Source organism: Bombina bombina, chromosome 2 (assembly GCF_027579735.1).
Source record: "Bombina bombina isolate aBomBom1 chromosome 2, aBomBom1.pri, whole genome shotgun sequence".
Taxonomy (NCBI): domain Eukaryota; kingdom Metazoa; phylum Chordata; class Amphibia; order Anura; family Bombinatoridae; genus Bombina; species Bombina bombina.
In genome coordinates, this window is record NC_069500.1 from 641,478,278 (window position 1) to 641,622,456 (window position 144,179).

Here is a 144,179-nt window from a genome sequence, read left to right on the forward strand (position 1 = left end):
CATAGTATCTATCCAACCTACACATTTTCTCTGGAATTGCCACCGTGTCGCAATCATTCAGAGCCGCTAACACCTCCCCTAGTAACACACGGAGGTTCTCAAGCTTAAATTTAAAATTTGAAATTTCTGAATCCGGTCTCCCCGGATCAGAACCGTCACTGACAGAATGAAGCTCACCGTCCTCATGTTCTGCAAATTGTGACGCAGTATCAGACATGGCTCTCGTGTCATCAGCGCGCTCTGTCCTTAACCCAGAGCTATCGCGCTTGCCTCTTAATTCGGGCATATTATATAATACTTCTTTCATAACATTAGCCATATCATGTAAAGTGATTTGTAAGGGCCTAGATGTACTTGGCGTCTCAATCTTACGCATCTCCCGAGCGGGAGACGCAGGTACTGACACGTGAGGAGAGTTAGGCAGCATAACTTCCCCCTCGTTGTCTGGTGATAGTTTCTCTATCGGTACAGATTGACTTTTATTAAAAGCAATATCAATACAATTGGTACACATCGTCTATTGGGCTCCACATTGGCTTTTGAACATGATGAACAAACAGTTTCCTCTGAATCAGACATGTTTAAACAGACTTAGCAATGAAACTAGCAAGCTTGGAAATCACTTTCAATAAGTTTACAAGCAATATAAAAAACGCTGCAGCGCTTTAAAAAATACAGATATAGTTAAACAATTCTTAACAAGAAGTTTATTATTAGCAGAGAATTGCACCCATTAGCAAAAGGATGATTAACCCCTCAATACCCAAAACGGATAAAACGGATATCAATTAAGATTTAACGCTTTTAATCACAGTCAAACACACTGTCACAGATCTGCTGTGACTGATTACCTCCCTCAAAAACGAATTTTGCAGACCCCTGAGCTCTCTAGAGACGTCCCGGATCAAGGAGGAAGAAGCAGGAAGACTGTGCTAGAATTTTAACTGCGCAACAAGGCGCTAAAACAAGGTCCCTCCCACTCCTATTACAACAGTGGGAGCACTGATATAACGGTTTCTATGCCATGTGGAAAAAAATCATGCCCAAAGAGATTTATCACCAAAGTACCTCACAAAAACGAATAACATGCCAGTAAACGTTTTTTTAAAACAACATTTTCCAATGTCATGCAAAGTTATCACTAAGCCTGCTACCAGTCGCTACCACTGCGGATAAGGCTAAAGTATTATTTCAGTTTTAACAGTATTTTCTCAGTCAAATTCTAGTCCCTAGAAAATAACTCGACTGCGCATACATTTATCAGCCTGATACCAGTCGCTACTACTGCATTTAAGGCTGTACTTACATCATACGGGTAACAGCAGTGTTTTCTTAGTCAATTCCATTCCCAGAAAATAATGTACTGCACATACCTTATTTGCGGAGAACCCGCATGCTATTCCCATTTTCTGAAGTTACCCCACTCCTCAGAATGTCGAGAACAGCCAGTGGATCTTAGTTACGCCTGCTAAGATCATAGAAAAAACGCAGGCAGTTTCTTCTTCCAAATATTGCCTGAGATAGAAAAACAGCACACTCCAGTGCCATTTAAAATAACAAACTTTTGATTGAAGAATAGTTAAGTAAAAACTCCAGCTCCTCTCGCGACCTCCTTCTTTGTTGAGGGTTGCAAGAGAATGACTGGATATGACATGTGAGGGGAGGAGCTATATAGCAGCTCTGCTTGGGTGATCCTCTTGCAACTTCCTGTTGGGAAGGAGAATATATCCCATAAGTAATGGATGACCCATGGACTGAACACACTTAACAAGAGAAATATATATTTTATCGTAATGTTGTTTTTATTTTTATTTTTGTTTTGTTATAAATTTGTCCACACCCATGGATACCACAGTAGATATATACTAATAGGGTAGGGAAATTAAGAAGTGAATAAAGCGGACAACGAAATGACATGTAGTACTAATCTAATATCTAAGCATATGCCCGATATTGTTAAGGATATGTTTGATATCGTGTGTATAGTCAGATATCGTACATTCGTTCTTCTTATTGGCTCTGATAGCCAACACCCACTTCACTTATGAGTACACTGAACACTGCCATTGTAATCGGCTTTTTGAACTAACTCCAATTCTATTACGAACAGATATAATAGAGGTGTAGAACTTTACAATACGTCACACTCAAACCTCCTATAGATACCCGAGACGTCAATCCTAGTTTTACTAATGGGAGATCGCAAGTGTGTATCCACTGACGATATACACCTATTAGAAATTGACACGTCACTCAGTTGTTAATGATTGGCCAATTCGTAGTGTATACACACCGCCGATATCCCTTATAAACAGCTTTATAACAACACAAATAGATAGCCTGAAAGCTAAATATTACACATACATATATTCTTTAACCCCTTAACGACCAACGACTTATGGGGTACGTCCTGCAAAAAAATGCAGTTAATGACCAAGGACGTACCCCATACGTCGTTGGTCTTTGAAAGCAGTGGAAGCGATCCTGATAGCTTCCAGCTGCTTTCATGTTATTGCAGTGATGCCTCAATATTGAGGCATCCTGCAATAACTGTTTTTAGCCATCCGATGCAGAGAGAGCCACTCTGTGGCCCTCTCTGCATCGGCTATCAATGGCCGTTATCGTTGGTGGGTGGGAGCTCATCCAGGGAGGCGGGTGGGCAGTCATTGGTGGAGGAGGGGGGAGGGATATAGTGCGGGTGCGGGCACGAGAGACGTGCATGCGCGTGAGGTCTATGAAAACAGCATCAATATGCTGTAGATCTGGAGGGTGGGAGAGAGGACTGGGGGGGTCGGGATTTTAAAATCAAGGCATCTGGGAGAGGGTGGGGGGTTGGATGTTGAGGGGGGGCAGCTACACTACAGAAATAAATAAAATATTTAATAAAATAAAAAAATAAAAATACATTATTATTTTTCAAAGTGGGTACTGGCAGACAGCTGTCAGTACCCAATATGGTGCCCAATAAAGGCAGAGGGGGGGGGGGGTTAAAGAGCTGTTTGGGGGGGGATCAGGGAGTTTGGGGGCTAAGGGGGGTCCTACACAGCAGAAGAATTATTTATTTATTTATTTATTTATTTTTAAAAAAAAAACTAAACCCCCCCAAAAAACTTTTATTTTAGTACTGGCAGACTTTCTGCCAGTACTTAAGATGGCGGGACAATTGTGGGGTGGGGGAGGGAAGGGAGCTGTTTGGGAGGGATCAGGGGGTGGGATGTGTCAGGTGGGAGGCTGATCTCTACACTAAAGCTAAAATTAACCCTGCAAGCTCCCTACAAGCTACCTAATTAACTCCTTCACTGCTAGACATAATATACGTGTGATGCGCAGCGGCATTTAGCGACCTTCTAACTACCAAAAAGCAACGCCAAAGCCATATATGTCTGCTATTTCTGAACAAAGGGGGATCCGAGAGAAGCATTTACAACAATTTGTGCCATAATTGCACAAGCTGTTTGTAAATAATTTCAGTGAGAAACCTAAAATTGTGAAATATTTAAAGTTTTTTTTAATTTGATCGCATTTGGCGGTGAAATGGTGGCATGAAATATACCAAAATGGGCCTAGATCAATACTTGGGGTTGTTTACTACACTACACTAAAGCTAAAATTAACCCTACAAGCTCCCTACATGCTCCCTAATTAACCCCTTCACTGCTGCGCATAATACACGTGTGGTGCGCAGTGGCATTTAGCGGCCTTCTAATTACCAAAAAGCAACGTAAAAGCCATATATGTCTGCTATTTCTGAACAAAGGGGATCCCAGAGAAGCATTTAAAACCATTTGTGCAATAATTGCACAAGCTTTTTGTAAATAATTTCAGTGAGAAACCTAAAGTTTGTGAAAAAATTTGTGAAAAAGTGGAAAAAACATAATTTATGTAAGAACTTACCTGATAAATTCATTTCTTTCATATTAACAAGAGTCCATGAGCTAGTGACGTATGGGATATACATTCCTACCAGGAGGGGCAAAGTTTCCCAAACCTTAAAATGCCTATAAATACACCCCTCACCACACCCACAAATCAGTTTAACGAATAGCCAAGAAGTGGGGTGATAAGAAAAAAAGTGCGAAGCATATAAAATAAGGAATTGGAATAATTGTGCTTTATACAAAAAAATCATAACCACCACAAACAAGGGTGGGCCTCATGGACTCTTGTTAATATGAAAGAAATGAATTTATCAGGTAAGTTCTTACATAAATTATGTTTTCTTTCATGTAATTAACAAGAGTCCATGAGCTAGTGACGTATGGGATAATGACTACCCAAGATGTGGATCTTTCCACACAAGAGTCACTAGAGAGGGAGGGATAAAATAAAGACAGCCAATTCCTGCTGAAAATAATCCACACCCAAAATAAAGTTTAACAAAAAACATAAGCAGAAGATTCAAACTGAAACCGCTGCCTGAAGAACTTTTCTACCAAAAACTGCTTCAGAAGAAGAAAATACATCAAAATGGTAGAATTTAGTAAAAGTATGCAAAGAGGACCAAGTTGCTGCTTTGCAGATCTGGTCAACCGAAGCTTCATTCCTAAACGCCCAGGAAGTAGATACTGACCTAGTAGAATGAGCTGTAATTCTTTGAGGCGGAATTTTACCCGACTCAACATAGGCAAGATGAATTAAAGATTTCAACCAAGATGCCAAAGAAATGGCAGAAGCTTTCTGGCCTTTCCTAGAACCGGAAAAGATAACAAATAGACTAGAAGTCTTACGGAAAGATTTCGTAGCTTCAACATAATATTTCAAAGCTCTAACAACATCCAAAGAATGCAATGATTTCTCCTTAGAATTCTTAGGATTAGGACATAATGAAGGAACCACAATTTCTCTACTAATGTTGTTGGAATTCACAACTTTAGGTAAAAATTCAAAAGAAGTTCGCAACACCGCCTTATCCTGATGAAAAATCAGAAAAGGAGACTCACACGAAAGAGCAGATAATTCAGAAACTCTTCTAGCAGAAGAGATGGCCAAAAGGAACAAAACTTTCCAAGAAAGTAATTTAATGTCCAATGAATGCATAGGTTCAAACGGAGGAGCTTGAAGAGCTCCCAGAACCAAATTCAAACTCCAAGGAGGAGAAATTGACTTAATGACAGGTTTTATACGAACCAAAGCTTGTACAAAACAATGAATATCAGGAAGAATAGCAATCTTTCTGTGAAAAAGAACAGAAAGAGCGGAGATTTGTCCTTTCAAAGAACTTGCGGACAAACCCTTATCTAAACCATCCTGAAGAAACTGTAAAATTCTCGGTATTCTAAAAGAATGCCAAGAAAAATGATGAGAAAGACACCAAGAAATATAAGTCTTCCAGACTCTATAATATATCTCTCGAGATACAGATTTACGAGCCTGTAACATAGTATTAATCACGGAGTCAGAGAAACCTCTATGACCAAGAATCAAGCGTTCAATCTCCATACCTTTAAATTTAAGGATTTCAGATCCGGATGGAAAAAAGGACCTTGTGACAGAAGGTCTGGTCTTAATGGAAGAGTCCATGGTTGGCAAGATGCCATCCGGACAAGATCCGCATACCAAAACCTGTGAGGCCATGCCGGAGCTATTAGCAGAACAAACGAGCATTCCCTCAGAATCTTGGAGATTACTCTTGGAAGAAGAACTAGAGGCGGAAAGATATAGGCAGGATGATACTTCCAAGGAAGTGATAATGCATCCACTGCCTCCGCCTGAGGATCCCGGGATCTGGACAGATACCTGGGAAGTTTCTTGTTTAGATGAGAGGCCATCAGATCTATCTCTGGGAGCCCCCACATTTGAACAATCTGAAGAAATACCTCTGGGTGAAGAGACCATTCGCCCGGATGCAATGTTTGGCGACTGAGATAATCCGCTTCCCAATTGTCTACACCTGGGATATGAACCGCAGAGATTAGACAGGAGCTGGATTCCGCCCAAACCAAAATTCGAGATACTTCTTTCATAGCCAGAGGACTGTGAGTCCCTCCTTGATGATTGATGTATGCCACAGTTGTGACATTGTCTGTCTGAAAACAAATGAACGATTCTCTCTTCAGAAGAGGCCAAAACTGAAGAGCTCTGAAAACTGCACGGAGTTCCAAGATATTGATCGGTAATCTCACCTCCTGAGATTCCCAAACTCCTTGTGCCGTCAGAGATCCCCACACAGCTCCCCAACCTGTGAGACTTGCATCTGTTGAAATTACAGTCCAGGTTGGAAGAACAAAAGAAGCCCCCTGAATTAAACGAAGGTGATCTGTCCACCACGTTAGAGAGTGCCGAACAATCGGTTTTAAAGATATTAATTGATATATCTTCGTGTAATCCCTGCACCATTGGTTCAGCATACAGAGCTGAAGAGGTCGCATGTGAAAACGAGCAAAGGGGATCGCGTCCGATGCAGCAGTCATAAGACCTAGAATTTCCATGCATAAGGCTACCGAAGGGAATGATTGAGACTGAAGGTTTCGACAGGCTGTAATCAATTTTAGACGTCTCTTGTCTGTTAAAGACAAAGTCATGGACACTGAATCTATCTGGAAACCCAGAAAGGTTACCCTTGTTTGAGGAATCAAAGAACTTTTTGGTAAATTGATCCTCCAACCATGATCTTGAAGAAACAACACAAGTCGATTCGTATGAGACTCTGCTAAATGTAAAGACTGAGCAAGTACCAAGATATCGTCCAAATAAGGAAATACCACAATACCCTGTTCTCTGATTACAGACAGAAGGGCACCGAGAATCTTTGTGAAAATTCTTGGAGCTGTAGCAAGGCCAAACGGTAGAGCCACAAATTGGTAATGCTTGTCTAGAAAAGAGAATCTCAGGAACTGATAATGATCTGGATGAATCGGAATATGCAGATATGCATCCTGTAAATCTATTGTGGACATATAATTCCCTTGCTGAACAAAAGGCAATATAGTCCTTACAGTTACCATCTTGAACGTTGGTATCCTTACAGAACGATTCAATAATTTTAGATCCAGAACTGGTCTGAAGGAATTCTCCTTCTTTGGTACAATGAAGAGATTTGAATAAAACCCCATCCCCTGTTCCGGAACTGGAACTGGCATAATTACTCCAGCCAACTCTAGATCTGAAACACAATTCAGAAATGCTTGAGCTTTCACTGGATTTACTGGGACATGGGAAAGAAAAAATCTCTTTGCAGGAGGTCTCATCTTGAAACCAATTCTGTACCCTTCTGAAACAATGTTCTGAATCCAAAGATTGTGAACAGAATTGATCCAAATTTCTTTGAAAAAACGTAACCTGCCCCCTACCAGCTGAACTGGAATGAGGGCCGTACCTTCATGTGAACTTAGAAGCAGGCTTTGCCTTTCTAGCAGGCTTGGATTTATTCCAGACTGGAGATGGTTTCCAAACTGAAACTGCTCCTGAGGACGAAGGATCAGGCTTTTGTTCTTTGTTGAAACGAAAGGAACGAAAACGATTGTTAGCCCTGTTTTTACCTTTAGACTTTTTATCCTGTGGTAAAAAAGTTCCTTTCCCACCAGTAACAGTTGAAATAATAGAATCCAACTGAGAACCAAATAATTTGTTTCCCTGGAAAGAAATGGAAAGTAGAGTTGATTTAGAAGCCATATCAGTATTCCAGGTCTTAAGCCATAAAGCTCTTCTGGCTAAGATAGCCAGAGACATAAATCTAACATCAACTCTAATAATATCAAAAATGGCATCACAGATGAAATTATTAGCATGCTGGAGAAGAATAATAATATCATGAGAATCACGATTTGTTACTTGTTGCGCTAGAGTTTCCAACCAAAAAGTTGAAGCTGCAGCAACATCAGCCAATGATATAGCAGGTCTAAGAAGATTACCTGAACATAGATAAGCTTTTCTTAGAAAAGATTCAATTTTTCTATCTAAAGGATCCTTAAACGAGGTACCATCTGACGTAGGAATGGTAGTACGTTTAGCAAGGGTAGAAATAGCCCCATCAACTTTAGGGATTTTGTCCCAAAATTCTAACCTGTCAGGCGGAACAGGATATAATTGCTTAAAACGTTTAGAAGGAGTAAATGAATTACCCAATTTATCCCATTCCTTAGCAATTACTGCAGAAATAGCATTAGGAACAGGAAAGACTTCTGGAATAACTGCAGGAGCTTTAAAAACCTTATCCAAACGTATAGAATTAGTATCAAGAGGACTAGAATCCTCTATTTCTAAAGCAATTAGTACTTCTTTAAGTAAAGAGCGAATAAATTCCATCTTAAATAAATATGAAGATTTATCAGCATCAATCTCTGAGATAGAATCCTCTGAACCAGAAGAGTCCAAAGAATCAGAATGATGGTGTTCATTTAAAAATTCATCTGTAGAGAGAGAAGATTTAAAAGAAGGAGAAATAACAGACAAAGCCTTCTTTATGGATTCAGAAACAAAATCTCTTATGTTATCAGGAACATTCTGCACCTTAGATGTTGAGGGAACTGCAACAGGCAATGGTACATCACTAAAGGAAATATTATCTGCTTTAACAAGTTTGTCATGACAATTATTACAAACAACAGCTGGAGGAATAGCTACCAAAAGTTTACAGCAGATACACTTAGCTTTGGTAGATCCAGCAGGCAGTGGTTTTCCTGTAGTATCTTCTGGCTCAGATGCAACGTGAGACATCTTGCAATATGTAAGAGAAAAAACAACATATAAAGCAAAATAGATCAAATTCCTTATAAGACAGTTTCAGGAATGGGAAAAAAATGCCAAACATCAAGCTTCTAGCAACCAGAAGCAAATGAAAAATGAGACTGAAATAATGTGGAGACAAAAGCGACGCCCATATTTTTTGGCGCCAAATAAGACGCCCACATTATTTGGCGCCTAAATGCTTTTGGCGCCAAAAATGACGCCACATCCGGAACGCCGAAATTTTTGGCGCAAAATAACGTCAAAAATGACGCAACTTCCGGCGACACGTATGACGCCGGAAACGGAAAAGAATTTTTGCGCCAAAAAAGTCCGCGCCAAGAATGACGCAATAAAATGAAGCATTTTCAGCCCCCGCGAGCCTAACAGCCCACAGGGAAAAAAGTCAAATTTTTGAGGTAAGAAAAAATATGATAATTTAAAGCATAATCCCAAATATGAAACTGACTGTCTGAAAATAAGGAAAGTTGAACATTCTGAGTCAAGGCAAATAAATGTTTGAATACATATATTTAGAACTTTATAAATAAAGTGCCCAACCATAGCTTAGAGTGTCACAGAAAATAAGACTTACTTACCCCAGGACACTCATCTACATGTTTGTAGAAAGCCAAACCAGTACTGAAACGAGAATCAGTAGAGGAAATGGTAAATATAAGAGTATATCGTCGATCTGAAAAGGGAGGTAAGAGATGAATCTCTACGACCGATAACAGAGAACCTTATGAAATAGACCCCGTAGAAGGAGATCACTGCATTCAATAGGCAATACTCTCCTCACATCCCTCTGACATTCACTGCACGCTGAGAGGAAAACCGGGCTCCAACTTGCTGCGAAGCGCATATCAACGTAGAATCTAGCACAAACTTACTTCACCACCTCCCTTGGAGGCAAAGTTTGTAAAAACTGATTTGTGGGTGTGGTGAGGGGTGTATTTATAGGCATTTTAAGGTTTGGGAAACTTTGCCCCTCCTGGTAGGAATGTATATCCCATACGTCACTAGCTCATGGACTCTTGTTAATTACATGAAAGAAATTTCAGTGAGAAACCTAAAGTTTGTGAAAAAATTTGTGAAAATTTTTTTATTTGATCGCATTTGGCGGTGAAATGGTGGCATGAAATATACCAAAATGGGCCTAGATCAATACTTTGGGATGTCTTTTAAAAATATATATATACATGTTAAAGGATATTCAGGGATTCCTGACAGATATCAGTGTCCCAATGTAACTAGCGCTAATTTTGAAAAAAAGTGGTTTGGAAATAGCAAAGTGCTACATTTATTTAGTGCCCTATAACTTGCAAAAAAAGTAAAGAACATGTAAACATTGGGTATTTCTAAACTCAGGACAAAATTTAGAAACTATTTAGCATGGGTGTTTTTTGGTGGTTGTAGATGTGCAACAGATTTTGGGGGTCAAAGTTTGAAAAAATTGTTTTTTTTCCATTTGTTCCTCATATTTTATAATTTTTTTAATAGTAAATTATAAGATATGATGAAAATAATGGTATCTTTAGAAAGTCCATTTAATGGCGAGAAAAACGGTATATAATATGTGTGGGTACAGTAAATGAGTAAGAGGAAAATTACAGCTAAACACAAACACCGCAGAAATGTAAAAATAGCCTTGGTCCCAAACGGTCAACAAATGGAAAAGTGCTCTGGTCACTAAGGGGTTAAACAATGGTATACTAATAAGGAGGTCTATTCAGATTGCGGGTTTTTTTAGTGTGTACGAACATGCTGCTAACTGATGTGGTTGTCGCTATAGCATGTATTATGATCGGATTAAAAGTAAATTGAGGAAGGGAATGGATTTGATACAGATCGATTGGGCAATGTTGGCTGCAACTGCACGGTATCACTGTTGTTCAAAATTATATATCGATTGTTATAATATTTATTTGGTTTCATATTTTATGTATCAATTTTAAGCAAATGTACAATCATGTATTGTTGTTGTTGCATATGATGTCTGTTTGTATGATCAAATTAGTTCTATTATTATCATCTTAGAAATGTCATTAATGTTATTTGTAACCATCTGTGAATCATGTGATCAATTAAGAGAAATCAGGGCGTGTTTGCCAAACAGTCATTATCATTGGTCACTTAGGGTATATTAAGTAAGTTTAGTATAGTTTTATTCAGCCTGAGGAAACAGTACTTGATACTGAGAAACGCGTTGCTGTGTTTTTAATGTGTTTAAATAAACACTTTTAATATATACAAACTTGCTACACTGCTTTTCTTTGGATATTCTTGTTTGGAGTAACTCCCAAACTGCTGGAGGTGGAACAGTGCCTATCCTGATACCTAACCAACATAGCCTGTTTGGTGACTACCATTTTGGCTTCTGTGAGTCTTTGCCTGAGAGGAGAGTTTACCGGACAACTCTGAGGTTCCGGTCTGCCCAGTTAGCACCACATCTTGGTGCTTTTATACACGTGAGTGCATTTGAGCTACAATTTTATATTTGATACAATATACAGAATTATGCTATGTGGCGCCTTCTCTGCTTCTCCAGAAAAAATGACTGAACATACCTCACTGCTATAAAGAATGAAAACGTTCCTCACACTGAAGTTTCTTGTACCCCTCAGCCTCTGTGGGAACAGCACTTGATCTTAGTTATAAATGCTAAGATCATCATCCTCCAGGCAGAAGTCTTCATCCATCTGCTGCCTGTGAGTAAATAGTACACACCGGTACCATTTAAAACAAAAAACTCTTGCTTGAAGAAATTAAAAACTAATATTTTATCACCTCTTTCACTTTACCCTTCCTAGTAATTAGAGTAGGCAAAGAGAATGACTGGGGTGGAGCTAAGGGAGGAGTTATATAGACAGCTCTGCTGTGGTGCTCTTTGCCATCTGTTAGCAGGAGGATAATATCCCACAAGTAAAGGATGAATCCGTGGACTCGTCGTACCTTATAGAAGAAAACATATGATATTTGCAGATTAAATCAAGTACATGAACTGAGAAAGTAAAAACAGTAAATGCCCTCTCCTACAAGATCTGAACGATGGGTCGCGTTAGGAGAACAAACTGAGGAGGATGAGTCACCTGAAGTTCCAAGGAACTGACAGAGCATATATTAGAAAAGCCTGAGGATCTGTTTGACCTCAAAACGAACTTAGGAACATGGTGTTCCAACAAGATCCCATCAAAACCAATTCTGGGAACCCCCATTTGGTAGATAACCTTAAAAACACAACCTCTTCCCAATTGTCCATTCTTGAACTGTGGATGGCAAATAGACAGAAACTGTGATCACATAAAAAAAAATCTGAAACACCTCCTACATGATTAAGGAACAAGAGTTCCTTTCTGGAAGTTGATGTAAAACCCAGAGACTATGTTGTCTGACTAGAACCTGCTAAAGTGGGCTAAAGACAACTGAGGTCAAACCATCAGAGCATTGAAAATCACTATCTACTCCAACTGAAAGAGAGAGGAGACTTCTCCCAGGACCAAAGTCCCTTTGGCAGTGATACCGCTAAGCAAGCGCTCTAACATTTGAGCTAAACCTTAGCGAGGCTTAATGAGTCCCAGGTACCTCCCCAGCCCACCAGGCTGGAGTTCGTGGTCAAAATGCCCAGGAAGACCTTCAAAATGTGAGTCCTGAAGCCAAAGATCCCGCTAAAACACCACGAGAAAGAGAGACAACTGTCGAAAGATCTAGATACTATTAGACATCCAGATAATCCCCATTTCACTGAATGAGCATGCAGAACTGCCTAGCTCTCAAACGGACTCTGACACCAAGTCACTGAGGCCAAACAGTTGACAAAAGAGGGAGCCAAGAGGAAGGATTTAGGCTTTCCTGACTTCCGGTAAAGAACCTTCATTGAAAGAATCAATAATAATTCCTAAGTAGAATACCCATGTAGCTGGGACAAGGTAGACTTTTTCCAGTGCCACTTCAATTCATGGAAAGAAGACAGACAACAAAACCTCCAAAGAGATCTTCATCGAAAAAGGATGGCGACTGGACCAAAAGGGTGACCAGGAGGGATGCCACTGCAATCCCGGAACCAAATTTTGGCCCAGAAAAACCTGGAGAGAACTCTGGGAGCTGATACAAAGTCATTGTTGGTCCACAATCAGAAACAGTTTGTTGGAAAAGCAAAACTCCGAAATCAGAGATGATCCCTTGAATGGGAAACTGAGGGTACGTATCTTTTAGGTCTAAGGCTGTTAGAAACTGGCCCTCCAGTACCAAGGAAGAATGGAGCAATAGTCTCCATCTTGAGGACGGTACTCAGAGAAAACTTAACTAAATTAGAGAGAATTTGGAACAGAATGCAAAAGGAACTAAACCTTGTTCCTAAACTGGAACAGGAATAATCCCTCCCAGGGAGGAAAGTTCTGAACACCTTTCAAGAACTCCTATTTCTGGAAAGGAGCAAAATTAATTAGTAACCCTGGGATACAATATCTATAGCCCCTTAGGGATCTAGGCAATCTCGTATCCAGGCAAGAGAAAACCAAAAAGACTGCCCTCCTCCCAGGATCCATTCCTGGATCTGGGACAAAACTTCATGCTGCAGGGGAAATAGCTGCAGCTTTCTTTACTACTTCCCCCTGATCCAAGACTAACTGGATATCCCAGAGGACTTGGACTGCTCCTGCTTGGAAGCTGAATGAGAAGACTCCTGCTCTATAAGGAACGTATCCATGCAGGACAAAACCTGAGATAGACTGCCCCCCATAGGATCTGATCCTGGCTCGGGGGAAAACCCTACATGCTGAATGAGAGTTAGCTGTGGGTTTCCTTAATTACTTCCCCCTTATCCAAGACTGATTGGGTATCCAAGAGGACTTGAAATACTCCTGCTTGGAAGACAAAGAGGATGAAGTTACGAAGGAACAAAACTTAGCAACAGATATAAAAAATTTGGCCTAAACGCCCTTCTATGGAATTCGATCAGGCGTTGCATCAAAAGATGCCGCTCTTGTCCAGAAAGATCTCCATCTTTGTATCCCATGGATCCGTAAGGAGCAGCTATCTCCCCTAGAGATCCAAGCACTCTGTGCCATAAAAGTGCAGACCACTAGGACAATACAGGAGACAGGGAGACAAGTATCCCCAGATATTCCTGTGAAAATATCCGCAGCCCGTCTAGACACTTTGTCATAGAAATACACAATGCAGTGGGCTCAGATCTGTAGGCAAATATACTCCTTCAGGAGATAGGGAGGAATCGCAGGGCACTGAATGTGACGCCAGTGACACTTGGGACGCTAAAGGAGTAGCTGTTCTGAACAGCATCATCCAAAGGAGACATAGCGCTCAGAGGTTAAATATCAAATATTGACACAGATCAGACTATTGCTTAGAAGAAAAAAAAAACAGCGACACTCCTGTCCTGTTAATATATTATAACTGTCCGGAAAAGTATGAGTGACAGCTGCACATTGTAACTCAAGATATCCGAATTACATAGGAGTAGAATTCTGTATTAAAACATGCCCATCAAACAGACTTCTGTCACATAGGCTGGAAGAGCACAACAATTAAATACTTCCTCGTTGGAATGCAAGTCGTCCTTAACCACTAATAGTCTGGAACACTATAGGGAGGAGTTTAATTAAAATAAAATTAAAATATAGTGGCAATTTATAATGGAATCAGATATATGACAGGACTTCCGGAGAAAAAAAATCTTGCATAACAACAAGAGCTGCGTGATTATTAGAATATAAAACCCAGCAGTAATAAAAACACTTATAACTGTAATTTAAAATTAAATGGCAGTTGAACAAAATAGAAGGCACGCTGCATTAGCTGGTCTCTGCATTTCATGAGCCCCCACACTATTTCAGAGGAAAAACGCAATATCAACCCCTTGCTCCGATTTTAAGGAGACAATGGGGCCTGGCCAACGGCTCAGAAGGAGAGACGAAAATGACAATTCCCAGCCACAACTAAGGAAGAATGCGGAACTCGACTGAGATAGCTGCACACGAGAGAGGGCACAGATTAAGCGCGCAGTCTTGCTATCTCGCGCCTCATCCTGTTATAGCTGCCATTGATGTAACTGCTCCGGCAGTCAGAAAAAACAGAGTGCACATTAAAACCCTACACACATGAAAAATAAAAACCTTGAAGGAAGCCCAACACTGCGTCTCACTCTACTAATAACAATCCTTATCATTTAAAGAGCACGTTCCTTCCAGAAATAGCATCCTTGCATTTTCCCAGACTGTACAGCAGGATTGTGAGTAACACTGCACTCTTGCCATTAACTTCTATTGAGCCAATATATCATAAACAGGGAATACTCTATAAAGTATTATCCCCTAGTCTCCTGGACACCAGTGCCTGCAGCCTGCCTTAAATATCCTTCCCCAGGATATATATATGTCCCAAGACTATTTTCCCCCATAATGATAGAAGACTGAGCACTTATTTGTATCTAGGCGTCCGGCAGGAGGACAGCTCACCCGACTTGAGAGGATGTTTACAAAGGAAGAGTAAACTTCATATACTGAAACTGTTTAGACTGCAAAGGGAAATATACATAGACCTGACTCATGGCAAATATAAGTAAAACACACATTTAAAACTTTATATTAATACATAAAGTGCCAAACCATAGCCGAGAGTGTCTTAAACAATAATACATACTTACCGAAAGACACCCATCCACATATAGCAGATAGCCAAACCAGTACTGAAACTATCAGCAGAGGTAATGGAATATAAGAGTATATCGTCGATCTGAAAAGGGAGGTAGGACATGAATCCCTACGACCAATAACAGAGAAACCTTGAAAAGATTTCCCATGAAAGAGAAACCATAAAATCAATAGGAGATACTCTCTTCACATCCCTCTGACAAACACTGTACTCAGAGGAATTAGGCTTCAGAATGCTTAGAAGTGCTTATCATAGAAGAAATCATAAAAACTAAACACAAACTTACTTCACCACCTCCATAGTTGTGGGTGTGGTGGGAGGTGTATTTATAGGCATTTTGAGGTTTGGGAAACATTGCCTCCTCCTGGTAAGAATGTATATCCCTTACGTCACTAGCTCATGGACTCTTGCCAATTACATGAAAGAAATGTATGCTCTATCTGAATCGTGGACGAAAAATGTTGGGTTCCATGTACATTTAGAAATAAATATATATTTGCTGTGGAATGTGGTCCAGACAGTACCTAAATGTATAAACAATTCACTAATTGGTAATTATAAAAGCAAATAATTAAAAAAAGAGATACAAATTTACCTTTCTTTTTCTGCCTCTTTTTCCTTTGACAGGAACTTCATTTGTAGGTGCAGTTTGCTAAAAAGAAAAGTAGAAGGTGTAGATAGAGTGACAAGTGCTTTGTATTTAATGTGTGAAAAATTTCTGTTGAGCTACATTAATAATTAACAGCGCACATAACGGTTTAAAATTATATTACCCAGAACTAGATTTATAGTGTTAGGGAAAGAAGGAAAGGAAAGGAAAGGAAAGAAAGAAAACAAATTATGACTTACCAGATAGATTTCCTTTACTACGATACAGGGAGTGTCCACAGCTGCATTCATTACTTGTGGGAATACAGAACCTGGCCACCAGGAGGAGGCAAAGACAACCCAGCCAAAGGCTTAAATATCTCTCCCACTTCCTTCATCTCCCAGTCATTCTGCCGAGGGGACAAGGAACAGTAGTAGAAATATCTGGGTGAAAAAGGTGCCTGAAGAAAACTATTTTAAATTTAGGGCCGTCCATCGGAGAGCACAGGCGGGAGCTGTGGACTCTCCCTGTATGGAAGAAAGGAAATTATCTGGTAAGTCATAATTTATGTTTTCCTTCTAAATACAGGGAGAGTCCATAGCTGAATTCATTACATGTGGGAAATAATACCCAAGCTACAGAGGACACTGAATGCTAACGGGAGGGAACAAATAAGAGGCGGCCCAACCTGAGGGCACCACAGCCTGCAGAAAACCAAACTCCCGAAGGCTTCCTTGATAGAAGCAAAACATAAAAAATGAACAAGAGTGTTTGGACGACCAAGCAGCTGCTCAACAATCAGAACCATAGGATCTCATGTCAGAGACCCAAAAAGATTTCACTGCACTTCAACTGAGCCATAAACCTCTGAGGAGGCTAGAGTCCTGCAGACTCCTAGAACCAGCTAAAAAAAACTCCTCCACCAACAAGGAGGAAGTCAATCAGTTACCATACTCTTGCACTCCCCGATATGAATAACATGAGGAAAAAACGGTCTATTCTGATGAAGTCTGACAGAAACCTCAGGGTAAGATTCCCCAAAAAAGGAAGAACCTCTTCCCATATGGACAAGGAGAAAAAAAAATCAAAATGCGACACCGAAAATATGACGTAGAAAAAAAAAAAACAATCTACAGATAAAATAGGTCCTTGAATAAGAATTCAATGTAGAGAAGAACAGGCGGCACTCCAGGATAAAAATTAAAAAGTCATTCATTATTCAGCATTTCTCTAAAATAACAACACTCATGTTGCAAACAAAAGGTGGAGGAGGAGGAAACCTTACATGTTTCGTACCCTGCGGCACTTAATCATAGGTATGATCTCCCTCACATGTGTGGACAATTTAAACCCTGATCTACTAATCAGGTGTTGACAGTGTAGTTACTATGTCAACCATACAAATTAAACCCAAGTCCTCACAGTGTGGTATGAGTACACATATAACATAAAACAAAGAAAACAACATATATAAAAAAAAGATTGTTTTTTTTAAAAAGAAATGTCAGGGGTTGAAAAAGCAACAAACACCCTAGACTGATAGATTTGTACTCTTTTTAGCACTCAAAAAAGAGCATAATCTCTGATATTGTATTATAGAAAAATATTTGCCTGTTACACATAAAATATTATATATATATTCTCAAAACATACTCATATAAATCTTATTGAACATGCACATATATAAACATTTCACAAATTTCAAAAATTTCAAAAATTCATCTACACTAACGGCTATTATGGACTGATGAGAAACAGCTATGTCAGATTTGATCACTATGCTTCATTTAAATGTCCACCCTAATGAAGTGAGTTACTTTGTAGGGTAATACATTTGACATCGGTATGAGGCTTTGATATACTGGTAGACATGTATACATGAGCATATTTATATATATCTTTGATATTTGATATTTATGTATTTTTGACTTATATTTATATTAATATTTATTGGTCTATGTTTATGTCTATTAGTACATTATATGCGTGTTCATGTAGCTAGTGTTATGTTATCATATCTTATGTCAAATGATAATATCACCATTTTCTTTGGTAAAAAATTCCCCCTTTCAGAATTAGCATTGATAATGTGAACTGTAGCATCCTCACTTCATTAGGGTGGACATTTAAATGAAGCATAGTGATCAAATCTGACATAGCTGTTTCTCATCAGTCCATAATAGCCGTTAATGTAGATGTATTTTTGAAATTTGTGAAATGTTTATATATGTGCATGTTCAATAAGATTTATATGAGTATGTTTTGAGAATATATATATTTTATGTGTAACAGGCAAATATTTTTCTATAATACAATATCAGAGATTATGCTCTTTTTTTGAGTGCTAAAATGAGTACAAATCTATCAGTCTAGGGTGTTTGTTGCTGTTTCAACCTCTGACATTTCTTTTTAAAAAAAAAACTATCTTTTTTTATATATGTTGTTTTCTTTGGGGTTTTTTGTCTTTCATATATGTGTACTCATACCACACTGTGAGGACTTGGGTTTAATTTGTATGGTTTACATAGTAACTACACTGTCAACACCGGATTGGTAGATCAGGGTTTAAATTGTCCACACATGTGAGGGAGATCATACCTATGATTAAGTGCCGCAGGGTACGAAACATGTAAGGTTTCCTCCTCCTCCACCTTTTGTTTGCAACATGAGTGTTGTTATCTTAGAGAAATGCTGAATAAAGAATGACTTTTTATTTTTTATCCTGGAGTGCCGCCTGTTCTTCTCTACAGTGTGCTAGATTACCTGCTTTGACGTGTGACGTGGACTGAGCAACACCGCACCTCTCTCACTACTGGATTAATAAGAATTCAATGACCACCTCCTGTAAGGTACAAAGGAAACCCGATACAACCCCTGAAGGATACATCTAACCCCAAAAAGGAGCAAGGAATTGACTTGCCTGCCCTTCAGCAGGCAGCGCCCTAGCGGACACAACTGAACACCTGGAAGATCAATAAGCCTCTGGAACCAGAACACAAACAGAAGCAAAAACTGCTTGCGAAATCACATACCAGAGAAAGGAACTACAGCCGATATCCATCTGCAACCTTCCGCTTGCTAGGCAGCGAAGATTACCAACAGGCTATCTATGCTGGCTGCTTCTTAGAACAAGAACTAGCTAGACAAGCCCTTCTCCAGCTCATTCTAGAGGAGAATAAGAATACTCCAGGATCCAGAAGAGAATCAGGACACTTTATCGACAAAGTTCTCCACACCTAGAGTAGGTGATGAGAAAACCAGGTACGAGCTGCAGGAAGTATCGAGAAAAAAAACTCTCGGCTAGGACCAAACGACCCTTCGCAATTCGCCCTGGAAGAAAATATTCCAAGACGCAAGAGACCCTGACCCGGTAGATCCCTGCAACAAGGGAACTCTCATTGTAGCGAAGCCTCTAAACCATGACTACAAAGTCGCGGGCAAAAATTTAGCAACAGTCTCACTGACGCCCACTCCAGAAAGGATCGAGACATCCTCTAAAGAGAGAGACATGGCCGAAAAGAAGGAGGTTAAGATACAGCTCCTCAGAAATTAAGAAAACTGCCACTGCAGGATTTAAACTCCAAGCCTACAGCTTGCCGGGAAACTAATCCCTTAGGCTACTTAGTCCTGCGGACCTCAGCTGAGAAACTCGATCTGCTTTCTCAGATACACAGTCAAAAAACTCTGGCTAGTCAGATCAACGGATGACCGTAAGGAACATCCTTTCCGGAAGGGCCTGCTCAGAGAATGGATTGCTGCCAAGAGCAGTAGTGGGACTCCGCCCACCACCAAATTCGAGACCCTCCCATCTACGCAGGAGGAACTCACTAACTCAGAAATAATCCACTCAGCAAGAGGTCCCGACTGGCACGGACCCAGAAGACCAGACCTCAGAGTAAAATACTCGACTGAACCCCAAGGAAGATTGGAAGGAATCCTGATCCTCATACCCAAGAAAAAAGCTCTCTCTCTGCTGACAGGGAGACTAGAAAAAAATCCCCAACACCGGGAGATCTTGATCGATTCCCCGACCGGAAATCCAAAGGACACCTAAGACAGAGTCAAAAAACCAAAGCAATGTCGAAGACTCGGCCTGGGCTGAATCCCTCACCCCCCACCACAGTGCTCATGCAGGCCTGAAGGAGAATTGAAGGGCAAAACCCGATGAAGGAATCCTAACTTTGTAAGTTGTAAAGCAAAGAGTCTTCAAGACTGAAAAACCAAGCCATATCCCAAGGATCCAACCTGGTGCCAACACCAGAACTCGGTCTAGGTCTACCTCTGAGGATGGAACCGGTAGGAAGCAAGTCCCAAAAGGTCTACTAGCAGATGCTGGAAAACACAGAACTGCCATGACTCGGTAGCCATTGCAACACCTAAAAATAGGCTACTGCCACATTAAACCCTGTTCCCAAAACTTAGGATCAAAGCACGGTTCCGGAAGAAAACTGTCCCTAAGAATCGGACCAGCTTAAACAAGGATATTTTAAATTAACATCCAGCGACAGCAGCTGGATTCAAACCAACAACCTTCAAATTGCAAAGCTACAGAGATAACCACAAGGCTAAACTGTACTGCTTTAGACAGGAAAGATATCCTTCCTAAATCCAGGTAGACAGAACCGGGTATTCTCTCTGAACAAAGATCTAATAAGCTATGTTTAAAAATCATCGGACCCAAAAAGGATGGGAAACCCCTCCCCTTTAATGGACCAGTCACCAACAGTGTAATGACACTGCGAAGAGTAAAGGGGCAACTCCGGCCTCTAGGACCCCCGAACCCATATGAGTCCTGCATCAAGTGCCCATTCAGAAGAACCTAAGGTGACAGGTCCTGCCTGTCCTCCGGGAAAGATGGACCTGTTCTGTCTAGAGCATAATAACTGGAATGAGCTCCTTCTCCAGAGTAGAGGGGAAGAATAGACCTAACTATTACCCAAAACAGGTTCTGCCCGTCATCAAGGATACGACACATCTGTCACAAAAAACAAACACATTTTTTTAAGTTCCAGCAGTGCTAGGAACTGAGAATAAACAAAGAAAATAAGCTCAGAGGCTTAAATTTTCATCTCTATAAAGACGAGGAAATCCTCACCCCGAACAGAGATCTAGAAGCTTCCATCGGAAGACACCATCCATCACCACCATCAAAGTCGATATAACCAGGAACAACCCAAGTGACAAAACTGCAAAAGAGTTCCCACAAGAACCCCGAGCTCTTAAAACAAACACTATCCAAAACTGATTCAAAAAGGAAATGTATGCTTACCTGATAAATTTATTTCTTTTACGATATGACGAGTCCACGGATTTCATCATTACTTATGGGATATCGCCTCCTGGTCAGCAGGAGGAGGCATTCGACCGAAGTTAAGAAGAGAAAGGAAAAGCCAAGGTGCAGAGGTGACTGAAGTTTAAAAAAAATAAAGACCTGTCTCATAAAATGACAGGGTGGGCCGTGGACTAGTCATATCGTAAAAGAAATAAATTTATCAGGTAAGCATAAATTTCCTTTTCTTTTACAAGATATGACGAGTCCACGGATTTCATCCTTACTTATGGGATACAATACCAAAGCTATAGGACACAGATGAAAGGGAGGGACAAGACAGGAACCTAAACGGAAGGCACCACTGCTTGAAGAACCTTTCTCCCAAAAACAGCCTCAGATGAAGCAAAAGTATCAAATTTGGAAAATTTGGAAAAAGTGTGAAGAGACGACCAAGTTGCAGCCTTGCAAATCTGTTCAACAGAAGCATCATTTTTAAATGTCCATGAGGAAGCCACAGCCCTAGTAGAATGAGCCGTAATTCGTTCTGGAGACTGCTGTCTAGCAGCACGGATGATACTCTTCAGCCAAAAAGAAAGAAGTAGCCGTAGCTTTCTGACCCCTACGTTTCTCAGCAAAAACAACAAATAATGAAGATGTTTGACGAAAATCCTTAGTCGCCTGCAAGTAGAACTTCAAGGCACGGACTACGTCCAAATTATATAACAGACGCTCCTTCTTAGAAGAAGGGATAGGACACAAGGAACAACAATTTCCTGATAAATATCTTTGTTATAAACAACCTTAGGAAGAAAACTAGGATTGGTACGTAACACCACCTTATCAGCATGGAAATAAGATAAGGAGAATAACATTGTGATGCAGAAAACTCAGACACTCTGCGAGCAGAAGAGATAGCAACCAAAAATAAAACTTTCCAAGATAACAACTTAATATCGATGGAATGCATAGGCTCAAACGGAACCCCTTAAAGAGCATTAAGAAATAAATTCAAACTCCAAGGAGGAGCAATTGGTCTAAAAACAGGACTGATTCTAGTCAAAGTCTGAGAAAAAGATGGAACGTCCGGAACCTCTGCCAGATGCTTGTGTAACAAAATAGACAAAGCAGAAATCTTTCCCTTTAAGGAACTTGCTAACAACTGTTTCTCCAAACCTTCTTGGAGAACAGACAAAATCCTGAGAATCCTACCCTACTCCATGAGTAGCCCTTGGATTCACACCAATAAAGATATTTACGCCATATCTTATGGTAAATCTTTCTAGTAATAGGCTGGCGCGCCTGAATCAGGGTATCAATAACTGTATCAGAGAACCCTCGCTTAGATAAAATCAAGCATTCAATCTCCAAGCAGTCAGCTGCAGAGAATTAGATTCGGATGATGGAAGGGTCCCTGAATGAGAAAGTCCTGCCTCAATGGAAGCTTACGGCGGCAGAGATGACATGTCCATCAGATCGGCATACCAAGTCCTGCGAGGCCACGCAGGAGCGATTAGAATTACCGAAGCCCTCTCCTGTTTGATCCGTGCAATCACCCGGGGAAGGAGAGCAAACGGTGGAAACACATAAGCTAGGTTGAACAACCAAGGCACTGCCAAGGCATCTATCAGTTTAGTCTGAGGATCCCTGGATCTGGATCCGTACCTTGGGAGCTTGGCATTCTGATACTTCTGTCATCGCTAAGGAAACTCCTTGTTCCTCCCTGATGATTGATATAAGCCACAGACGTGATGTTGTCCGACTGAAATCGGATGAATTTGGCTGAAGCCAACTGAGGCCAAGGCTGAAGAGCATTGAATATTGCCCTCAATTCCAATTGATTGGAAGTAGAGACTCCGACCGAGTCCACACACTGAGTCTTCAGGGAATTCCAGACTGCACCTTATCCTAATAGGCTGGCGTCCGTTGTCACTATCACCCATGAGGGTCTGCGGAAGCACGTCGCTTGGGACAGATGATCCAGTGACAACCACCAAAGAAGAGAGTCTCTTGTCTCCTGATCCAGATCTATCTGAGGAGACAAATTTGCACAATCTCCATACCACTGTCTAAGCATGCTCAGTTGGAGAGGTCAGAGATGAAAAACGAGCAAACGGAATGATGTCCATTGCCGCCACCATCAATCCAATTACCTCCATGCACTGAGCCACTGATGGCCGAGGATTGGACAGAAGGGCTTGGCATGTATTTAGAATCTTTAACTTTCTGACCTCTGTCAAAAAGATTTTCATGGATACAGAGTCTATTAGAGTTCCCAGGAAAGGAACCCTTGTCTGAGGAATTAATTAACTCTTTTCTAGATTCACCTTCCACCCGTGAGTCCTTAGAAAGGACAGGACAATGTCGGTATGAGACTTTGTCAGTTGATAAGACAAAACCTGGATCAGAATATCTTCCAGATAAGGCGCCACTGCAATGCCCCGCGGTCTGAGAACCGCTAGCAGAGACCCTAGAACCTTTGTGAAGATCCTAGGTGCAGTGGCCATAATGAAGGGAAGAGCCACGAACTGAAAATGTTTGTCCAGGAAGGCAAACCTTAAGAACTGGTGATGATCTTTGTAGATAGGAATATGAAGATATGCATCCTTTAAGTCCATGGTAGTAATATATTGACTCTCCTGGATCAATGAAAGAATTGTCCGAATCCTCTCCATCTTGAAGGATGGAACTCTGAAAAATTTGTTTAGACTCTTGAGATCTAAAATGGGTCAGAATGTTCCCTCTTTTTTGGGAACCACAAAAAGATTTGAGTAAAACCCCTGCCCTTGATCCTGTTTTGGAACGGGACAAATTACTCCCATAGTGGAGAGGTCTTAAACACAACGTAAGAACGCCTCTCTTTTTATCTGGTCTACAGACAACCGTGAAAGAATGAAAAACCTTCCCCTTGGGAAGGAACTTTTGAACTCCAACTGATACCCATGAGACACTATTTCTAGTGTCCAGGGATCTTGAACATCTCTCATCCAAGCCTGGACAAGGAGAGAAAGTCTGCCGCGCTTTCATGCTGTCTTGGTAAAAGTAGCAGCGCGCATCTTGGGTTGTTAACCCTTGTTCCAAGCCTGGTTGAGTCTCCAGGTGGGCTTGGCTGGAACATAGTCCATGGTAAAACAGACCCCCAGCAGCAATTGTCAAAGGGCAAAAATAAATTTGAACATAGGAAACTATTTTCCTTGAATTCGGAAAATTAACTCTATGCTGTAGTGCGTTTGTTCAGTTATAATTTATTGAAAAAGGAAATTTATGCTTACCTGATAAATTGATTTCTTCTACGATACGACAAATCCACGGATTCATCCTTACTTGTGGGATATTATCCTCCTGCTAACCTGCTAACAGGAAGTGGCAAAGAGCACCATAGCAGAGCTGTATATATAGCTCCTCCCTTCTCTCCACCCCCAATCATTCGACCGAAGGTATAGGAAGAGAAAACATAATTTATGCTTACCTGATAAATTTATTTCTCTTGTAGTGTGTTCAGTCCACGGGTCATCCATTACTTATGGGATATATTCTCCTTCCCAACAGGAAGTTGCAAGAAAATCACCCAAGCAGAGCTGCTATATAGCTCATATCCAGTCATTCGACCGAAACAAGACAAGAAAGGAGAAACTATAGGGTGCAGTGGTGACTGGAGTTTTAATTAAAATTTAGAACTGCCTCAAAAAAAGACAGGGCGGGCCGTGGACTGAACACACTACAAGAGAAATAAATTTATCAGGTAAGCATAAATTATGTTTTCTCTTGTTAAGTGTGTTCAGTCCACGGGTCATCCATTACTTATGGGATACCAATACCAAAGCTAAAGTACACGGATGATGGGAGGGACAAGGCAGGAACATTTAAACAGAAGGAACCACTGCCTGTAGAACCTTTCTCCCAAAAACAGCCTCCGAAGAAGCAAAAGTGTCAAATTTGTAAAATTTTGAAAAGGTATGAAGTGAAGACCAAGTTGCAGCCTTGCAAATCTGTTCAACAGAGGCCTCATTCTTAAAGGCCCAGGTGGAAGCCACAGCTCTAGTGGAATGAGCTGTAATTCTTTCAGGAGGCTGCTGTCCAGCAGTCTCATAGGCTAAACGTATTATGCTACAAAGCCTAAAAGAGAGAGAGGTGGCCGAAGCCTTTTGACCTCTCCTCTGTCCAGAATAAACGACAAACAGAGAAGAAGTTTGCCGAAAATCTTTAGTTGCCTGTAAGTAGAACTTCAGGGCACGGACTACGTCCAGATTATGCAAAAGGCGTTCCTTCTTTGAAGAAGGATTAGGACATAATGATGGAACAACAATCTCTTGATTGATATTCCTGTTAGAAACTACCTTAGGTAAAAACCCAGGTTTAGTACGCAGAACTACCTTGTCTGAATGAAAAATCAGATAAGGAGAATCACAATGTAAGGCAGATAACTCATAGACTCTTCGAGCCGAGGAAATAGCCATCAAAAACAGAGCTTTACAAGATAACAGCTTAATATCAATGGAATGAAGGGGTTCAAACGGAACACCTTGAAGAACTTTAAGAAAACAGAATTTATGCTTACCTGATAAATTACTTTCTCCAACGGTGTGTCCGGTCCACGGCGTCATCCTTACTTGTGGGATATTCTATTCCCCAACAGGAAATGGCAAAGAGCCCAGCAAAGCTGGTCACATGATCCCTCCTAGGCTCTGCCTACCCCAGTCATTCGACCGACGTACAGGAGGAAATATGCATAGGAGAAACCATATGATTCCGTGGTGACTGTAGTTAGAAAAAATAATTCATCAGACCTGATTAAAAAAACTAGGGCGGGCCGTGGACCGGACACACCGTTGGAGAAAGTAATTTATCAGGTAAGCATAAATTCTGTTTTCTCCAACATAGGTGTGTCCGGTCCACGGCGTCATCCTTACTTGTGGGAACCAATACCAAAGCTTTAGGACACGGATGAAGGGAGGGAGCAAATCAGGTCACCTAAATGGAAGGCACCACGGGCCACGCCCTTCCTCAGGATAGTTCTTTTAAGGCTAAAAATAAGCCTAATTTTCGTCCCTTTCGCAGAAACGGACCAGCCTCTAATTCTACATCCTCTAAGCAAGAGGGTAATACTTCTCAACCCAAACCAGCCTGGAGACCGATGCAAGGCTGGAACAAGGGTAAGCAGGCCAAGAAGCCTGCCACTGCTACCAAAACAGCATGAAGGGATGGCCCCCGATCCGGGACCGGATCTGGTGGGGGGCAGACTTTCTCTCTTTGCTCAGGCTTGGGCAAGAGATGTTCAGGATCCTTGGGCACTAGAAATAGTCTCTCAAGGTTTTTTTCAGACTAGTTCCTTACGAGGGGTATGCCCTTCTGGATGGGACTGAAGTTTTAAGTAGTGTTGTCAGCCTTTAAGTGAGAGCATTGATGAAAGTTAGAGTCTGGAGATGCAGGGAGAGTCTTTCTGCGAAACCATCCAGACTCAGATTAACAGCTCCTATAAGCAATCAGTGTTGACGTGTTTCGCTGCTATTCTTGACGGAGAGTGCACCACACCACTGTAATCCAATAGCAGGAAACAAAAACATAATTTATGTAAGAACTTACCTGATAAATTCATTTCTTTCATATTGGCAAGAGTCCATGAGCTAGTGACATATGGGATATACAATCCTACCAGGAGGGGCAAAGTTACCCAAACCTCAAAATGCCTATAAATACACCCCTCACCACACCCACAATTCAGTTTAACGAATAGCCAAGCAGTGGGGTGATAAAGAAAGGAGTAGAAAGCATCAACAAAGGAAATTTGGAAATAAATGTGTTTATACAAAACATCATAACCACCATAAAAAGGGTGGGCCTCATGGACTCTTGCCAATATGAAAGAAATTAATTTTTCAGATAAGTTCTTACATAAATTATGTTTTCTTTCATGTAATTGGCAAGAGTCCATGAGCTAGTGACATATGGGATATCAATACCCAAGATGTGGATCTTCCACTCAAGAATCACTAGAGAGGGAGGGATAAAAATAAAAACAGCCATTTTCCGCTGAAATATTAATCCACAATCCAAAAAAATAAGCTTATTTTCATTTTTGAAAGAAAAAAACTTAAATCAAAAGCAGAAGAATCAAACTGTAACAGCTGCCTGAAGAACTTTTCTACCAAAAACTGATTCCGAAGAAGCAAATACATCAAAACGGTAGAGTGTTTAGTAAATGTATGCAAAGAGGACCAAGATGCCGCTTTGCAAATCTGATCAACTGAAGCTTCATTCTTAAAAGCCCACGAAGTGGAGACCGATCTAGTAGAATGAGCTGTAATTCTCTGAGGCAGGGCCTGACCCGACTCCAAATAGGCTTGATGAATCAAAAGTTTCAACCAAGAAGCCAAGGAAATAGCCGAAGCCTTCTGACCTTTCCTAGGACCAGAAAATAAAACTAATAGACTGGAAGTCTTCCTGAAATCTTTAGTAGCTTCCACATAATATTTCAAAGCTCTTACCACATCCAAAGAATGTAAGGATCTCTCCAAAGAATTCTTAGGATTAGGACATAAAAAAGGGACAACAATTTCTCTACTAATGTTGTTAGAATTCACAACTTTAGGTAAAAATTTAAAAGAGTCCGCAAAACTGCCTTATCCTGATGAAAAATCAGAAAAGGAGACTCACAAGAAAGAGCAGATAACTCAGAAACTCAGAAACTCTTCTAGCAGAAGAGATGGCCAAAAGGAACAACACTTTCCAAGAAAGTAGTTTAATGTCCAAAGAATGCATAGGTTCAAATGGAGGAGCCTGTAAAGCCTTCAGAACCAAATTAAGACTCCAAGGAGGAGAAATTGATTTAAAAACAGGATTAATACGAATAAAAGCCTGTACAAAACAGTGTATATCAGTAAGTATAGCAATCTTTCTGTGAAATAAAACAGAAAGAGCAGAGATTTGTCATTTCAAGGAACTTGCAGACAAATCCTTATCCAAACCATCATGAAGAAACTGTAAAATTCTAGTAATTCTAAAAAAAATGCCAGGAGAATTTATGAGAAGAACACCATGAAATGTAAGTCTTCCAAACTCTATAATAAATCTTTCTAGAGACAGATTTACGAGCTTGTAACATAGTATTAATCACTGAGTCAGAGAAACCTCTATGACTTAGAACTAAGCGTTCAATTTACATACCTTCAAATTTAATGATTTGAGATCCTGATGGAAAAACAGAATTTATGCTTACCTGATAAATTCATTTCTTTCATATTGGCAAGAGTCCATGAGCTAGTGACGTATGGGATATACAATCCTACCAGGAGGGGCAAAGTTTCCCAAACCTCAAAATGCCTATAAATACACCCCTCACCACACCCACAATTCAGTTTAACGAATAGCCAAGCAGTAGGGTGATAAAGAAAGGAGTAGAAAGCATCAACAAAGAAAATTTGGAAATAATTGTGCTTTATACAAAAAAATCATAACCACCATAAAAAGGGTGGGCCTCATGGACTCTTGCCAATATGAAAGAAATGAATTTATCAGGTAAGTTCTTACATAAATTATGTTTTCTTTCATGTAATTGGCAAGAGTCCATGAGCTAGTGACATGGGATATCAATACCCAAGATGTGGAGACTTCCACTCAAGAGTCACTAGAGAGGGAGGGAATAAAAATAAAAACAGCCATATTCCGCTGAAAATATTAGTCCACAACCCAAAAAAAAAGTTTATTTCATATTTGAAAGAAAAAAACTTAAATCAAAAGCAGAAGAATCAAACTGAAACAGCTGCCTGAAGAACTTTTCTACCAAAAACTGCTTCCGAAGAAGCAAATACATCAAAATGGTAGAATTTAGTAAATGTATGCAGAGAGGACCAAGTTGCTGCTTTTCAAATCTGATCAACTGAAGCTTCATTTAAGCCCACAAAGTGGAGATTAATCTAGTAGAATGAGCTGTAATTCTCTGAGGCGGGGTTTGACCTGACTCCAAATAAGCTTGATGAATCAAAAGTTTCAACCAAGAAGCCAATGAAATAGCAGAAGCTTTCTGACCTTTCCTAGGACCAGAAAATAAAACAAATAGACTAGAAGTCTTCCTGAAATTTTTAGTAGCTTCCACATAATATTTCAAAGCTCTTACCACATCCAAAGAATGTAAGGATCTCTCCAAAGGATTCTTAAGATGGACATAAAGAAGGGACAACAATTTCTCTACTAATGTTGTTAGAATTCACAACCTTAGGTAAAAATTGAAAAGCAGTCCGCAAAACTGCCTTATCCTGATGAAAAATCAGAAAAGGAGACTCACAAGAAAGAGCAGATAGCTCAGAAACTCTTCTAGCAGAAGAGATAGCCAAAAGGAACAACACTTTCCAGGAAAGTAGTTTAATGTCCAAAGAATGCATAGGCTCAAATGGAGGAGCCTGAAACGGCTTCAGAACCAAATTAAGACTCCAAGGAGGAGAAATTGATTTAATGACAGGCTTAATACGAACTAAAGCCTGTACAAAACAGTGTATATCAGGAAGTATAGCAATTTTTCTGTGAAATAAAACAGAAAGAGCGGAGATTTGTCCTTTCAAGGAACTTGCAGACAAACCCTTATCAAAACCATCCTGAAGGAACTGTAAAATTCTAGGAATTCTAAAAGAATGCCAGGAGAATTTATGAGAATAACACCATGAAATGTAAGTCTTCCAAACTCTATAATAAATATTTCTAGAGACAGATTAACGAGCTTGTAACATAGTATTAATCACTGAGTCAGAGAAACCTTTATGACTTAGAACTAAACGTTCAATTTCCATACCTTCAAATTTAATGATTTGAGATCCTGATGGAAAAACTGACCTTAAGATAGTAGGACCGGCCGTAATGGAAGTGGCCAAGGCGGGCAAACTGGAAATTTGCACCAGATCCGCATACCAAAACCTGTGTGGCCATGCTGGAGCCACCAGCAACACAGAAGACTGTTCCATGATGATTTTGGAGATCACTCTTGGAAGGAGAACTAGAGGCGGGAAGATGTAAGCAAGATGCTAACACCAAGGAAGTGTCAGTGCATCCACTGCTTCCGCCTGAACATCCCTGGACCTGGACAGGTATCTGGGAAGTTTCTTGTTTAGATGAGAGGCCATGAGATCTATCTCTGGAAGACCCCACATCTGAACAATCTGAGAAAACGCATCTGGATGGAGAGACCACTCCCCTGGATGTAAAGTCTGATGGCTGAGATAATCCGCCTCCCAAATGTCTATACCTGGGATATGCACCGCAGAGATTAGACAGGATCTGGGTTCCGCCCAAGCAAGCATTCAAGATACTTCTTTCATGGCTTGGGGACTGAGAGTCCCACCCTGATGATTGACATAAGCCACGGTTGTGATATTGTCTGTCTGAAAACAAATGAACAGTTCTCTCTTTAGCAGAGGCCAAGACTAAAGAGCCCTGAGAATTGCACGGAGTTCTAAAATATTTATTGGTAATCTCGCCTCTGGAGATTTCCAAACCCCTTGTGCTGTCAGAGCTCCCCAACCTGAAAGACTCGCATCTGTTGAGATCACAGTCCAGGTTGGCCGAAAAAAAGAGGCCCCTTGAACCAAACGATGGTGATCTATCCACCATGTCAGAGAATGTCGTACATTGGGATTCAAGGATAATAATTGTGATATGTTTGAATAATCCCTGCACCATTGATTCAGCATGCAAAGCTGTAGAGGTCTCATGTGAAAACGAGCAAAGGGGATTGCATCCAATGCTGCAGTCATGACACCTAAAACTTCCATGCACATGGCCACTGAAGGGAATGACTGAGACTGAAGGTGCCGGCATGCTGCAACCAATTTTAAACGTCTCTTGTCTGTTAGAGACAGAGTCATGCTCCATCGGGCAGTTTTTTCCCTGCAGCCCGGCTTTTACAACAACCCGGGGGTTGACCCGGTTCTTACTCTACACTTACCGGAGTTTGCCGGACTTCTTCAGCGACAACGGAGAGGGAGTGAACACTGTGCCCTACATTTTGGCGCAAACTCCGCCATCTTTGCGGCCTGGCCTGGAGGAGAACGGCTTGGGCCTAGGAGAGACGTGCTGCTAAAGACGGACATCAGCCTGAGCGGAGGGTGAGATATAAAAGCACTACATTATTGTACTGATAGCCCCCACTACCGCAGACTCTAATACATTTTTATTAAATTGGGCACTATCAGTAGTCATTCAGCCTCCCACCCTACAGGCAACGCACCGGTCCCTGCACTCTCTAACTTGATAACCCAGACATCACATTGGGACATTAACCCCATCAAACCAACCCTTTTCTGCATACTTGGACTGTGCTAACTACTGGCACATTTTAGTTAACAGCTCACTTTGATTAAACTGAGGAGGCAAGCGACCTGCAGCATCTCTGTTTAAACTCCTGCCCTGAGTTATTCAAAAGACACAAAAACTGCGGTTCCTCCCTGTATTGCTACAAGCTAACTCTAGGTGCATGAGTCAACACCCTGCTCATACAGGGCCTCATTTTACAATACTGAATACCTGCAACTATAATACCCATTTAGCAATTCAGCTACCCTACCCCTTCCGAACAGCGCAGGGAATAGGAGCTGGGGATTGATACTCCTGCTAGAGCAATACAACCCAGGCTTAAACAGTGCCCAGATTAGAAGGGCTATTGTAGGCTGCAGGGCCGGAACATAACACTATAGACTTCCCCTGCACCCTCCTGGCGCCTACAGAACAAGCAGTGACAAGGAGTCTAGACAAGAACCTACACCCTAATTAAAACTGAGCCCTTTATACTCTGTAAAACTCCTATATTCCAATTAATACCCAACAAGGGAACTCCCTGCCTAGTGCAGGCCACTATCTCCTAATTCCAGCCAGAAGCCTTAGTACTCTAAATATCCACCTGGAGGTACATTGTAGCCTATACTTCCCACATCAACAACCATACTGCCTCTCTAACCACAGAGAGCAGAGACTCGGTCCCTCTCCTCCCTTTCCCGCCGGCCCATTTGCCTGCGGGTCATATCCCAGACACCTTTCTCCAGCTGCGCCCAAAGGGGGCACTTCCCCAGGAGAGGGGCCTAATAAACAGAGAACCTCCATTTATTGCATCAGGAAGGAAAGGCAAAGAGAATCCTTAAGAGAACACAGAGGTCTGACCCTTCTTTGAACCCAGACCACATTTTTTCCCTTCACCCCCTTCTTCTCTTGAGACCTCCCGTGCTATTGCAACATGTAATTTAAATAAACAGGGTGTGCACCCCCGCCAGTCGATGAAACTTCAATAGCAAACTAAGAGCAAGCAGGTTCCCACCAACACAAGCTAGAGCTATCTGTGGCCGAAACTGTTGATCTTCTCTCAAAATGTCTCAGCCCCACAAAAGAAAACAAAAACCCCATAATACCCCAAAGAGAACGGTGGTAGACCATTTTCAACACACAGGCAAACCAACCCAAGGAAGGTATGAAGAGGAAGGCTCAGACACTGGGAGCCTCTCGGACAACCAACCAGACAAGCCTCCCACTTGCCGGATGCCTCGGATACCGGCAATGGAGGGTGCCTCCAACAACCTAATGGACTCTATTGAATCACTACTAAAGTCTCATCATGACTCTCTGTCAAAGAAATTCGAGAGGTCTCATGCCGACTTAAAGAGAGATATTGGTCTCATCAGTGAGCGCACAGATACACTGGAGCGCAGACAAGAAGACCTCTCCATAGACCACTCAAATCTTCTCGCCTATTCGCAAAGCCTGGCATGTCAGATCTCAGACCTAGAACTTAAGCTAGCCGATCTGGAGGATCGCTCACGTCGCAACAACATAAGGATCAAAGGAATCCCAGAGTCGGTGAGCCCACAAGATCTAGAAGAATACCTGCAGGATTTATTTAAAGAAATTCTAGGATCAGAGTAATCTAGTGAAACCCTCATTGATAGAGCGCACAGAGCACTCCGACCTAGATCCGCAGATGAAGGGAAACCCAGAGATGTCATAGCCAAATTACACTACTATACATTTAGAGAGAAGATCCTCAGAGCCCTAGCCAGGGAGAAGTCCCTGCCAGGCAAATTTGCGGAGCTCCAGATTTTCCCGGATCTCTCTCCACACACATTAGAGCTGCGCAGACTCTACCAGCCGTACACTAAACTCCTAAGAGAGAAGGACCTAAATTATAGATGGGGTTTCCCAGTGAGGCTATTCATCACAAAAGACAGCCAGCAGTTTATAGCCCCCTCACCGCAACAAGCACGAGAGCTAGTGCAGAAGTGGGGCCTACTCCCAGAAGATCCAGAAGATAGACCCACGGACACAAACAAAGGAAACGGCCTCAGAGCCTCAGCACCGGTTTGGAGACCTCTCCCACAACGATCTTCCTCAACTTCAAAACGATCCCTTGAAACGAGAGGGGTATCCATAACTGAAGATACATAGAAAACCTGCTTGCAGATCTCTGAATATAGAACACAGTACAGTTGACCAACCATTGATCAGCTAGAGACACTTGTGGGAGGACCCCACATACTTACCTGAAGGTGATGTAAAAACAACGAAGAAGATGGGTGAGCTGTCTTAAAAACTGTTAAGCCTAACTTCCAAGTTACTTTATGTCTTTACATCTAGTAGAGTAGATGTTAACTGCAATTGATGCATTTTCATTAGTATTTTATCTCTTTTTTCTTTTCCAAGATTTGAAGTAGGGGTTAACGTCTTATTAGTTACTGCATGTTATGACTGGGTTTATGTCGGCTTGGTTGTGATTTGGGAGACATGTGTAGCTGAGAGAGTTTGTATATTTAAGTCCCTCCACTCATCCTTTTAACAGGGGATATACCTAAAGAGAGATTAGAGAGAGACTTCTTCCGACCCTTACCCGACTATTTACCGAACTCTTAAGCCCTGCCGACACTGCCTTGACTATAGACTACATCCCACCCTAGACCTGATGCTTTAACTTAACTTACTAAGGCCGTGTCTGCCCGACCTATTACAGTACCATCCACTGCTACCCGACCACACCTAGCCGACTTGACGGGCCGTTCCCCTCGACCTAGGAATAACACTAGACACTGCTCCCTCCCTTACTGCCTACTAGTGAATACAGTGTCTATAACATATAACTACCCGACGCACCCCACCCTTTAAGGAAGAGAACCTTTGTCCGCTGACAGCCTTCAGTCTCTGACTTAAAGTTTAGCCTTGTTCAATGTTTACTGTACTGTTTATGTTGTGTTATTTGTTATACCATTACAATGTTTAAATAGCAATACTGTTAATGTTTCTTTTATGAATCTGTTATGCCATTGCACTGTTTAAACAGCAACACTGTTAATGTTTCTTTTATGACTGGCGGGGGGCATGACCTGGCCCTGCCTGACTCCGCCCCACAAATTTAGTTGTGCCTCCCTGGCTATTGGTCCAGCGGAGACCCTCATTGTGAAAGTGACTACCTAGCACTTTTTTTTTCAGCCTAACCCCTTAGGACCCTTGATCTCTTAAAGCTTCAGCAAGCACCATAGACTTCGAAGATAGCCCTACCTAACTGACAGCGTAAATCCCCTGCCACCCGATTACACGTCCTATCCAGTCCCTACTCCCGTTAAGACCCACAAAAGCCGCCTACATGGCGCCCATCCGTATAGCCACATTAAATGTCCAAGGTCTTAATTCCCCCACAAAGAGGAAACTCCTACATAACTATATGTATCTGCACAAGGTCCACATACCTTTCTTACAAGAGACACATTGGACTGGTGGCTCCCACGTCATTAAAAAGTCTCAAACTTACCCTACATGTGAAATTGCATCTAACAGGGATGGGAAGTCACGAGGAGTGGCAATTATGATAAGTAAAGACTTGACTTTCTCCCTAGAACACATTGAGAGAGACCCCGAAGGCAGATTCCTTGCATTAGTATGTAAGCTAAACGAAATCCCATATACCTTGGTTTCTATCTACACCCCCAATGTGAAACAAATACCGTTTGTCCGCGCCCTCCTATCAAAGGTAGAGAAACTCAAACGAGGACACCTACTTATTGGTGGAGACTTTAACATGGTATGGGACCCATTAAAGGATAAACAGTCTACCCTCACCACACACGCTGACAGAAACATTTCCTCCACCTCTAACGCGTTTCGCAAACTCATGTACCAATTCGATCTCTATGACGCATGGCGCTGTCTAGCGCCCACCCAAAAAGATTTCACACATTACTCCAAAGCTCACAATTCCTATTCAAGAATTGACTATATCCTGTGTGACTCATGGTCCCCTAGATAAATGTCAGAACCCTACCATCCAACCTTGTACTTGGTCAGACCATGACATGGTGTACATAGACTTTACAGCACTGCTGACCTTAACCACCAGACCCCCTTGGAGGCTTCCTATACAGCTCCTAGGGGAGGAGGAACTCCCAGCACTAGTTCAGACTATAACTGACTTTCTAACTCATAATGACAATGACACCACGGACCTGACTATGATCTGGGCAGCCCTCAAAGCTTATCTTAGGGGATACTTCATCAAAAAATCAGCCCACCTCCACAAACTCAACGGCCACCCACTTGCTAAATTATACGGAGATCTCTGGAAAATGGAGATCGCTAATAAAACATACCCCGACACCAACATAGCCCAACAGATCGGTTTAATCAGGGATGAAATAGCCAAAAAGGAAACACTTAGAGTACAAGATAATCTACATAGGCTCAAACAGCTATATTACTACAAGGGCAATAGGGCGGATAGATTACTGGCAAACAAATTACGAAAATGCAGGCAACAGAGTAGGATAGCCTCCATCAACACACAGAAGGGCCCAGTCTATTCGCCTAAGGAGATAGGTGCAGCTTTTGAAAAGTACTATTCTTCCCTGTACAATATTGCAGTCTCAGAAACGACAGATAGAGCCAACGAGGAAAGCATTTGTGAGTTCCTAGAAAGCCTAGACTTACCCACACTAACAGAGGACGCTAAATCCTCATTAACTAACCCATTCACAATAGAAGAAGTCAAAGCCGCCATAACCAATCTATCTCCTCATAAGGCTCCAGGGCCAGACGGGTTCATAGTCACCTTCTACCAGGCCTTGAGCCCTGTACTCTCGCCAATCCTGCTCCGATTTTTTACAAGCGTGGCACAGACAGGCAGATTTCTGCCAGAATTCCTTGAAGCCAGTATTATTACAATTCCCAAAGAAGGCAAAGATCCCACACTATGCCAGAGTTACCGGCCTATTTCCCTTATCAACGTGGATGCCAAAATCTATGCCAAAATCCTTGCCAATAGACTGAGCGTCCACCTACAGACCCTCGTCCACCCAGACCAGGTGGGATTTGTTCTTAATAGGCAAGTTGAATATCTTCAGAGGCAGCCGACCTGGGCCTCCCTGTACTCACCCTGTCGCTGGATGCCGAGAAGGCCTTTGACAGGGTGAGGTGGGAATACCTATTCCACACACTCACAGCCTTTGGTATACCTGACAGCTACGTCAAAGCTGCCAAGGCTCTCTACTCCTCCCCCACCGCTGTGGTGAGAGGTCTGGGATTTTGTTCCCCCACCATAAGGATAAGAAACGGGACTAGACAGGGGTGCCCTCTGTCCCCGCTCTTATTTGTCCTAGCTATCGAGCCCTTGGGGGTAGCTATCAGGAGCAGCCATGAGATACAGGGTCTCCAAATCCATGACACTGTACAGAAGCTAGCCCTATTTGCGGATGACCTCACGGTCTTCCTCACAGACCCCCTAGACTCCCTTCCCTCATTGTTCAAGCTACTACGACGATTTGGCGAACTCTCATACTATAAAAGCAACGTCGGTAAAACGGAGGTCTATTCTATAAACATCCCTACGGATGACAAAATTAAAATCCAACTTCTATACTCTTTTAAATGGTCCTCTAGAGGTGTGAGACATCTGGGAGTGTTTCTCTCCCACTCCAAGACCATAACTATTAAAGAAAACTATGATCATCTTGTAAAAGAGATTGCTTTGGATCTTAACTCCAGGAGATTCGACAAGATTTCTTGGCTGGGCAGGGTGGCAGCCATCAAAATAATGGTGCTACCCAAGCTCACTTACCTTTTCCGTTGCATTCCGATCCCCGTCCCCACGCCTCTGCTACAAAAGTTACAGACCCTATTTAAAACCTACACCTGGCGCTATAAAAGACCCCGGGTGGCGGCCCACATTCTCCAGATTCCCATTGAAGGGGGCGGTGTGGGCCTACCAAACGTAAGGAAATACAATGAAGCCGCAATGATCACCCATGCTTCCGCATGGGGAGGTGGTCTCCCTGTAACCAGATGGAAAGAGCTGGAACAAGCTTCGCTCCCGGCTTTTGTGGACCTAGAGGACCTCCTTTGGCTACCCCCACACTGGCAGTCTAAAAATCACCATCTCCAATGGCATTGTAAAAGGGTGCCAGGATAGATGGCTGAAACTCAGGCATAGCAGACTTATCGCCCCTCACCGGTACACTCCATTAGAGGGCTCCTCTATGGACTACCTGAGGCCCACACTACTTCATGGCCCGCCACGGGCATCGATACCCTACAAGATTTTTATGTAAACAAACATCTAAAATCTCACTCCGCCATGCTAGCTCTGTCCTCACTGGCCCCAAGGTTCTATTTTGACCTACTGCGACTCCGTTCTCTAATGAATTCCTGGGGCTTTTTGGAGGATCAACTCCGCGATCTTTCCCCGTGGGAGGTACGTTGGAAAGCAAACCTCCAACTTTATAAACCTCTTTCCGCACACTACAGATGTTTGATCGAAGATGATATCCCATCTAAATCAATACATATGGAATCCTGGGAAAGTGAACTACGGCAAGTACACCCCCTAGAAAAATGGGACATAGCAATCAGCCATACTAAAAAAGCCACTCACTGTGTTACTCTTTATGAGTTACACTTCAAAATTATAACGAGATGGCATCTGGTCCCTACCAAGCTCCAAAAACTGTACCCTGATCATTCCCCCATGTGTTGGAGGGAATGCGGAGAAAAAGGCACCCCACTCCACATTTGGTGGGCTTGCCCGAAACTTGAGGGCTTATGGAGTAGAGTGGTGACACTGTGCAGGGATCTGGGCCTGGTAGACGCACTTCCCCCTTCACTTGCTATACTTCACCTGGGAGTGGACTCGGTCCCTAGATACAAACGGAACTTACTTATAAACATCCTCATCTCCACCAAACTACAAATAGCCAGGAATTGGAAGAAACACCAACCCCCTAGATGGCAAGGAGTAATCGACTGTATTAATCACATTCAAAATATGGAGAATTATGTATACAGGGAACGCAGACAACTGACAGACTTTTGCTTAATATGGGAACCATGGGACTCTTACTGGACTTGTAAACCCAAATAAATCAATTGACCCCTGACTAATTAGAGTCAACATAACCGACTGTTCTTTCCCCCCCCCCCCCCAATCCCTAGATGTATACAGAAACCCAATGAAATTCCAGAAAACCCCCTAAAGCCCTTTCAGAGGGAAAACGGGCATGGGACAAGGGAGAGCCCTCAGATGGAAAAAACACACGGGCTCTCTTATATCTCACGTATCCCCTAACGAACTACGGGAACACATGCTTCCTGTGACCTTCTGAGGTCTATGGTGCTTGAATATTGAGACACCCTAGCGGGCTGACCCGCTGAACTAAATGCCACCTCAATCATATTGCCACTATGATTAAGTCTAAAGTTTTGATACGGTTAAAAAGCTCTTGTATAACGGCCTCTGTAAAAACGAGGTGATATAGACAATGTAGGTGAAGATAAAACACCCCCAGATCCAAAGACTATGTACTCATGTGATGTTGTAAGGTTATATTTTCAAATGTAATGCATAAGTTGTTTGTGACTTTGACTACCTCAATAAAAATTACTATTTTTAAAAAAAAAAAAAAGGTGACCCTTGTCTGAGGAATCAAGAAACTTTTTGGTAAATTGATCCTCCAACCATGTTTCCGAAGAAACAACACTAGTTGATTTGTGTGAGATTCTGCAGTATGTAAAGACTGAGCTAGTACCAAGATATCGTCCAAATAAGGAAACACTGCAATACCCTGTTCTCTGATTACAAAGAGTAGGACACCCAGAACCTTTGAAAAGATTCTTGGAGCGGTTGCTAGACCAAATGGAAGAGCAACAAATTGGTAATGCTTGTCTAGAAAAGAGAATCTCAGAAACTGATAATGTTCTGGATGAATCGGAATATGAAGGTATGCATCCTGCAAGTCTATTGTGCACACAATGTTCTCGCTGAACAAAAGGCAGAATAGTCCTTATAGTCACCATCTAGAAAGTTGGTACTCATACATAACGATTCAAAATTTTCAGATCCAGAACTGGTCTGAATAAATTTTCCTTCTTTGGGACAATGAATAGATTTGAATAAAACACCAAACCTTGTTCCAGAAGAGGAACTGGCATGATTACTCCTGAAGACTCCAGGTCTGAAACACACTTCAGGAAAACCTGAGCTTTTAATGGATTTACTGGGATACGTGAGAGAAAAAAACTTCTCACAGGAGGTCTTACTCTGAATCCTATTCGATACCCTTGAGAGACAATGCTCTGAGTCCATTGATTTTTAACAGATTTTATCCAAATATCCTTGAAAAACCTTAATCTGCCCCCTACCAGCTGAGCTGGAATGAGGGCCGCACCTTCATGCGGACCTAGGGGCTGACTTTGGTTTCCTAAAAGGCTTGGATTTATTCCAATTTGAGGAAAGCTTCCAATTGGAGGCAGATTCCTTGGGGGGAGGATAGAGTTTTTGTTCCTTATTCTGACGAAAGTAACGAAAACGGTTAGAAGCCTTAGATTTACCCTTAGGTTTTTTATCCTGAGGCAGAAAAAAACTCCCTTTCCCCCAGTAACAGTTGAAATAATAGAATCCAACTGAGAACCAAATAAATTATTACCTTGGAAAGAGATAGTAATATAGATTTAGGTGTCATATCAGCATTCCAAGATTTAAGCCACAAAGCTCTTCTAGCTAATATAGCTAAAGACATGGATCTAACATCACAAATAAAATGATTAGCATGTTGCAGTAAGCGAATGATGCTAGATATGTCAGAATCCAATTCTTGTTGCACTAAATTCCCCAACCAGAAAGTTGATGCAGCCGCAACATCAGCCAAAGAAATTGCAGGTCTGAGAAGATGACCTGAATATAAATAGGCCTTCCTTAGATAAGATTCAAGCTTCCTATCTAAAGGATCCTTAAAGAAAGTACTATCTTCAATAGGAATAGTGGTACGTTTAGCAAGAGTAGAAATAGCCCCATCAACTTTGGGGATCTTTTCCCAAAACTCTATAGATTTTGCTGGTAAAGGATACAATTTTTTAAACCTTGAAGAAGGAATAAAAGAAGTACCTGGCTTATTCCATTCCTTAGAAATCATATCAGAAATAGCCTCAGGAATAGGAAAAAAAAACCCTGGAGAAACCATAGGAGGTTTAAAAACAGCATTTAAACGTTTATTAGACTGAACGTCAAGAGGACTGGTTACCTCAATATCCAAAGTAATTAACACTTCTTTTAATAAAGAACGCATATACTCTATTTTAAATAAATAAGTAGATTTGTCAGTGTCAATGTCTGAGGAGGATCTTCTGAATCAGATAGATCCTCATCAGAAAAGGATAAATTATCATATTGTTGGTCATTTGAAATTTCATCAACTAAATGAGAAGTTTTAAAACACCTATTACATTTATTTGAAGGTGGAAATGCAGACAAAGCCTTCAGAATAGAATCAGAAACAAATTCTTTAAAATTTACAGGTATATTATGCACATTAGAAGTTGAAGGAACTGCAACTGGCAATGTAAAAGTTTATCAAAAAAACTATTACAAATGACATTCGGCAATCTAATTTCTACAATTTTACAACAAATGCACTTAGCTTTGGTAGAACCGATGTCAAGCAGCAATGTTCCAGCAGAAGCTTCTGAGGCAGGATCAAAGTAAGACATCTTGCAAAATGAACATATAAAGCAAATTATCTATTTCCTTTATGACAGTTTCAGGAATGGGAAAAAATGCAAATAGCATAGCCCTCTGATAGAGAAAAAATCAAGAGGCAAACATCAATGGGGTATTGAAATAATGAAAAAAAAGTATGACGCACAACGTAACTAAACTTTTTTGGAGCCAAAAAATAACCGGAATGACACACTCGCGTCACTAATGACGCAACCGTGTGAAAGGTCTCTGCGTCAAGTATGACAGCGGAAATGACGAACTTGCGTCATAGACTTTTTCGCGGCAAAAAAATTTTCACGCCAAAAATGACGCAATTAAGTAGCATTTGTCGCACCCAAGGGCCTAATACCACCCACAATTTGTAAGAAGTAGTCAATTAAAAAAAAAACAGAATTTATGCTTACCTGATAAATTACTTTCTCCAACGGTGTGTCCGGTCCACGGTGTCATCCTTACTTGTGGGAATATCTCTTCCCCAACAGGAAATGGCAAAGAGTCCCAGCAAAGCTGGCCATATAGTCCCTCCTAGGCTCCGCCCACCCCAGTCATTCGACCGACGGACAGGAGGAAAAATATAGGAGAAACCATATGGTACCGTGGTGACTGTAGTTAGAGAAAATATTTCATCAGACCTGATTAAAAAACCAGGGCGGGCCGTGGACCGGACACACCGTTGGAGAAAGTAATTTATCAGGTAAGCATAAATTCTGTTTTCTCCAACATTGGTGTGTCCGGTCCACGGCGTCATCCTTACTTGTGGGAACCAATACCAAAGCTTTAGGACACGGATGAAGGGAGGGAGCAAATCAGGTTACCTAAACGGAAGGCACCACGGCTTGCAAAACCTTTCTCCCAAAAATAGCCTCCGAAGAAGCAAAAGTATCAAATTTGTAAAATTTGGCAAAAGTGTGCAGTGAAGACCAAGTAGCTGCCTTACATATCTGGTCAACAGAAGCCTCGTTCTTGAAGGCCCATGTGGAAGCCACAGCCCTAGTGGAGTGAGCTGTGATTCTTTCAGGAGGCTGCCGTCCGGCAGTCTCATAAGCCAATCGGATGATGCTTTTAAGCCAAAAGGAAAGAGAGGTAGAAGTCGCTTTTTGACCTCTCCTTTTACCAGAATAGACAACAAACAAAGAAGATGTTTGTCTGAAATCTTTTGTAGCCTCTAAATAGAATTTTAGAGCACGGACTACGTCCAAATTGTGTAACAAACGTTCCTTCTTTGAAACTGGATTCGGACATAAAGAAGGTACAACTATCTCCTGGTTAATATTCTTGTTAGAAACAACCTTTGGAAGAAAACCAGGCTTAGTACGCAAAACCACCTTATCTGCATGGAACACCAGATAGGGCGGAGAACACTGCAGAGCAGATAACTCTGAAACTCTTCTAGCAGAAGAAATGGCAACCAAAAACAAAAAACTTTCCAAGATAGTAACTTAATATCTATGGAATGTAAAGGTTCAAACGGAACCCCTTGAAGAACTGAAAGAACTAGATTTAGACTCCAGGGAGGAGTCAAAGGTCTGTAAACAGGCTTGATCCTAACCAGAGCCTGAACAAATGCTTGAACATCTGGCACAGCTGCCCGTCTTTTGTGTAGTAAGACAGATAAAGCAAAGATCTGTCCCTTTAGAGAACTTGCAGATAATCCTTTCTCCAAACCTTCTTGTAGAAAGGAGAGAATCTTAGGAATTTTTATCTTATTCCATGGGAATCCTTTGGATTCACACCAACAGATATATCTTTTCCATATTTTATGGTAAATCTTTCTAGTTACCGGTTTTCTGGCCTGAACCAGAGTATCTATCACAGAATCTGAAAACCCACGCTTCGATAGAATCAAGCGTTCAATCTCCAAGCCGTCAGCTGGAGGGAGATCAGATTTGGATGTTCGAATGGACCCTGAACAAGAAGGTCCTGTCTCAAAGGTAGCTTCCATGGTGGAACCGATGACATATTCACCAGGTCTGCATACCAAGTCCTGCGTGGCCACGCAGGAGCTATCAAGATCACCGAGGCCCTCTCCTGTTTGATCCTGGCTACCAGCCTGGGAATGAGAGGAAACGGTGGAAATACATAAGCTAGGTTGAAGGTCCAAGGTGCTACTAGTGCATCTACTAGAGTCGCCTTGGGATCCCTGGATCTGGACCCGTAGCAAGGAACCTTGAAGTTCTGACGAGACGCCATCAGATCCATGTCTGGAATGCCCCATAATTGAGTTAGTTGGGCAAAGATCTCCGGGTGGAGTTCCCACTCCCCCGGATGGAATGTCTGACGACTCAGATAATCCGCTTCCCAGTTTTCCACACCTGGGATGTGGATCGCAGATAGGTGGCAGGAGTGATCCTCCGCCCATTGAATTATTTTGGTCACTTCTTTCATCGCCAGGGAACTCCTTGTTCCCCCCTGATGATTGATATACGCAACGGTCGTCATGTTGTCTGATTGGAATCTTATGAATCTGGCCTTTGCTAGCTGAGGCCAAGCCCTGAGAGAGCATTGAAGATCGCTCTTAGTTCCAGAATGTTTATCGGGAGAAGAGACTCTTCCCGAGACCATAGTCCCTGAGCTTTCAGGGATTCCCAGACCGCGCCCTAGCCTGGCGTCGGTCGTGACAATGACCCACTCTGGTCTGCGGAAGCTCATTCCCCGGGATAGATGGTCCAGGGTCAGCCACCAACGGAGTGAATCTCTGGTCTTCTGATCTACCTGAATCATTGGAGACAAGTCTGTATAGTCCCCATTCCACTGTTTGAGCATGCACAGTTGTAATGGTCTTAGATGAATTTGTGCAAAAGGAACTATGTCCATTGCTGCAACCATCAACCCTACTACTTCCATGCACTGCGCTATGGAAGGACGTGGAACAGAATGAAGAACTTGACAAATGCTTAGAAGTTTTGACTTTCTGACCTCTGTCAGAAAAATCCTCATTTCTAAGGAATCTATTATTGTTCCCAAGAAGGGAACTCTTGTTGACGGAGACAGAGAACTTTTTTCTATGTTCACCTTCCATCCGTGTGATCTGAGAAAGGACAGAACGATGTCTGTATGAGCCTTTGCTTTTGACAGGGACGACGCTTGTATTAGAATGTCGTCCAAGTAAGGTACTACTGCAATGCCCCTCGGTCTTAGAACCGCTAGAAGGGACCCTAGTACCTTTGTGAAAATCCTTGGAGCAGTGGCTAACCCGAATGGGAGGGCCACAAACTGGTAATGTTTGTCCAGAAAGGCGAACCTTAGGAACTGATGATGTTCTTTGTGGATAGGAATATATAGGTACGCATCCTTTATATCCACGGTAGTCATAAATTGACCTTCCTGGATAGTGGGTAGAATCGTTCGAATGGTTTCCATCTTGAACGATGGTACTCTGAGAAATTTGTTTAGGATCTTCAAATCCAAAATTGGTCTGAAAGTTCCCTCTTTTTTGGGAACTACGAACAGATTGGAATAAAATCCCATTCCTTGTTCCTTTATTGGAACTGGGTGTATCACTCCCATCTTTAACAGGTCTTCTACACAATGTAAGAACGCCTGTCTCTTTATTTGGTTTAAGGATAAGTGAGACATGTGGAACCTTCCCCTTGGGGGTAGTTCCCTGAATTCCAGAAGATAACTCTGAGAAACTATTTCTAGTGCCCAGGGATCCTGAACATCTCTTGCCCAAGCCTGAGCAAAGAGAGAGAGAGTCTGCCCCCTACTAGATCCGGTCCCGGATCGGGGGCTACTCCTTCATGCTGTTTTGTTAGCAGCAGCAGGCTTCTTGGTCTGCTTACCCTTGTTCCAGCCTTGCATTGGTTTCCAGGCTGGTTTGGGTTGTGAGGCATTACCCTCTTGCTTAGAGGATGCAGAATTAGAGGCCGGTCCGTTCCAGAAATTGCGAAAGGAACGAAAATTAGACTTATTCTTGGCCTTGAAAGGCCTATCTTGTGGAAGGGCATGGCCCTTTCCCCCAGTGATGCCTGAGATAATCTCTTTCAATTCTGGTCCAAATAGAGTTTTACCTTTGAAAGGGATGTTAAGCAATTTTGTCTTGGATGACACATCCGCTGACCAAGACTTTAGCCAAAGCGCTCTGCGCGCCACGATTGCAAACCCTGAATTTTTCGCCGCTAATCTAGCTAATTGCAAAGCGGCATCTAAAATAAAAGAGTTAGCCAACTTAAGTGTGTGAACTCTGTCCATAACCTCCTCATATGGAGTCTCTCTACTGAGCGACTTTTCTAGTTCCTCGAACCAGAACCACGCTGCTGTAGTGACAGGAACAATGCATGAAATGGGTTGTAGAAGGTAACCTTGCTGTACAAAAATCTTTTTAAGCAAACCCTCCAATTTTTTATCCATAGGATCTTTGAAAGCACAACTATCCTCGATAGGAATAGTAGTGCGCTTGTTTAGAGTAGAAACTGCCCCCTCGACCTTAGGGACTGTCTGCCATAAGTCCTTTCTGGGGTCGACCATAGGAAATAATTTCTTAAATATAGGGGGGGGAACAAAAGGTATGCCGGGCTTTTCCCACTCCTTATTCACTATGTCCGCCACCCGCTTGGGTATAGGAAAAGCGTCGGGGTGCACCGGAACCTCTAGGAACTTGTCCATCTTGCATAATTTCTCTGGAATGACCAAGTTGTCACAATCATCCAGAGTAGATAACACCTCTTTAAGCAGTGCGCGGAGATGTTCTAATTTAAATTTAAATGTCACAACATCAGGTTCAGCTTGTTGAGAAATTTTTCCTGAATCTGAAATTTCCCCATCTGACAAAACCTCCCTCATGGCCACTTCAGATTGGTGTGAGGGTATGACAGAACAATTATCATCAGCGCCCTCCTGCTCTTCAGTGTTTAAAACAGAGCAATCGCGCTTTCTCTGATATGTAGGCATTTTGGATAAAATATTTGCTATGGAGTTATCCATTACAGCCGTCAATTGTTGCATGGTAATAAGCATTGGCGCGCTAGATGTACTAGGGGCCTCCTGCGTGGGCAAAACTGGTGTAGACACAGTAGGAGATGATGTAGTATCATGTTTACTCCCCTCATCTGAGGAATCATCTTGGGCAATTTCATTATCTGTGGCAGTACTGTCCTTATTTTGTTTGGAGGCTATGGCACAATTATCACACAAATTTAAATGGGGACACACATTGGCTTTCATACATATAGAACATAGCTTATCCGAAGGCACAGACATGTTAAACAGGCTTAAACTTGTCAATAAAGCACAAAAAACGTTTTAAAACAAAACCGTTACTGTCTCTTTAAATTTTAAACAGAAAACACTTTATTACTGAATATGTGAAAAAGTATGAAGGAATTGTTCAAAAATTACCAAAACTTCACCAGTGTCTTAAAGCATTAAGAGTATTGCACACCAATTTTCAGAGCTTTAACCCTTAAAATAACGGAACCGGAGCCGTTTACAAATTTAACCCCTATACAGTCCCAGCTATAGCCTTTGCTGTGACCTAACCAAGCCCAGAGGGGAATACGATACCAAGTGACGCCTTCTAGAAACTTTTCCAGCTACTTTCAGATCCTCACACATGCATCTGCATGTCTTGCTCTCAAAAACAACTGCGCAGTAATGGCGCGAAAATGAGGCTCAGCCTACAACTGGGAAGGCCCTCCCTGACTGGAAAAGGTGTCTAACATAGTGCCTGCCGTTAAAAAACGTTCCCCAAGTTTATAAATGTGAATTATCAGCATAAACATGTATAAAATGCCCAAATAAAGCAATCGATTTAGCCCATAAAAGTGTCTACCAGTTTTATAGCCCATATTAAGCCCTTTATTCTGTTTGCTTGACTAAAAAAAGGCTTACCGGTCCCCATGAGGTGAAATGACAGCCTTCCAGCATTACATGGTCTTGTTAGAAATATGGCTAGTCATACCTTAAGCAGAAAAGTCTGCTAACTGTTTCCCCCAACTGAAGTTACTTCATCTCAACAGTCCTATGTGGAAAAAGCAATCGATTTTAGTTACTGTCTGCTAAAAACAGAATTTATGCTTACCTGATAAATTACTTTCTCCAACGGTGTGTCCGGTCCACGGCGTCATCCTTACTTGTGGGATATTCTCTTCCTCAACAGGAAATGGCAAAGAGCCCAGCAAAGCTGGTCATATGATCCCTCCTAGGCTCCGCCTACCCCAGTCATTCGACCGACGTACAGGAGGAAATATGCATAGGAGAAACCATATGATACCGTGGTGACTGTAGTTAGAGAAAATAATTCATCAGACCTGATTAAAAAAACCAGGGCGGGCCGAGGACCGGACACACCGTTGGAGAAAGTAATTTATCAGGTAAGCATAAATTATGTTTTCTCCAACATAGGTGTGTCCGGTCCACGGCGTCATCCTTACTTGTGGGAACCAATACCAAAGCTTTAGGACACGGATGAAGGGAGGGAGCAAATCAGGTCACCTAAATGGAAGGCACCACGGCTTGCAAAACCTTTCTCCCAAAAATAGCCTCCGAAGAAGCAAAAGTATCAAATTTGTAAAATTTGGCAAAAGTGTGCAGTGAAGACCAAGTCGCTGCCTTACATATCTGGTCAACAGAAGCCTCGTTCTTGAAGGCCCATGTGGAAGCCACAGCCCTAGTGGAATGAGCTGTGATTCTTTCAGGAGGCTGCCGTCCGGCAGTCTCATAAGCCAATCGGATAATGCTTTTAAGCCAAAAAGAAAGAGAGGTAGAAGTTGCTTTTTGACCTCTCCTTTTACCAGAATAAACAACAAACAAAGAAGATGTTTGTCTGAAATCTTTAGTGGCCTCTAAATAGAATTTTAGAGCACGGACTACGTCCAAATTGTGTAACAACCATTCCTTCTTTGAAACTAGATTCGGACACAAAGAAGGTACAACTATCTCCTGGTTAATATTCTTGTTGGAAACAACTTTCGGAAGAAAACCAGGTTTAGTACGCAAAACCACCTTATCTGCATGGAACACCAGATAGGGTGGAGAACACTGCAGAGCAGATAACTCAGAAACTCTTCTAGCAGAAGAAATTGCACACCGGGCCTGTCCCATTCTTTATTAACAATGTACGCCACCCGCTTGAGTATAGGAAAAGCTTCGGGGGGCCCCGGGGCCTCTAGGAACTTGTCCATTTTACATAGTGTTTCTGGAATGACCAGATAATCACAATCATCCAAATTGGATAACACCTCCTTAAGCAGAGCGCGGAGATGTTCCAACTTAAATTTAAAAGTAATCACATCAGGTTCAGCTTGTTGAGAAATTTTTCCTGAATCTGAAATTTCTCCCTCAGACAAAACCTCCCTGGCCCCCTCAGACTGGTGTAGGGGCCCTTCAGAAACAATATCATCAGCGGCCTCATGCTCTTCAGTATTTTCTAAAACAGAGCAGTCGCGCTTTCGCTGACAAGTGGGCATATTGGCTAAAATGTTTTTGATAGAATTATCCATTACAGCCGTTGATTGTTGCATAGTAAGGAGTATTGGCGCGCTAGATGTACTAGGGGCCTCCTGTATGGGCAAAACTGGTGTAGACGAAGGAGGGGATGATGCAGTACCATGCTTACTCCCCTCACTTGAGGAATCATCTTGGGCATCATTTTTACTAAATTTATTATGACATAAATCACATCTATTTAAATGAGAAGGAACCTTGGCTTCCCCACAGTCAGAACACAATCTATCTGGTAGTTCAGACATGTTAAACAGGCATAAACTTGATAACAAAGCACAAAAAAACGTTTTAAAATAAAACCGTTACGGTCACTTTAAATTTTAAACTGAACACACTTTATTACTGCAATTGCGAAAAAGTATGAAGGAATTGTTCAAATTTCACCACAGTGTCTTAAAGCCTTAAAAGTATTGCACACCAAATTTGGAAGCTTTAACCCTTAAAATAACGGAACCGGAGCCGTTTTTATATTTAACCCCTTTACAGTCCCTGGAATCTGCTTTGCTGAGACCCAACCAAGCCCAAAGGGGAATACGATACCAAATAATGCCTTCAGAAAGACTTTTCTATGTATCAGAGCTCCACACACATGCAGCTGCATGTCATGCTGTTCTCAAAAACAAGTGCGCCATACCGGCGCGAAAATGAGGCTCTGACTATGATTAGGGAAAGCCCCAATAGAATAAAGTGTCTAAAACAGTGCCTGCCGATATTATTTTACAAAAAATACCCAGATTAAATGATTCCTCAAGGCTAAATATGTGTAAATATGATCGATTTAGCCCAGAAAATGTCTACAGTCTTAATAAGCCCTTGTGAAGCCCTTATTTACTGTGTGAATAAAAATGGCTTACCGGATCCCATAGGGAAAATGACAGCTTCCAGCATTACATCGTCTTGTTAGAATATGTCATACCTCAAGCAGCAAAAGACTGCTCACTGTTCCCCCAACTGAAGTTAATTCCTCTCAACAGTCCTGTGTGGAACAGCCATGGATTTTAGTAACGGTTGCTAAAATCATTTTCCTCATACAAACAGAAATCTTCATCTCTTTTCTGTTTCAGAGTAAATAGTACATACCAGCACTATTTTAAAATAACAAACTCTTGATTGAATAATAAAAACTACAGTTAAACACTAAAAAACTCTAAGCCATCTCCGTGGAGATGTTGCCTGTACAACGGCAAAGAGAATGACTGGGGTAGGCGGAGCCTAGGAGGGATCATGTGACCAGCTTTGCTGGGCTCTTTGCCATTTCCTGTTGGGGAAGAGAATATCCCACAAGTAAGGATGACGCCGTGGACCGGACACACCTATGTTGGAGAAATTAGGTTTATTTCTAGCCTTAAAAGACCTATCCTGAGGAAGGGCGTGGCCCTTTCCTCCGGTGATGTCTGAAATAATCTCTTTCAAATCAGGACCAAACAGTGTTTTGCCCTTGAAAGGGATGTTAAGCAATTTTGTCTTGGAAGACACATCCGCTGACCAAGACTTTAGCCAGAGCGCTCTGCGCGCCACGATAGCAAACCCTGAATTTTTCGCCGCTAATCTCGCTAATTGCAAAGCGGCATCTAGAATAAAAGAGTTAGCCAATTTAAGTGCATGAACTCTGTCCATAACCTCTTCATACGAAGATTCTTTATTGAGCGACTTTTCTAGTTCTTCGAACCAGAAACACGCTGCCGTAGTGACAGGAACAATGCATGAAATTGGTTGTAGAAGGTAACCTTGCTGAAAAAACATCTTTTTAAGCAAACCCTCTAATTTTTTATCCATAGGATCTTTGAAAGCACAACTATCTTCTATGGGAATAGTAGTGCGTTTGTTTAGAGTAGAGACCGCCCCCTCGACCTTAGGGACTGTCTGCCATAAGTCCTTTCTGGGGTCGACTATAGGAAATAATTTCTTAAATATAGGGGGAGGAACAAAAAGGTATGCCGGGCCTTTCCCATTCCTTGTTTACTATGTCCGCCACCCGCTTGGGTATAGGAAAAACATCGGGGGGCACCGGAACCTCTAGGAACTTGTCCATCTTACATAATTTCTCTGGAATGACCAAATTGTCACAATCATCCAGAGTAGATAATACCTCCTTAAGCAGTGCGCGGAGATGTTCTAATTTAAATTTAAATGTTACAACATCAGGTTCAGCTTGTTGAGAAATTTTTCCTGAATCTGAAATTTCTCCCTCAGACAAAACCTCCCTCCTGGCCCCTTCAGATTGGTGTGAGGGTATGTCAGAAACGTTATCATCAGCGTCCTCTTGCTCTTCAGTGTTTAAAACAGAGCAATCGCGCTTTCTTTGATAAGTAGGCATTTTAGATAAAATATTTGCAATAGAATTATCCATAACAGCCATTAATTGTTGCATAGTAATAAGTATCGGCGCACTAGATGTACTAGGGGCCTCTTGTGTGGGCGAAACTGGTGTAGACACAGAAGGGGGTGATGCAGTATCATGCTTACTCCCCTCATCTGAAGAATCATCTTGGGCACTATTATTATCTGTGGCATCATTGTCCCTACTTTGTTTGGACACTATGTCACAATTATCACATATATTTAAATGGGGAGACACATTGGCTTTCATACATATAGAACATCGTTTATCTGATGGTTCAGACATGTTAAACAGGCTTAAACTTGTCAACAAAGCACAAAAAACGTTTTAAAATAAAACCGTTACTGTCACTTTAAATTTTAAACAGAACACACTTTATTACTGAATATGCGAAAAAGCATGAAGCAATTGTTCAAAAATTTCACCACAGTGTCTTAAAGCCTTAAAAGTATTGCACACCAAATTTGAAAGCTTTAACCCTTAAAATAACGGAACCGGAGCCGTTTTTACATTTAACCCCTATACAGTCCCAGGAATCTGCTTTGCTGAGACCCAACCAAGCCCAGAGGGGAATACGATACCAAATGACGCCTTCTATAAGCTTTTTCAGTGGTTCTTAGCTCCTCACACATGCATCTGCATGCCTTGCCTTCCAAAAACAACTGCGCATTAGTGGCGCGAAAATGAGGCTCTGCCTATGACTAGAGAAGGCCCCCATCTGAAAAAGGTGTCCATACAGTGCCTGCCGTTTTTTAACAACAATCCCCAAGATTATAATAACTATAAAGAGCTATAATCTGTCAAATATGCTTAGCAAAGTAATCGTTTTAGCCCAGAAAAATGTCTACCAGTTTTTTAAGTCCTTATAAAGCCTTTATTCTTTCACTTAATCTAAGAAAATGGCTTACCGGTCCCCATAGGGAAAATGACAGCCTTCCAGCATTACAAAGTCTTGTTAGAAATGTGGCCAGTCATACCTCAGGCAGAAAAGTCTGCCAACTGCTTCCCCCAACTGAAGTTACTTCATCTCAACAGTCCTGTGTGGAAACAGCAATCGATTTTAGTAACGTTTGCTAAAATCATCTTCCTCTTACAAACAGAAATCTTCTTCTCTTTTCTGTTTCAGAGTAAATAGTACATACCAGCACTATTTTAAAATAACAAACACTTGATTGAAGAATAAAAAACATAATTTATGTAAGAACTTACCTGATAAATTCATTTCTTTCATATTAGCAAGAGTCCATGAGCTAGTGACGTATGGGATATACATTCCTACCAGGAGGGGCAAAGTTTCCCAAACCTTAAAATGCCTATAAATACACCCCTCACCACACCCACAATTCAGTTTAACGAATAGCCAAGAAGTGGGGTGATAAGAAAAAAGTGCGAAAGCATATAAAATAAGGAATTGGAATAATTGTGCTTTATACAAAATCATAACCACCACAAAAAAAGGGCGGGCCTCATGGACTCTTGCTAATATGAAAGAAATGAATTTATCAGGTAAGTTCTTACATAAATTATGTTTTCTTTCATGTAATTAGCAAGAGTCCATGAGCTAGTGACGTATGGGATAATGACTACCCAAGAAGTGGATCTTTCCACACAAGAGTCACTAGAGAGGGAGGGATAAAATAAAGACAGCCAATTCCTGCTGAAAATAATCCACACCCAAAATAAAGTTTAATGAAAAACATAAGCAGAAGATTCAAACTGAAACCGCTGCCTGAAGTACTTTTCTACCAAAAACTGCTTCAGAAGAAGAAAATACATCAAAATGGTAGAATTTAGTAAAAGTATGCAAAGAGGACCAAGTCGCTGCTTTGCAGATCTGGTCAACCGAAGCTTCATTCCTAAACACCCAGGAAGTAGAAACTGACCTAGTAGAATGAGCTGTAATTCTCTGAGGCGGAGTTTTACCCGACTCAACATAGGCAAGATGAATTAAAGATTTCAACCAAGATGCCAAAGAAATGGCAGAAGCTTTCTGGCCTTTTCTAGAACCGGAAAAAATAACAAATAGACTAGAAGTCTTACGAAAAGATTTCGTAGCTTCAACATAATATTTCAAAGCTCTAACAACATCCAAGGAATGCAACGATTTCTCCTTAGAATTCTTAGGATTAGGACATAATGAAGGAACCACAATTTCTCTACTAATGTTGTTGGAATTCACAACTTTAGGTAAAAATTCAAAAGAAGTTCGCAACACCGCCTTATCCTGATGAAAAATCAGAAAAGGAGACTCACAAGAAAGAGCAGATAATTCAGAAACTCTTCTGGCAGAAGAGATGGCCAAAAGGAACAAAAAACTTTCCAAGAAAGTAATTTAATATCCAATGAATTCATAGGTTCAAATGGAGGAGCTTGAAGAGCCCCCAGAACCAAATTCAAACTCCAAGGAGGAGAAATTGACTTAATGACAGGCTTTATACGAACCAAAGCTTGTACAAAACAATGAATATCAGGAAGAATAGCAATCTTTCTGTGAAAAAGAACAGAAAGAGCAGAGATTTGACCTTTCAAGGAACTTGCGGACAAACCCTTATCTAAACCATCCTGAAGAATACTGTAATATTCTCGGTATTCTAAAAGAATGCCAAGAAAAATGATGAGAAAGACACCAAGAAATATAAGTCTTCCAGACTCTATAATATATCTCTCTGGATACAGATGTACGAGCCTGTAACATAGTATGAATCACAGAGTCAGAGAAACCTCTTTGACCAAGAATCAAGCGTTCAATCGCCATACCTTTAAATTTAAGGATTTCAGATCCTGATGGAAAAAAAGGACCTTGAGACAAAAGGTCTGGTCTTAACGGAAGAGTCCACGGTTGGCAAGAGGCCATCCGGACAAGATCCGCATACCAAAACCTGTAAGGCCATGCCGGAGCTACCAGCAGAACAAACGAGCATTCCTTCAGAATCTTGGAGGTTACTCTTGGAAGAAGAACTAGAGGCGGAAAGATATAGGGAGGATGATACTTCCAAGGAAGTGATAATGCATCCACTGCCTCCGCATGAGGATCCCGGGATCTGGACAGATACCTGGGAAGTTTCTTGTTTAGATGAGAAGCCATCAGATCTATTTCTGGAAGTTCCTACATTTGAACAATCTGAAGAAATACCTCTGGGTGAAGAGACCATTCGCCCGGATGCAACGTTTGACGACTGAGATAATCCGCTTTCCAATTGTCCATACCTGGGATATGAACCGCAGAGATTAGACAGGAGCTGGATTCCGCCCAAACCAAAATTCGAGATACTTCTTTCATAGCCAGAGGACTGTGAGTCCCTCCTTGATGATTGATGTATGCCACAGTTGTGACATTGTCTATCTGAAAACAAATGAACAACTCTCTCTTCAGAAGAGGCCAAGACTGAAGAGCTCTGAAAATTGCACGGAGTTCCAAAATATTGATCGGAAATCTCACCTCCTGAGATTCCCAAACCCCTTGTGCCGTCAGATACCCCCACACAGCTCCCCAACCTGTAAGACTTGCATCTGTTGAGATTATAGTCCAGGTCGGAAGAACAAAGAAGCCCCCTGAACTAAACGATGGTGATCTGTCCACCATGTCAGAGAGTGTTGTAAAATCGGTTTAAAGATATTAATTGAGATATCTTTGAGTAATCCCTGCACCATTGGTTCAGCATACAGAGCTGAAGAGGTCGCATGTGAAAACGAGCAAAGGAGATCGCATCTGATGCGGCAGTCCTAAGACCCAACATTTCCATGCATAAGGCTACCAAAGGGAATGATTGTGACTGAAGGTTTTGACAAGCTGATATCAATGTTAAACTTCTCTTGTCTGACAAGGACAGAGTCATAGACACTGAATTTATCTAGAAACCTAAAAAGGTTACCCTTGTCTGAGGAATCAATGAACTGATTGGTAAATTGATCCTCCAACCATGAACTTGAAGAAACAACACAAGTCGATTCGTATGAGATTCTTCGAAAATGAGAAGACTGAGCAAATACCAAGATATCGTCCAAATAAGGAAATACCAAAACCCTGTTCTCTGATTACAGAAAGAAGGGCACCGAGAACCTTTGAAAAAAATTCTTGGAACTGAGGCTAAGCCAAACGGTAGAGCCACAAAACTGGTAATGCTTGTCTAAAAAGAGAATCTCAGACACTAAAAGTGATCTGGATGAATCGGAATATGCAGATACACATCCTGTAAATCTATTGTAGACATATAATGCCCTTGCTAAACAAAAGGCAGGATAGTCCTACAGTAACCATCTTGAATGTTGGTATCCTAACATAATGATTCAATAATGATAGATCCGGAACTGGTCTGAAGGAATTGACCTTCTTTGGTACAATGAAGAGATAAAATAAGACCCCAGCCCCTGTTCCAGAACTGGAACTGGCATAAATACTCCAGCCAACTCTAGATCTGAAACACATTTCAGAAATGCTGAGCCTTTGCTGTGTTAACTGGGACACGGGAAAGAAAAGAATCTCTTAGCAGGAGGCCTTAACTTGAAGCCAATTCTGTACCTTTCTGAAACAATGTTTCTGAAACCAGAGATTAAGAACGGAATTGATCCAAATTTCCTTGAAGAAAACGTAATCTGCCCCATACCAGCTGAGCTGGAATAAGGGCCGCACCTTCATAGGTACTTAGGAGCTGGCTATAGGTTTCTATAAGGCTTGGATATATTCCAAACTGGAAATAGTTTCCAAACTGATACCGCTCCTGAGGATGAAGGATCAGGCTTTTGTTCCTTGTGAGGAAAGGAACGAAAATGATTATTTACCCTGGAAAGAAAGGGAAAGCAAAGTTGACTTAGAAGACATGTCAGCATTCCAAGTTTAATCCATAAAGCTATTCTAGCTAAAATAGCTAGAGACATATACCTGACATCAACTCTAATGATATCAAAAGATGGTATCACCAATAAAATTATTAGCATGTTATAGAATAAATATAATGCTATAAAATTATGATCTGTTACTTGTTGCGCTAAAGCTTCTAACCAAAAAGTTGAAGCTGCAGCAACATCCGCTAAAAATATAGCAGGTCTAAGAAAATTACCTGAACATAAGTAAGCTTTTCTTAGAAAGGAATCAATTTTCCTATCTAAAGGATCCTTAAATGAAGTACTATCTGCCGTAGGAATAGTAGTACATTAGCAGGAGTAGAGACAGCCCCATAACCTTAGGGATTTTTGTCCCAAAAAACTCTAATCTGTCAGATGGCACAGGATATAATTTGCTTAAACGTCTAGAAGGAGTAAATAAATTACCCAAATTATTCCATTCCCTGGAAATTACTTCAGAAATAGCATCAGGGAGATAAAACACTTCTGGAATAACTACAGGAGATTTAAAAACCTTATTTAAACGTTTACATTTAGTATCAAGAGGACCAGAATCCTCTATTTCTAATGCAAATAACACTTCTTTAAGTAAAGAACGAATAAATTCCATCTTGAACAAATACAAAGATTTATCAGCATCAACCTCTGAGACAGAAACCTCAGAACCAGAAGAACCATTATCAGTATCAGAATGATGATGTTCATTTAAAAATTCATCTGAAAAAAAGAGAAGTTTTAAAAGACTTTTATGTATACTAGAAGGAAAAATAACAGACATAGCCTTCTTAATGGATTTAAAAAATAAAATCTCTTATGTTATCAGGAACACTCTGAAAATTAGATGTTGACGGAACAGCAACAGGTAATGTAACAGTACTAAAGGAAATTTTATCTGCATTAATAAGTTTGACATGACATGCAATACAAATAACAGCTGGAGAAACAGATACCAAAAGTTTATAGCAGATACACTTAGCTTGGTAGCTCCAGCATTGTGCAGTGATTTTCCTGAAGTATCTTCTGACTCAGTTGCAACGTGGAACATCTTGCAATATGTAAAAGAAAAAAACAACATATAAAGCAAAATTGATCAAATTCCTTAAATGACAGTTTCAGGAATGGGAAAAAATGCCAAAGAACAAGCTTCTAGCAACCAGAAGCAATAAAAAATGAGACTTAAATAATGTGGAGACAAAAGTGACGCCCATATTTTTTCGCGCCAAATAAGACGCCCACATTATTTGGCGCCTAAATGCTTTTTGGCGCCAAAAATGACGCCACATCCGGAACGCCGACATTTTTGGCGCAAAATAACGTCAAAGAATGACGCAACTTCCGGCGACACGTATGACGCCGGAAACGGAAATAGAATTTTTGCACCAAAAAAGTCTGCGCCAAGAATGACGCAATAAAATGAAGCATTTTCAGCCCCCGCGAGCCTAACAGCCCACAGGGAAAAAGTCAAATTTTAAGGTAAAAAATGTTAAATTAAAATGCATTATCCCAAATATGAAACTGACTGTCTGAAAAATAAGGAAAGTTGAACATTCTGAGTCAAGGCAAATAAATGTTTGAATACATATATTTAGAACTTTATAAACAAAGTGCCCAACCATAGCTAGGAGTGTCACAGAAAATAAGACTTACTTACCCCAGGACACTCATCTACATATAGCAGATAGCCAAACCAGTACTGAAACGAGAATCAGCAGAGGTAATGGTATATATAAGAGTATATCGTCGATCTGAAAAGGGAGGTAAGAGATGAATCTCTACGACCGATAACAGAGAACCTATGAAATAGACCCCTTAGAAGGAGATCACTGCATTCAAATAGGCAATACTCTCCTCACATCCCTCTGACATTCACTGCACGCTGAGAGGAAAACCGGGCTCCAACTTGCTGCGGAGCGCATATCAACGTAGAATCTAGCACAAACTTACTTCACCACCTCCATCGGAGGCAAAGTTTGTAAAACTGAATTGTGGGTGTGGTGAGGGGTGTATTTATAGGCATTTTAAGGTTTGGGAAACTTTGCCCCTCCTGGTAGGAATGTATATCCCATACGTCACTAGCTCATGGACTCTTGCTAATTACATGAAAGAAACTACATTTAAACACCAAAAAACTCTTAGCCATCTCCGTGGAGATGTTGCCTGTGCAACGGCAAAGAGAATGACTGGGGTAGGCGGAGCCTAGGAGGGATCATATGACCAGCTTTGCTGGGCTCTTTGCCATTTCCTGTTGGGGAAGAGAATATCCCACAAGTAAGGATGACGCCGTGGACCGGACACACCTATGTTGGAGAAATCATCTTCCTCTCACAAACAGAAATCTTCATCCTTTTCTGTTTCAGAGTAAATAGTACATACCAGCACTATTTTAAAATAACAAACACTTGATAGAAGAATAAAAAACTACATTTAAACACCAAAAAACTCTTAACCATCTCCGTGGAGATGTTGCCTGTGCAACGGCAAAGAGAATGACTGGGGTGGGCGGAGCCTAGGAGGGACTATATGGCCAGCTTTGCTGGGACTCTTTGCCATTTCCTGTTGGGGAAGAGATATTCCCACAAGTAAGGATGACGCCGTGGACCGGACACACCAATGTTGGAGAAAAAAAAAAGACTAAACCCCAGGTAAGAAATAAATTTCATTTTTAAAAGATGTTTATATTCCCCAAATATGAAACTGACAGTCTGCAGAAGGAAATACATGAACCTGACTCATGGCAAATATAGGTACAATGCATATATTTAGAACTTTATATAAATGCATAAAGTGCCAAACCATAGCTGGGGTGCCTTAAGTAATAAAAAACATACGGCTAGATTTAGAGTTCGGCGGTAGCCGTCAAAACCAGCGTTAGAGGCTCCTAACGCTGGTTTTGGGCGCCCGCTGGTATTTGGAGTCAGTGATTAAAGGGTCTAACGCTCACTTTACAGCCGCGACTTTTCCATACCGCAGATCCCCCTACGCCATTTGCGTAGCCTATCTTTTCAATGGGATCTTTCTAACGCTGGTATTTAGAGTCGTTTCTGCAGTGAGCGTTAGAGCTCTAACGACAAGATTCCAGCCGCCTGAAAATAGCAGGAGTTAAGAGCTTTCTGGCTAACGCCGGTTTATAAAGCTCTTAACTACTGTACCCTAAAGTACACTAACACCCATAAACTACCTATGTACCCCTAAACCGAGGTCCCCCCACATCGCCGCCACTCGATTAAAAATTTTAACCCCTAATCTGCCGACCGCCACCTACGTTATACTTATGTACCCCTAATCTGCTGCCCCTAACACCGCCGACCCCTGTATTATATCTATTAACCCCTAACTTGCCCCCCACAACGTCGCCGCAAGCTACTTAAAATAATTAACCCCTAATCTTCCGACCGCAAATCGCCGCCACCTACGTTATCCCTATGTACCCCTAATCTGCTACCCCTAACATCGCCGACCCCTATGTTATATTTATTAACCCCTAATCTGCCCCCCACAACGTCGCCGACACCTACCTACACTTATTAACCCCTAATCTGCCGAGCGGACCTGAGCGCTACTATAATAAAGTTATTAACCCCTAATCCGCCTCACTAACCCTATCATAAATAGTATTAACCCCTAATCTGCCCTCCCTAACATCGCCGACACCTACCTTCAATTATTAACCCCTAATCTGCCGACCGGAGCTCACCGCTATTCTAATAAATGTATTAACCCCTAAAGCTAAGTCTAACCCTAACACTAACACCCCCCTAAGTTAAATATAATTTTTATCTAACGAAATAAATTAACTCTTATTAAATAAATAATTCCTATTTAAAGCTAAATACTTACCTGTAAAATAAATCCTAATATAGCTACAATATAATTTATAATTATATTATAGCTATTTTAGGATTAATATTTATTTTACAGGCAACTTTGTAATTATTTTAACCAGGTACAATAGCTATTAAATAGTTAAGAACTATTTAATAGTTACCTAGTTAAAATAATAACAAATTTACCTGTAAAATAAATCCTAACCTAAGATATAATTAAACCTAACACTACCCTATCAATAAAATAATTAAATAAACTACCTACAATTACCTACAATTAACCTAACACTACACTATCAATAAATTAATTAAACACAATTGCTACAAATAAATACAATTAAATAAACTAGCTAAAGTACAAAAAATAAAAAAGAACTAAGTTACAGAAAATAATAAAATATTTACAAAGATAAGAAAAATATTACAACAATTTTAAACTAATTACACCTACTCTAAGCCCCCTAATAAAATAACAAAGCCCCCCAAAATAAAAAATTCCCTACCCTATTCTAAAATACAAATATTACAAGCTCTTTTACCTTACCAGCCCTGAACAGGGCCCTTTGCGGGGCATGCCCCAAGAATTTCAGCTCTTTTGCCTGTAAAAAAAAACATACAATACCCCCCCCCAACATTACAACCCACCACCCACATACCCCTAATCTAACCCAAACCCCCCTTAAATAAACCTAACACTACCCCCCTGATGATCTTCCTACCTTGTCTTCACCATGCCAGGTTCACCGATCCGTCCTGGCTCCAAGATCTTCATCCAACCCAAGCGGGGGCTAGACATCCACTGAAGAAGTCCAGAAGAGGGTCCAAAGTCTTCCTCCTATCCGGCAAGAAGAGGACATCCGGACCGGCAAACATCTTCTCCAAGCGGCATATTCTATCTTCTTCCATCCGATGACGACCGGCTCCATCTTGAAGACCTCCAGCGCGGATCCATCCTCTTCTTCCGACGACTAGACGACGAATGACGGTTCCTTTAAGGGACGTCATCCAAGATGGCGTCCCTCGAATTCCGATTGGCTGATAGGATTCTATCAGCCAATCGGAATTAAGGTAGGAATTTTCTGATTGGCTGATGGAATCAGCCAATCAGAATATAGTTCAATCCGATTGGCTGATCCAATCAGCCAATCAGATTGAGCTCGCATTCTATTGGCTGTTCCGATCAGCCAATAGAATGCGAGCTCAATCTGATTGGCTGATTGGATCAGCCAATCGGATTGAACTTGATTCTGATTGGCTGATTCCATCAGCCAATCAGAAAATTCCTACCTTAATTCCGATTGGCTGATAGAATCCTATCAGCCAATCGGAATTCGAGGGACGCCATCTTGGATGACGTCCCTTAAAGGAACCGTCATTCGTCGTCTAGTCGTCGGAAGAAGAGGATGGATCCGCGCTGGAGGTCTTCAAGATGGAGCCGGTCGTCATCGGATGGAAGAAGATAGAAGATGCCGCTTGGAGAAGATGTTTGCCGGTCCGGATGTCCTCTTCTTGCCGGATAGGAGGAAGACTTTGGAGCCTCTTCTGGACTTCTTCAGTGGATGTCTAGCCCCCGCTTGGGTTGGATGAAGATCTTGGAGCCAGGACGGATCGGTGAACCTGGCATGGTGAAGACAAGGTAGGAAGATCATCAGGGGGGTAGTGTTAGGTTTATTTAAGGGGGGTTTGGGTTAGATTAGGGGTATGTGGGTGGTGGGTTGTAATGTTGGGGGGGGGTATTGTATGTTTTTTTTTACAGGCAAAAGAGCTGAAATTCTTGGGGCATGCCCCGCAAAGGGCCCTGTTCAGGGCTGGTAAGGTAAAAGAGCTTGTAATATTTGTATTTTAGAATAGGGTAGGGAATTTTTTATTTTGGGGGGCTTTGTTATTTTATTAGGGGGCTTAGAGTAGGTGTAATTAGTTTAAAATTGTTGTAATATTTTTCTTATCTTTGTAAATATTTTATTATTTTCTGTAACTTAGTTCTTTTTTATTTTTTGTACTTTAGCTAGTTTATTTAATTGTATTTATTTGTAGCAATTGTGTTTAATTAATTTATTGATAGTGTAGTGTTAGGTTAATTGTAGGTAATTGTAGGTAGTTTATTTAATTATTTTATTGATAGGGTAGTGTTAGGTTTAATTATATCTTAGGTTAGGATTTATTTTACAGGTAAATTTGTTATTATTTTAACTAGGTAACTATTAAATAGTTCTTAACTATTTAATAGCTATTGTACCTGGTTAAAATAATTACAAAGTTGCCTGTAAAATAAATATTAATCCTAAAATAGCTATAATATAATTATAAATTATATTGTAGCTATATTAGGATTTATTTTACAGGTAAGTATTTAGCTTTAAATAGGAATTATTTATTTAATAAGAGTTAATTTATTTCGTTAGATAAAAATTATATTTAACTTAGGGGGGTGTTAGTGTTAGGGTTAGACTTAGCTTTAGGGGTTAATACATTTATTAGAATAGCGGTGAGCTCCGGTCGGCAGATTAGGGGTTAATAATTGAAGGTAGGTGTCGGCGATGTTAGGGAGGGCAGATTAGGGGTTAATACTATTTATGATAGGGTTAGTGAGGCGGATTAGGGGTTAATAACTTTATTATAGTAGCGCTCAGGTCCGCTCGGCAGATTAGGGGTTAATAAGTGTAGGCAGGTGTCGGCGACGTTGTGGGGGGCAGATTAGGGGTTAATAAATATAACATAGGGGTCGGCGATGTTAGGGCAGCAGATTAGGGGTACATAGGGATAACGTAGGTGGCGGCGGTTTACGGAGCGGCAGATTAGGGGTTAAAAGTGTAATGCAGGGGTCAGCGATAGCGGGGGCGGCAGATTAGGAGTTAATAAGTGTAAGGTTAGGGGTGTTTAGACTCGGGGTACATGTTAGGGTGTTAGGTGCAGACGTAGGAAGTGTTTCCCCATAGGAAACAATGGGGCTGCGTTAGGAGCTGAACGCTGCTTTTTTGCAGGTGTTAGGTTTTTTTTCAGCTCAAACAGCCCCATTGTTTCCTATGGGAGAATCGTGCACGAGCACGTTTTTGATGCCGGCCGCGTCCGTAAGCAACTCTGGTATCGAGAGTTGCATTTGCGGTAAAAATGCTCTACGCTCCTTTTTTGGAGCCTAACGCAGCATTTGTTTGAACTCTCGATACCAGAGTTAAATTTATGGTGCGGCCAGAAAAAAACCCGCGGAGCGTTAACAGCCCTTTTACCGCCAAACTCCAAATCTAGCCGATACTTACCAAAAGACACCCATCCACATATAGCAGATAGCCAAACCAGTACTGAAACAGTTATCAGTAGATGTAATGGAATAAGAGTATATCGTCGATCTGAAAAGGGAGGTAGGAGATGAATCTCTACGACCGATAACAGAGAACTTATGAAAAAGACCCCCGTTAGAGAAATCATTGTATTAAAAAAGTGATACTCCCTACAGGTCCCTCTGACATTCGCTGTACTCTGAGAGGAATCGGGCTTCAACAATGCTGAGAAGCGCATATCAACGTAGAAATCTTAGCATAAACTTACTTCACCACCTCCATAGGAGGCAAAGTTTGTAAAACTGAATTGTGGGTGTGGTGAGGAGTGTATTTATAGGCATTTTGAGGTTTGGGAAACTTTGCCCCTCCTGGTAGGATTGTATATCCCATATGTCAGTAGCTCATGGACTCTTGCCAATTACATGAAAGAAATAACCTCTTCCATGCTGGAGATAAATCGTAGTAAAATGCCGACAGGCAGTACGGTACTTGAAAGAACCGATCCCTAGTCAATACTCTTGATACTCATCGAGAGTTCAAGCCAGTTACTCTGATGAAAGAGGCTAGTGACCAAATCATAATGCATGCCGGCTCGGTTTAGAAATGAGTAGACACAAATTACTTGAAGCATACACAGTACACACTAAGCACTTATAAGCCCTGCTTACCCCCAGGTTTAGACTAAGTCCTTATGGTGGGATACTCCTCTCCTCCACAATGCAAGAGAGAGGAAATTACATCAAATCTGTCCCTGACTCTTGTGTCACTGGCAGCTGGGCTTAGGTTAAGGAGAAAACTCATATTTCAACTGGAGGAGGCATAGGAACTTCCTACTGACACCAGAGTTCTTAAGTATCCGTCTCATAGAAATGGGAAGAAAATAATGTTTCATCAGCACCTCTTCTAACCTTGCCTGCTCCCTGAAAAGACAAAGAACTACTAGAGAGAAGTAGGAGGGATACTTAAAAGGGGCATTATAGTCTAGATTTAAATGTTTTGAAGATGATCCATTTATATAGCCTATACAGTTTTTTTATGAAAATGTATAGTTTTGCTTATCTTTAAATAACATTGGGCTGATTTTCAGACTCTGGGGAGGGTGTTCCAGCTAACCTTTTCAACAGTGCAAAAACAGAATTTATGTTTACCTGATAAATTACTTTCTCCAACGGTGTGTCCGGTCCACGGCGTCATCCTTACTTGTGGGATATTCTCTTCCCCAACAGGAAATGGCAAAGAGCCCAGCAAAGCTGGTCACATGATCCCTCCTAGGCTCCGCCTACCCCAGTCATTCGACCGACGTTAAGGAGGAATATTTGCAGAGGAGAAACCATATGGTACCGTGGTGACTGTAGTTAAAGAAAATAAAATATCAGACCTGATTAAAAAAACCAGGGCGGGCCGTGGACCGGACACACCGTTGGAGAAAGTAATTTATCAGGTAAACATAAATTCTGTTTTCTCCAACATAGGTGTGTCCGGTCCACGGCGTCATCCTTACTTGTGGGAACCAATACCAAAGCTTTAGGACACGGATGAAGGGAGGGAGCAAATCAGGTCACCTAAATGGAAGGCACCACGGCTTGCAAAACTTTTCTCCCAAAAATAGCCTCAGAAGAAGCAAAAGTATCAAACTTGTAAAATTTGGTAAAAGTGTGCAGTGAAGACCAAGTCGCTGCCCTACATATCTGATCAACAGAAGCCTCGTTCTTGAAGGCCCATGTGGAAGCCACAGCCCTAGTGGAATGAGCTGTGATTCTTTCGGGAGGCTGCCGTCCGGCAGTCTCGTAAGCCAATCTGATGATGCTTTTAATCCAAAAAGAGAGAGAGGTAGAAGTTGCTTTTTGACCTCTCCTTTTACTGGAATAAACAACAAACAAGGAAGATGTTTGTCTAAAATCCTTTGTAGCATCTAAATAGAATTTTAGAGCGCGAACAACATCCAAATTGTGCAACAAACGTTCCTTCTTTGAAACTGGTTTCGGACACAGAGAAGGTACGATAATCTCCTGGTTAATGTTTTTGTTAGAAACAACTTTCGGAAGAAAACCAGGTTTAGTACGCAAAACCACCTTATCTGCATGGAACACCAGATAAGGAGGAGAACACTGCAGAGCAGATAATTCTGAAACTCTTCTAGCAGAAGAAATTGCAACCAAAAACAAAACTTTCCAAGATAATAATTTAATATCAACGGAATGCAAGGGTTCAAACGGAACCCCCTGAAGAACTGAAAGAACTAAATTGAGACTCCAAGGAGGAGTCAAAGGTTTGTAAACAGGCTTGATTCTAACCAGAGCCTGAACAAAGGCTTGAACATCTGGCACAGCTGCCAGCTTTTTGTGAAGTAACACCGACAAGGCGGAAATCTGTCCCTTCAGGGAACTTGCAGATAATCCTTTTTCCAATCCTTCTTGAAGGAAGGATAGAATCCTAGGAATCTTAACCTTGTCCCAAGGGAATCCTTTAGATTCACACCAACAGATATATTTTTTCCAAATCTTGTGGTAAATCTTTCGAGTTACAGGCTTTCTGGCCTGAACAAGAGTATCGATAACAGAATCTGAGAATCCTCGCTTCGATAAAATCAAGCGTTCAATCTCCAAGCAGTCAGCTGGAGTGAAACCAGATTCGGATGTTCGAACGGACCCTGAACAAGAAGGTCTCGTCTCAAAGGTAGCTTCCAAGGTGGAGCCGATGACATATTCACCAGATCTGCATACCAAGTCCTGCGTGGCCACGCAGGAGCTATCAAGATCACCGACGCCCTCTCCTGATTGATCCTGGCTACCAGCCTGGGGATGAGAGGAAACGGCGGGAACACATAAGCTAGTTTGAAGGTCCAAGGTGCTACTAGTGCATCCACTAGAGCCGCCTTGGGATCCCTGGATCTGGACCCGTAGCAGGGAACTTTGAAGTTCTGACGAGAGGCCATTAGATCCATGTCTGGAATGCCCCACAGCTGAGTGACTTGGGCAAAGATTTCCGGATGGAGTTCCCACTCCCCCGGATGCAATGTCTGACGACTCAGAAAATCCGCTTCCCAATTTTCCACTCCTGGGATGTGGATAGCAGACAGGTGGCAGGAGTGAGACTCCGCCCATAGAATGATTTTGGTCACTTCTTCCATCGCTAGGGAACTCCTTGTTCCCCCCTGATGGTTGATGTACGCAACAGTCGTCATGTTGTCTGATTGAAACCGTATGAACTTGGTCCTCGCTAGCTGAGGCCAAGCCTTGAGAGCATTGAATATCGCTCTCAGTTCCAGAATATTTATCGGTAGAAGAGATTCTTCCCGAGACCAAAGACCCTGAGCTTTCAGGGATCCCCAGACCGCGCCCCAGCCCATCAGACTGGCGTCGGTCGTGACAATGACCCACTCTGGTCTGCGGAATGTCATCCCTTGTGACAGGTTGTCCAGGGACAGCCACCAACGGAGTGAGTCTCTGGTCCTCTGATTTACTTGTATCTTTGGAGACAAGTCTGTATAGTCCCCATTCCACTGACTGAGCATGCACAGTTGTAATGGTCTTAGATGAATGCGCGCAAAAGGAACTATGTCCATTGCCGCTACCATCAACCCGATCACTTCCATGCACTGAGCTATGGAAGGAAGAGGAACGGAATGAAGTATCCGACAAGAGTCTAGAAGTTTTGTTTTTCTGGCCTCTGTTAGAAAAATCCTCATTTCTAAGGAGTCTATAATTGTTCCCAAGAAGGGAACCCTTGTTGACGGGGATAGAGAACTCTTTTCCACGTTCACTTTCCAGCCGTGAGATCTGAGAAAGGCCAGGACGATGTCCGTGTGAGCCTTTGCTTGAGGAAGGGACGACGCTTGAATCAGAATGTCGTCCAGGTAAGGTACTACTGCAATGCCCCTTGGTCTTAGCACCGCTAGAAGGGACCCTAGTACCTTTGTGAAAATCCTTGGAGCAGTGGCTAATCCGAAAGGAAGCGCCACGAACTGGTAATGTTTGTCCAGGAATGCAAACCTTAGGAACCGATGATGTTCCTTGTGGATAGGAATATGTAGATACGCATCCTTTAAATCCACCGTGGTCATGAATTGACCTTCCTGGATGGAAGGAAGAATAGTTCGAATGGTTTCCATCTTGAACGATGGAACCTTGAGAAACTTGTTTAAGATCTTGAGATCTAAGATTGGTCTGAACGTTCCCTCTTTTTTGGGAACTATGAACAGATTGGAGTAGAACCCCATCCCTTGTTCTCTTAATGGAACAGGATGAATCACTCCCATTTTTAACAGGTCTTCTACACAATGTAAGAACGCCTGTCTTTTTATGTGGTCTGAAGACAACTGAGACCTGTGGAACCTCCCCCTTGGGGGAAGTCCCTTGAATTCCAGAAGATAACCCTGGGAGACTATTTCTAGCGCCCAAGGATCCAGAACATCTCTTGCCCAAGCCTGAGCGAAGAGAGAGAGTCTGCCCCCCACCAGATCCGGTTCCGGATCGGGGGCCAATATTTCATGCTGTCTTGGTAGCAGTGGCAGGTTTCTTGGCCTGCTTTCCCTTGTTCCAGCCTTGCATTGGTCTCCAAGCTGGCTTGGCTTGAGAAGTATTACCCTCTTGCTTAGAGGACGTAGCACTTTGGGCTGGTCCGTTTTTACGAAAGGGACGAAAATTAGGTCTATTTTTTGCCTTGAAAGGCCGATCCTGAGGAAGGGCGTGGCCCTTACCCCCAGTGATATCAGAGATAATCTCTTTCAAGTCAGGGCCAAACAGCGTTTTCCCCTTGAAAGGAATGTTTAGTAGCTTGTTCTTGGAAGACGCATCAGCCGACCAAGATTTCAACCAAAGCGCTCTGCGCGCCACAATAGCAAACCCAGAATTCTTAGCCGCTAACCTAGCCAATTGCAAAGTGGCGTCTAGGGTGAAAGAATTAGCCAATTTGAGAGCATTGATTCTGTCCATAATCTCCTCATAAGGAGGAGAAACACTATCGAGCGCCTTTATCAGTTCATCAAACCAGAAACATGCGGCTGTAGTGACAGGGACAATGCATGAAATTGGTTGTAGAAGGTAACCCTGCTGAACAAACATCTTTTTAAGCAAACCTTCTAATTTTTTATCCATAGGATCTTTGAAAGCACAACTATCCTCTATGGGTATAGTGGTGCGTTTGTTTAAAGTAGAAACCGCTCCCTCGACCTTGGGGACTGTCTGCCATAAGTCCTTTCTGGGGTCGACCATAGGAAACAATTTTTTAAATATGGGGGGAGGGACGAAAGGAATACCGGGCCTTTCCCATTCTTTATTAACAATGTCCGCCACCCGCTTGGGTATAGGAAAAGCTTCTGGGAGCCCCGGCACCTCTAGGAACTTGTCCATTTTACATAGTTTCTCTGGGATGACCAACTTTTCACAATCATCCAGAGTGGATAATACCTCCTTAAGCAAAATGCGGAGATGTTCCAACTTAAATTTAAATGCAATCACATCAGGTTCAGCCTGTTGAGAAATGTTCCCTGAATCAGTAATTTCTCCCTCAGACAAAACCTCCCTGGCCCCCTCAGATTGGGTTAGGGGCCCTTCAGAGATATTAATATCAGCGTCGTCATGCTCTTCAGTAACTAAAACAGAGCAGCCACGCTTACGCTGACAAGGGTTCATTTTGGCTAAAATGTTTTTGACAGAATTATCCATTACAGCCGTTAATTGTTGCATAGTAAGGAGTATTGGCGCGCTAGATGTACTAGGGGCCTCCTGAGTGGGCAAGACTCGTGTAGACGAAGGAGGGAATGATGCAGTACCATGCTTACTCCCCTCACTTGAGGAATCATCTTGGGCATCATTGTCATTATCACATAAATCACATTTATTTAAATGAATAGGAATTCTGGCTTCCCCACATTCAGAACACAGTCTATCTGGTAGTTCAGACATGTTAAACAGGCATAAACTTGATAAGAAAGTACAAAAAACGTTTTAAAATAAAACCGTTACTGTCACTTTAAATTTTAAACTGAACACACTTTATTACTGCAATTGCGAAAAAACATGAAGGAATTGTTCAAAATTCACCAAATTTTCACCACAGTGTCTTAAAGCCTTAAAAGTATTGCACACCAAATTTGGAAGCTTTAACCCTTAAAATAACGGAACCGGAGCCGTTTTAAAACTTTAACCCCTTTACAGTCCCTGGTATCTGCTTTGCTGAGACCCAACCAAACCCAAAGGGGAATACGATACCAAATGACGCCTTCAGAAAGTCTTTTCTAAGTATCAGAGCTCCTCTCACATGCGACTGCATGCCATGCCTCTCAAAAACAAGTGCGCCACACCGGCGCGAAAATGAGGCTCTGCTTATGCTTTGGGAAAGCCCCTAAGAAATAAGGTGTCTAATACAGTGCCTGCCGATATTATTATATCAAAATACCCAGATAAAATGATTCCTCAAGGCTAAATATGTGTTAATAATGAATCGATTTAGCCCAGAAAAGTCTACAGTCTTAATAAGCCCTTGTGAAGCCCTTATTTACGATCGTAATAAACATGGCTTACCGGATCCCATAGGGAAAATGACAGCTTCCAGCATTACATCGTCTTGTTAGAATGTGTCATACCTCAAGCAGCAAGAGACTGCACACTGTTCCCCCAACTGAAGTTAATTGCTCTCAACAGTCCTGTGTGGAACAGCCATGGATTTTAGTTACGGTTGCTAAAATCATTTTCCTCATACAAACAGAAATCTTCATCTCTTTTCTGTTTCTGAGTAAATAGTACATACCAGCACTATTTCAAAATAACAAACTCTTGATTGAATAATAAAAAACTACAGTTAAACACTAAAAAACTCTAAGCCATCTCCGTGGAGATGTTGCCTGTACAACGGCAAAGAGAATGACTGGGGTAGGCGGAGCCTAGGAGGGATCATGTGACCAGCTTTGCTGGGCTCTTTGCCATTTCCTGTTGGGGAAGAGAATATCCCACAAGTAAGGATGACGCCGTGGACCGGACACACCTATGTTGGAGAAATTGGGAGCATCTAAGTAAGTTTTTAAACAGTTTTATACTATTTTTTTTTTTAGATCAGTATCGGTGCATATTATTCTTTATAGTAGTGTCTATTACAAGCAGTTAAATGAAAATTTGTATATACTGTCCCTTTAAAACGGTGGTTGGGGTGTCTTTGCCTCATCCTGGTGGCCAGGTGAAGTAATTCCCAAGAGTAAGGATGTGGACTCTTGCAACCATTAGAAAGAAAAAAGTAAGGGACAAGAAAGTTTAAATGGAGGTAGAAAGTACAGAGAGGGGTTGGAATTATTTGGGGGTTAGAGATGGGGAAAGTGGAGGTTCAGGTAACGGGAACATGTCTATGCATAAAATTAGAGTCAACATTTGACTGTCTTCAAAGGGGGACAAAGGTTGTTTGTTATATCATACTGATCATCCTAGTTATTTATAGCTGACAGTAAAAATTTAAATGTAAGTTTTAGTTGGGAGGGTAGAGATGTACGTAATAAGTTAGCCTCATCCTCAATTTTTCTTCATGCTATGACAAGCAAATAGGAGAGACACCACACACACACACTATGATTTTTTATAGCAACACGCTCCCGTACTGCTGCTAGCAAGTAGGATTAGATGTCACAAACATTGCAATGCACAGTTGTAAGCTTGTTACGATAGTCAAAATGTAAACAGTGCATCGGACAGGGACAAACTTGCAACTATGCACGAAATGTTGCAGTTACATCTGATCCTACTTGCTAGGAGCAGAGCAAGAGCACACTAACACAGAAATACATAGGGGGTGTGGTGACTCTCCAATTGACTGCACTACACTCTTGTCATGATGTGGGGAGAAAAAACAAATTGCAGAGAGGCAACCATGCAGGGGTTTCATAGGGTAAATAAAAAGTTAAATTTTTGATGCAACTACTGCAGATTCAATTATAATAGTAAACTACTACATTACTATTTCTGTTTATGATGCTCTAAAGCAGACATCCTCAAACTTGGCCCTCCAGAGGTTTTGTAAATACATTTCCCATGATGCTCAGCCAGCTGATGTGCTGGCTGAGCATCATGGGAAATGTAGTTCCAAAACTTCTGGAGGGCCAAGTTTTAAGATGTATGCTCTAAAGCCTGCATTTACCATAACTTTAAGGGCAAATCACCTACATCTCACAGGGGTATGTAACCCCTCGTGTGAAAGAGGGCATTGCTTAAAGTACACAACTGTGCAGTGTTTTCCAAGAGGAAGGGGGCACTTTTAGAGCCCCTATCCCCATATAACACAAAGGGGTATGAGACTCCAGTTAAAAAAGAACCCCCTCTTTCTTCCAATGTAGAGTCTAATAACCTTGTCATTATTAGGCGATTGCCAATTTTTATATGGGGGCAGTGACTCCAAAAGAGCCTCTTTCCAATAAATACAGCGTTCAACACATATGCACACAATACCTCTCACATAAAGGGGAATAACCATTTTTTAAATGAGGGATCTCATTTCTATGACAATTACCAATTTTCTAGAATTTTGCTTTACTGTGGTCTATAAAAGGAGCCCTAGAACCTCAAAATAAGCACTACAATGGAAAATGCCCCAACTATTTAAAAAAAGGAGAGGCCAGTCTTTCAAAGGTGGAGTCTTATGCTCAGAAGGCTATCAGCTGATGACCATGGCAAAAGTGATCACCTGACAGAACCATAAGCATATGGAAAGACATTAAGGAGGTGGGTTATGCTCAAATTTATTTAAATCCAATCCACCCTGTTGTTGATCCAAGGAGAAATCTGAATGCCACTTTGAAGACAAGATTATTTTTTTTTTAGAAAATGCTTAAATTTGGGGATTTAGTTTTCATTTGGATCAACATTCGTAATAAAAATATATAAAATGGTTAAACTTGATGGACCCAAGTCTTTTTTCAACCCTATATTAAATGTTATTTTATATCATAGAACATGAAGACAATGCAGCGTAATTCCATTAGAACTCACTTCATTGGCAGTGGCCTCAGAGATACTTATGTCCTCTTTTGATGAATTAAGATCTTTTTCTGGTGACCCATGTTCACTGGAAGACGCATCTGACTGCTTTCCAGGCATCTAAAAGACAAATATACAACTAAACTTCTTATATTTTATTTCTACCAGCACGTCTAAAATAAATTATTATTACAAATTAATTAAACTATGAGAACATTTCTTCATATTCAAAGTGATTATAATTAGTGTTATTTGGCTAATACATAGCTCCACATGATGAAAAGTAAAAACCTTGAAAGCATGCATGCAGTTATGTACTGTGCAAAACTTTTAGGCAGGTGTGAAAAAAATGATGTAAAGTAAGAATACTTTCAAAAATTAGAAATGTTAATCATTTGCATGTTGTTCATTGATATATAAAAAAAAAATTGTGAGTAAACAGGAAAAAAAAAATCTAAATCAAATCAATATTTTATGTGCCCACCCTTTGGGGCCAAATTATCAAGCAACGAATGGAGCTTGATGCCCCCGTTTCCGCGCGAGTCTTCCGCCTTAAGGCTCGCCGGAAAACAAAAGTTATGAAGTAGTGGTCTAAAGACGGCTGCTCCATATTTTGTTCGCCTGCTCTCAAGCAGCGGACAGAAATCAACATGATCGGATACGATCGGGCTGATTGACACCCCCTGCTAGCGGACGCGAATCTGCAAGGGGCGGCATTGCACAAGCATTTCCCAAGAACTGCTAGTACTGCAGTGATAAATGCCGACAGCTAATCATGTCCGCTCGCACTATGATAAAAACAATTTATATGAGAACTTACCTGATAAATTAATTTCTTTCATATTGGCAAGAGTCCATGAGCTAGTGATGTATGGGATATACAATCCTACCAGGAGGGGCAACGTTTCAAAACCTCAAAATGCCTATAAATACACCCCTCACCACACCCACAATTCAGTTTAACGAATAGCCAAGTAGTGGCGTGATAAAGAAAGGAGTAAAAAGAATCAACAAAGGAATGTGGAAATAATTGTGCTATATCCCAAAAAATTACCACCACCATAAAAAAGGGGGGCCTCATGGACTCTTGCCAATATGAAAGAAATTAATCAGGTAAGTTCTTACATAGTAGACAAAAAAGACACAAAAAGTGAGAGTTGCACACTAATAAGTAATTCACTAAAGAACAGGTGCTTCCTAGAAAGATACATATGAAACAACATAGAAAAGGAAGTGGGGATTTCACAATAAGAAATTCCCAAAAGTCTAGGTAAATCCAGCACGACTGTAAAATTGAATAAAAGCACTACAAAAAGCTTGTATGTCAAAAACAATATAAATATTTATTAACCAAATGCACAATACACACATTCACATTCATACAGTGGATCCCACACAAAGCAGTGTTATAAAGTACTGGCCAAAAAGTTATTATCTGGTGCACCAGGGGAAATAGACAAAAAACAGTCCGTTTAAGACTTGCAGGTATTTGTAATCCAATAAGTGCAGTGTTAATGCAAGAAATGGATGCAGTTATACAGTCCCCGGTGTATAAAGACCAGTTACTTCAGACTTGAACCCCGATAGTTACTGAGTCGATTGGTGCTTTAAAGGCATAGCATAGGAGGAGCAATAGAAACACGCGTCTTTATTCACAGGTGCTGTATTCTTTTAAGACAGTAATATTCGGTGTACAGATGCGTATAACATGTTCTACCTGTATTTGTTCACGCGGTCGCTCCTCCTAGCTGCCTCGTTCATAGAGTGTCCAGACATCAGGGGTAAGTCACGATGAGCAGGGGATCTGCTGTAAGGGCTGCCAAGCACGACGAGTCCAAACGCTCGTTTCGCTCCTTCAGTCAGTGCAGCATGGAGCTTCTTCCAGGTGCTAACGACACCTTGATTACCAGCCTTTTTATTGGATGCCGGTTTCCAGAATCTTTTTCATTTGATGAAATTTATGTCAATCACAATTAGCCGCTGTTACAATGTCTTTACAATTGTTACTTTTAAATACAGCTAAATTCAGGGCTTCTCAAGTGACCAAGGTGAAGTATTCCATAGCAGAAATTGATTAGATACACTTCAATGATTCAGATACTCACTCACACACACATCCGCAACAAATCATATATACAAAATATACTAAAAACAATTTTATTTTAATACACCATTGTGCAATATTTAAAAGACAATACTTAATTATAATGTTATGTGTGTCAAATTACTCTAACAGCAAATATGTGCAATTTAGCTCATCATAGTAATATATATTTACAATTTTGATTTATTTTGTTACTTTTGAGATCCCATATTCTCTACATATATGGAAATAAATGGAGATGTGCAGACAAAGTAAGGTATAAGGAATTAGCCTAAAAAGGAAGCAAATTCCAATTTTTCATTTAAGCCATTGGGAGATAGGGTGTTTAGTTTGTACATCCATCTTGTTTCTTTTTGTAAAAGAATTCTATCAATGTCCCCCCCGCGCATGCTCAGTTTGACTGATTCTATTCCAATGAAGTGAAGTTCATCAATTTTTGATTTGTGAAATTGAGCAAAATGTCTCGCCACTGGGCTGTCAATATTGAAGTCCTTTATATCGTCTCTATGTTCTGTAACGCGGGAGCGTAATTCTCTAAAAGTTTTACCCACATAAAAACATTTACACGAGCAATAGAGAAGATATATGACTCCTTTTGTGGAACAATTAATGAAAGAATTGATTTTATATGTGACTCCTGTATTCGTGCTAAAAGTCTTAGTTTTCTGCACGAATTGACAGCAGACACAGTGATTACAGGGGGAACTGCCGACTATTTTTTGGGCATTGCGTTCTAACCAGTTAGATGTAGGCACTTTGTTAAATTCGCTCTTGACAAGGAGATCTTTCAAATTGTTAGGTCTCCTTGCTGTCATTAGGGGATAATCCCCCACATGTTGGTGTAATGTAGAATCATTAGTCAGCAAATGCCAGTTATTATTTAGAATACTTTTAACTTTACTCCAATGGGCATTATATTTAGTAATAAATCTGATTTTAGTGTCTTCCACATTCTCACTTTTGGTATTCTTTTTATACAGCAGATCTTTTCTTTGATGCTGAGATGCTCTATAGAGTGCTCTTTTTACACATCTTTTTGAATAGCCTCTCTCCAGAAAACGAGTCGCCATATCTTTTGCCTGTTGTTTAAAGGTTTGGTCTCTAGAGCAAATTCTGCGTAGCCGCAGAAATTGCCCATAGGGGATACCCCTCTTAAGGTTTTCAGGATGATGACTCGTTCCCAAGAGAAGGCCATTAGTAGCAGTCGGCTTTCGGAACACTTCTGTTTCAATTTTACCTTCGTTCTTACTAATTTTTAAGTCCAAAAAATTGATAGTACTAGAATCATAACTACAAGTTAAGAAGATATTTAAATTATTCTTATTCAGGAGGGAAACTAATTTAAGTAGATCCTCCTCACTGCCGTCCCATAGCAGGAGGATATCATCCACATATCTGATCCAGAGGGCTACATGCGCCTCAACTATGTCAGAATGCTCACCAAAAACAATTTGATCTTCCCATCCACCAAGGTGTAAACAGGCATAGGTTGGGGCGCATGTAGCCCCCATTGCTGTCCCTTGTTTCTGTTTATAATATTTGCCATCAAAAATGAAAATATTGTTTTCCAGAACAAATTTCAAAAGTTCACTTACAAATTTAGAATGTTTACTATAGTTTGAAATTTGTTCTGGAAAACAATATTTTCATTTTTGATGGCAAATATTATAAACAGAAACAAGGGACAGCAATGGGGGCTACATGCGCCCCAACCTATGCCTGTTTACACCTTGGTGGATGGGAAGATCAAATTGTTTTTGGTGAGCATTCTGACATAGTTGAGGCGCATGTAGCCCTCTGGATCAGATATGTGGATGATATCCTCCTGCTATGGGACGGCAGTGAGGAGGATCTACTTAAATTTGTTTCCCTCCTGAATAAGAATAATTTAAATATCTTCTTAACTTGTAGTTATGATTCTAGTACTATCAATTTTTTGGACTTAAAAATTAGTAAGAACGAAGGTAAAATTGAAACAGAAGTGTTCCGAAAGCCGACTGCAACTAATGGCCTTCTCTTGGGAACGAGTCATCATCCTGAAAACCTTAAGAGGGGTATCCCCTATGAGCAATTTCTGCGGCTACGCAGAATTTACTCTAGAGACCAAACCTTTAAACAACAGGCAAAAGATATGGCGACTCGTTTTTTGGAGAGAGGCTAGTCAAACAGATGTGTAAAAAGAGCACTCTATAGAGCATCTCAGCATCAAAGAAAAGATCTGCTGTATAAAAAGAATACCAAAAGTGAGAATGTGGAAGACACTAAAATCAGATTTATTACTAAATATAATGCCCATTGGAGTAAAGTTAAAAGTATTCTAAATAATAACTGGCATTTGCTGACTAATGATTCTACATTACACCAACATGTGGGGGATTATCCCCTAATGACAGCAAGGAGACCTAACAATTTGAAAGATTTCCTTGTCAAGAGTGAATTTAACAAAGTGCCTACATCTAACTGGTTAGAACGCAATGCCCAAAAAATAGTCGGCAGTTCCCCCTGTAATCACTGTGTCTGCTGTCAATTCGTGCAGAAAACTAAGACTTTTAGCACGAATACAGGAGTCACATATAAAATCAATTCTTTCATTAATTGTTCCACAAAAGGAGTCATATATCTTCTCTATTGCTCGTGTAAATGTTTTTATGTGGGTAAAACTTTTAGAGAATTACGCTCCCGCATTACAGAACATAGAGACGATATAAAGGACTTCAATATTGACAGCCCAGTGGCGAGACATTTTGCTCAATTTCACAAATCAAAAATTGATGAACTTCACTTCATTGGAATAGAATCAGTCAAACTGAGCATGCGCGGGGGGGACATTGATAGAATTCTTTTATAAAAAGAAACAAGATGGATGTACAAACTAAACACCCTATCTCCCAATGGCTTAAATGAAAAATTGGAACTTGCTTCCTTTTTAGGCTAATTCCTTATACCTTACTTTGTCTGCACATCTCCATTTATTTCCATATATGTAGAGAATATGGGATCTCAAAAGTAACAAAATAAATCAAAATTGTAAATATATATTACTATGATGAGCTAAATTGCACATATTTGCTGTTAGAGTAATTTGACACACATAACATAATTAAGTATTGTCTTTTAAATATTGCACAATGGTGTATTAAAATAAAATTGTTTTTAGTATATTTTGTATATATGATTTGTTGCGGATGTGTGTGTGAGTGAGTATCTGAATCATTGAAGTGTATCTAATCAATTTCTGCTATGGAATACTTCACCTTGGTCACTTGAGAAGCCCTGAATTTAGCTGTATTTAAAAGTAACAATTGTAAAGACATTGTAACAGCGGCTAATTGTGATTGACATAAATTTCATCAAATGAAAAAGATTCTGGAAACCGGCATCCAATAAAAAGGCTGGTAATCAAGGTGTCGTTAGCACCTGGAAGAAGCTCCATGCTGCACTGACTGAAGGAGCGAAACGAGCGTTTGGACTCGTCGTGCTTGGCAGCCCTTACAGCAGATCCCCTGCTCATCGTGACTTACCCCTGATGTCTGGACACTCTATGAACGAGGCAGCTAGGAGGAGCGACCGCGTGAACAAATACAGGTAGAACATGTTATACGCATCTGTACACCGAATATTACTGTCTTAAAAGAATACAGCACCTGTGAATAAAGACGCGTGTTTCTATTGCTCCTCCTATGCTATGCCTTTAAAGCACCAATCGACTCAGTAACTATCGGGGTTCAAGTCTGAAGTAACTGGTCTTTATACACCGGGGACTGTATAACTGCATCCATTTCTTGCATTAACGCTGCACTTATTGGATTACAAATACCTGCAAGTCTTAAACGGACTGTTTTTTGTCTATTTCCCCTGGTGCACCAGATAATAACTTTTTGGCCAGTACTTTATAACACTGCTTTGTGTGGGATCCACTGTATGAATGTGAATGTGTGTATTGTGCATTTGGTTAATAAATATTTATATTGTTTTTGACATACAAGCTTTTTGTAGTGCTTTTATTCAATTTTACAGTCGTGCTGGATTTACCTAGACTTTTGGGAATTTCTTATTGTGAAATCCCCACTTCCTTTTCTATGTTGTTTCATAAGTTCTTACATAAATTATGTTTTCTTTCATGTAATTGGCAAGAGTCCATGAGCTAGTGACGTATGGGATAGCAATACCCTAGATGTGGAACTCCACGCAAGAGTCACTAGAGAGGGAGGGATAAAAATAAAAACAGCCATTTTGCTGTAAAAAATGAATCCACAACCCAAATATAAGTTTATTCTCAAAAAAGAAAAACTTAAATCATAAGCAGACAAATCAAACTGGAACAGCTGCCTGAAGAACTTTTCTACCAAAAACTGCTTCCGAAGAAGCAAATACATCAAAATGGTAGAATTTAGTAAATGTATGCAAAGAAGACCAAGTTGCTGCTTTGCAAATCTGATCAACTGAAGCTTCATTCTTAAAAGCCCAAGAAGTGGAAACTGATCTAGTAGAATGAGCTGTAATTCTCTGAGGCGGGGCTTTACCCGACTCCAAAAAAGCTTGATGAATCAAAAGCTTTAACCACGAAGCCAAGGAAAAAGCAGAAGCCTTCTGACCTTTCCCAGAACCAGAAAATATAACAAATAGACTAGAAGTCTTCCTGAAATCTTTAGTAGCTTCAACATAATATTTCAAAACTCTTACCACATCAAAAGAATGTAAGGATCTCTCCAAAGAATTCTTAGGATTAGGACACAAGGAAGGAACAACAATTTCTCTATTAATGTTGTTAGAATTCACAACCTTAGGTAAGAATTTAAATGAAGTCGGCAAAACCGCCTTATCCTGATGAAAAATCAGAAAAAGAGATTCACAAGAGAGCGGATAATTCAGAAACTCTTCTAGCAGAAGAGATAGCCAAAAGGAACAACACTTTCCAAGAAAGTAGTTTAATTTCCAAAGAATGCAGTCTCAAACGGAGGAGCCTGTAAAGCCTTCAAAACTAAATTAAGACTCCAAGGTGGAGAGATTGATCTAATGACAGGCTTGATACGAACCAAAGACTGCACAAAACAATGAATATCAGGAAGTGTAGCAATCTTTCTGTGATATAAAACAGAAAGAGCAGAGAGAGATTTGTCGTTTCAAGGAACTTGCAGACAAAGCTTTATCCAAACCATCCTGAAGAAACTGTAAAATTCTAGGAATTCTAAAAGAAAGTCAAGAGAATTTATGAGAAGAACACCATGAAATGTAAGTATTCCAAACTCAATAATAAATCTTTCAAGAAACAGATTTACGAGCCTGCATCATAGTATTGATCACTGAGTCAGAGAAACCTCTATGACTAAGCACTAAGTGTTCAATTTCCACACCTTCAAATTTAATGATTTGAGATCCTGATGGAAAAACGGACCTTGAGATAGAACTGGCCTTAGTGGAAGTGGCCAAGCTTGGCAACTGGACATCTGAACAAGATCCGCATACCAAAACCTGTGAGGCCATGCTGGAGCTACCAGCAGCACAAACGATTGCTCCATGATGATTTTGGAGATCACTCTTGGAAGAAGAACTGGAGGCGGGAAAATATAAGCGGGTTGATAAGACCAAGGAAGTGTCAATGCATCCACTGCTTCCGCCTGAGGATCCCTGGACCTGGACAGGTACCTGGGAAGTTTTTTGTTTAGACGAGATGCCATCAGATCTATTTCTGGAAGCCCCCATATCTGAACAATTTATGAAAACACATCTGGGTGGAGAGACCATTCTCCCGGATGTAAAGTCTGACGACTGAGGTAATCCGCTTCCCAATTGTCTATACCTGGGATATGAACCGCAGAAATTAGACAGGAGCTGGATTCCACCCAAACAAGTATGCGAGATACTTCTTTCATAGCTTGAGGACTGTGAGTCCCACCCTGATGATTAACATATGCCACAGTTGTGATATTGTCTGTCTGAAAACAAATGAACGGTTCTCTCTTCAACAGAGGCCAAAACTGAAGAGCCCTGAGAATCGCAAGGAGTTCCAAAATATTGATTGGTAATCTCGCCTCTTGAGATTTCCAAACCCCTTGTGCTGTCAGAGATCCCCAAACAGCTCCCCAACCTGAAAGACTTGCATCTGTTGTGATCACAGTCCAGGTTGGACGGACGAAAGAGGCCCCTAAAATTATACGATGGTGATCTAACCACCAAGTCAGAGAAAGTCGAACATTGGAATTTAAGGATATTAATTGTGATATCCGAGTATAATCCCTGCACCATTGGTTCAGCATACAAAGCTGGAGAGGTCTCATATGAAAACGAGCAAGGGGGATCACGTCCGATGCTGCAGTCATGAGACCTAAAACTCCATGCACATAGCTACTGAAGTGAATGACTGAGACTGAAGGTTCCGACAGGCTGCAACCAATTTCAGACATCTCTTGTCTGTTAGAGACAAAGTCATGGACACTGAATCTATCTGGAAACCTATAAAGGTTACCCTTGTCTAAGGAATCAAAGAACTTTTTGGTAAATTGATTCTCTAACTATGTCTTCGAAGAAACAACACTAGTTGATTCGTGTGAGATTCAGCAGAATGTAAAGACTGAGCGTGTACCAAGATATCGTCCATATAAGGAAATACCGCAATAGCCCGCTCTCTGATTACAGAGAGTAGGGCACCTAGAACCTTTGAAAAGATTCTTGGAGCTGTCGCTAGGCCAAAAGGAAGAGCAACAAACTGGTAATGCTTGTCTAGAAAAGAGAATCTCAGGAACTTCATCGGAATATGAAGATATGCATACTGTAAGTCTATTGTGGACATATAATGCCCTTGCTGAACAAAAGGCAGAATAGTCCTTAAAGTCACCATTTTGAAAGTTGGTACTCTTACATATCGATTCAAAATCTTTAGATCCAAAACTGGTCTGAATTAATTTTCTTTCTTTGGGACAATGAATAGATTTGAATAAAACACCAGACCCTGTTCCTGAAACGGAACTGGCATGATTACCCCTGATAACTCCAGGTCTGAAACACACTTCAGGAAAGCTTGAGCCTTTACTGGGTTTGCCGGAATGTGTGAGAGAAAAAAATCTTCTCACAGGCGGTCTTACTCTGAATCCTATTCTGTACCCCTGAGAGACAATACTCTAAATCCAATGATTTTGGACCGAATTGATCCAAACATCTTTGAAAATTGTTAATCTGCCCCCTACCAGCTGAGCTGGAATGAGGGCCGCACCTTCATGCGGACTTGGGAGATGGTTTTGATCTCTTAAATGGTTTGGATTTATTTCAATTTGAGGAAGGCTTCCAATTGGAAGCAGATTCCTTGGGGGAAGGATTAGGTTTCTGTTCCTTATTTTGTCGAAAGGAACGAAAACGGTTAGAAGCTTTAGATTTACCCTTAGGTCTTATCATGAGGCAAAAAAACTCCCTTCCCCCCAGTGACAGTTGAAATTATTGAATCCAACGGAGAACCACATAATTTATTACCTTGGAAAGAAAGATATAGCAATCTGGACTTACAAGTCATATCACCATTCCGAGATTTGAGCCCCAAAGCTCTTCTAGCTAAAATAGCTAAAGACATAGATTTAACAAATTTTGATATAAAAAATGGCATCACAAATGAAATTATTAGCATGTTGAATCAACTTAATAATGCTAGACAAATCATGATCCGATACTTGTTGCGCTAAAGTTTCCAACCAAAAAGTTGAAGCAGCTGCAACATCAGCCAAAGAAATTGCAGGCCTAAGAAGATAACCTGAATATAAATAAGCTTTCCTTAGATAAGATTCAAGTTTCCTATTTAAAGGATCTTTAAAAGAAGTACTATCTTTCTTAGGAATAGTTGGTACGTTTAGCAAGAGTAGAGACAGCCCCATCAACTTTGGGGATCTTTTCCCGAAACTCCAATCTAACTGCTGGCAAAGGATACAATCTTTTAAACCATGAAGAAGGAATAAAATAAGTACCAGGCCTATTCCATTCCTTAGAAATCATATCAGAAATAGCATTAGGAACTGGAAAAACCTCTGGAATAACCACAGGAGGTTTATAAACAGAATTTAAACGTTTACTAGTTTTAATATCAAGAGGACTAGTTTCCTCCATATCTAATGTAATCAACACTTCTATTAACAAAGAACGAATATACTCCATTTTATATAAATAAGAGGATTTATCACTGCCAATATCTGAGGCAGGATCTTCTGAATCAGATAGATCCTCATCAGAGAAGGTTAATTCAGTATGTTCATATGATCATCAGTATGGTCATTTGAAACTTCATCAACCTTATGAGAAGTTTTAAAAGACCTTTTACCTTTATTAGAAGGTGGAATGGCAGACAAAGCCGTCTGAATAGAATCAGAAATAAATTCTTTTAAATTTACAGGTATATCTTGTGCATTAGATGTTGAGGGAACAGCAACAGGCAATGAACTACTACTGATGGATACATTTTCTGCATGTAAAAGTTTATCATGACAACTATTACAAACAACAGCTGGAGGTATAACCTCCACAAGTTTACAACAAATGCACATAGCTTTGGTAGAACTTATCAGGCCGCATGGTTCCAACAGTGATTTCTGAGACAGGATCAGATTGAGACATCTTGCAAATGTAAGAGAAAAAAATAACATATAAAGCAAAATTATCAAATTTCCTTATATGGCAGTTTCAGGAATGGGAAAAAATGCAAACAGCATAGCCCTCTGACAAAGAAAAAAGTAAATTTATGCTTACCTGATAAATTAATTTCTTCTATGATACGACGAGTCCACGGATTCATCCTTTTCTTGTGGGATATTATCCTCCTGCTAACAGGAAGTGGCAAAGAGCACCACAGCAGAGCTGTCTATATATAATCCCCATTCCACTGTCGGAGCATGCATAGTTGCAGTGGTCTGAGATGCAAGCGAGCAAACTGAACTATGTCCATTGCCGCTACCATTAGTCCAATTACCTCCATACACTGAGCCACTGACGGCCGAGGAATGGAATGAAGTGCTCGGCAGGTGGTTAAGATCTTTGACTTTCTGACCTCCGTCAGAAAAATTTTCAGGAATGGAACTATTGTGAGAGGGACAAGTGAACTCTTCATTATGTTCACCTTCCATCCGTGAGCCAACACGATGTCCGTGTGAGACTTGGCTAGTTGGTAAGTTGACGCCTGAATCAAGATATCGTCCAGATAGGGCGCCACTGCTATGCCCTTAGAACCGCTAGAAGGGACCCTAGCACCTTTGTGAAAATTCTGGGAGCTGTGGCCAACCCGAAAGGAAGAGCCACAAACTGGTAATGCTTGTCCAGGAAGGCGAACCCGAGGAACTGGTGATTATCTTTGTGGATAGGAATGTGAAGATACGCATCCTTGAAATCCACGGTAGTCATATATTGACCATCCTGGATCATTGGTAAAATTGTCCGAATGGTCTCTATCTTGAAGGATGGGACTCTGAGAAATTTGTTTAGGATCTTGAGATCTAAAATCGGTCTGAAGGTTCCCTCTTTTTTTTGGGAACCACAAACAGATTGGAGTAAAAACCCTGCCCCTGTTCTGCTTTTGGAACTGGGCAGATTACCAACATAGTATATAGGTCTTCTACACAGCGTAAGAACGCCTCTCTTTTTGTCTGCTTTACAGACAACCGTGAAAGATGAAATATCCCCCTTGGAGGAGAATCTTTGAATTCTAGAAGATACCCCTGGGTCACAATTTTAATGCCCAGGAATCCTGAACGTCTCTTGCCCTAGCCTGAGCGAAAAGAGAAAGTCTGCCCCCCACTCGATCCTGTCCCGGATCGGGGGCTGCCCCTTCATGCTGTCTTCGTAGCAGCAGCAGGCTTCTTGGCCTGTTTATCTTTATTACATGTATGGTTAGGTCTCCAGACAGACTTGGATTGAGCAAAATTACCCTCCTGCTTTGTGGCAGGGGAGGAGGTAGCGGGACCACCTTTGAAGTTTCGAAAGGAACGAAAATTATTTTGTTTGGTCCTCATTCTATTTGTCTTATCCTGAGGAAGGGCATTGCCTTTTCCTCCAGTGATGTCGGAAATGATCTCCTTCAGTTCATGCCCGAATACGGTCTTACCCTTGAAAGGAATAGCTAATAGCTTAGATTTTGATGACACATCAGCAGACAAGGACTTAAGCCATAACGCTCTACGCGCTAAAATGGCAAAACCTGAATTCTTTCCCGCTAATTTAGCCAGTTGAAAAGCGGCATCTGTAATAAAGGAATTAGCTAGCTTGAGAGCCTTAATTCTATCTAAAATATCATCCAATGGGGTCTCAACCTTAAGATCCTCCTCAAGAGCCTCGAACCAAAAAGCAGCTGCAGTAGTTACAGGAACAATGCACGCTATAGGTTGCAGAAGAAAACCCTGATTAATAAATATTTTCTTTAGAAGACCCTCTAATTTTTTATTCATAGGATCTTTGAAAGCACAACTGTCCTTAATAGGTATAGTTGTACGCTAAGCTAGGGTAGAAATAGCTTCCTCCACCTTAGGGACCGTCTGCCACGAATCCCGAATGGTGTCAGATATGGGAAACATTTTCTTAAAAGTAGGAGGGGGAGAGAACGGAATGCCTGGTCTATCCCATTCCTTAGTAACAATGTCCGAAATCCTCTTAGGGACCGGAAAAACATTAATGTAAGTAGGAACCTCTAGATATCTATCCATTTTACACAATTTTTCTGGTGGAATTACAATAGGTTGAAGAACAAAAAAAGCGGTGCTACGGGATATAGTTAAAAGTCCAAAGACACTTTATTAGTTCCTTCCACAGCATGGAAAAAATAAAACAAACACTTGCAAGTTTGTAGTAAGAGCTTGACGCGTTTCGGCTTACGCCGTCATCAGAAACCTTACAATAGGGTCACAATCATCCAGAGTCGCTAAAACCTCCCTGAGCAACAAGCGGACCTGTTCAAGCTTAAACTTAAAAGCCGTCATATCCGAGTCTGTTTGAGGGATTCTTTCCTGAATCAGAAAGCTCTCCCTCAGACAGCAATTCCCCTACCCCCAATTTAGAACATTGTGAGGGAACATCGGAGATGGCTAATAAAGCGTCAGAGGGCTCAGCATTTACTCTCATACCGGACCTACTGTGCTTCCCCTGCAAACCAGGCAGTTTAGATAATACCTCTGTGAGGGTAGTAGACATAACTGCGGCCATATCTTGCAGAGTGAAAGAATTAGACGCACTAGAAGTACTTGGCGTCGCTTGTGCGGGCGTTAAAGGTTGTGACACTTGGGGAGAAGTAGATGGCATAACCTGATTCTCCTCTGACTGAGAATCATCCTGAGACATACTTTTATCAGCTAAAATATGTTCTTTGCACTGTAAGGCCCATTCAGTACATGAGGGACACATTTTAAGTGGGGGTTCCACAATGGCTTCTAAACACATGGAACATTGGCTTTCCTCAATGTCAGACATGTTAAACAGGCTAGTAATGACCACAAACAGGCTTGAAAACACTTTATTTAGTGAAGAAATAACAATCTGAAAAAAACGGTACTGCGCCTTAAAGAGAAAAAAAAAGCATACAATTTTTCCAAAACTGCTTGAAAACAATAAAATTATCCCAATTTTATGATAAAAGCATCCCAACTTTGCAGCTAAGTTTGCCCCACAAGGAAAGGAATACTTAACCCTTGCCAGAAAAAAGGAAAATTATAAACACGTTTATTTCAATAAAAAGCACCCCCTGCATCTCGTCACAGCCCTGCTGTGGAGCCTACCTGCCCTCAGGGGTCTGTAAAACCGGGTTAAACCTTCGATTTGGCCCAATACTGCTCACAAAGGCCCACCGGAGTTGGAGCTTGCTGCTTGCCTGAGAAAAACAACTGCGCAACTGAGGCGTGAAAATAGGCCCCGCCCATCTCACTTGATGTCTCACAGCCTAAATTAACCGCACCAGAGCGGTCTAAAACCTAGCCATGTGGTTTCATATACCCATGAATGAAGCCATGTGTAACCTTCTCAATAAAGCATAAAAACGTCTATCAAAAACGTTATCTGCACTCCCAGTCATGTAAACGTTTGTCCACAAACATTTTAACATCAGTGTCAACCATTTTTTTATAGCCCATATTATGCAAGCTCAGTAATACCCTCTCTGTATACTTTAGGATTACTGTTTACCCTCTTCCTCATGGGGATACTGTCAGCCAATTCTGAAATAACACAGTCTCTCCAGAAAAAAATGACTGATCATACCTCATTGCTTATAGCAAGAAAAACGTTCCTCACACTGAAATTTCTTAAGTACTCCTCAGACATTCTGTGGGAACTGCTCTGGATCTTAGTAACAACTGAAAGATCATCAGCCTCTACGCAGAAGTCTTCTTCCATCTGCTGCCTGAGGGAAAATAGTAAACACCGGTACCATTTAAAATAAAAAAAAAAGTCTTGCTTGAAGAAAATAAAAACTAACATTTTATCACCTCTTTCACTTTACCATTCCTATTACTTAGAGTAGGCAAAGAGAATGACTGGGGGGTGGAGTCAAGGTAGGAGCTATATAGACAGCTCTGCCACTTCCTGTTAGCAGGAGGATAATATCCCACAAGTAAAGGATGAATCCGTGGACTCGTAGTATCTTATAGAAGAAAAGGCAGGAGGCAAAAAAGAATGGGGTCTTAAATAATGAAAATATTTGGCGCCAAGTATGACGCACAACAAACAGAAAAAATATTTTTTGGTGCCAAAAAAGTCTGGAAACGACACACTCGCGTCATAGATGACGCAACCTTGTGAAAGGTCCCGGTGTCAACTAAGATGCCAGAAATGTCAAATTTGTGTCAACGAACATAACTTTGCGCCAAAAAAATCTCGCACCAAGAATGACGCAATAAACTTTAGCATTTTGCGCCCTCGCAAGCCTAATTCTGTCGCAGAATTTGAAAATGACAGTCATTTGAAAAAAGACTATACCCCAGTTAAGAAATAAATTTTCCTAAAAAATGCATTTTCCAGATATGAAACTGACCGTCTGCAAAAAGAAATATACTGAAACCTGAATCATGGCATATAAAAGTACAATACATATATTTAGAACTTTATATAAATACATAAAATTGCCAAACCATAGCGGAGTGTGTCTTAAGTAATAAAAACATACTTACCAGAAGACACCCATCCACATATAGCAGATAGCCAAACCAGTACTGAAACCGTTATCAGTAGATGTAATGGAATATGAGAGTATATCGTCGATCTGAAAAGGGAGGTAGGAGATGAATCTCTACGACCGATAACAGAGAACCTATGAAATAGATCCCCATGAGGAAAACCATTGCATTCAATAGGTGATATTCCCTTCACATCCCTCTGACATTCACTGTACTCTGAGAGGAAACGGGCTTCAAAATGCTGAGAAGCGCATATCAACATAGAAATCTTAGCACAAACTTACTTCACCACCTCCATAGGAGGCAAAGTTTGTAAAACTGATTTGTGGGTGTGGTGAGGGGTGTATTTATAGGCATTTTGAGGTTTGGGAAACTTTGCCCCTCCTGGTAGGATTGTATATCCCATACGACACTAGCTCATGGACTCTTGCCAATTACATGAAGGAAAAACATAATTTATGCTTACCTGATAAATGTATTTCTCTTGTGGTGTATCCAGTCCACGGATCATCCATTACTTGTGGGATATTCTCCTTCCCAACAGGAAGTTGCAAGAGGATCAACCACAGCAGAGCTGCTATATAGCCCCTCCCCTAACTGCCATATCCAGTCATTCAACCGAAACAAGCCGAGAAAGGAGAAACCATAGGGTGCAGTGGTGACTGTAGTTTAAATTAAAATTTAGACCTGCCTTAAAAAAACAGTGCGGGCCATGGACTGGATACACCACAAGAGAAATAAATTTATCAGGTAAGCATAAATTATGTTTTCTCTTGTAAGGTGTATCCAGCCACGGATCATCTATTACTTGTGGGATACCAATACCAAAGCTAAAGTACACGGATGAAGGGAGGGACAAGGCAGGCTTAAATGGAAGGAACCACTGCCTGTAGAACCTTTCTCCCAAAAATAGCCTCTGAAGAAGCAAAAGTATCAAATTTTGAAAAGGTATGAAGCGAAGACCAAGTCGCCGCCTTGCAAATCTGTTCAACAGAAGCCTCATTTTTAAAGGCCCAGGTAGAAGCCACAGCTCTAGTATAATGAGCTGTAATCCTTTCAGGGGGCTGCTGTCCAGCAGTCTCATAGGCTAAGCGTATTACGCTCCGAAGCCAAAAAGAGAGGTTGCCGAAGCTTTTTGACCTCTCCTCTGTCCAGAGTAAACAACAAACAGTGTAGATGTTTGGCGAAAAACTTTAGTAGCTTGTAAGTAAAACTTTAAAGCACGGACCACGTCCAGATTATGTAAAAGGCGTTCCTTCTTTGAAGAAGGATTAGGACACAATGATGGAACAACAATCTCTTGATTGATATTCTTGTTAGAAACTACCTTAGGTAAAAACCCAGGTTTGTACGCAGAACTACTTTATCTGAATGGAAAATCAGATAAAGGAGAATCACATTGTAAGGCAGATAACTCAGAGACACTCCGAGCCGAGGAAATAGCCATCAAAAACAGAACTTTCCAAGATAAAAGTTTGATATCAATGGAATGAAGGGGTTCAAACGGAACCCCTTGAAGAACTTTTAGAACCAAGTTTAAGCTCCATGGGGGAGCAACAGGTTTAAACACAGGCTTAATTCTAACCAAAGCCTGACAAAAAGATTGAAAGTCTGGAACTTCTGCCAGACGCTTGTGCAAAAGAATAGACAGAGCAGAAATCTGTCCCTTTAAAGAACTAGCTGATAATCCTTTTTCCAAACCCTCTTGGAGAAAGGACAATATCCTAGGAATCCTAACCTTACTCCATGAGTAATTCTTGGATTCACACCAATAAAGATATTTACGCCATATCTTATGGTAGATATTCCTGGTGACAGGCTTTCGTGCCTGTATAAGGGTATCAATGACTGACTCGGAGAAGCCATGCTTTGATAAAATCAAGCGTTCAATCTCCATGCAGTCAGTCTCAGAGAAATTAGATTCGGATGATTGAAAGGACCTTGTAGTAGAAGGTCTTGTCTCAGAGGCAGGGTCCATGGTGGAAAGGATGACATGTCCACTAGGTCTGCATACCAGGTCCTGCGTGGTCACGCAGGCGCTATCAAGATCACTGATGCTCTCTCCTGTTTGATTTTGGCAATCAGTCGAGGGAGCAGAGGAAACAGTGGAAACACATAAGCCAGGTTGAAGAACCAAGGCGCTGCTAGAGCATCTATCAGTGCCACTTCTGGGTCCCTGGACCTGGACCCGTAACAAGGAAGCTTGGCGTTCTGGCGAGACGCCATGAGACCCAGTTCTGGTTTGCCCCAACAATGAATCAACTGAGCAAACCCCTCCGGATGGAGTTCCCACTCCCCCGGATGAAAAGTCTGACAACTTAGAAAATCCGCCTCCCAGTTCTCTACACCTGGGATATGGATTGCTGATAGGTGGCAAGAGTGAGTCTCTGCCCAGCGAATTATCTTGGAGACTTCTAACATCGCTAGGGAACTCCTGGTTCCCCCTTGATGGTTGATGTAAGCCACAGTCGTGATGTTGTCCGACTGAAATCTGATGAACCTCAGGGTTGCTAACTTAGGCCAAGCTAGAAGAGCATTGAATTTTGCTCTTAACTCCAGAATATTTATTGGGAGGAGTTTCTCCTCCTGAGTCCACGATCCCTGAGCCTTCAGGGAATTCCAGACTGCACCCCAACCTAGAAGGCTAGCATCTGTTGTTACAATTGTCCAATCTGGCCTGCGAAAGGTCATACCTGTGGACAGATGGACCCGAGATAGCCACCAGAGAAGAGAATCTCTGGTCTCTTGATCCAGATTTAGCAGAGGGTACAAATCTGTGTAATCCCCATTCCACTGACTGAGCATGCATAGTTGCAGCGGTCTGAGATGTAGTTGCGCAAATGGCACTATGTCCATCGCCGCTACCATCAAGCCGATTACTTCCATACACTGAGCCACCGAAGGGCGCGGAATAGAATGAAGAACACGGCAAGATTTTAGAAGCTTTGATAACCTGGATTCTGTCAGGTAAATCTTCATTTTTACAGTATCTATCAGAGTCCCTAGGAAGGAGACTCCTGTGAGTGGGGATAGAGAACTCTTTTCCTCGTTCACCTTCCACCCATGTGACCTGAGAAATGCCAGAACTATGTCCGTATGTGACTTGGCAATCTTAAAGCTTGACGCCTGTATCAGGATGTCGTCCAGATAAGGGGCCACTGATATTCCTTGCAGTCTTAGGACCGCCAGAAGCGATCCCAGAACCTTTGTAAAGATTCTTGGAGCTGTAGCTAACCCGAAGGGAAGAGCCACAAATTGGTAATGCCTGTCCAGAAAGGCAAACCTTAGGAACCGATGATGATCTTTGTGAATCGGTATGTGAAGGTAAGCATCCTTCAAATCCACTGTGGTCATGTACTGACCCTCCTGGATCATAGGTAGGATGGTCCGAATAGTTTCCATTTTGAACGATGGAACTCTGAGGAATTTGTTTAAGATCTTTAGATCCAAAATGGGTCTGAAGGTTCCCTCTTTTTTGGGAATCACAAACAGATTTGAATAAAATCCCTGTCTCTGTTCCGACTGTGGAACTTGACAGATCACTCCCATAACTAGGAGGTCTTGCACACAGCATAAGAATGCCTCTTTCTTTATCTGGTTTACAGATAATCTCGAAGGGTGAAATCTCCCTTGAGGAGGGGAAGCTTTGAAGTCCAGAAGATATCCCTGAGATATGATCTCCAACACCCAGGGATCCTGAACATCTCTTGCCCACGCCTGGGCGAAGAGAGAAAGTCTGCCCCCTACTAGATCCGTTACAGGATAGGGGGCCGTTCCTTCATGCTGTCTTAGAGGCAGCAGCAGGCTTTCTGGCCTGCTTGCCTTTGTTACAGGACTGGTTAGGTTTCCAGCCCGGCTTGGATTGAGCAAAAGTTCCCTCTTGTCTTGTAGCAGAGGAAGTTGATGCTGCACCTGCCTTGAAGTTTTGAAAGGCACGAAAATTAGACTGTTTGGCCTTTGATTTGGCCCTGTCTTGAGGAAGGGTATGACCCTTACCTCCAGTAATGTCAACAATAATTTTCTTCAAACCAGGCCCGAATAGGGTCTGCCCCTTGAAGGGAATGTTAAGTAATTTAGACTTTGAAGTCACGTCAGCTGACCAAGATTTAAGCCATAGCGCCCTACGCGCCTAGATGGCGAATCCAGAATTCTTAGCCGTTAGTTTAGTCAAATGAACAATGGCGTCAGAAACAAAAAAATTAGCTAGCTTAAGTGTTCTAAGCTTGTCAAGTATTTCAGTCAATGGAGTAGCTGTCCGAAAGGCCTCTTCCAGAGACTCAAAAAAGAACGCCGCAGCAGCAGTGACAGGCGCAATGCATGCAAGGGGCTGCAAGATAAATCCTTGTTGAATAAACATTTTCTTAAGGTAACCTAATTTTTTTATCCATTGGATCTGAAAAAGCACAACTGCCTCGACAGGGATAGTGGTACGCTTTGCTAAAGTAGAAACTGCTCCCTCCACCTTAGGGACCGTCTGCCATAAGTCCCGTGTGGTGGCGTCTATTGGAAACATTTTCCTAAAAATAGGAGGGGGGGAAAACGGCACACCGGGTCTATCCCACTCCTTATTAATGATTTCTGTAAACCTTTTAGGTATTGGAAAAACATCAGTACACACCGGCACTGCATAGTATTTATCCAGTCTACACAATTTCTCTGGTACTGCAATTGTGTCACAGTCATTCAGAGCAGCTAACACCTCCCCAAGCAATACACAGAGGTTCTCAAGCTTAAATTTAAAAGTAGAAATATCTGAATCAGGTTTCCCCGAATCAGAAATCTCACCCACAGACCGAAGCTCTCCTTCCTCAGCTTCTGCATATTGTGACGCAGTATCAGACATGGGCCTTAAGGCATCTGCGCGCTCTGTACTACGTCTAACCCCAGAGCTATCGCGATTTCCTCTGAATTCCGGCAGTCTGGCTAATACCGCTGACAGGGTATTATCCATGACCTGCAAAGTAATCGCTATGGGCGTCTTTGATGTACTTGGCGCCATTTTAGCGTGAGTCCCTTGAGCGGGAGTCAAAGCGTCTGACACGTGGGGAGAGTTAGTCGGCATAACTTCCCCCTCGCCAGAATCCTCTGGTGATACATTTTTTAAAGATAAAAGCTGATCTTTATTGTTTAAAGTGAAATCAATACATTTAGTACATATTATCATATGGGGTTCCACCATGGCTTTTAAACATAATGAACAAGGAGTTTCCTCTATGTCAGGTTTATACAGACTAGCAATGAGACTAGCAAGCTTGGAAAACACTTTACATCAAGTTAAACAAGCAATATAAAAAACGTTACTGTGCCTTTAAGGGAAACAAATTTTGCTAAAATTTGAAATAACAGTGAAAAAAGGCAGTTAAACTAACGAAATTTTTACAGTGTATGTAACAAGTTAGCAGAGCATTGCACCCACTTGCAAATGGATGATTAACCCCTTAATACAAAAAACGGATTAACAAATTGAAAAAAACGTTTTTTAAACAATCACAACTGCCACAGCTTCACTGTGGCTTTACCTTACTCAATATATGACTTTTGAAGCCTTTTGAGCCCTTCAGAGATGTCCTAAAGCATGCAGGTGACTGCTGAGGGAATCTGAATGTCTCTGTCTGTAATTTTAACTAGGCCCCTCCCACTCATATTACAACAGTGGAAAGCCTCAGGAAACTGTTTCTAGGCAAAAATCAAGCCAGCCATGTGGGGAAAAACTAGGCCCCAATAAGTTTTATCACCAAAGCATATATAAAAATGATTAAACATTCCAGCAAACGTTTTATATTGCACATTAATCAGAGTATATACCTCTGATAGCAAGCCTGATACTAGTCACTATTAAATCACTGTATTTAGGCTTAACTTGCATTAATCCGGTATCAGCAGCTTTTTTTCTAGCAAATTCCATCCCAAGAAAAACTTAAATTGCACATACCTTATTGCAGGATACCCTGCACGCCATTCTCCCTCTGAAGTTACCTCACTCCTCAGACATATGTGAGAACAGCAGTGGATCTTAGTTACTTCTGCTAAGATCATAGAAAAACGCAGGCAGATTCTTCTTCTAAATGCTGCCTGAGATAAAATAGTACAACTCCGGTACCATTTAAAAACAAACTTTTGATTGAAGAAAAAACTAACTATATTACACCACTTTCCTCTTACTACCTCCAGCTATGTTGAGAGCTTGCAAGAGAATGACTGGATATGGCAGTTAGGGGAGGGGCTATATAGCAGCTCTGCTGTGGGTGATCCTCTTGCAACTTCCTGTTGGGAAGGAGAATATCCCACAAGTAATGGATGATCCGTGGACTGGATACACCTTACAAGAGAAACAATTTATGCTTACCTGATAAATTTATTTCTCTTGTGGTGTATCCAGTCCACGGATCATCCATTACTTGTGGGATATTCTCCTTCCCAACAGGAAGCTGCAAGAGGATCACCCACAGCAGAGCTCTCTATATAGCTCCTCCCCTAACTGCCACCTCCAGTCATTCGACCGAAGACAAGCAAGAGAAAGGAGAAACCATAGGGTGCAGTGGTGACTGTAGTTTAAAAATAAAATATACCTGCCTTAAAATGACAGGGCGGGCCGTGGACTGGATACACCACAAGAGAAATAAATTTATCAGGTAAGCATAAGTTATGTTTTCTCTTGTAAGGTGTATCCAGTCCACAGATCATCCATTACTTGTGGGATACCAATACCAAAGCTAAAGTACACGGATGAAGGGAGGGACAAGGCAGGTACTTGAACGGAAGGTACCACTGCCTGTAAAACCTCTCTCCCAAAAATAGCCTCCGAAGAAGCAAAAGTATCACATTTATAAAACTTTGAAAAACTATGAAGCGAAGACCAAGTCACCGCCTTGCAAATCTGTTCAACAGAAGCCTCATTTTTAAAAGCCCATGTGGAAGCCACAGCTCTAGTAGAATGAGCTGTAATCCTTTCAGGAGGCTGCTGGCCAGCAGTCTCATAAGCTAAGCGTATTATACTTCTTAGCCAAAACGAAAGAGAAGTTGCCGAAGCCTTTTGGCCTCTCCTCTGTCCAGAGTAGACAACAAACAAAGCAGATGTTTGATGAAAATCTTTAGTAGCTTGTAAATAAAACTTTAAAGCACGAACCACGTCAAGATTGTGTAATAGACGTTCCTTCTTTGAAGAAGGATTAGGACACAATGATGGAACAACAATCTCCTGATTGATATTCTTATTAGATACCACCTTAGGTAAAAACCCAGGTTTGGTACGCAAAACTACCTTATCTGCATGGAAGATCAGATAAGGGGAATCACACTGTAAGGCAGATAACTCGGAACCTCTACGAGCCGAGGAAATAGCTACCAAAAACAGAACTTTCCAAGATAAAAGCTTGATATCTATGGTATGAAGAGGTTCAAACGGAACCCCTTGGAGAACTTTAAGAACCAAATTTAAACTCCATGGCGGAGCAACTGGTTTAAACACAGGCTTGATTCTAACTAAAGCCTGACAAAACGCCTGAACGTCTGGAACATCCGCCAGACGCTTGTGCAAAAGAATAGACAAAACAGAAATCTGTCCCTTTAAGGAACTAGCTGACAATCCCTTTTCCAATCCTTCTTGGAGAAAAGATAATATCCTGGGAATCCTGACTTTACTCCATGAGTAACCCTTGGATTCACACCGATAAAGATATTTACGCCATATCATATGATAGATTTTCCTGGTGACAGGCTTTCATGCCTGAATTAAGGTATCAATGACTGACTCGGAAAAGCCACGCTTTGATAAAATCAAGCGTTCAATCTCCAGGCAGTCAGTCTCAGAGAAATTAGATTTGGATGGTTGAAAGGACACTGAAGTAGAAGGTCCTGTCTCAGAGGCAGAGTCCATGGTGGAAGGGATGACATGTCCACCAGATCTGCATACCAAGTCCTTCGTGGCTACGCAGGTGCTATCAAAATCACTGATGCTCTCTCCTGCTTGATTTTGGCAATCAGACGAGGGAGCAGAGAAAACAGTGGAAACACATAAACCAGGTTGAAGGACCAAGGCGCTGCTACAGCATCTATCAGCGTTGCCTTGGGATCCCTGGACCTGGATCCGTAACAAGGAAGTTTGCCGTTCTGGCGAGACGCCATGAGATCCAGTTCTGGTTTGCCCCAACGTTGAACCAATTGTGCAAACACCTCCGGATGGAGTTCCCACTCCCCCGGATGAAATGTCTGTCGACTTAGAAAATCCGCCTCCCAGTTCTCTACACCTGGGATATGGATAGCTGATAGGTGGCAAGAGTGAATCTCTGCCCAACGAATTATCTTTGAAACTTCCAACATCGCTAGGGAACTCCTTGTTCCCCCTTGATGGTTGATGTAAGCCACAGTCATTATGTTGTCCGACTGAAATCGGATGAACCTCATTGTCGCTAGCTGAGGCCAAGCCTGAAGAGCATTGAATATCGCTCTTAGTTCCAGAATGTTTATTAGAAGGAGGGTCTCCTCCTGAGTCCACGATCCCTGAGCCTTCAGGGAGTTCCAGACTGCCCCCCAGCCTAGAAGGCTGGCATCTGTCGTTACTATTGTCCAATCTGGCCTGCGAAAGGTCATACCTTTGGACAGATGGACCCGAGATAGCCACCAGAGAAGAGAATCCCTGATCTCTTGATCCAGATTTAGTAGAGGGGACAAATCTGTGTAATCACCATTCCACTGACTGAGCATGCAGAGCTGCAGCGGTCTGAGATGTAGGCGGGCAAACGGCACTATGTCCATTGCCGCTACCATTAAGCCGATTACTTCCATACACTGAGCCACCGAAGGGCGAGAAGTAGAATAAAGAACACGGCAAGAATTTAGAAGTTTTGATAACCTGGCCTCTGTCAGGTAAATCCTCATTTCTACAGAATCTATCAGAGTTCCCAGAAAGGAAACTCTTGTAAGAGGGGATAGAGAACTCTTCCTCATTCACCTTCCACCCATGCGACCTCAGAAATGCCAACACTATGTCCGTATGAGACTTGGCAATTTGGAAATTTGATGCCTGTATCAGAATGTCGTCTAAATAAGGGGCCACTGCTATGCCCCGCGGCCTTAGGACCGCCAGAAGTGACCCCAGAACCTTCGTAAAGATTCTTGGAGCTGTAGCTAACCCAAAGGGAAGAGCTACAAATTGGTAATGCCTGTCCAGGAAGGCAAACCTGAGAAACCGATGATGATCTTTGTGTATCGGAATGTGAAGATAAGCATCCTTTAAATCAACTGTAGTCATGTATTGACCCTCCTGGATCATAGGTAGGATGCTACGAATAGTCTCCATCTTGAATGATGGGACCCTGAGAAATTTGTTTAGGATCTTGAGATCTAAGATTGGTCTGAAGTTTCCCTCTTTCTTGGGAAACACAAACAGATTTGAATAGAAGCCTTGTCCCTGTTCCTCCTTTGGAACTGGGTGGATCACTCCCATAACTAGGAGGTCTTGAACACAATGTAAGAATGCCTCTCTCTTTATCTGGTTTGCAGATAATTGTGAAAGGTGAAATCTCCCTTTTGGAGGGGAAGCTTTGAAGTCCAGAAGATATCCCTGGGATACAATTTCCAACGCCCAGGGATCCTGGACATCTCTTGCCCAAGCCTGGGCAAAGAGAGAAAGTCTGCCCCCTACTAGATCCGTTACCGGATCGGGGGCCAATCCTGCATGCTGTCTTAGAGGCAGCAGCAGGCTTTTTGGCCTGCTTACCTTTGTTCCAAGCCTGGTTAGTTCTCCAGACCGACTTGGACTGGGCAAAAGTTCCCTCTTGTTTTGTATTAGAGGAAGTTGATGCCGCGCTCGTCTTAAAGTTTCGAAAGGCACAAAAATTAGTCTGTTTGGCCCTTGATTTATTAGACCTGTCCTGAGGGAGGGCATGACCTTTTCCTCCCATGATATCAGAAATGATCTCCTTCAAACCAGGCCCGAATATCCACTGGATCTAAGAAAGCACAACTGTCCTCGACGGGGATAGTAGTACGCTTAGCTAGGGTAGAAACTGCTCCCTCTACCTTAGGGACTGTCTGCCATAAGTCCCGTGTGGTGGCATCTATTGGAAACAATTTCTTAAAAATAGGAGGGGGAGAGAACGGTACACCTGGTCTATCCCATTCCTTAGTAATAATTTCTGAAAACCTTTTAGGTATTGGAAAAACATCAGTGTAAACAGGCACTCCATAGTATTTATCCAGTCTGCACAATTTCTCTGGCAATGTAATGGTGTCACAGTCATTCAGAGTAGCTAAAACCTCCCTGAGCAACACGTGGAGGTGTTCAAGCTTAAATTTAAATGTTGCCATATCAGAATCAAGTTGAATCATCTTCCCTGAGTCAGAAACATCACCCACAGAAAGAAGCTCTCCTTCCTCAGCTTCTGCATATTGTGAGGGGGTATCAGACATAGCTACTAAAGTGTCAGTGTGCTCTGTATTTCTTCTAACCCCAGAGCTGTCTCGCTTTCCTCGTAACCCAGGTAGTCTGGATAATACCGCTGACAGTGTATTATCCATGACTGCCGCCATGTCTTGTAAAGTAAACGCCATGGGCGCGCTAGAGGTACTTGGCGCCTCTTGAGCATGAGTCCCTTGAGCGGGAGTCAAAGGCTCTGACACATGGGGCGACTTAGTCGGCATAACTTCCCCCTTGTCAGATTCCTCTGGTGATAAATCTTTTAAAGACAGAATATGGTCTTTATAACTTAAAGTGAAATCAGTACATTTGGTACACATTCTAAGAGGGGGTTCCACCATGGCTTCTAAACATAAGGAACAAGGAGTTTCCTCTATGTCAGACATGTTTAAACAGACTAGCAATGAAACCAGCAAGCTTGGAAAACAATTTACAGAAAGTTAACAAGCAAAAAATAAAAACGGTACTGTGCCTTTAAGAAAAATAAAAAAGGTCAGAATTTGAAAAACAGTGAAAAAAAGCAGTATATCAAACGAAAATTTTACAGTGTATAAAAGGCTAACAGAGCATTGCACCCACTTGCAAATGGATGATTAACCCCTTAGTTTCAAAAACGGATCAAAAAAACGAAATAGACGTTTTTTAACAGTCACAACAAACTGCCACAGCTCTGCTGTGGCCCTACCTTGCCATACAAACGACTTTGGAAAGCACCAAAACCCTTCAGAGAGGTCTTAAGCATTCAGGGAACTCTTTCAGGGAAACTGGATGTCTCAGTCTGCAAAAGCTAATGCGCATTTAGGCGCAAAATTAGGCCCTTCCCACTCCTGTCTACACAGTGAGAGGCCTAACAAAACTATCCCTAGGCAATTTTAGCCAGCCATGTGGAAAAAAACTGGGCCCCCATAAAGTTTGATCACCAAAAAGCATATAAAAACGTTTAAGCACTCCCAGCAAACGTTTTATATTTCAGTAATTTGAAAAAATAATAACAGTGTTACCTCTAATAGTAAGCATAATACTAGTCGTTATTAAATCACTGTAATCAGGCTTACCTTAAATAAATCTGGTATCAACAGCATTTTCTAGCATATACATTTCTCTAGAAAAATTTAGACTGCACATACCTCATAGCAGGATACCCTGCACGCCATTCCCCAAGCTGAAGTTACCTCTCTCTTCAGTTATGTGTGAGAACAGCAATGGATCTTAGTTACAACCTGCTAAGATCATTAGAGACCACAGGCAGACTCTTCTTCTATTTTCTGCCCAAGACCAAAAATAGTACAACTCCGGTACCATTTAAAAATAACAAACTTTTGAATTGAAGAAAAACAACTAAATTACACCACATCTCTCTAACTGCTTCCATGCTTGTCGAGAGCTGCAAGAGAATGACTGGGGGTGGCAGTTAGGGGAGGAGCTATATAGACAGCTCTGCTGTGGGTGATCCTCTTGCAGCTTCCTGTTGGGAAGGAGAATATCCCACAAGTAATGGATGATCCGTGGACTGGATACACCTTACAAGAGAAACATGCATTTATCTGATTGGGGAATATGATGTTTAGCATCCTTCAATGAAAACTCTAAATTGCCCTCCATAGCTATACATAGGGCACCCAAACACAGTAAAGACAATATTAAAATTTAAAAAATGCTGCTCGACACCTCTAATGATCCCATCCTGGACTGGGAGTGACGCCAGAGGAAGGTCCGCCACTCTAGCTCTGAGAAAGCATGCAAAGCAGCATCTGTGAAGCTGCCGTGGCTGAAGCACTATCCGATCCCCAGGAGGGTCGAAGAAGTCCCCAAAGAGTAAAAGCCCCATTTGAAATAAAGATGAAACGCTCTCAAAGCCAAATGTCTCCCCTCAGAGTCACGGCAGGAAGGGTAAGATCTAAACCTCTTCTTGTGAGAACAATCCCTGCTTTCTAGGAGGTATAAATCACCTCAAGCTGCTCCAAAAAAACCAATTAAATATCCTATGAGGAAGATATTAAACGGTCTCCAGATCACTTACATGAGGAAATGAGGTGCCAGTCGGTCTACTGCAAAGTTCCCTGCATTTGTATATTCCCAAATAGGGAAGGCATAAAAAGAAATATAAAATGAATTACTCTCCATGATCCATGCTGTGGAGCAGACACAGCCCTCCAGGTCTGACAGCATACCTCATTCACTTCTGACAGTGAATGAGACAAAAAGTAAAGCAGTGTAAGCTTACACCGGTTGCCAGAGGGGGTGTTAGACATATACTGGAAGGAGGCTAGGGAAGCTTCTCTGCGACATCCAGATGCTAACTTTCACCTCAACTCTTACTAAGAGGATCACATGGCTACTCCAAGAACCCAAGTCGTATCTTGCAGGGAAACCACCCATTAAAGGACTTAGTGTCCAATTCTTCAGAGCACGTTTTCTCCCTAACTCCTTTCAGTAGACAAGGCAAATAATTACTGGGGAAGTAGAGGAAGTGAGAGGGATACTTGAATCTTTGGTTGGGATGTCTTTGCCTCCTCCTGGTGGCCAGGTGCTGTATTTCCAAAAGCAATGAATGGATTTTTGGACTTGCCCTTCAATTATAAAGAAATTAATCAGGTAAGCATTATTAATATTTTCATAAGATGACAGTCCACAATCCATAGCATGTGGGATTTACTATCCGTGCAGTAGAGCTGTGCAATTAATCTCATGATGTGATTAACAGTAAGAGCCACCATTTTACATGCGTCTTGTGGTTTGTTGTGCCAGTCCTGAGTTACGCTGCACACTGGTACAGTACACTGCGCACACTAGTAAGGCCTGGCTATGTTTATTGTCACTCTGGTGGTTGCATTTTTAATAGCAAAATGTATGTTGAAAACGTTACTGTAATAAAATCACAATATATCATTAAAAAAACAAAAATTGTGATTTCCCCATCCCCCCCCCCCCAAATATCACACAGCTCTACCGAGCAATGAAGTCAACAAAACCACTAAAACAAAATGGGACTAATTGAAAGCAGGTACTAGTCAGTCACAGTATCCACAGAGCTCAAAGCATTTATAAAAGTGTGCTAAATAAATGTACCCTTTCTGTGCCACCTCTAAATCAATAGCTGTGCTAGCATTAGGAGCAGTGGCTAACAAGGCAATTTGGTTTAGAAGTGGAAACGTGACCTCACTGAAAAAAAGAGCAATGTTCCATGGGCGGCCAGAGCCACTGAGTTTAGAGGGGTCGACGCAGCACGGAAAGGGTAAGTTTAGCACACTTATTTTTATAAAGTGGTGACAAAGTCCTAATTTTAGTGATGGCAAATACTAGAGTTTTTGAAATGCGAGGATTTACAATCACTTCAAGCAGTTTAAGGCAAAGACTTTGTGAAGGTATAAACACACAAGTAAGTAGCAGCTTTATGTAAGCTTTAAAGCCAAACGTCCAAACAGCTACTAATCTAGTAGAATGAGCTGTAATCTGCTGAGTAGGTGGCTTGCCCCAACCGAATATGCCTAACTAATAAAGGCCTTGAGCATAGTAGCCAAAGTAGCGTTTTGACCATAACATGAAACCAGAAAAATATAAAATAAGTGCAGAAAATAGATTGCTCTCAAAACTACTTTATCTTACTGAAAGATAAGCAAGCACAGAAACCCTTCTAGCTGAAGAAATAGCAAAAATGTAACCGCCAAGACAATTGCCATTCCAAGGAATGCATAGGCTCAAAAGGAGGACAATGGAAGAATCTTCAAGACTTCATGCATTTTTCTGCAATGTTTCTGGCATGATCTGTGGCAATTCAATCTCTTAATCTGCAGCACTCAAAATGTCACCTTTCTCTTTGTAATATAAAAAACAATAACGTGGAACGTTAGGGGGTTGTTTTACCCCCTCCTGCTGAGCACTGCCTAATATCACACATCATGGACGCAACATATTATGAAAGAAATAGGGCTAGTTTAAAGGCACTATAAAAGTCAAAATCTAGGGGTCGATCCGATAAAAATCGTCGCCCGCAAAAGTCGGCGACGCCAATATTTGCGCGGGTTTGGTATCACATATACGGCGTAACCTAGAAGATACACGCGTATATTTCTGCCGTCGTCCGTAGTTTTTTGGGCCATAGGCAGGTATACCAAACCAGCGCAGTTTGGTATCCAATATACAGCGTAAGGACTTACGTGGCGAAAATGGAGAAATCTTACTCCATTTTCACCTCGCCACAAAAAGCAGCCGTAAGAAGCCTTACGCTGAGTATTGGAGCCCCGTAACTCTCTAAACTAGCTGCTAAATAAAACCTAACACCTAACGCATGCGCAATGTCTATCTCCCTGTCAACCGCGATCCCCCGCCGCAATCCCTAAAAGTATTTAACCCCTAAACCGCCGCTCACGGACCCCACCGCCATCTACATAAACTAACCCCCTACTGTAAGCCCCTAAAACCGCCACCATCTAACTGATCTATCCCCTAATGTGAACCCCTTACACCGCCGCCATCTACCTTATCTATCCCCTAATCTGACCCCTTACACCGCCGCCACCTATATAAAAAATATTAACCCCTAATCTAATCCCCTATACCGCCGCCAGCTATATTAATATTATTAACCCCTAATCTAATCCCCCTAAAATAATTATCTCTATTACCAGCCCTTAAAAGGGCCTTTTGCGGGGCTTTGCCCCAAAGTAATCAGCTCTTTTGCCCTATAACCTGCCCTCCCTACACCGCCGCCACCTATATTAATAGTATTAACCCCTAAAGTAAGCCCCTTACACCGCCGCCATCTATATTAAAATTATTAACCCCTAATTTAATCTACCTACCCCGCCGCCAGCTATATTATCTATATTAACCCTAAGTATATTATAGTTAATATAGTTATTACATTATATATATTAACTATATTAACCCTAATTATATTAGGGTTAATATAGTTAATATAGTTACTATAGTATTTATATAAACTATATTAACTCTATCTAACCCTAACACCCCTAACTAAATTCTTAATAAATAAATCTAATTCATATTATAAACTAAAATATTCCTATTTAAATCTAAATACTTACCTATAAAAAAAACTCTAAGGTAGCTACAATGTAATTAATAATTACATTGTAGCTATGTTAGGGTTTATACTTATTTTACAGGTAAATTGTTAATTATTTTAACTAGGTATAATAGCTATTAAATAGTTATTAACTATTTAATAGCTACCTAGTTAAAACAATTACCCAATTACCTGTAAAATAAATCCTAACCTAAGTTACAAATACAACTACACTATCAATAAATTAAATAAACTACAAATATCTATCTAAAAATACAAAAAATAGAAAAATATTACAACAATTTTAAGCTAATTACACCTATTCTAAGCCCCCTAATAAAATAATAAAGCCCCCCAAAATAAAAAAAATTCCCTACCCTATTCTAAATTAAAAAAAGTTCAAAGCTCTTTTACCTTAACAGCCCTTAAAAGGGCCATTGGCGGGGCATGCCACAAAGAAAACTGCTCTTTTGCCTGAAAAAATAAAACACAATACCACCCCCCAACATTACAACCCACCACCCACATACCCCTAATCTAACCCAAACCCCCCTTAAATAAACCTAACACTACCCCCCTGAATATCTCCCTACCTTATCTTCACCACGCCGGGCCAAACTCCTCATCCGATCCGGGCGATGTCTATCCAAGCGGCAAAGAAGAGGTCTTCATCCCGGCGATGTCTTTATCCAAGCGGCAGCAAAGTCTTCTTCCATCGGGCAGCATCTTCCATCAAGCGGCATCTTCAATCTTCATTCTTCGCTCCACAGAAGCGGAGCATCCATCCCGGCCGACGACTGAACGATGAATGAGGTACCTTTAAATGACGTCATCCAAGATGGCGTCCGTCGAATTCCGATTGGCTGATAGGATTCTATTAGCCAATCAGAATTAAGGTAGAAAATCTGATCCATTAAAATAGAGAAAACACAAAAATAACAAGGATTATTTATTACATTATTTTATTATATTTTTCTCATTTTCTGCTTGTTCATTATTTTTTGTCAATTTTCTTTCTTTCATATAATCTGTTTTCTAAGTAATTAGGAATAATTACAACAATTTTTTGATGTAACTAATGATGCAATTTTCTAATAAGCCAAGCATTGCTATACTTTCACAAGTAATATGTCTTTTTTGTTTTTAAATACACAACCTAATGCATTTTAATGGGGCTGAATTTTAAATTAAATTAGGAGAAAATTCATGTGTGAAACTGATCAAATTACAGAATTCAAAGATCAATCTCCCATTGGTTGCTGCCCCTTTAAATACATTAGCTTCCATTACTTGCACTTAGCATCTATGAGTAAGCGCATACCAGCGCGAAACATGTTAGATGGCTAACTACCCTCCTTGTTATTTTTGTGTTTTCTCTATTTTAATGGAATAAAAGTCTTTTTTTCTACCTGTTTGCTCAGCAGCCTTCCATTTTTTCTTTTGCTGAGTCTTTTGCGGTCGTCCGCCGCTACTTGGTTGGCTCCACACCAATTCCCCTCCTTTCAGTTTTGGTCTAGCCCATTCACCCCCCGGTCCTCAGCGGAAGTAACTTGCAGCAGCTCCGCTCTCTCTCTACTCTGTTAATAATTTTAAAATAGATAGCGGCGGGGTAGGGGCTCACTTTAGGGGGTAGGTAAGGTAGATGGCGGCGGTGTTAGGGGCTCACTTTAGGGGGTTATAGATTTAATATAGCTGGCGGCGGTTTAGGGGTTAATAACTTTATTAGGTTGCGGCGGGATTTGGGAGCGGCGGTTTAGGGGTTAATACATATTTTATTGTTAGGATAGTGAGGGGGATAGCGGATAGAGGGTTAGACGTGTCGGGCTATGTTAGGGAGGCGTGTTAGACAGTGCGGGTGATTTAGACTTTAGTCAGGTTTTGTAGGCGCCGGCAGTTTCTAACGTGCCGTAAGTCACTGGCGACGCCAGAAATTTGTACTTGCACAGATTTCTGGACATCGCTGGTTTATCCGACTTACGGCACGTTAGCATCTGACGGCACCGTATATGGGATAGCTCGAGTTGCGAGCTGAAACTGCGGGCGACGCGGGTTCCCTCGCTTGCGCCGCAAACTACGCCGTTTATCGGATCGCGCCCCAAACTTACATGATTCAGACAGAGAATGCAGTTTTAAACAAATTGACTTATATTATATCATTTACTTTGTACTCTTGGTAGCCTTTGTTTAAAAGCATCCCAAGTAGACATATCAAAGCATACCAACAAAACCAAGCAAATTATATCAGAGAAGTAAATTATAGATTTGTTCAAAATTAAATTCTCTATCTGAATCATGAAAGCTTAATTTTGACTTTAGCGTCACTTTAATATTTAAAACCAAGAGACATACCGGTATAATAGATTGTTTTGTTGGTAGTATATCATGAACAGAATAAAATACACAGAGAAAATGGTGACTTTGAACACTAAATAATTAAGTAATACCTTATTTCTCTTTAATTTGTCCTCATTTTCTTCAAGATCTTCATCCATTTCAGTTTCCTCAGCCTCTTTAGCAGCAGCACTGGTTATTGCCATGATATTCTAGTAAAAACAAATACACATTAAAAAGGACAGTAAAGTCAAAATTAAACTAACATTTTAAAATAAAGAATGCAATTTTAAACATATTTTTTACTTTACTTCTATTATCAAATTTGCTTTGTTCTTTTGGTAGGCTGATAGGAGCTTAGGAGCATGCACATGTCTATAGCAGTCTATGGCAGCAGTGTTTGTAGCCAAGCATAACATTGCTATAAACAAAGTGGCAAACACTGTTGCCAGGTGGCTTAAGACACGTGCACGCTCCTGAGCTCAACTAGGATTACTCTTTAAACAAAGGATACCAAGAGAAGAAAAATTGATAATAGAAGTAAACTGCAATTTTTTATTTTTTTTTAAATGTCATGCTCTATCCAATTATTTTAAGATAAGGGATGTGAATCCCATAAATTTCCATTTGTGATTCAGATAAAGCATGCAATTTAAAAAAGGTTTGATTTGTTCCCATTGTATTCTTTGTTGAAGAGATACCTAGGTAGATGCCTGGAAAAAGTTCTGCAATCTAATGCTCTTGCAAATAGATAACATTCTTTCAAAACTTCTGCCATACAGTGCTTCGTAAGCGTGCACGCTCCAGAGCTTATGTTTATGTTTTTCAGTAACGAAACCAAGAAAACAAAGATAATTTTATAATAGAAGTAGGCAGGGACAATTTTCCTGGCATAGTTATAGAAGGGGAAAGTCATTCTCTCTCCTTATATGCGGACAACATGTTAGTGTTTATACAGGATCCAGAAAAACATTGACACGAGATTGCTAAAGTTATTAATGAATCTGGTTATTTTTCCGGTTTTAAGATCAAAAGTAATAAATCAGAGGTACTATGGCTAAATAGAAATGCGGATTATAATACTATTGACTTCCCGTTTATAGTTAATACTAACTATTTAACCTACCTGGGTATAAACATTTTAGCAAACCTGGAAACATGGTACAATATTAATTTAACCACCACAAAAAAGGGCGGGCCTCATGGACTCTTGCTAATATGAAAGAAATGAATTTATCAGGTAAGTTCTTACATAAATTATGTTTTCTTTCATGTAATTAGCAAGAGTCCATGAGCTAGTGACGTATGGGATAATGATTACCCAAGATGTGGATCTTTCCACACAAGAGTCACTAGAGAGGGAGGGATAAAATAAAGACAGCCAATTCCTGCTGAAAATAATCCACACCCAAAATAAAGTTTAACGAAAAACATAAGCAGAAGATTCAAACTGAAACCGCTGCCTGAAGTACTTTTCTACCAAAAACTGCTTCAGAAGAAGAAAATACATCAAAATGGTAGAATTTAGTAAAAGTATGCAAAGAGGACCAAGTTGCTGCTTTGCAAATCTGATCAACCGAAGCTTCATTCCTAAACGCCCAGGAAGTAGAAACTGACCTAGTAGAATGAGCTGTAATTCTCTGAGGCGGAGTTTTACCCGACTCAACATAGGCAAGATGAATTAAAGATTTCAACCAAGATGCCAAATAAATGGCAGAAGCTTTCTGGCCTTTTCTAGAACCGGAAAAGATAACAAATAGACTAGAAGTCTTTCGGAAAGATTTAGTAGCTTCACATAATATTTCAAAGCTCTAACAACATCCAAAGAATGCAACAATTTCTCCTTAGAATTCTTAGGATTAGGACATAATGAAGGAACCACAATTTCTCTACTAATGTTGTTGGAATTCACAACTTTAGGTAAAAATTCAAAAGAAGTTCGCAACACCGCCTTATCCTGATGAAAAATCAGAAAAGGAGACTCACAAGAAAGAGCAGATAATTCAGAAACTTTTCTGGCAGAAGAGATGGCCAAAAGGAACAAAACTTTCCAAGAAAGTAATTTAATGTCCAATGAATGCATAGGTTCAAACGGAGGAGCTTGAAGAGCCCCCAGAACCAAATTCAAACTCCAAGGAGGAGAAATTGACTTAATGACAGGTTTTATACGAACCAAAGCTTGTACAAAACAATGAATATCAGGAAGAATAGCAATCTTTCTGTGAAAAAGAACAGAAAGAGCAGAAAGAGCAGAGATTTGTCCTTTCAAGGAACTTGCGGACAAACCTTTATCTAAACCATCCTGAAGAAACTGTAAAATTCTCGGAATTCTAAAAGAATGCCAAAAAAAATGATGAGAAATACACCAAGAAATATAAGTCTTCCAGACTCTATAATATATTTCTCTAGATACAGATTTACGAGCCTGTAACATAGTATTAATCACAGAGTCAGAGAAACCTCTTTGACGAAGAATCAAGCGTTCAATCTCCATACCTTTAAATATAAGGATTTCAGATCCTGATGGAAAAAAGGACCTTGTGACAGAAGGTCTGGTCTTAACGGAAGAGTCCACGGTTGGCAAGAGGCCATCCGGACAAGATCCGCATACCAAAACCTGTGAGGCCATGCCGGAGCTACCAGCAGAACAAACGAGCATTCCTTCAGAATCTTGGAGATTACTCTTGGAAGAAGAACTAGAGGCGGAAAGATATAGGCAGGATGATACTTCCAAGGAAGTGATAATGCATCCACTGCCTCCGCCTGAGGATCCCGGGATCTGGACAGATACCTGGGAAGTTTCTGGTTTAGATGGGACGCCATCAAATCTATTTCTGGAAGTTCCCACATTTGAACGATCTGAAGAAATACCTCTGGGTGAAGAGACCATTCGCCCGGATGCAACGTTTGGCGACTGAGATAATCCGCTTCCCAATTGTCTACACCTGGGATATGAACCGCAGAGATTAGACAGGAGCTGGATTCCGCCCAAACCAAAATTTGAGATACTTCTTTCATAGCCAGAGGACTGTGAGTTCCTCCTTGATGATTGATGTATGCCACAGTTGTGACATTGTCTGTCTGAAAACAAATGAACGATTCTCTCTTCAGAAGAGGCCAAAACTGAAGAGCTCTGAAAATTGCACGGAGTTCCAAAATATTGATCGGTAATCTCACCTCCTGAGATTCCCAAACTCCTTGTGCCGTCAGAGATCCCCACACAGCTCCCCAACCTGTGAGACTTGCATCTGTTGAAATTACAGTCCAGGTCGGAAGCACAAAAGAAGCCCCCTGAATTAAACGATGGTGATCTGTCCACCACGTTAGAGAGTGTCGAACAATCGGTTTCAAAGATATTAATTGAGATATCTTTGTGTAATCCTTGCACCATTGATTCAGCATACAAAGCTGAAGAGGTCGCATGTGAAAACGAGCAAAGGGGATCGCGTCCGATGCAGCAGTCATAAGACCTAGAATTTCCATGCATAAGGCTACCGAAGGGAATGATTGTGACTGAAGGTTTCGACAAGCTGCAATCAGTTTTAGACGTCTCTTGTCTGTTAAAGACAGAGTCATGGACACTGAATCTATTTGGAAACCCAAAAAGGTTACCCTTGTCTGAGGAATCAATGAACTTTTTGGTAAATTGATCCTCCAACCATGATCTTGAAGAAACAACACAAGTCGATTCGTATGAAATTCTGCTAAATGTAAAGACTGAGCAAGTACCAAGATATCGTCCAAATAAGGAAATACCACAATACCCTGTTCTCTGATTACAGACAGAAGGGCACCGAGAACCTTTGTAAAAATTCTTGGAGCTGTAGCTAGGCCAAACGGCAGAGCCACAAACTGGTAATGCTTGTCCAGAAAAGAGAATCTCAGGAACCGATAATGATCTGGATGAATCGGAATATGCAGATATGCATCCTGTAAATCTATTGTGGACATATAATTCCCTTGCTGAACAAAAGGCAAGATAGTCCTTACAGTTACCATCTTGAACGTTGGTATCCTTACATAACGATTCAATATTTTTAGATCCAGAACTGGTCTGAAGGAATTCTCCTTCTTTGGTACAATGAAGAGATTTGAATAAAACCCCATCCCCTGTTCCTGAACTGGAACTGGCATAATTACTCCAGTCAACTCTAGATCTGAAACACAATTCAGAAATGCTTGAGCTTTTACTGGATTTACTGGGACACGGGAAAGAAAAAATCTCTTTGCAGGAGGTCTCATCTTGAAACCAATTCTGTACCCTTCTGAAACAATGTTCTGAATCCAAAGATTGTGAACAGAATTGATCCAAATTTCTTTGAAAAAACGTAACCTGCCCCCTACCAGCTGAGCTGGAATGAGGGCCGCACCTTCATGTGGACTTAGAAGCAGGCTTTGCCTTTCTGGCTGGCTTGGATTTATTCCAGATTGGAGATGGTTTCCAAACTGAAACTGCTCCTGAGGATGAAAGATCAGGCTTTTGTTCTTTGTTGAAACGAACGGAACGAAAACGATTATTAGCTCTGTTTTTACCCTTAGATTTTTTATCCTGTGGTAAAAAAGTTCCTTTCCCACCAGTAACAGTTGAAATAATAGAATCCAACTGAGAACCAAATAATTTGTTACCCTGGAAAGAAATGGAAAGTAGAGTTGATTTAGAAGCCATATCAGCATTCCAAGTCTTAAGCCATAAAGCTCTTCTAGCTAAAATAGCTAGAGACATAAACCTGACATCAACTCTGATAATATCAAAGATAGCATCACAGATAAAATTATTAGCATGCTGAAGAAGAAGAATAATATCATGAGAATCATGATGTGTTACTTGTTGCGCTAAAGTTTCCAACCAAAAAGTTGAAGCTGCAGCAACATCAGCCAAAGATATAGCAGGTCTAAGAAGATTACCTGAACACAGATAAGCTTTTCTTAGAAAGGATTCAATTTTCCTATCTAAAGGATCCTTAAACGAAGTACCATCTGACGTAGGAATAGTAGTACGTTTAGCAAGGGTAGAAATAGCCCCATTCTTTAGGGATTTTGTCCCAAAATTCTAATCTGTCAGACGGCACAGGATATAATTGCTTAAAACGTTTAGAAGGAGTAAATGAATTACCCAATTTATCCCATTCTTTGGAAATTACTGCAGAAATAGCATTAGGAACAGGAAAAACTTCTGGAATAACCACAGGAGATTTAAATACCTTATCCAAACGTTTAGAATTAGTATCAAGAGGACCAGAATCCTCTATTTCTAAAGCAATTAGAACTTCTTTAAGTAAAGAACGAATAAATTCCATTTTAAATAAATATGAAGATTTATCAGCATCAACCTCTGAGACAGAATCCTCTGAACCAGAAGAGTCATCAGAATCAGAATGATGATGTTCATTTAAAAATTCATCTGTAGGGAGAGAAGTTTTAAAATATTTTTTACGTTTACTAGAAGGAGAAATAACAGACATAGCCTTCTTGATGGATTCAGAAACAAAATCTCTTATGTTATCAGGAACATTCTGCACCTTAGATGTTGAAGGAACTGCAACAGGCAATGGTACTTTAGTAAAGGAAATATTATCTGCATTAACAAGTTTGTCATGACAATCAATACAAACAGCTGGAGGAATAGCTACCAAAAGTTTACAGCAGATACACTTAGCTTTGGTAGATCCAGCACTAGACAGCGATTTTCCTGTAGTATCTTCTGACTCAGATGCAACGTGAGACATCTTGCAATATGTAAGAGAAAAAACAACAACATATAAAGCAAAATTGATCAAATTCCTTAAATGACAGTTTCAGGAATGGGAAAAAATGCCAAAGAACAAGCTTCTAGCAACCAGAAGCAATGCAAAAAGAGACATAAATAATGTGGAGACAAAAGCGACGCCCATATTTTTTAGCGCCAAATAAGACGCCCACATTATTTGGCGCCTAAATGCTTTTGGCGCCAAAAATGACGCCACATCCGGAACGCCGACATTTTTGGCGCAAAATAACGTCAAAAAATGACGCAACTTCCGGCGACACGTATGACGCCGGAAACGGAAAAGAATTTTTGCGCCAAAAAAGTCGCAATAAAATTAAGCATTTTCAGCCCCCGCGAGCCTAACAGCCCACAGGGAAAAAGAGTCAAATTTTTTGAAGGTAAGAAAAAATGATTAAATCAAATGCATTATCCCAAATATGAAACTGACTGTCTGAAAAATAAGGAAAGTTGAACATTCTGAGTCAAGGCAAATAAATGTTTGAATACATATATTTAGAACTTTATAAACAAAGTGCCCAACCATAGCTTAGAGTGTCACAGAAAATAAGATTTACTTACCCCAGGACACTCATCTACATGTTTGTAGAAAGCCAAACCAGTACTGAAACGAGAATCAGCAGAGGTAATGGTATATATAAGAGTATATCGTCGATCTGAAAAGGGAGGTAAGAGATGAATCTCTACGACCGATAACAGAGAACCTATGAAATAGACCCCGTAGAAGGAGATCACTGCATTCAAATAGGCAATACTCTCCTCACATCCCTCTGACATTCACTGCACGCTGAGAGGAAAATCGGGCTCCAACTTGCTGCGGAGCGCATATCAATGTAGAATCTAGCACAAACTTACTTCACCACCTCCATCGGAGGCAAAGTTTGTAAAAACTGAATTGTGGGTGTGGTGAAGGGGTGTATTTATAGGCATTTTGAGGTTTGGGAAACTTTGCCCCTCCTGGTTGGATTGTATATCCCATACGTCACTAGCTCATGGACTCTTGCTAATTACATGAAAGAAATTTGGGTTTAATGTCCTTTTAAAAGCTGGAGCAACCTACCTATTCCCCTATTGGGGAAAGTGCATTTAATTAAAAAGAAAATTTATGCTTACCTGATAAATGTATTTCTTTTTTGACACGATGAGTCCACGGATCATCTTAATTACTAATGGAGATATTCACCTCCTGGTCAGCAGGAGGCAGCAAAGAGCACCACAGCAAAGCTGTTAAATAGCTCCTCCCTTCCCTCCCACTCCAGTCTTTCGACCGAAGTTAAGGATAGAAAGGAAAAACCAAGGTGCAGAGGTGTCTGCATTTTATAATAACCAACAACCTGTCTTTCAAAAACAGGGCAGGCCGTGGACTCATCGTGTAAAAAAAGAAATAAATTTATCATCAGGTAAGCATAAATTTTCTTTTCTTTTTAATAAAACGATGAGTCCTCGGATCATCTTAATTACTAATGGGATTTAATACCCAAGCTAGAGTACACAGATGATACGGGAGGGACAAGACAGGGAACCTAAACGGAAGGCACCACTGCTTGAAGAACTTTTCTCCCAAAAGCGGCCTCAGCTGAAGCAAAACTGTCAAATTTATAGAACTTTGAAAAAGTGTGAAGTGAGGACCAAGTTGCAGCCTTGCAAATCTGTTCCACAGAAGCTTCATTCTTGAATGCCCATGAGGAAGCAACGGCCCTTGAGGAATGAGCTGTAACTCTCTCTGGAGGCTGCTGTTGAGCAGTCTCATATGCAAAACGTATGATACTCTTCAGCCAAAAAGAAAGAGAAATAGCCGTAGCTTTCTGTCCCTTACGTTTTCCTGAGAACACCACAAAGATGAAGACTGACGAAAGTCCTTAGTCGCCTGCAAGTAAAACTTTAAAGCACGGACAACGTCCAAATTGTGCAGAAGTCGTTCCTTCTGAGAAGGAGGATTAGGACACAAGGAAGGAACAACAATCTCCTGATTAATGTTCTGATCGGAAACAACCTTAGGAAGAAATCCTAATTTAGTACGTAAAACTACCTTATCTGAATGGAAAATAAGGTAAGGGGACTCATACTGCAATGCAGAGAGCTCTGACACTCTACGAGCATAAGAAATAGCAACAAGAAATAAAACTTTCAAAGATAACTTAATATCTAAGGAATGCATAGGCTCAAACGGAGCCCCTTGAAGAACTTTGAGAACTAAATTCAGACTACATGGAGGAGTAACTGGCTTGAACACAGGCCTGATCCTGACCAAGGCCTGACAAAATGATTGTACATCTGGGACATCCGACAGACGTTTGTGTAACAAAATAGATAAGGCTGAAATTTGACCCTTTAGGGAACTTGTCGATAAACCTTTCTCCAAACCTTCTTGGAGAAAAGACAAAATTCTAGGAATCCTAACTCTACTGCATGAGTAGCCCTTGGATTCACACCAATAGAGATATTTAGGCCATATCTTATGGTAAATCGTTCTAGTTACAGGCTTACGAGCCTGAATCATGGTCACTATGACTGAGTCAGAAAAACCCTGCTTGGATAAAATTAAGCATTCAATCTCCAAGCAGTCAGCTTCAGAGAAACTAAATTTGGGTGAAGGAAGGGCCCTTGAATTAGAAGGTCCTTCCTCAACAGAAGTCTCCAGGGTGGCAGAGATGACCCTGTCCACCAGATATGCATACCAAATCCTGCGAAGCCAAGCAGATGCTATGAGGATCACCGAAGCCCTTTCCTGCTTGATTCGAGCAATGATCCGAGGAAGAAGTGCAAACTGAGGAAAAAGGTATGCTAGACTGAAGGTCCAAGGAACCGCCAGAGCATCCATCAGTTCCGTCTGTGGGCCCCTGAACCTCGACAAGTATCTCGGGAGCTTGGCATTCTGTCGAGATGCCATGAGATTCAATTCCGGCTGACCCCACTTGAGAATCAGGCTGGAGAACACTTCCGGATGGAGTTTCCACTCCCCCAGATGAAAGGTCTGCCTGCTCAGGAAGTCCGCCTCTCAGTTGTCCAATCCTGGGATGTGGATTGCCGACAGGTAACAAGAAGGGGCCTCCGTCCACTGAATTATTTTGGTTACCTCTGTCAACGCTAAGGAACTCCTCGTTCCTCCCTAAAGATTGATGTACGCTACTGAAGTTATGTTGTCCGACTGGAACCTGATAAACTGGACCGAGGCTAACTGAGGCCAGGCCAGAAGAGCATAAAAGATCGCTCTCAGCTCCAGGATGTTTATAGGAAGTACAGACTCTGACTGAGTCCAAACTCCCTGAGCCTTGTCTGTTGATACAATCACCCAAAATGGTCTGCGAAAACAAGTTCCCTTGGAGAGATGATCCAGAGACAACCACCATTGAAGAGAATCCCTTGTCTCCTGCTCCAGTTGTATTCGAGGAGACAAATCGACATAATCTCCATCCCATTGCCTGAACATGCTTAACTGCAGAGGACTGAGGTGGAACCGAGCAAACGGGATGATGTCCATTGCCGCCACCATCAGCCCGATTACCTCCATGCACTGAGCCACTGATGGCCGAGGAGTGGACTGAAGCGCTAGACGAGTATCGATAATCTTTGATTTCATGACTTCTGTCAGAAAAATCTTCAATGATAGGGAATCTATTATAGTTCCCAAGAGAGTTACTCTTGTATTTGGGACTAAGGAACTCTTTTCCAAATTTACCTTCCACCCGTGAGATCGCAGGAAAAATAACACCATGTCCGTGTGGGATCTTGCTTGTTGTAATGATGGCGCCTGGACTAGGATGTCGTCCAGATAGGGTGCCACTGCAATGCCCCGTAACCGAAGCACCGTCAACAGCGATCCCAAAACCTTTGTGAAAATTCTGGGAGCTGTGGCAAGACCGAAGGGAAGAGCCATGAACTGGAAGTGTTTGTCCAGAAAAGCAAACCTTAGGAACTTGTGATGATCCCTGTGAATGGGAACATGCAGGTACGCATCCTTTAAATCCACTGTTGTCATAAATTGACCCTCTTGGATCAAAGGGAGAATGGAACGAATAGTTTCCATCTTGAAGGATGGTACTCTGAGAAATTTGTTTAGACTCGAGATCTAAAATTAGCCTGAAGGTTCCCTCTTTTTTGGGAGCCAAAAACAGATTGGAATAAAATCCTAGACCCTGTTCCTGTACCGGAACAATCACTCCCAGGTTGGAAAGGTCTCTAACGCAGTGTAAGAACGACTCTTTTTGTCTGGTCTGCAGAATATCTTGAAAGCAGAAATCTGCCTCTGGAAGGAAAACTTTTGAACTCTAACTTGTATCCCTGGGACACTATTTCTATTGCCCAGGGATCCTGAACATCTCAAACCCAAGCCTGAGTGAAGAAGGAAAATCTGCCCCCTACAAGATCCGGTCCCGGATCGGGGGCATGCCCTTCATGCTGTCTTTGATTCAACAGCAGGCTTTTTGGACTGTTTTCCCTTATTCCAAGATTGATTGGATCTCCATGCAGGCTAAGTCTGTTCCTGTTTGGATGCAGTGGAGGAAGAATTTCCCTTGAAGTTTCGAAAGGAACGAAAATTGCTCTGTCGTCCTTTTTGTTTGTTTCTCTTATTCTGAGGGAGAAGATGACCCTTACCTTCTGTGATATCAGAGATAATCTCTGACATGCCAGGTCCAAACAAGGTTTTCATTTTGTAAGGAATAGCTAGAAGTTTATACTTGAGGACACATCCATAGACCAAGGCTTTAACCATAAGGCTCTGCGAGCTAGAATAGAGAGACCCGAAATCTTTGCTCCCAGTTTTATAACTTGAAGGGAAGCATCCGTAATTAAGGAATTAGCTAGATTAAGAGCTTTTATCCTATCCTGGATTTCATCCAGAGAAGTTTGCATCCTGATAGCATCAGACAACGCATCAAACCAATATGCCGCTGCACTAGTGACGGTAGCAATGCACACAGCTGGCTGCCATTGCAAGCCCTGGTGTACATACATTTTTTTGAGTAAACCCTCTAACTTCTTGTCCATAGGGTCTTTGAAGGCACAACTATCCTCTATAGGAATAGTAGTTCTCTTAGCTAAGGTGGAAACTGCTCCTTCCACCTTGGGAACTGTTTGCCAAGCATCCTTAATAGAGTCAGCTATGGGAAACATCTTCTTAAATATAGGAAATAGAGAAAAAGGTATACCTGGCCTCTTCCACTCCTTAGCAATGATCTCAGAAGCTGGGTCTGGGACCGGAAACACGTCTGTTGAGGAAGGAACCTCAAAATATTTGTTGAGCTTACTGGACTTCTTAGGAACAACAGCTACCGTGGAGTCGCTGTTGTCCAAAGTAGCTAAAACCTCCTTAAGTAACAGGCGGAGGTGTTCCAGCTTAAACCTGAAAGATAAAACCTCAGTATCAGCAAGGGGAATTGCACTTTCCGAATCTGAAATTTCGACTTAAGATGCTACTACGGTATCCTCCTCTTCAAGCTTCTGGGAGGGGACCTCCGAAATCGCAACAACTGCGTCAGAAACCTTGCTTACTGATCTGATTTTACTCTTGCGCTTTCCGTGCAACATTGGAAAAGCAGACATTGCATTTGAAATTGTAGAAGACATGATAGAAGCGATGTCCCTTAAAGTAACTCCAGCGGGAGTTTGAGAGGAAACGCAGGGCACTGCATGTTAAGGGAGGTAAAATTTGGGACGCTTGTGGAGAAAGCTGCGGCATATATTGAACCTCATCATTAGACTTCTGGACAACATCGGCTTTAGAAAAAAGTTGGCTCAGAAAAAATCTTTTCCCTATAATTTAAAGTCCCCTCAATACATGAGGAACAGAAAGGGATTGGTGGTTCCACATTGGCATCAAAACACAAGCAAATAACATCTTGCAAGGCCCCTTGGTCCATACTGGTTCACAATTGACCAAATATCCAATAAAAATGTTAAATTTTAATTAAAAAAAAATTAAATGAAAAAATGTTACCGTCTCTTTAAATTTAAAACGGTAACTTTTTTACTGAAACCTAGTAAAACTACAATTCAATGTAATAACACCCTCTGCACCTCAGCTACTTTTCTGAGGTGTTCCTACCTGACTGGCAACCAGAGTTAATCCCAATAATCAGCAGATGATCCACTTCTGCAGCGTTACAAACAGAATTTCGTCTCCGATCCTAGAAGCACATGCTTTGCACGGACCATGCGCTTCTAGGCAAGTCCTGACGAAATCTACTATAAAGGTCTCCCAGACTGAGGCGCAACGAAAGTGGCGCGCAACTCAGTATGATCCACCCATTGTGGGAGTTACCATGAAGCAACCAAAAAAAAATAATTTATGCAAGAACTTACCTGATAAATTCATTTCTTTCATATTAGCAAGAGTCCATGAGCTAGTGACGTATGGGATATACATTCCTACCAGGAGGGGCAAAGTTTCCCAAAATTCAAAATGCCTATAAATACACCCCTCACCACACCCACAAATCAGTTTAACGAATAGCCAAGAAGTGGGGAGATAAGAAAAAAGTGTGAAAGCATAAAAAATAAGGAATTGGAATAATTGTGCTTTATACAAAAAAATCATAACCACCACAAAAAGGGCGGGCCTCATGGACTCTTGCTAATATGAAAGAAATGAATTTATCAGGTAAGTTCTTACATAAATTATGTTTTCTTTCATGTAATTAGCAAGAGTCCATGAGCTAGTGACGTATGGGATAATGAATACCCAAGATGTGGATCTTCCACGCAAGAGTCACTAGAGAGGGAGGGATAAAATAAAGACAGCCAATTCCGCTGAAAAATAATCCACACCCAAAACAAAGTTTAAATCTTATAATGAAAAAAACTGAAATTATAAGCAGAAGAATCAAACTGAAACAGCTGCCTGAAGTACTTTTCTACCAAAAACTGCTTCAGAAGAAGAAAACACATCAAAATGGTAGAATTTAGTAAAAGTATGCAAAGAAGACCAAGTTGCTGCTATGCAAATCTGATCAACCGAAGCTTCATTCTTAAATGCCCAGGAAGAAGAGACTGACCTAGTCGAATGAGCTGTAATCCTTTGAGGCGGAGTTCTACCCGACTCAACATAAGCATGATGAATCAAAGACTTTAACCAAGACGCCAAAGAAATGGCAGAGGCCTTCTGACCTTTCCTAGAACCAGAAAAGATAACAAATACACTAGAAGTCTTTCGGAAATCTTTAGTAGCTTCAACATAATATTTCAAAGCTCTAACTACATCCAAAGAATGCAACGATCTTTCCTTAGAATTCTTAGGATTTGGACACAATGAAGGAACCACAATTTCTCTACTAATGTTGTTAGAATTCACAACCTTAGGTAAAAATTTAAATGAAGTTCGCAACACCGCCTTATCCTGATGAAAAATCAGAAAAGGAGACTCACAAGAAAGAGCAGATAATTCAGAAACTCTTCTAGCAGAAGAGATGGCCAAAAGAAACAAAACTTTCCAAGAAAGTAATTTAATATCCAGCGAATGCATAGGTTCAAACGGAGGAGCTTGAAGAGCCCCCAGAACCAAATTCAAACTCCAAGGAGGAGAAATTGACTTAATGACAGGTTTTATGCGAACCAAAGCCTGTACAAAACAATGAATATCAGGAAGACTAGCAATCTTTCTGTGAAAAAGAACAGAAAGAGCAGAGATTTGTCCTTTCATGGAACTTGCAGACAAATCTTTATCCAAACCATCCTGAAGAAACTGTAAAATTCTAGGAATTCTAAAAGAATGCCAAGAAAAATGATGAGAAGAACACCAAGAAATGTAAGTCTTCCAGACTCGATAATATATCTTCCTAGATACAGATTTACGAGCCTGTAACATAGTATTAATTACGGAGTCAGAGAAACCTCTATGACTGAGAATCAAGCGTTCAATCTCCATACCTTCAAATTTAAGGATTTGAGATCCTGATGAAAAAAAGGACCTTGCGATAGAAGGTCTGGTCTTAACGGAAGAGTCCACGGTTGGCAAGTAGCCATCCGGACAAGATCCGCATACCAAAACCTGTGAGGCCATGCTGGAGCCACCAGCAGAACAAACGAACGCTCCTTTAGAATCTTGGAAATCACTCTTGGAAGAAGAACTAGAGGCGGAAAGATATAGGCAGGATGATGCTTCCAAGGAAGTGACAATGCATCCACTGTTTCCGCCTGAGGATCCCTGGATCTGGACAGATACCTGGGAAGCTTCTTGTTTAGATGAGAAGCCATCAGATCTATTTCTGGAAGACCCCACATTTGAACAATCTGAAGAAATACCTCTGGGTGAAGAGACCATTTGCCCGGATGTAACGTTTGGCTACTGAGATAATCCGCTTCCCAATTGTCTATACCTGGGATATGAACCGCAGAAATTAGACAGGAGCTGGATTCCGCCCATACAAGTATTCAAGATACTTCTTTCATAGCCAGAGTACTGTGAGTCCCTCCTTGATGATTGACATATGCCACGGTTGTGACATTGTCCATCTGGAAACAAATAAACGATTCTCTCTTTAGAAGAGGCCACGACTGAAGAGCTCTGAAAATTGCACGGAGTTCCAAAATTTTGATTGGTAATCTCGCCTCCTGAGATTCCCAAACCCCTTGTGCTGTCAGAGACCCCCATACAGCTCCCCAACCTGTCAGACTTGCATCTGTTGAGATCACAGTCCAGGTCGGAAGAACAAAAGAAGCCCCCTGAACTAAACGATGGTGGTCTGTCCACCACATCAGAGAGTGTCGTACAATCAGTTTTAAAGATATTAATTGAGATATCTTTGTATAATCCCTGCACCACTGGTTCAGCATACAGAACTGAAGAGGTCGCATGTGAAAACGAGCAAAGGGGATCGCGTCCGATGCAGCAGTCATAAGACCTAGAATTTCCATGCATAAGGCTACCGAAGGGAATGATTGAGACTGAAGGTTTCGACAAGCTGAAACCAATTTCAGACGTCTCTTGTCCGTCAGAGACAGAGTCATGGACACTGAATCTATCTGGAAACCTAAAAAGGTTACCCTTGTCTGAAGAATCAACGAACTCTTTGGTAAATTGATACTCCAACCATGTTCTCGAAGAAACGATACAAGTCGATTCGTATGAGATTCTGCTAAATGTGAAGACTGAGCAAGTACCAAGATATCGTCCAAATAAGGAAATACCACAATACCCTGTTCTCTGATTACAGATAGAAGGGCACCAAGAACCTTTGTAAAAATCCTTGGAGCTGTTGCTAGGCCAAACGGCAGAGCCACAAACTGGTAATGCTTGTCTAGGAAAGAGAATCTCAGAAACTGATAATGATCTGGATGAATCGGAATATGCAGATATGCATCTTGTAAATCTATTGTGGACATATAATGCCCTTGCTGAACAAAAGGCAGAATAGTCCTTATAGTTACCATTTTGAATGTTGGTATCCTTACATAACTATTCAATATTTTTAAATCCAGAACTGGTCTGAAGGAATTCTCCTCCTTTGGTACAATGAAGAGATTCGAGTAAAACCCCAGCCCCTGTTCCCGAACTGGAACTGGCATAATTACTCCAGCCAACTCTAGATCTGAAACACATTTCAGAAATGCTTGAGCCTTCACTGGATTTATTGGGACACGGGAAAGAAAAAATCTTCTTGCAGGAGGCCTTATCTTGAAGCCTATTCTGTACCCTTGTGAAACAATGTTCTGAATCCAAAGATTGTGAATCGAATTGATCCAAATTTCTTTGAAAAATCGTAATCTGCCCCCTACCAGCTGGGCTGGAATGAGGGCCGCACCTTCATGTGGACTTGGGAGCTGGCTTTGGCTTTCTAAAAGGCTTAGATTTATTGCAGACTGGAGATGGTTTCCAAACTGATACCGCTCCTGTAGGGGAAGGATCAGGCTTTTGTTCCTTATTGTGACGAAAGGAACGAAAACGATTAGCATACCTAAATTTACCTTTAGATTTTTTATCCTGTGGTAAAAAAGTTCCTTTCCCCCTCAGTAACAGTTGAAATAATAGAATCCAATAATAGCTAAAGACATATACCCGACATCAACCCTAATGATATCAAAGATGGCATCACAAATAAAATTATTAGCATGTTGAAGAAGATTAACAATGCTATAAGTATTATGATCTGATACTTGTTGTGCTAAAGCTTCCAACCAGAAAGTTGAAGCTGCAGCAACATCCGCCAAAGATATTGCAGGTCTAAGAAGATTACCTGAACATAAGTAAGCTTTTCTTAGAAAGGATTCAATTTTCCTATCTAAAGGATCCTTAAAGGAAGTACTATCTGCCGTAGGAATAGTAGTACGTTTAGCAAGAGTAGAGATAGCCACATCAACCTTAGGGATTTTGTCCCAAAACTCTAATCTGTCAGATGGCACAGGATATAATTGCTTAAACCGTTTAGAAGGAGTAAATGAATTACCCAAATTATTCCATTCCCTGGAAATTACTTCAGAAATAGCATCAGGGATGGGAAAAACCTCTGTAATAACTACAGGAGGTTTAAAAACCGTATTCAGACATTTAGATTTAGTATCAAGAGGACCAGATTCCTCTATTTCTAATGCAATTAACACTTCTTTAAGCAAAGAACGAATAAATTCCATTTTAAATAAATATGAAGATTTATCAGCATCAACCTCTGAAACAGAATCCTCTGAACCAGAAGAATCATTATCAGAATCAGAATGATGATGTTCATTTAAAAATTCATCTGAAAAAACATAATTTATGTAAGAACTTACCTGATAAATTCATTTCTTTCATATTAGCAAGAGTCCATGAGCTAGTGACGTATGGGATATACATTCCTACCAGGAGGGGCAAAGTTTCCCAAACCTCAAAATGCCTATAAATACACCCCTCACCACACCCACAATTCAGTTTAACGAATAGCCAAGAAGTGGGGTGATAAAAAAGTGCGAAAGCATATAAAATAAGGAATTGGAATAATTGTGCTTTATACAAAAATCATAACCACCCCAAAAAAAGGGCGGGCCTCATGGACTCTTGCTAATATGAAAGAAATGAATTTATCAGGTAAGTTCTTACATAAATTATGTTTTCTTTCATGTAATTAGCAAGAGTCCATGAGCTAGTGACGTATGGGATAACGATTACCCAAGATGTGAGTTACCACGCAAGAGTCACTAGAGAGGGAGGGATAAAATAAAGACAGCCAATTCCTGCTGAAAATAATCCACACCCAAAATAAAGTTTAATGAAAAACATAAGCAGAAGATTCAAACTGAAACCGCTGCCTGAAGTACTTTTCTACCAAAAACTGCTTCAGAAGAAGAAGAAAATACATCAAAATGGTAGAATTTAGTAAAAGTATGCAAAGAGGACCAAGTTGCTGCTTTGCATATCTGATCAATCGAAGCTTCATTCCTAAACACCCAGGAAGTAGAAACTGACCTAGTAGAATGAGCTGTAATCCTTTGAGGCAGAGTTTTACCCGACTCAACATAGGCAAGATGAATTAAAGATTTCAACCAAGATGCCAAAGAAATGGCAGAAGCTTTCTGGCCTTTTCTAGAACCGGAAAAGATAACAAATAAACTAGAAGTCTTTCGGAAAGACTTAGTAGCTTCAACATAATATTTCAAAGCTCTAACAACATCCAAAGAATGCAATGATTTCTCCTTAGAATTCTTAGGATTAGGACATAATGAAGGAACCACAATTTCTCTACTAATGTTGTTAGAATTCACAACTTTAGGTAAAAATTCAAAAGAAGTTCGCAACACTGCCTTATCCTGATGAAAAATCAGAAAAGGAGACTCACAAGAAAGAGTAGATAATTCAGAAACTCTTCTGGCAGAAGAGATTGCCAAAAGGAACAAAACTTTCCAAGAAAGTAATTTAATGTCCAATGAATGCATAGGTTCAAACGGAGGAGCTTGAAGAGCCCCCAGAACCAAATTCAAACTCCAAGGAGGAGAAATTGACTTAATGACAGGTTTTATACGAACCAAAGCTTGTACAAAACAATGAATATCAGGAAGATTAGCAATCTTTCTGTGAAAAAGAACAGAAAGAGCAGAGATTTGTCCTTTCAAAGAACTTGCGGATAAACCTTTATCTAAACCATCCTGAAGAAACTGTAAAATTCTCGGAATTCTAAAAGAATGCCAAGAAAAATGATGAGAAAGACACCAAGAAATATAAGTCTTCCAGACTCTATAATATATCTCTCTGGATACAGATTTACGAGCCTGCAACATAGTATTAATCACAGAGTCAGAGAAACCTCTTTGACCAAGAATCAAGCGTTCAATCTCCACACCTTTAAATTTAAGGATTTGAGATCCTGATGGAAAAAAGGACCTTGCGACAGAAGGTCTGGTCGTAGCGGAAGAGTCCACGGATGGCAAGAGGCCATCCGGACAAGATCCGCATACCAAAACCTGTGAGGCCATGCCGGAGCTACCAGCAGAACAAACAAGCATTCCTTCAGAATCTTGGAGATTACTCTTGGAAGAAGAACTAGAGGCGGAAAGATATAAGCAGGATGATACTTCCAAGGAAGTGATAATGCATCCACTGCTTCCGCCTGAGGATCCCGGGATCTGGACAGATACCTGGGAAGTTTCTTGTTTAGATGAGACGCCATCAGATCTATTTCTGGAAGCTCCCACATTTGAACAATCTGAAGAAATACCTCTGGGTGAAGAGACCATTCGCCCGGATGCAACGTTTGGCAACTGAGATAATCCGCTTCCCAATTGTCTATACCTGGGATATGAACCGCAGATATTAGACAGGAGCTGGATTCCGCCCAAACCAGAATTCGAGATACTTCTTTCATAGCCAGAGGACTGAGTCCCTCCTTGATGATTGATGTATGCCACAGTAGTGACATTGTCTGTCTGAAAACAAATGAACGATTCTCTCTTCAGAAGAGGCCAAGACTGAAGAGCTCTGAAAATTGCACGGAGTTCCAAAATATTGATCGGTAATCTCACCTCCTGAGATTCCCAAACTCCTTGTGCCGTCAGAGATCCCCACACAGCTCCCCAACCTTTGAGACTTGCATCTGTTGAAATTACAGTCCAGGTCGGAAGCACAAAAGAAGCCCCCTGAATTAAACGATGGTGATCTGTCCACCACGTTAGAGAGTGTCGTACAATCGGTTTTAAAGATATTAATTGAGATATCTTTGTGTAATCCTTGCACCATTGATTCAGCATACAGAGCTGAAGAGGTCGCATGTGAAAACGAGCAAAGGGGATCGCGTCCGATGCAGCAGTCATAAGACCTAGAATTTCCATGCATAAGGCTACCGAAGGGAATGATTGTGACTGAAGGTTTTGACAAGCTGAAATCAATTTTAGACGTCTCTTGTCTGTTAAAAACAGAGTCATGGACACTGAATCTATCTGGAAACCCAGAAAGGTTACCCTTGTCTGAGGAATCAATGAACTTTTTGGTGAATTGATCCTCCAACCATGATCTTGAAGAAACAACACAAGTCGATTCGTATGAGATTCTGCTAAATGTAAAGACTGAGCAAGTACCAAGATATCGTCCAAATAAGGAAATACCACAATACCCTGTTCTCTGATTACAGACAGAAGGGCACCGAGAACCTTTGTAAAAATTCTTGGAGCTGTAGCTAGGCCAAACGGCAGAGCCACAAACTGGTAATGCTTGTCCAGAAAAGAGAATCTCAGGAACTGATAATTATCTGGATGAATCGGAATATGCAGATATGCATCCTGTAAATCTATTGTGGACATATAATGCCCTTGCTGAACAAAAGGCAAGATAGTCCTTACAGTTACCATTTTGAACGTTGGTATCCTTACATAACGATTCAATATTTTTAGATCCAGAACTGGTCTGAAGGAATTCTCCTTCTTTGGTACAATGAAGAGATTTGAATAAAACCCCATCCCCTGTTCCAGAACTGGAACTGGCATAATTACTCCAGCCAACTCTAGATCTGAAACACAATTCAGAAATGCTTGAGCTTTCACTGGATTTACTGGGACACGGGAAATAAAAAATCTCTTTGCAGGTCTCATCTTGAAACCAATTCTGTACCCTTCTGAAACAATGTTCTGAATTCAAAGATTGTGAACAGAATTGATCCAAATTTCTTTGAAAAAACGTAGCCTGCCCCCTACCAGCTGAGCTGGAATGAGGGCCGCACCTTCATGTGGACTTAGAAGCAGGCTTTGCCTTTCTAGAAGGCTTGGATTTATTCCAGACTGGAAATGGTTTCCAAACTGAAACTGCTCCTGAGGATGAAAGATCAGGTTTTTGTTCTTTGTTGAAACGAAAGGAACGAAAACGATTATTAGCCCTGTTTTTACCCTTAGATTTTTTATCCTGTGGTAAAAAAGTTTCTTTCCCACCAGTAACAGTTGAGATAATAGAATACAACTGAGAACCAAATAATTTGTTACCCTGGAAAGAAATGGAAAGTAGAGTTGATTTAGAAGCCATATCAGCATTCCAAGTTTTAAGCCATAAAGCTCTTCTAGCTAAAATAGCTAGAGACATAAACCTGACATCAACTCTGATAATATCAAAAATGGCATCACAGATAAAATTATTAGCATGCTGAAGAAGAATAATAATATTATGAGAATCATGATCTGTTACTTGTTGCGCTAAAGTCTCCAACCAAAAAGTTGAAGCTGCAGCAACATCAGACAATGATATAGCAGGTCTAAGAAGATTACCTGAACACAGATAAGCTTTTCATAGAAAGGATTCAATTTTCCTATCTAAAGGATCTTTAAACGAAGTACCATCTGACGTAGGAATAGTAGTACGTTTAGCAAGGGTAGAAATAGCCCCATCGACTTTAGGGATTTTGTCCCAAAATTCTAATCTGTCAGACAGCACAGGATATAATTGCTTAAAACGTTTAGAAGGAGTAAATGAATTACCCAATTTATCCCATTCTCTGGAAATTACTGCAGAAATAGCATTAGGAACAGGAAAAACTTCTGGAATAACCACAGGAGATTTAAATACCTTATCTAAATGTTTAGAATTAGTATCAAGAGGACCAGAATCCTCTATTTCTAAAGCAATTAGAACTTCTTTAAGTAAAGAACGAATAAATTCCATTTTAAATAAATATGAAGATTTATCAGCATCAATCTCTGAGACAGAATCCTCTGAACCAGAAGAGTCATCAGAATCAGAATGATGATGTTCATTTAAAAATTCATCTGTAGAGAGAGAAGTTTTAAAAGATTTTTTATGTTTACTAGAAGGAGAAATAACAGACATAGCCTTCTTGATGGATTCAGAAACAAAATCTCTTATGTTATCAGGAACATTCTGCACCTTAGATGTTGAAGGAACTGCAACAGGCAATGGTACATTACTAAAGGAAATATTATCTGCTTTAACAAGTTTGTCATGACAATTAATACAAACAACAGCCGGAGGAATAGCTACCAAAAGTTTACAGCAGATACACTTAGTTTTGGTAGTTCCAGCACTAGACAGCGATTTTCCTGAAGTATCTTCTGACTCAGATGCAACGTGAGACATCTTGCAATATGTAAGAGAAAAAACAACATATAAAGCAAAATTGATCAAATTCCTTAAATGACAGTTTCAGGAATGGGAAAAAATGCCAATAAACAAGCTTCTAGTAACCAGAAGCAAAGAAAAAAATGAGACTGAAATAATGTGGAGACAAAAGCGACGCCCATATTTTTTGGCGCCAAATAAGACGCCCACATTATTTGGCGCCTAAATGTTTTTTGGCGCCAAAAATGACGCCACATCCGGAACGCCGACATTTTTGGCGCAAAAGGACGTCAAAAAATGACGCAACTTCCGGCGACACGTATGACGCCGGTAACAGAAAAGATTTTTTGCGCCAAAAAAGTCAGCGCCAAGAATGACGCAATAAAATGAAGCATTTTCAGTCCCCGCGAGCCTAACAGCCCACAGGGAAAAAAGAGAAATTTTAAGGTAAGAAAAAAATTGATTCAAATGCATTATCCCAAATATGAAACTGACTGTCTGAAAATAAGGAATGTTGAACATCCTGAGTCAAGGCAAATAAATGTTTGAATACATATATTTAGAACTTTATAAATAAAGTGCCCAACCATAGCTTAGAGTGTCACAGAAAATAAGACTTACTTACCCCAGGACACTCATCTACATGTTTGTAGAAAGCCAAACCAGTACTGAAACGAAAATCAGCAGAGGTAATGGTATATAAATAAGAGTATATCGTCGATCTGAAAAGGGAGGTAAGAGATGAATCTCTACGACCGATAACAGAGAACCTATGAAATAGACCCCGTAGAAGGAGATCACTGCATTCAAATAGGCAATACTCTCCTCACATCCCTCTGACATTCACTGCACGCTGAGAGGAAAACCGGGCTCCAACTTGCTGCGGAGCGCATATCAACGTAGAATCTAGCACAAACTTACTTCACCACCTCCATAGGAGGCAAAGTTTGTAAAACTGAATTGTGGGTGTGGTGAGGGGTGTATTTATAGGCATTTTGAGGTTTGGGAAACTTTGCCCCTCCTGGTAGGAATGTATATCCCATACGTCACTAGCTCATGGACTCTTGCTAATTACATGAAAGAAATGAGAAGTTTAAAAAGACCTTTTACGTTTACTAGAAGGAGGAATAACAGACATAGCCTTCTTAATAGATTTAGAAACAAAATCTCTTATGTTAACAGGAACACCCTGAATATTAGATGTTGATGGAACAGCAACAGGTTATGGAACATTACTAAAGGAAATATTATCAGCATTAACAAGTGTGTCATGACATTCATAACAAACAACAGCCGGAGGAACAGTTACCACAAGTTTACAACAAATACACTTAACTTTGGTAGATCCAGCATCAGGCAGCAATTTTCCAGAAGTATCTTCTGATTCAGGGTCAATCTGAGACATCTTACAATATGTAATAGAAAAAACAACATATAAAGCAAAATTGATCAAATTCATTAAAAGACAGTTTCAGGAATGGGAAAAAATGCCAATGAACAAGCTTCTAGCAACCAGAAGCAAATAACAATGAGACTTAAATAATGTGGAGACAATAATGACGCCCATATTTTTTAGCGCCAAAAAAGACGCCCACATTATTTGGCGCCTAAAAGCTTTAAGCGCCAAAAATGACGCCACATCCGGTGACACCGACATTTTTGGCGCAAAAACGTCAAAAAAATGACGCAACTTCCGGCGACAAGAATGACGGCGGAAATGACAAAGAAAACTTTTGCGCCAAAAATCTCCGCGCCAAGAATGACGCAATAAAATGAAGCATTTTCAGCCCCCGCGAGCCTAACAGCCCACAGGAAAAAAAGTCAAATTTTAAGGTAAGAAAAAATTGATTATTCAAATGCATGATCCCAAATAATGAAACTGACTGTCTGAAATAAGGAATGTTGAACATCCTGAATCAAGGCAAATAAATATTTAAACACATATATTTAGAACTTTATATAAAAGTGCCCAACCATAGCTTGAAGTGTCACAAAAATAAGACTTACTTACCCCAGGACACTCATCTACATGTAGTAGAAAGCCAAACCAGTACTGAAACGAGAATCAGTAGAGGTAATGGTATATAAGAGTATATCGTCGATCTGAAAAGGGAGGTAAGAGATGAATCTCTACGACCGATAACAGAGAACCTATGAAATAGACCCCGTAGAAGGAGATCATTGAATTCAAATAGGCAATACTCTTCACATCCCTCTGACATTCACTGCACTCTGAGAGGAAAACTGGGCTCCAGCCTGCTGCGAAGCGCATATCAACGAAGAATCTAGCACAAACTTACTTCACCACTTCCATGGGAGGCAAAGTTTGTAAAACTGATTTGTGGGTGTGGTGAGGGGTGTATTTATAGGAATTTTGAGGTTTGGGAAACTTTGCCCCTCCTGGTAGGAATGTATATCCCATACGTCACTAGCTCATGGACTCTTGCTAATTACATGAAAGAAAAAGAAAATTTATGCTTACCTGATAAATTTATTTCTTTTTAGACACGATGAGTCCACGGATTTCATCCTTACTTGTGGGATATCGCCTCCTAGCCAGCAGGAGGTGGCAAAGAGCACCACAGCAGAGCTGTATATATAGCTCCTCCCACTCCAGTCATTCGACCGAAGATAGGAAGAGAAAGGAAAAGTCAAGGTGCAGAATGAGCAGATGAATTCAATAACTCAAAATGGGTCAGTGAGTGACATAATATCAGCGCCGAAAAAGTAGCACGCAGCAGTAAGATCCGCCCATACAGGGCGTGCCAAAAACGGAACCATCTCCTGGTCTGTATAATTCAAATGTTAAAAACCGCTGGGAGAACCCCTCAGAGCCTCATAATCATGCGTGCATACTAAGATCCGCCTGACTATGTGCTAAGCACTATTCATATTAGGGCAGAATTCACTCAAGATGGGGTAGTGAAACAATGCAAGCTCAGAGAAAGTGTTAAGTAACATTAAGATCCGCCCATAGTGGGCGTTGGCAAAAACAGAATTTATGCTTGCCTGATAAATTTCTCTCTCTCTTGCGATGTAACGAGTCCACGGATTCATCCATACTTGTGGGATATTCTCCTTCCCAACAGGAAGTGGCAAAGAGAGCACCCACAGCAGAGCTGTCTATATAGCTCCTCCCTTAGCTCCACCCCCCAGTCATTCGACAGAAGGATAGGAAGAAAAAGGAGAAACTATAGGGTGCAGAGTTGACTGAAGTTTTTTAAATAAAAATATTCTACTTGTCTTAAATAGACAGGACGGGCCGTGGACTCGATACATCGCAAGAGAAAGAAATTTATCAGGTAAGCATAAATTCTGTTTTCTCTTGCAAGATTTATCGAGTCCACGGATTCATCCATACTTGTGGGATACCAATACCAAAGCATTAGGACACGGATGAAGGGAGGGACAAGACAGGGACCTAAATGGAAGGCACCACTGCTTGTAGAACATTTCTCCCAAAAATAGCCTCTGAAGAAGCAAAAGTATCGAATTTGTAAAATTTGGAAAAAGTATGAAGCGAAGACCAAGTCGCCGCCTTACAAATCTGTTCAACAGAAGCATCATTTTTAAAAGCCCATGTGGAAGCCACTGCTCTAGTAGAATGAGAAGTAATTCTTTAAGGAGGCTGCTGGCCAGCAGTCTCAAAACCAAACGGATGATGCTTTTCAGCCAAAAAGAAAGAGGTAGCCGTAGCCTTTTGACCTCTCCGCTTACCAGAATAGACAACAAACAATGAAGATGTTTGACAGAAATCTTTAGTTGCTTGTAAGTAGAACTTTAAAGCACGAACCACATCAAGATTGTGCAACAGACATTCTTTCTTGGAAGAAGGATTAGGACGCAGCGAAGGAACAGCAATTTCCTGATTGATATTCCTATTAGAAACAACCTTAGGAAGGAATCCAGGTTTGGTACGCAAAACCAACTTATCTGCATGGAAAACCAGATAAGGTGAATCACACTTTAAAGCAGATAACTCAGAAACTCTGCGAGCCGAAGAGATAGCTACTAAAAAACAGAATTTATGCTTACCTGATAAATTACTTTCTCCAACGGTGTGTCCGGTCCACGGCGTCATCCTTACTTGTGGGATATTCTCCTCCCCTACAGGGAAAGGCAAGGAGAGCACACAGCAAGAGCTGTCCATATAGCTCCCCCTCTGGCTCCGCCCTCCAGTCATTCAACCGACGGTTAGGAGAAAAAGGAGAAACTATAGGGTGCTGTGGTGACTGTAGAGTATAAAGAAAAAATTTTCAAACCTGATTAAAAAACCAGGGCGGGCCGTGGACCGGACACACCGTTGGAGAAAGTAATTTATCAGGTAAGCATAAATTCTGTTTTCTCCAACATTGGTGTGTCCGGTCCAAGGCGTCATCCTTACTTGTGGGAACCAATACCAAAGCTCTAGGACACGGATGAAGGGAGGGAGCAAATCAGGTTACCTAAACAGAAGGCACCACGGCTTGCAAAACCTTTCTCCAAAAAATAGCCTTCGAAGAAGCAAAAGTATCAAATTTGTAGAATTTGGCAAAAGTGTGCAGAGAAGACCAAGTCGCTGCCTTACATATCTGATCAACAGAAGCCTCGTTCTTGAAGGCCCATGTGGAAGCCACAGCCCTAGTAGAGTGAGCTGTGATTCGTTCAAGAGGCTGCCGTCCGGCAGTCTCATAAGCCAAACGGATGATGCTTTTCAGCCAGAAAGAAAGAAAGAGAGGTAGCAGTAGCTTTTTGACCTCTCCTCTTACCAGAATAAACGACAAACAAAGAAGAAGTTTGTCTGAAATCCTTTGTTGCATCTAAATAGAACTTTAAAGCACGGACCACATCTAAATTGTGTAGCAAACGTTCCTTCTTTGAAACTGGAAGGAACAACTATTTCCTGGTTAATGTTCTTGTTGGAAACCACCTTTGGAAGAAAACCAGGCTTGGTACGCAAAACAACCTTATCTGAATGGAACACCAGATAGGGTGGGTCACACTGCAAAGCAGATAATTCAGAAACTCTTCTAGCAGAAGAAATAGCAACCAAAAACAAAACTTTCCAAGATAGTAACTTGATATCTATGGAATGTAAGGGTTCAAACGGAACCCCTTGAAGAACTGAAAGAACTAAATTTAGACTCCAGGGAGGAGTCAAAGGTCTGTAAACAGGCTTGATTCTGACCAAAGCCTGTACAAAAGCTTGTACGTCTGGCACAGCTGCCAGTCGTTTGTGTAACAAGACAGATAAAGCAGAAATCTGTCCTTTTAGAGAACTCGCTGACAATCCCTTATCCAAACTTTCTTGGAGAAAGGAGAGGATCTGGGAATTTTAATCTTACTCCAGGAGAATTGTATGAGCCTTTGCTTCGGAAAGAGACGACGCTTGGATTAGGATGTCGTCCAGATAAGGTGCCACTGCATTACCCCTTGGTCTTAGAACCGCTAGAAGGGACCCTAGCACCTTTGTGAAAATCCTTGGAGCAGTGGCTAGCCCGAATGGGAGAGCCACGAACTGGTAATGCTTGTCCAGAAAGGCGAACCTTAGGAACTGATGATGATCTTTGTGGATAGGAATATGTAGATACGCATCCTTTAAATCCACGGTAGTCATAGAATGACCCTCCTGGATTGTAGGTAAAATTGTTCGAATGGTTTCCATTTTGAACGATGGAACTCTGAGAAATTTGTTTAGAATTTTTAAATCCAGAATTGGTCTGAAAGTTCCCTCTTTTTTGGAAACTACAAACAGATTTGAGTAAAACCCCTGACCTTGTTCCACAGTTGGAACTGGGTGTATCACTCCCATCTTTAACAGGTCTTCTACACAATGTAAGAATGCCTGTCTCTTTATTTGGTTTGAAGATAAGTGAGACATGTGGAACCTTCCCCTTGGGGGTAGTTCCTTGAATTCCAGAAGATAACCCTGAGAGACTATTTCTAGTGCCCAGGGATCTCTTGCCCAAGCCTGAGCAAAGAGAGAGAGTTTGCCCCCTACAAGATCCGGTCCCGGATCGGGGGCTACCCCTTCATGCTGTTTTGGTAGCAGCAGCAGGCTTCTTGGCCTGTTTACCCTTGTTCCAGCCTTGCATTGGTTTCCAAGCTGGTTTAGTCTGGGAAGCGTTACCCTCTTGTCTAGAGGCTGCCGAGTTGGAAGCCGGTCCGTTCCTGAAATTGCGAAAGGAACGAAAAACATAATTTATGCTTACCTGATAAATTCCTTTCTTCTGTTGTGCGATCAGTCCACGGGTCATCATTACTTCTGGGATATAACTCCTCCCCAACAGGAAATGCAAGAGGATTCACCCAGCAGAGCTGATATAGCTCCTCCCCTCTACGTCAGTCCCAGTCATTCGACCAAGAATCAACGAGAAAGGAGTAACCAAGGGTGAAGTGGTGACTGGAGTATAATTTAAAAGATATTTACCTGCCTTAAAAAAAAAAAACAGGGCGGGCCGTGGACTGATCGCACAACAGAAGAAAGGAATTTATCAGGTAAGCATAAATTATGTTTTCTTCTGTTATGTGCGATCAGTCCACGGGTCATCATTACTTCTGGGATACCAATACCAAAGCAAAAGTACACGGATGACGGGAGGGATAGGCAGGCTCATTATACAGAAGGAACCACTGCCTGAAGAACCTTTCTCCCAAAAATAGCCTCCGAAGAAGCAAAAGTGTCAAATTTGTAAAATTTGGAAAAAGTATGAAGCGAAGACCAAGTTGCAGCCTTGCAAATCTGTTCAACAGAGGCCTCATTCTTAAAGGCCCAAGTGGAAGCCACAGCTCTAGTGGAGTGAGCTGTAATTCTTTCAGGAGGCTGCTGTCCAGCAGTCTCATAGGCTAAACGTATTATGCTACGAAGCCAAAAAGAGAGAGAGGTAGCAGAAGCTTTTTGACCTCTCCTCTGTCCAGAATAAACGACAAACAGGGAAGAAGTTTGGCGAAAATTTTTAGTTGCCTGCAAGTAGAACTTGAGGGCACGAACTACATCCAGATTGTGTAGAAGACGTTCCTTCTTTGAAGAAGGATTTGGACACAAGGATGGAACAACAATCTCTTGATTGATATTCCTGTTAGTAACTACCTTAGGTAAGAACCCAGGTTTAGTACGCAGAACTACCTTATCTGAATGAAAAATCAAATAAGGAGAATCACAATGTAATGCTGATAACTCAGAGACTCTTCGAGCCGAGGAAATAGCCATTAAAAACAGAACTTTCCAAGATAACAATTTTATATCAATGGAATGAAGGGGTTCAAATGGAACACCTTGTAAAACGTTAAGAACTAAGTTTAAACTCCATGGCGGAGCAACGGCTTTAAACACAGGCTTGATCCTAGCTAAAGCTTGACAAAAGGCCTGGACGTCTGGATTTTCTGACAGACGCCTGTGTAACAAGATGGACAGAGCTGAAATCTGTCCCTTTAATGAACTAGCCGATAAACCCTTTTCTAAACCTTCTTGTAGAAAAGACAATATCCTAGGGATCCTAACCTTACTCCAGGAGTAACGTTTGGATTCGCACCAGTATAGGTATTTGCGCCATATTTTATGGTAAATCTTTCTGGTAACAGGCTTCCTAGCCTGGATCAGGGTATCAATAACCGACTCAGAAAAACCACGCTTTGATAAAATCAAGCGTTCAATTTCCAAGCAGTCAGTTTCAGAGAAGTTAGATTTTGATGTTTGAATGGACCCTGTATCAGAAGGTCCTGTCTCAGAGGTAGAGACCAAGGTGGACAGGATGACATGTCCACTAGATCTGCATACCAAGTCCTGCGTGGCCATGCAGGCGCTATTAGAATCACAGATGCTCTCTCTTGTTTGATTTTCGCAATCAATCGAGGAAGCAGCGGGAAGGGTGGAAACACATAAGCCATCCCGAAGTTCCAAGGTGCTGTCAAAGCATCTATCAGAACCGCTCCCGGATCCCTGGATCTGGACCCGTAGTGAGGAAGTTTGGCGTTCTGGCGAGACGCCATGAGATCTATCTCTGGTTTGCCCCAACGTCGAAGTATTTGGGCAAAAATCTCCGGATGAAGTTCCCACTCTCCCGGATGAAAAGTCTGGCGACTCAAGAAATCCGCCTCCCAGTTCTCCACTCCCGGGATGTGGATTGCTGACAGGTGGCAAGAGTGAGACTCTGCCCAGCGAATTATCTTTGATACTTCCATCATTGCTAGGGAGCTTCTTGTCCCTCCCTGATGGTTGATGTAAGCTACAGTCGTGATATTGTCCGACTGAAACCTGATGAACCCCTGAGTTGTTAATTGGGGCCAAGCTAGAAGGGCATTGAGAACTGCCCTCAATTCCAGAATGTTTATTGGAAGGAGACTCTCCTCCTGATTCCATAATCCCTGAGTCTTCAGAGAATTCCAGACAGCGCCCCAACCTAGCAGGCTGGCGTCTGTTGTTACGATTGTCCAGTCTGGCCTGCTGAATGGCATCCCCCTGGACAGGTGTGGCCGATAAAGCCACCATAGAAGAGAATTTCTGGTCTCTTGATTCAGATTCAGGGTAGGGGACAAATCTGAGTAATCTCCATTCCACTGACTTAGCATGCACAATTGCAGCGGTCTGAGGTGTAGGCGTGCAAAAGGTACTATGTCCATTGCCGCTACCATTAAGCCGATCACCTCCATGCATTGAGCTACTGACGGGTGTTGAATGGAATGAAGGACACGGCATGCATCCTGAAGCCTTGTTAACCTGTCTTCTGTCAGGTAAATCTTCATTTCTACAGAATCTATAAGAGTCCCCAAGAATGGAACTCTTGTGAGAGGAAAAAGAGAACTTTTCTTTTCGTTCACTTTCCATCCATGCGACCTTAGAAATGCCAGAACTAACTCTGTATGAGACTTGGCAGTTTGAAAGCTTGAAGCTTGTATTAGAATGTCGTCTAGGTACGGAGCTACCGAAATCCCTCGCGGTCTTAGTACCGCCAGAAGGGCACCCAGAACCTTTGTGAAGATTCTTGGGGCCGTAGCCAATCCGAATGGAAGAGCTACAAACTGGTAGTGCCTGTCTAGGAAGGCAAACCGTAGATACCGTTGATGATCTTTGTGAATCGGTATGTGAAGGTAAGCATCTTTTAAATCCACTGTGGTCATGTACTGACCCTTTTGGATCATAGGTAAGATTGTCCGAATAGTTTCCATTTTGAACGATGGAACTCTTAGGAATTTGTTTAGAATCTTTAAATCTAAGATTGGCCTGAAAGTCCCCTCTTTTTTGGGAACCACAAACAGGTTTGAGTAGAACCCTTGTCCTTGTTCCGACCGCGGAACTGGATGGATCACTCCCATTAATAACAGATCTTGTACACAGCGTAGAAACGCTTCTTTCTTTATCTGGTTTGTTGACAACCTTGACAGATGAAATCTCCCTTTTGGGGGAGATAATTTGAAGTCTAGAAGGTATCCCTGAGATATGATCTCCAGCGCCCAGGGATCCTGAACATCTCTTGCCCAGGCCTGAGCGAAGAGAGAAAGTCTGCCCCCCACTAGATCCGGTCCCGGATCGGGGGCTCTCGGTTCATGCTGTCTTTGGGGCAGCAGCAGGTTTCCTGGCCTGTTTGCCCTTATTCCAGGACTGGTTAGGTTTCCAGCCTTGCCTGTAACGAGCAACAGCTCCTTCCTGTTTTGGTGCAGTGGAGGTTGACGCTGCTCCAGGTTTGAAATTCCGAAAGGGACGAAAATTAGACTGTCTAGCCTTAGTTTTGGCTTTGTCTTGAGGTAGGGCGTGGCCCTTACCTCCTGTAATGTCAGCGATAATTTCTTTCAACCCGGGCCCAAATAAAGACTGCCCCTTGAAAGGTATATTAAGTAATTTAGACTTAGAAGTAACATCAGCTGACCAGGATTTTAGCCACAGTGCTCTACGTGCCTGTATGGCGAATCCAGAGTTCTTAGCCGTAAGTTTGGTTAAATGTACTACGGCCTCCGAAATGAATGAATTGGCTAGTTTAAGGACTCTAAGCCTGTCCATAATGTCGTCTAGCGTAGATGAACTAAGGTTCTCTTCCAGAGACTCAATCCAAAATGCTGCCGCAGCCGTAATCGGCGCGATACATGCAAGGGGTTGCAATATAAAACCTTGTTGAACAAACATTTTCTTAAGGTAACCCTCTAATTTTTTATCCATTGGATCTGAAAAAGCACAGCTATCCTCCACCGGGATAGTGGTACGCTTAGCTAAAGTAGAAACTGCTCCCTCCACCTTAGGGACCGTTTGCCATAAGTCCCGAGTAGTGGCGTCTATTGGAAACATCTTTCTAAATATTGGAGGGGGTGAGAACGGCACACCGGGTCTATCCCACTCCTTAGTAACAATTTCAGTTAATCTCTTAGGTATAGGAAAAACGTCAGTACTCGCCGGTACCGCAAAGTATTTATCCAACCTACACATTTTCTCTGGTATTGCAATGGTGTTACAATCATTGAGAGCTGCTAAGACCTCCCCTAGTAATGCACGGAGGTTCTCCAATTTAAATTTAAAATTTGAAATATCTGAATCCAATCTGTTTGGATCAGAACCGTCACCCACAGAATGAAGCTCTCCGTCCTCATGCTCTGCAAGCTGTGACGCAGTATCAGACATGGCCCTAGTATTGTCAGCGCACTCTGTTCTCACCCCAGAGTGATCACGCTTGCCTCTTAGTTCTGGTAATTTAGACAAAACTTCAGTCATAACAGTAGCCATATCATGTAATGTTATCTGTAATGGCCGCCCAGATGTATTAGGCGCCATAATATCACGCACCTCCCGGGCGGGAGATGCAGGTACTGCCGCGTGAGGCGAGTTAGTCGGCATAACTCTCCCCTCGCAGTTTGGTGAAATTTGTTCACATTGTACAGATTGACTTTTATTTAAAGTAGCATCAATACAGTTAGTACATAAATTTCTATTGGGCTCCACCTTGGCATTGGAACAAATGACACAGATATCATTCTCTGAGTCAGACATGTTTAACACACTAGCAATAACTTGCAACCTGGTTATAATCTTTTTTAACAAAAACGTACTGTGCCTCAAAGAGGTACTTAAACGATTAAATGACAGTTGAGATAATGAACTGAAACAGTTATAGCATCAAGTTTAAAATAACACAACTTTTAGCAAAGGTTTGTTCCCATTAGTAAATAACTAAATTTGACATAAAAAATTATAGAGTAACGTTTTTATTCACAGTCAATAAAAATTCTCACAGCTCTGCTGAGAGAATGTACCTCCCTTCAAAGAAGTTTGAAGACCCCTGAGATCTGTCAGTGAACCGGATCATGCAGGAAATATAATAGTAGTTGACTGGAATTTTTTGATGCGTAGCAAAAGAGCGCCAAAAACGGCCCCTCCCCTCACACACAGCAGTGAGAGAGAAACGAAACTGTCACAATTTAAAGCAGACAACTGCCAAGTGGAAAATAATGCCCAAACATTTATTTACTCAGTACCTCAGCAATGTAAACGATTCTACATTCCAGCAAAAACGTTTAACATGACAATATTTATTAAAAGGATTAGTGACCTTTAACAGAGTAGTTCCGGTGAAAAACCATTCCCAGAATACTGAAGTGTATACATACATGTCATTATAACGGTATAGCAGGATTTTTTCATCAATTCCATTCAGAAAATAAAAACTGCTACATACCTCAATGCAGATTCATCTGCCCGCTGTCCCCTGATCTGAAGCCTTTACCTCCCTCAGATGGCCGAGAACAGCAATATGATCTTAACTACTCCGGTTAAAATCATAGTAAAAAACTCTGGTAGATTCTTCTTCAAACTCTGCCAGAGAAGTAATAACACGCTCCGGTGCTATTGTAAAATAACAAACTTTTGATTGAAGTCATAAAAACTAAGTATAATCACCATAGTCCTCTCACACATCCTATCTAGTCGTTGGGTGCAAGAGAATGACTGGGACTGACGTAGAGGGGAGGAGCTATATCAGCTCTGCTGGGTGAATCCTCTTGCATTTCCTGTTGGGGAGGAGTTATATCCCAGAAGTAATGATGACCCGTGGACTGATCGCACATAACAGAAGAAATTGGACTTATTCTTAGCCTTAAAAGGTTTATCTTGTGGGAGGGCATGGCCCTTTCCCCCAGTGATGTCTGAAATAATCTCTTTCAATTCTGGCCCAAAAAGGGTCTTACCTTTGAAAGGGATATTAAGCAATTTTGTCTTGGAAGATACATCCGCCGACCAAGACTTTAGCCAGAGCGCTCTGCGCGCCACAATTGCAAACCCTGAATTTTTCGCCACTAACCTCGCTAACTGCAAAGCGGCGTCTAAAATAAAGGAATTAGCTAACTTAAGTGCGTGAATATTGTCCATGACTTCCTCATACGGAGTCTCCCTACTGAGCGACTTTTCCAGTTCCTCGAACCAGAACCACGCCGCTGTAGTGACAGGAATAATGCACAAAATAGGTTGAAGGAGGTAACCTTGCTGTACAAAAATCTTTTTAAGCAAACCCTCCAATTTTTTATCCATAGGATCTTTGAAAGCACAATTGTCCTCAATAGGAATGGTCGTGCGCTTGGCTAGAGTAGAAACCGCCCCCTCGACCTTAGGGACTGTTTGCCATAAGTCCTTCCTGGGGTCGACCATAGGGAACAATTTCTTAAATATAGGAGGAGGGACAAAAGGTATGCCTGGCTTCTCCCACTCCTTATTTACTATGTCCGCCACCCGTTTAGGTATCGGAAAAGCATCAGGGTGCACCGGGACCTCAAGGAACTTGTCCATCTTGCACAATTTTTCTGGGATGACCAGATTGTCACAATCATCCAGAGTAGATAGCACCTCCTTAAGTAATGCGCGGAGATGCTCTAATTTAAATTTAAATGTCACAACATCAGGTTCTGCCTGCTGAGAAATTCTTCCTGTATCAGAAATTTCCCCATCTGACAAACCCTTCCTCACTGCCATTTCAGATTGGTGTGAGGGTATGACAGAAAAATTATGATCAGCGCCCTCCTGCTCTACCGTGTTTAAAACAGAGCAATCGCGCTTTCTCTGAAATGCTGGCATTTTGGATAAAATATTAGCTATGAAGTTATCCATTACTGCCGTCAATTGTTGCATAGTAACAAGCATTGGCGCGCTAGAAGTACTAGGGGTCGCCTGCGCGGGCATAACTGGTATAGACACAGAAGGAGATGATGTAGAACTATGTCTACTTCCTTCATCTGAGGAATCATCCTGGGCAACTTTACTATTTGTGACAGTACTGTCCTTACTTTGTTTGGACGCTATGGCACAATTATCACACATATTTGAAGGGGGAACCACATTGGCTTCCATACATACAGAACATGATCTATCTGAAGGTACAGATATCTTAAACAGGCTTAAACTGGTTAATAAAGCACAAAAAACGTTTTAAAACAAAACCGTTACTGTCTCTTTAAATGTTAAACAGGGCACACTTTATTACTGAATATGTGAAAAACTATGAAGGAATTATCCAATCTTTACCAATTTTCACCACAGTGTCTTAATGCATTCAAAGTATTGCACCCCTATTTTCAAGCTGTTAACCCTTAAAATGTGGAAACCGGATCCGTTTACAATTTTAACCCCCTTACAGTCCCAGCCACAGCCCTTGCTGCAACTTCACCAATCCCAGGGGATATACGATACCAAATGAAGCCTTCTAGGAACGTTTTCAGTGGATTCCAGACCCTCACACATGCAGCTGCATGTACTGTACTCGAAAGTAACTGCGCAGTAATGGCGTGAAAATGAGGCTCTGCCTAATACAGAGAAAGGCCCTTCCTGACTGGGAAGGTGTCTTAACAAGTGCCTGGCACTAAAAACGTTCCCCAATGTTATAAAAGTGTGAAATTCAACTTCAAACTGCATATAATCCTTAAATAAAGCAATCGATTTAGCCCCTAAAAGTGTCTACCAGTATATAGCCCATAATAAGCCCTTTATTCTGTTTGAGTCTAAGAAAATGGCTTACCGATCCCCATGAGGGAAAAATGACAGCCTTCCAGCATTACACAGTCTTATTAGAAAAATGGCTAGTCATACCTTGAGCAGAAAAGTCTGCAAACTGTTCCCCCCAACTGAAGTTCTCTCAGCTCAACAGTCCTGTGTGGGAACAGCAATCGATTTTAGTTACTGCTGCTAAAATCATACACCTCTTTTAAACAGAACTCTTCATCTCTTTCTGTTTCAGAGAAAATCGTACATACCAGCACTATTTTAAAATAACAAACTCTTGATAGAAGAATAAAAAACTACAACTAAACACCACAAACTCCTCACCATCCCCGTGGAGATGCTACTTGTTCAGAGCGGCAAGGAGAATGACTGGGGGGGCGGAGCCAGAGGGGGAGCTATATGGACAGCTCTTGCTGTGTGCTCTCCTTGCCTTTCCCTGTAGGGGAGGAGAATATCCCACAAGTAAGGATGACGCAGTGGACCGGACACACCAATGTTGGAGAAACAGAACTTTCCAAGATAGAAGCTTAATATCTATGGAATGCATAGGTTCAAACGCAACCCCTTGAAGAACTTTAAGAACTAAGTTTAAGCTCCATGGCGGAGCAACAGGTTTGAATAGAGGCTTGATTCTGACTAAAGCCTGACTAAACGCCTGAACGTCTGGGACATCTGCCAGACGTTTGTGTAAAAGAATAGACAAAGCAGATACCTGTCCCTTTAAGGAGCTAGCTGATAATCCCTTCTCCAATCCTTCTTGGAGAAAAGACAATATTCTAGGAATCCTAATCTTACTCCATGAGTAACCCTTGGATTCACACCAATAAAGATATTTAAGCCACATCTTATGATAGATTTTCCTGGTGACAGGCTTTCTAGCTTGAATCAGGGTATCAATGACCGACTCAGAGAAACCCCGCTTTGATAAAATCAGGCGTTCAATCTCCAAGCAGTCAGACACAGAGAAATTAGATTTGGATGCTTGAATGGACCCTGGATTAGAAGGTCCTGCCTCATCGGCAGAGTCCACGGTGGAACAGATGACATGTCCACCAGATCTGCATACCAAGTCCTGCGCGGCCACGCAGGTGCTATCAAAATCACCGAAGCTCTCTCCTGCTTGATTCTGGCAACCAGACGTGGAAGGAGAGGAAACTGTGGAAATACATAGGCCAGGTTGAAGGACCAGGGCACTGCTAGAGCATCTATCAGTATTGCCTGGGGATCCCGGGACCTGGACCCGTAAAAACATAATTTATGCTTACCTGATAAATTTCTCTTGTAGTGTAGTCAGTCCACGGGTCATCCATTACTTATGGGATTATATCTCCTTCCCAACAGGAAGTTGCAAGAGGATCACCCAAGCAGAGCTGCTACATAGCTCCTCCCCTTACATGTCATATCCAGTCATTCGACCGAAACAAGGCGAGAAAGGAGAAACCATAGGGTGCAGTGGTGACTGGAGTTTAATTTCAGATCTGCCTTAAAGACAGGGCGGGCCGTGGACTGACTACACTATAAGAGAAATAAATTTATCAGGTAAGCATAAATTATGTTTTCTCTTGTTAAGTGTAGTCAGTCAACGGGTCATCCATTACTTATGGGATACCAATACCAAAGCTAAAGTACACGGATGATGGGAGGGACAAGGCAGGAACTTTAAACGGAAGGAACCACTGCCTGAAGAACCTTTCTCCCAAAAATAGCCTCCGAAGAAGCAAAAGTGTCAAATTTGTAAAATTTCGAAAAAGTGTGAAGTGAAGACCAAGTTGCAGCCTTGCAAATCTGTTCAACAGAGGCCTCATTCTTAAAGGCCCAGGTGGAAGCCACAGCTCTAGTGGAATGAGCTGTAATTCTTTCAGGAGGCTGCTGTCCAGCAGTCTCATAGGCTAAACGTATTATGCTACGAAGCCAAAAGGAGAGAGGTAGCCGAAGCCTTTTGACCTCTCCTCTGTCCAGAGTAAACGACAAACAGTGAAGAAGTTTGACGAAAATCTTTAGTTGCCTGCAAATAGAACTTCAGGGCACGGACTACGTCCAGATTATGCAAAAGTCGTTCCTTCTTTGAAGAAGGGTTAGGACACAATGATGGAACAACAATCTCTTGATTGATATTCCTGTTAGAAACTACCTTAGGTAAGAACCCAGGTTTAGTACACAGAACTACCTTGTCTGAATGAAAAATTTGATAAGGAGAATCACAATGTAAGGCAGATAACTCAGACTCTTCGAGCCGAGGAAATAGCCATCAAAAACAGAACTTTCCAAGATAACAGCTTGATATCAATGGAATGAAGGGGTTCAAATGGGACACCTTGCAGAACGTTAAGAACTAAGTTTAAGCTCCACGGCGGAGCAACAGTCTTAAACACAGGCTTAATCCTAGCCAAAGCCTGACAAAAAGCCTGAACATCTGGAACTTCTGCCAGACGTTTGTGTAGAAGAATAGACAGAGCAGAAATCTGTCCCTTTAACGAACTAGCAGATAAGCCCTTTTCTAAACCCTCTTGTAGAAAAGACAATATCCTAGGAATCCTAACCTTACTCCATGAGTAACTCTTGGATTCGCACCAATATAAATATTTACGCCATATCTTATGGTAAATTTTTCTGGTAACAGGTTTCCGAGCCTGTATTAAGGTATCAATAACCGACTCCGAGAAGCCACGCTTTGATAGAATCAAGCGTTCAATCTCCATGCAGTCAGCCTCAGAGAAATTAGATTTGGATGCTAAGTTTAAAAAACACCACAGACCTCTCACAACGACCTATCTAGTTGAGTTGCAAGAGAATGACTGGGTATGACATGTGAGGGGAGGAGCTATGTAGCAGCTCTGCTTGGGTGATCCTCTTGCAACTTCCTGTTGAGAAGGAGATATAATCCCATAAGTAATGGATGACCCGTGGACTGACTACACTTAACAAGAGAAAAGGAAGCTTGGCGTTCTGACGGAACGCCATCAGATCTAATTCTGGTGTGCCCCATAGCCGAGTCAGCTGGGCAAATACTTCCGGATGGAGCTCCCACCCCACCGGATGAAAAGTCTGGTGACTTAGGAAATCCGCCTCCCAGTTTTCTACCCCTGGGATATGGATTGCTGAAAGATGGCAAGAATGAGTCTCCGCCCATCGGATTATTTTGGTCACCTCCATCATCGCTAGAGAACTCCGTGTTCCTCCTTGATGATTGTTATAAGCTACAGTCGTGATGTTGTCCGACTGAAATCTGATTAATTTGACCGCAGCTAGCTGAGGCCACGCCTGAAGCGCATTGAATATCGCTCTCAGCCCTAGAATGTTTATCGGGAGGAGAGTTTCCTCCCGAGACCATAAGCCCTGTGCTTTAAGGGAGTTCCAGACTGCACCCCAGCCCAGTAGGCTGGCATCTGTCGTTACTATGAGCCACTCTGGCCTGCAGAAACACATTCCCTGAGACAGGTGGTCCTGAGATAACCACCAGAGAAGAGAATCTCTGGTCTCCTGATCCAGATGTATTTGAGGAGATAAATCTGCATAATCCCCATTCCACTGTTTGAGCATAGTTGCAGTGGTCTGAGGTGTAGGCGGGCAAAAGGAACTATGTCCATTGCCGCTACCATAAGTCCGATTACCTCCATACACTGAGCCACTGATGGTCGAGGAATGGAATGAAGAGCTCGGCAGGTGGTTATGAGTTTTGATTTCCTGACCTCCGTCAGAAATATTTTCATTCCTACCGAGTCTATCAGAGTCCCTAGGAAGGAAACTCTTGTGAGAGGGAAGAGAGAACTCTTTTTTTATGTTCACCTTCCACCCATGAGATCTCAGAAAAGCCAACACGATGTCCGTGTGAGACTTGGCTAGCTGGAAAGTCGACACTTGAATTAAGATGTTGTCTAGATAAGGCGCCACTGCTATGCCCCGCGGTCTTAGAACCGCCAAAAGGGACCCTAGCACCTTTGTGAAAATTCTGGGAGCCATGGCCAACCCGAAGGGAAGGGCCACAAACTGGTAATGCCTGTCCAGAAAGGCGAATCTGAGGAACTGATGATGATCTCTGTTAATAGGGATGTGCAGATACGCATCCTTTAAGTCCACGGTGGTCATATATTGACCCTCCTGGATCAGAGGCAGAATAGTCCGAATAGTCTACA

The 144,179-nt window shown here is 41.4% G+C and overlaps 1 long non-coding RNA gene across 1 annotated transcript; it reads right to left on the reverse strand.

Moving 5' to 3' along the window:
• Window positions 1–15,929: 15,929 nt before the first annotated feature.
• LOC128649356 (uncharacterized) lies at window positions 15,930–105,016 on the reverse strand. The gene is made up of 3 exons (XR_008400666.1): window positions 104,991–105,016; window positions 71,885–71,992; window positions 15,930–15,988 (listed from the first exon to the last, which is right to left on the reverse strand). It is a non-coding gene; the product is annotated as an uncharacterized LOC128649356 (long non-coding RNA).
• Window positions 105,017–144,179: the final 39,163 nt, after the last annotated feature.